This window comes from Artemia franciscana, chromosome 11, assembly GCF_032884065.1.
Source record: "Artemia franciscana chromosome 11, ASM3288406v1, whole genome shotgun sequence".
Taxonomy (NCBI): Eukaryota; Metazoa; Arthropoda; class Branchiopoda; order Anostraca; family Artemiidae; genus Artemia; species Artemia franciscana.
In genome coordinates this window covers 39,038,371-39,173,976 of record NC_088873.1, presented here as the reverse complement: position 1 = coordinate 39,173,976, position 135,606 = coordinate 39,038,371, and the positions used below count along the sequence as shown (strand labels likewise).

The window sequence follows — 135,606 nt, the reverse complement described above, 5'->3', positions numbered from 1 at the left end:
TCAAAAGAGACGCCGATACTTCAGTAATCCTTGAAGTAAACCTTGAACCACTTTCCCAATCACATAATCAGACACGTCATCAACCCCTTATGTCTCAAAAGGTATCCGCAAGAAATGCAATGATTAAAATCATAAATCAGGGGACCTAGTTCTCCAATTTATTTAATTGCTGGTTCGTTTATTTGAGTGAATGAATTTTTGTTTTCTTTCTCAGCTGTTCGTTAGTATCCGCCGATGGCAGTTAATACTTGTTTGAATTTTGTGCAAATTGCGGATATTGGCGAATAACTCACTCCATTATTGTTAGGTATTTGATTTTATTTCTTACACTTTTTGGTCTTTTGTTGAATTTTATTTATCTGAAATTTTTTGGCGGTTTTTTCATTGGTTTTTAATTGGTTTTGCTATACTTCCCGCGTTTTTTTTTTCTTGATATTTTGATCGGGCTGAAGAAGAAAGGCGGTTGTTCCCTCGAAATATTCGATTTTTATGTTTTCTTCAGCATTTTCGTTTAGCTTTTAAAACCCTTAATTTTAGTCGTTTTCTCTCTTTATGGTAAATAGTTGAATCTCGAATCCCAAGGTTGTAACACATTTCGCATAGGTGATTAGCTGGAAGTGTTAGCTTTATTCAATTTTAATTGTTGGTTGCCATCAAAATGGGGACTGCATTTCGGACAATGGTACAGTTTGTGACGATAAAGACTCCGAAGTGGGCCCTAAGTTAAATATGAAGCGCTAGTAAATTAAAGTGGTCCAATATAGTAAAAGTGTTAGGGGTACAGTTTCAGTTGATAGTCGAAGCTATAGTACTGAGGAGTGCCCCTTTCTATTCCCCCTTTTCCTATTCCTCTTTTCTAAACCCTTTTCCTAATCCTCCTCTTTGCCTTGTTATATCAGCTTGACTATATTGAGCGGCTTATTGTCCGAATAGGGACTATGCAATCTGGTAGAGATCCCAACCATTATGGAGCCTCGAGGTTCTTAGTGAATTCTTTATTTCGTGTGTGTCGAGGGAATTCATGTCGAGAGCCTTCTTCAGTTTTGTCTCTCCTCATAGTTTTGATAATGAAGGATATATTACCAACGGTACATATATCCCTCTTAAAGAGGGGTGTATTTTGAAATGTTGTTTTTAAATGGTTAAAGAAAATAGTAGACTGGTGAGATAAAATAGTTATTTTTTTAGACCTCACTTTTTTAGTAATTAATACAGAGAAAATGTAAAAACAGAAAATAGCTTGTAACGATGCTGAATGAATTCCTTAAAAACAAATCTGGACATTTTGGCAATACCCTCAAAACCCCATTTTGATGGCAATCATCAATTAAAATTGAATAAAGCTAACACTTCCAGCAAATTTTATTCTATAGACTGGGTATGAACTCAAAAAGAGCTCTGGATTTTGATCTGTTTCGTTATGCATATGATTTGTAACCCTGTTTTCCTTGCTGACTTCATTCTACCATGAGTTATGATAATTCTTCCTAAGAACTGTTTCCTGTGCTGGAAGAATGCCTAGGAGAATTTCGGATGTTGAGTGATTAGTCAGGAGTTGTCTTTTCTGATTGACTTGAGGTTGGTGGGGCCAATTGGGGATAGGGAGAAAGGAAAACTTTAAAACATTCTGATTTATGCCTAGATTTGAAAAAAATACCTTATGTGGTATTTTCATTAGAAAACAATGCCCCTCCCCCTAGATTTTGATAAATAACCGTTTTGTTTATCCATTATAAAAGAAAAAACCCTTAGCCCCCATAGATTTTCTGGAATTAGCACCCCTGCTTGGGCTTGGAAATCTTGTTTCTATACTGAGTGCAGGTGTCGCATTCCCTCTCCTCTAGATTTCTAATCTCCCCCTAAATTCTTAGTAAATTTATGCCACCGTGGGCTGGTGTAGCAACAAGAAAAATAAAATAAATGGACTGTTCTTATTATCAATTCTCATTTTTGTATGTCTATTTAAAAATGGAAAAAGTCTTTGCCCTCCTATATTTTTGGGAATTGGCGCACCTGCTTAGGGTCAAGAAATCTTCCTTCCGTGTAGTCCCTGTGTTCTTAGCTATACTCGTCAGCCTCGAAACAACAGTATATTTACGGCAGCAAATTACTTAAGTTTTCCTAATATAGTATTCTACAAGCCTTTTTCAGTGACATCTTTCAATTAAATCTATTCCTTGCAAACTGGAAAATCATTTGGATAAATGAAGATTTCAACTTGGCACTTTAATTAGCTTTCATTAACGTAGAAATTGTGCTCTTTACTTTTGAGAGACTTAAGATAGTGGTAGCACCGATTTTGTGTGTGGTGATTTATGCTCGTTTTGCGTTTGACATCTAGTTTAAACTATTTTGCACTTACTCTTTTTTTTCATAAGAACATTTCCCTATAATATATTTATGGCATTCTAAGTTTTTATTTGCTAATTAACCCATTTTTAAAAAAAATTGATTTATTTTTGTCAAGAGATTTCAACATAAAATTGGTAGCCAAGAATTCCTGTTCGGGGAGATCGGGATAAGCCCAAGTAGTTAGGCTTAAAGATTATTATTTTTGAAGCACTAGAAAGCTCTCTTGCTTGTATTTCCCTCACAATTTGTCGATTTACCGTAGAGTTGATGTGTGTACACCTATATATGATGTATGGTATTTCACTGCACTAACAAATTTCCCATTTAAAATCTATGTTCTAATCATTAAATGATTGCTACATTTGATTAAATGTTTAGTTATGTAATTTCCGTCTGTGATGTCGTTTACATCTTCTTATTTTGCCCTTGCATGGATCTGGAAGATAAAAAAAGATAATAAAGAACGTAAATTATTAAATTAAGTAAGCATGTCACTAGTAACAAAAGCATGTCACTAGACTAAAATATCAAACAAATACAACGTAGAGACAATAGGGAAAATTTCAAGACAGTGGAATATATTGTTAATATATGCTATTACACTCTTGTTTAAGTCTGTTGTTGTCTAGCTTATTTTTGTCAGTGTTGCCACGCTGAACTGTCGAAATATATAGATAAAAATAATCAGTTAAATTTGACAACGCTTTTTATCAAAATTGAAACCTAAACATACTTCAAAATTCAAATCAAACCTAAATATAATATTATAAAAATTCAAACCTTAGCAGTCTGTTGGTTCCCATAGACAACTACACCCTTTTTATTTATTTTATTCAGTTTATTTTTGTAGATTTTTCCCCCACATTTTTTTCTAAATTTCCGCTTTTCGATTAAAGATTGGATTGACAATTGTTCCTAGTTAATTAAGAAATACTGAATAATACGTAATAAGAAATACCTAGTTAGATAAGTTTCCACTTAATCAGCTCAAGCAATCAGAATTCATTTTTACTTTGCTTGGTGCTTTAAATACTAGCTTTGGCAGAAGGGTGAAAACACGGTATTCCAGACACATGGTCTAAATTCTAAAAGGCATAATTATGGACATGTGAATAAGTCATTGGAAAGGTAACAATCCAAATTGTTTGGCTGTGAACTTCATTTTTAAAATAACAGAAGAAAAAGTGCGGTAAATGAGCTTTTTATATAACAAAAGAAAAATTATCGTGACTTATCCTCACGAACCGGTCCGGCAATATGAGAAATATCTCTTATGATTACTTTTGGAAAAAATCCAAAATCAGTGCCGTCATTTGAAAGGCTTAACTGTTGTTCTTGCAACAATCGCCATCTAATGAAACAAACTTTTGACTACTCATCTCAAGCTACCCGTTTTTAATGCGAGGGTAAGTCACGTTTGAGCACATAATGTTTTCACCCACAACACAAATGAAAGCAGAATCGAGTCCCAACCTGCCCGGCTCTGACGCATCCCTCCACGGTCTAGAATGTTTAACGAGACTCAGTAAGATCAGCTTTTTCCGTGTGAGAGGTTGATTACCATAGGGTGAAAAAACGTGACTTGCACTCGAAGTTTCGAGTCCCTTCATGTGTATCATGCCTATTGCCAGCACTATGAGCTCAGGAAAGTAAAAGAAACTCTAAGAGGGGCCGACATTGTCTTACATTCCGACTTTGCTGAGAACTATGCAATCAAGCAAAAAAATGAAATCATGATTCCTCACTGGGTTAGTACCTATGTTTCAATCTTCACATATATTATCTACTACAGTAGTCTGATTGGAAGTCTTGCCCATTTGAGCTATGCAGTCCTAAGTGACGACCTAACCCATGACAAGAATGCTGTTGCAGATTGTACCAAGATTTGTGTCGACCATTTTCGTGCACATCATTCCCAACCTAGCATTATACATGACTGGAGTGATGGTGCTGCCAGTTAGTATAAGAATCGCTACACGATTGGTGCTCTTGTTTATCACACATCAGATTATGGGTGTCCTGGAACTAGGTCGTTTTCAGGAACAGCTCATGGCAAAGATCCTATGGATGATATTGGAGCCGAAGTAAAGCGAAAGATCTGGCTGAAGAATTTGCGAGGCCAAGTTATTGTTAACACTGCTGAACAGTTATATAAAGCCCTGAAAATAGAAGAGACTTCTCTTATGTTCCTTCACCTCACCAGTTCATGACTTGAAGGTGTCCATTCATCTCTTGAATCCTCACACTGGTCTGCCATGAGGAAGCAGCCAATTTTCAAAACGGACGAGATTCATTTTGCCACTGCACGCAGTGAGAAGACACTCCGCATGAAATTTAATTCCGTCTTCTCATCCATTTCATCAGATGGGCACTTCTATACAGTTTATGATCCTGAACCATCGGAGACTGCAGTTGAAGGTCCAAGCGAACCCGAAATCGCGAACGCCAATGAAGAGAAGGATGGCAGTGAAACTCGCCTCAAAGCACCAACTGGTGGATTTCAGCACAAGCATTTAATGGTGGGTATGTTCATCACTTTTGCTTATGAGATGAAAGGGAAAAGAGGAAGTATGTGTGAAAAAGTGTATGGTGGAATGATTGATACACTTTGTCCACATTCTGTAAAAGTGATCTTCCTCAGAAAGGCTGGTGCTTCTCTGTGCTGTTTCAAGTTTCATGCCGATGACTGTGATGAAACTGAACTTTCTAGAGTGGCACAGATTCTGCCCAGTCCTGTTATTGATGGCAAGTCTTTCAGTCACAGGTTTCCATGTCAAATCACGAATGATGCTTGGAAGAAAGTAATGAGTACTCCTTTAGTTTTGTCCCTATTTTTTATAATCGAGGTTAACAAAATAAACCAAACATTTAAATGTTTTTCACAGCGTCCAAAACGCGAGTGTAAGTCACGGTGCCAATTTCACCAAACCCAGAATAAAGTTTTCTCTGTAAATGATACAAAGATGAATTTTGTGTCCGAGACATCTGTAATGAATACTGGTTGGTATAAGCGTTTTTTGGTAAAAATGGATCGCCAACAAGAAGAGGAATTGAAAATAATGTAATGAAAATAAATCCTTCTGCTGTGGTTAAGTCACGTTTTTCTAACAAACTTTTAGAACAATCCAACTGAGCTTGGAGATGTATTGATATAACGAATGAAAGCTAATTTTTTCTCAATTTATTGATGTATGCACAGTCACTGGATGTTCTTTGGTTACTTCGAAAATCAGAGAAAAGGGTTGTGAAACGAGCGTAAGCCACAAAACCAACACCGTGTTTTAAATAAAAAAGGACGCAAAAGGATGAGGGGATTAGAGACAGAGCACGTTCAATGACAAAAGGCACCTAAGGTTCAACTAGTCAAAATTATTTGTCAACTAGAAAAAAAATAGAATCATGGCTATAGTCACCACCTGTCAAAATGTGTAGCAGGCCTAAGCTGTTTAGTCTTAAAAAAAAGGAGCAAATCAAATTTCTCTTTTGCTTGTTAACCGTTAATTGACCCCTTTTTTAAGAGTTGATAATTTTTTTTTAGATATATCTTCTTTTTGTATATATTACTCTGATGGTTCCATTGCAACTGAACCACCGTGTAGCTGAACCTCAAGCAACTGAGCCACCGTGCAACTAAACCACCATGCAACTGAACTGTCGTGCAGCTGAACCACCAAGCAACTGAACCACCGTGGAACTGACACCCCGTGCAACTGAACCCTCATCCAACTGAACCCCGTTTAACTGAGCCCTCGTGCAACTCAACTCCCGTACCCCTCAATCCCATTTAACTAAACCCGCGTGTAACTGAACCACCGTGCAACTCAACCCTCGTATAACTGAACTCTCGTGCAACTCAAACACCGTACTTGCATTAAGTGAAACACAAGTTAGAATCTTTACATGTTCAACCTTGTTGGAACTGTTTGCTTTTAAAGTTGAATAAAAGATCTAAAGCCTAACTGGCCAGCCATGACAAAAATCACAAAGAAATGAATACAAAGACGACAAACGGGTCTCTGGCTAGGCCAGTGAATAAAAACGAAGAGAGAAAAAAAATAATCGTTTTTAGAGGAGAATTTTATGAACAGGTCTTCGTTTTAGCAATGGGCTCCTTCAAGTCCAATCGTGGCTAATTTATGTTTGGATTCTAAAGAAATATCCACTATTCAGTGTTTTCGTCTGTCTCATTGCTTCGTTTTTATGGCACTTGGTATTAACCAAGCGACATATAGCAATCGCAAATTCTGTCGGTCTGGCTGTCTGTCACTCTGTCTGTCCCGGTTTTGCTACTTTAGGCACTTCCAGGTAAGCTAGGACGATGAAATTTGGCAGGCGTATCAGGGACCGGACCAGATAAAATTAGAAATAGTCGTTTCCGCGATTTGAAAATCTGAGGGGAGTGGGGGTCGGTTAATTCGGAAAAATAGAAAAAATGAAGTTTTTTTTAACTTACGAACGGGTGATGGGATCTTAATGAAATTTTATGTTTGGAAGAATATCGTGTCTCAAAGCTTTTATTTTAAATTTATTTTATTTTAAATAATTTATTTTATTTTTATTTTATTTAAATTATTTTAATTTATTTTAAATATTTAAAATTTTAATAGTTGGGGGGGGGGACCTAAAATCTTGAAAAACGCTTAGAATGGAGGGATAGGGATGAAACGTGGTGGGAAAAATAAGTAGAAGTCATAGATACGTGATTGACATAACCGGAACGGATTTGCTCTGTCCGGGGGAGCTGGGGGGGGGGGGGGGTTGATTCAGAAAATTAGAAAAAATGAGGTATTTTTAACTTACGAAGGAGTGATCGGATTTAATGAAATTTTAAGTTTGGAAGAATATGGTGTCTAAGAGCACTTATTTTAAATCCTGACTGGATCCGGTGACATTGGGGGGAATTGAGGGGGGAACCTAAAATCTTGTAAAACGCTTAGAGTTGAGGAATTGGGATAAAACTTGGTGGGAAAAATAAACAGAAGTCCTAGATACGTGATTGACACAACCGGAGCGGATCCGCTCTCTTTGAAAGAGTTGGGGGGGGGGGTAATTCTGAAAAATTAGAAAAAAATGAGGTATTTTTACTTACGAAGGAGTGATCAGATCTTAATGAAATTTGATTTTTGTTCGGATATTGTGTATCAGAGCTCTTCTTTGAAATTCCAACCAGATCCGGTGACATTGGGGGGAGTTGGGGGGACCTAAAATCTTGTAAAACGCTTAAAGTGGAGGGATCGGGATGAAATTCGGTGGTAAAAATAATCATAAGTCCTAGATACGTGATTGAAATAACTGGAACGGATCCACTCTCTTTGGGGGAGTTAGGAAGGGAGGGTTAATTTTGAAAAAAATGAGGTATTTTTAACTTACGAAGGAGTGATCGGATCTTAATGAAATTTGATATTTAGAAGGATATTGTGTCTCAGAGCTCTTATTTGAAATCCCGACTGGATCTGGTGAAGGGGAAGTTGGGGGCCGGAACCTAAAATCTTGGAAAACGCTTAGAATGGAGGGATCGGGATGAAACTTGGTGGGAAAAATAAGCACAAGTCCTAGATACGGAATTGACATAACCGGAACGGATCTTCACTCTTTTGGGGTTTGGGGGGGATGTTAATTCTAAAAAATTAGAAAAAATGAGGTATTTTTGACTTACGAAAGAGTGGTTGTTTCTTAATGAAATTTCATATTTAGAAGGACCTCGAAACTCAGATCTCTCATTTTAAATCCCGACCGGATCTAGTGTCATCAGGGGGGGGGGAATCTTGGAAAACCCTTAGAGTGGAGAGATCGGGATGAAACTTGATGGGAAGAATAAGCACAAGTTCTAGATACGAGATTGACACAATTGGTACGGATTCGTTCTCTTTGAGGAAGATGGGGGCTGTTAATTTGGAAAAATCAGAAAAATTGAGGTATTTTTAACTTAAGAACGGGTGACCGGATCTTAATAAAACTTGATATTTAGAAGGAACTCATGTCTCAGAGCTCTTATTTCAGATCCCGATCAAAACTTTTAACATTGGGGGGAGTTGGAGGGGGAAACCAGAAATCTTGGAAAACGCTTATAAATGTCGTAGATACGTGATTGACGTAACCGGACTGGATCCGCTCTCTTTCGTGGAGTTAGGTGGTGGGGTTCAGTGCTTTGGCGACTCTGGTGCTTCTGGACGTACTAGACGATGAAAATTGGTAGGCGTGTCAGGGAGCTGCACAGTTTGACTTGATAAAGTCGTTTTCCCCGATTCGACCATCTGGGGGGCTGAAGGGGGAGGAGAAATAAGAAAAAATGAGGCATTCTTTACCTACGAGTGGGTGATCGGATCTTAATGATTTTTGATATTTAGAAGGACTTCGTGACTCAGAGCGCTTATTTTAAATCCCGACCGGCATTAAGCCTCTGATTTTCCTTTTAAAGCAATCTGTTGATTCTTAGAATTTTGCTAGAGCTCATACCATATGAGTTCTTGGCTCTTGGCTCTTTCGACCTCGTCACACAAGTGCCTTATGAGCTATTAGCTCTTGTTTAAATAGGAATGGGAAAGCTGATTCTATTGTGCTTGTGCGATCTAATGGAAGAATGGAAGCATTTAGTCATCTTCTATTTGATTGCCCTGTTTATTATAGAGCACGTGTAGTAATTGAGATCGAATTAAGTGAATACGAAATAAGTGTGCCGTTTCCTTTATTGCTGATAATTAGAAATAATAGAGTTCGGACTATTGTAAACAGATTTTTATCCCGCACGAAGAGACTTGACTTTTAGTTAGTGTTTATGTTTTGTTTTGGATAGTGTGTATTCTTTTTTTTCTTTTTTTGTAGTGTGTACGTGTTTTTTTCTCTAAAATACTTGTTTTTTGTTTAATTACGAAATAAAGTATCTATCTATATGTATCTTTTATTGAGCACCGGAATTCAATAGATAATGCACTAAAATTTACAAGTTCAAGTTCTATTTATTTTCATAAAATAACAATAACAAAACAATATCCCAAAGGGCTCAATGGACCGTTATTTGGGAAACGGCATACAATAAATAAAGAATGATAAAACTTGTCATGAACATACTAACCAACATCTAAATATAAATCTATAAGGAAAAGAAATCAACTCACCAGCAGTCCCCACGAAACAATGACCCTCACATCGCCCGAAAATAAAATACAAATTAAAATTCTCTGCGTCATCGAGGATGCTGCACCAACAAAACAACAACCCAAAAAAAATAAATAAAAATAAATCGTAAGAAACATTTAATAAGAAACCTTTAATAAGAAACTTTTCATCTGTCTCTTAAAGGAGCCAAAACCTCCACAAAATTTTAATTCAGCTTTATCAGAACATATGTTTTTTAATCCGAACCATTTTTTGAATTTCGAGGAGGCAACAGCCATTTCCAATGATAAAGGTTTCACTCAAGGGGCTCTTGAAGCATTAAAAAAACACACATTTTTGCAGGCTTATCAATTAATTGAGATACTGGTAATATAAATATTAATTCTATTTATGATTAAATAAAAAAACAAGGTTTTTTAACTGAAAAAAAGGAGCGACATTAAGACTTAAAAACAACCGAAATTATCTACTTTTTAAAACAATAAAAAACTTTAGCGTAAAGAGCGAGGCGTTGAAGAGGGACGTCCCCTTTCATTCACGGAATGATTTCAGCTCGTTTGAAGTTTTAATATCGCTCTTTACTAACAGTTAAAAAAAACTTGTTTTTTTTATTTAATTTCTGAACGTTTTTGAATTAATGCATGTTTTAATTACTGATAGACTTACTTGTTGGATGTGCAAAGAGGAGATAACTTTTTGACAGGCTTGCCAACTGATGGGGGAATGTCATTCGTTTGTTGATTTTTAAAATCGAAAAATTATTGCACCTCTCCTACATTTTCGTGAATTTGTATCTTTTCTTGCTGATTCAGAGTGAAAACAGATGTCAAGTACAAACTTAGCAATGAATTCACAATCTGCTACCTGGCATTGTTAACAGAAAGTCTGTGTCCTCCTCATTATTGATAAAGTTATGATAAAGTGAATGGCAGAATTTCTCCTAACTATGTTTGAGTTTGAGGTCCTTATCAAAATATCTAAAGGTGTGAATATCTAAAGCTGTGTCTCCCCAAAAATTGTATCAATCCTTGTCATTGTATCAAGGCTAAAATTTATGATAAGGATATAGTAATTTCAATGTTTAGAAGACTAACTATGTTAATTAGACTAAGTTGCTTTGGCTAAGAATAAATCAGGATGAAAATTGATGTTAGGTAATTTATTCCACAATCATGCACAAACAGCAGCTGCCCAAATGTCCCAGACCCTTGGTATAATTAAGTAGCAGATTAACATAATCAATCCCAGACCCTCTGCAGCTCGTAGCAGTTCACCCAAAGTTATGGCCAAGCTCTACAAAGGTCTTTTACGATTACTGCTAAAGTTTGGGATGGTTGTTGCCATATAATTGAGCAAGTGGGATCAGCAAAAAAAGGGTTTGTCAAAATATAGGCAACCAAGTTTTTGATGGGTGCAAGAGTCTCGACTAACCAGCTCGATTGAATATGCTAAAACTCCCAATACTCATGTACAGACGCCGTAGGGGTGGTTTCATAATGACATATTAACTTTTGAAAACCAACTGTCAAAACCCTTTCAACTCGACGGATCCTTCAGGACAAGTAGACATAGTAAGAAGTTATCCCAAAAGAGAGCATGAGTCCGCAAATAATACTCCTTCATTAGAATGGTTGTCCATTGGAACAGTCTTCATGAGACAGCTGTCACCCCAACCACTGTTGGTGCATTTACGATTGCCATCGACAAGGGTGGGTCCGCCAAACCATGGTCCGCCTGGACTATTACTTATTTTGCTGGACAATGTGATTTAAGGTAGATTTAAAGTAATTCAAGGTAATAAAAATATCGTTCAGGTGATAGCTTTACTTACCAGGGTAGTATTGTTAGTAAAGATGTGCAATAAAATGTGAAAAAAGGCATTGTCAGTGTGCAGGATGTGTTTTCTCAGTTAAAAAAAGTTTGAAAAAGTAGAAAGATACGTCTGGAAATTAAGATAAAAAAAGTTCGAAACAACTTTAATGACAGTGTTCAAGTATTGGTGTGAAGTTCGGGTGCTTAGGAAAGCTGAGGAAAGTATGGTAAATACTTTCTAGGGACATTCTCTAAGAATAACTTTACATGTTCCTTTGACTAATCCTATATTAAACAATAAGCTGTACGGAAAATGTGGTTCAATCCTACTTTCCGAGGCTATACTGAAAGAAAGATTAAGATGGCTTGGCCAAGTTTATGATAAAAGATTATAGATTTAAAAAAAGTTGTGTTTTTCGACTATCTATCTCATTAGAAAGGGATTTCAAGAAACCAGAACTTCATGACAGGAAGTAAAGAGTAGTACTAGTGACTTAGTTTCGTCAAAATCGTAGGGAAGGGGGGGGGGTAAACTTGGAGCCAATTTTTTCAAATCAAGTGAAAATTACTGTGAAACTGAAAAATGAGTCATATAATACCATAAAGATAAATTTATACTAAAGAAAACTGACCCATTTCTTTGGTTGCTTGAATTATGGAGACTTATATTAGTTTTGACAAGATTTTTAAAGGAACTAAATTTTAGCTGGGTTGGGGGGGAGACTAACTAAGTACTATTGAGCAAATTGGGGTGGAAAAGGAGTGTTTGCAGCCGTCTTCGCCTCAGGTGGATTGATGCTGCGAAGAGTTCTTAGTAGTAGTTGCAATGCTAAGATTTCCTTATTCCCAGTTTACACTCATATAACTATCACCTATCTGATTTTCTGTTTTGTTATGTTGTTTTTTTCATTGAGCTATTGTGCTAAATAACAAAATTAAAACTGAATTCCTATGGACATCATTCAACAGGTCACATTAACAAAGGTGTAATGAATTTAGTGGAGGTTTGGCAAAATTAGCCATAATTGAGACAAAAGCAAATAGTTTAGTACTTCCAGCTCAAGGATAACCTGACACTATTTTATGTATTATTATTGCATTTAACAAGGATAAATATTACCAAGTCTAATTTTGTCATTTTCTCACGATCGCCGGATTTTTGCGCCGCGGATGAAGGAACTAAACACTTCTAATAGAGTTATAAAACGGACTGTTTCTTTTAAATACCTCGGAATTGTAATTGATGAAACTTTAACTTTTTAGCACCATGTAAGTTTAACTAGTAAAATTCTGGCAAGAAATCTAGGTATAATGAAAAGACTCAAACATTTTTTCCTAACTCTGTCCTCCGCCATCTTTATTTTTCTCTTATACACCCGTATATACTTTATTGTTCAAGTATTTGGCTCTCCACTTTTCCATCTATCCTTAAACCAATGAGAGCTCTGAGAGTTAGGCTTTTAGCAATGATTCCTCCTCGTCAATCTGTTCGGGAATTTTATCGAACTTTGAAAATATTGCCAGCGAGTCTCTGTGAATTTTATGTATTGTGGGTTATTTTTGGATTGCTGCAGGGTATTAAACCACGCTGTTTTAGTGATTTGTTATGCGTTAGGTCTTTTGTTCATTCACACGATACAAAAGGTAGTGTTGATTTAGGTGTACCTAGAGGCATTTCTTCCCGTTCATGTTTTTCTGTTTTATATAGAAGTACATGGAAATGGAATAGTTTGACGAGTAATATAAGGAGTATTTTAGACCCTGTTATATTTCGAAAAAGTATTAAGGAACTGCTATTTGTAGATAATGATTTTTGATTGATTCGTTTTTTTTTTTTTGTGGGGGTTTTGATGATACTTAGTTCCCAGAGGAAAAGTAAAATAATTATTTTTTTCATATTTATAGTTGAGTGTGGTGGTATTAGTGGTGTTGGTGGCCTAGTATTCTTTTATTTTATGTATTTTGTTTTCTCTTTCTCCCCCTCGGACAAGCTTTGCTTTTGAAGGGAGGTAGTAACCATTTTTGTTTATTATCTGTTTAATGAATAAATCCTTCCCTCTTTCTTAAATACCAAATGAAAATCATATCTTAGATTAAGATTAAATAAAAAAAAACAACAAGTTTTTTGAAATGAAAGTAAGGAGCGACAATAAAACTTAAAACGAACAGAAATTACTCCGTATATGAAAAGGGCTTTCCTCCTCGACACCCCGCTCTTTACGCTAAAGTTTTTTATTGTTTTAAAAAGTAGAGTTGCGAGAAAGAATCAAACTTTAGAGTATGTAATATTGTCAGTGCTAAAATATGCCACCAGGCATGTGCACTAGTTTGTCACATCTATTTATGTAATTGTTGCAACTAAAAAATTATCTATCTATTTATTTTTCTATCAAACTATTTGAATATTTTTTTTTCTTTTAGTTGAATAAGTTCATGAAGGATGCATCAAGTCAATTGGGACTCTAAGAACACAGCTTTCAAGCACTCTTTTTTCCACTGCTAAAAATACGATGTTACTAAGTGTCATTTTCTCGTATCTTGAATAAAACCAAAAGTAATCGGTTCCATCATTTTTAAATACTTTTTTTTTTACCAAGTTTTTCTATAGGGTAAATAGTTGAAGAATAATTTCTTGAACCACATTGGCCTGCCATAACGTAAAGAAAGGAAAGATCAAAAATGAGGTTTTTAAAGCTCAAACGAAAATACTGAAGAAAACACAGAAAGTTCATATTTCGAGGGAACAACCGCCTCTCTTCTTATTTCGGTTTTCTCAAAAGAGACGCCGATACTTCAGTAATCCTTGAAGTAAACCTTGAACCACTTTCCCAATCACATAATCAGACACGTCATCAACCCCTTATGTCTCAAAAGGTATCCGCAAGAAATGCAATGATTAAAATCATAAATCAGGGGACCTAGTTCTCCAATTTATTTAATTGCTGGTTCGTTTATTTGAGTGAATGAATTTTTGTTTTCTTTCTCAGCTGTTCGTTAGTATCCGCCGATGGCAGTTAATACTTGTTTGAATTTTGTGCAAATTGCGGATATTGGCGAATAACTCACTCCATTATTGTTAGGTATTTGATTTTATTTCTTACACTTTTTGGTCTTTTGTTGAATTTTATTTATCTGAAATTTTTTGGCGGTTTTTTCATTGGTTTTTAATTGGTTTTGCTATACTTCCCGCGTTTTTTTTTTCTTGATATTTTGATCGGGCTGAAGAAGAAAGGCGGTTGTTCCCTCGAAATATTCGATTTTTATGTTTTCTTCAGCATTTTCGTTTAGCTTTTAAAACCCTTAATTTTAGTCGTTTTCTCTCTTTATGGTAAATAGTTGAATCTCGAATCCCAAGGTTGTAACACATTTCGCATAGGTGATTAGCTGGAAGTGTTAGCTTTATTCAATTTTAATTGTTGGTTGCCATCAAAATGGGGACTGCATTTCGGACAATGGTACAGTTTGTGACGATAAAGACTCCGAAGTGGGCCCTAAGTTAAATATGAAGCGCTAGTAAATTAAAGTGGTCCAATATAGTAAAAGTGTTAGGGGTACAGTTTCAGTTGATAGTCGAAGCTATAGTACTGAGGAGTGCCCCTTTCTATTCCCCCTTTTCCTATTCCTCTTTTCTAAACCCTTTTCCTAATCCTCCTCTTTGCCTTGTTATTTCAGCTTGACTATATTGAGCGGCTTATTGTCCGAATAGGGACTATGCAATCTGGTAGAGATCCCAACCCATTATGGAGCCTCGAGGTTCTTAGTGAATTCTTTATTTCGTGTGTGTCGAGGGAATTCATGTCGAGAGCCTTCTTCAGTTTTGTCTCTCCTCATAGTTTTGATAATGAAGGATATATTACCAACGGTACATATATCCCTCTTAAAGAGGGGTGTATTTTGAAATGTTGTTTTTAAATGGTTAAAGAAAATAGTAGACTGGTGAGATAAAATAGTTATTTTTTTAGACCTCACTTTTTTAGTAATTAATACAGAGAAAATGTAAAAACAGAAAATAGCTTGTAACGATACTGAATGAATTCCTTAAAAACAAATCTGGACATTTTGGCAATACCCTCAAAACCCCATTTTGATGGCAATCATCAATTAAAATTGAATAAAGCTAACACTTCCAGCAAATTTTATTCTATAGACTGGGTATGAACTTAAAAAGAGCTCCGGATTTTGATTTGTTTCGTTATGCATAGGGTTTGTAATCCTGTTTTCCTTGCTGACTTCATTCTACCATGAGTTATGATAATTCTTTCTAAGAACTGTTTCCTGTGCTGGAAGAATGCCTAGGAGAATTTCGGATGTTGAGTGATTAGTCAGGAGTTGTCTTTTCTGATTGACTTGAGGTTGGTGGGGTCAATTGGGGGAAGAGAGAAAGGAAAACTTTAAAACATTCTGATTTATGCCTAGATTTGAAAAAAATACCTTATGTGGTATTTTCATTAGAAAACAATGCCCCTCCCCCTAGATTTTGATAAATAACCGTTTTGTTTATCCATTATAAAAGAAAAAACCCTTAGCCCCCATAGATTTTCTGGAATTAGCACCCCTGCTTGGGCTTGGAAATCTTGTTTCTATACTGAGTGCAGGTGTCGCATTCCTTCTCCTCTAGATTTCTAATCTCCCCCTAAATTCTTAGTAAATTTATGCCACCGTGGGCTGGTGTAGCAACAAGAAAAATAAAATAAATGGGCTGTTCTTATTATCAATTCTCATTTTTGTATGTCTATTTAAAAATGGAAAAAGTCTTTGCCCTCCTATATTTTTGGGAATTGGCGCACCTGCTTAGGGTCAAGAAATCTTCCTTCAGTGTAGTCCCTGTGTTCTTAGCTATACTCGTCAGCCTCGAAACAACAGTATATTTACGGCAGCAAATTACTTAAGTTTTCCTAATATAGTATTCTACAAGCCTTTTACAGTGACATCTTTCGATTAAATCTATTCCTTGCAAACTGGAAAATCATTTGGATAAATGAAGATTTCAACTTGGCACTTTAATTAGCTTTCATTAACGTAGAAATGGTGCTCTTTACTTTTGAGAGACTTAAGGGAGTGGTAGCACCGATTTTGTGTGTGGTGATTTATGCTCGTTTTGCGTTTGACATCTAGTTTAAACTATTTTGCACTTACTCTTTATTTTTCATAAGAACATTTCCCTATAATATATTTATGGTATTCTAAGTTTTTATTTGCTAATTACCCCATTTTTAAAAGAAATTGATTTATTTTTGTCAAGAGATTTCAACATAAAATTGGTAGCCAAGAATTCCTGTTCGAGGAGACCGGGATAAGCCCAAGTAGTTAGGCTTAAGGATTATTATTTTTGAAGCGCTAGAAAGCTCTCTTGTATTTCCCTCACAATTTGTCGATTTACCGTAGAGTTGATGTGTGTACACCTATATATGATGTATGGTATTTCACTGCACTAACAAATTTCCCATTTAAAATCTATGTTCTAATCATTAAATGATTGCTACATTTGATTAAATGTTTAGTTATGTAATTTCCGTCTGCGAGGTCGTTTACATCTTCTTGTTTTCCCCTTGCATGGATCTGGAAGAAAAAGAAAGATGACAAAGAACAGAAAATTATTAAATTTAATAAGCATGTTACTAAGGACAAAAACATGTCACCAGACTAAAATATATTGTTATTATATGCTATTATACTCTTGCTTAAGTCTGTTGTTGTTTAGCTTATTTTAGTCAGTGTTGTCACGTTGAACTGTCAAAATGTAGGGATAAAAATAATCATTTAAATTTGACAACGCTTTTTTATCAAAATTCAAACCTAAACTTACTTCAAAATTAAAATCAAACCTAAATATAATATTATAAAAATTCAAACCTTAACAGTCTGCTGGTTCCCACAGACAACTACACCCTATAGTTTATTTATTATTTTCAGTTTATTTTTGTATATTTTTCCCCCACGTTTTTTTCTAAATTTTCCCTTTTCGATTAAAGATTGGATTGACAATTTTTCCTAGTTAAAAATTCAAATCTTAACAGTCTGCTGGTTCCCACAGACAACTATACCCTTTAGTTTATTTATTTTTTTCGGTTTATTTTTATATATTTTTCCCCCACGTTTTTTTCTAAATTTCCCCTTTTCGATTAAAGATTGGATTGACAATTTTTCCTAGTTAATTAAGAAATACTGAATAATACTTAATAAGAAATACCTAGTTAGGTAAGTTTTCACTTGACCAGCTCAAGCAATCAGAATTCATTTTTTACTTTGCTTGGCTCTTTAAATAGTATGTTTGACAGAAATAAAAAAATAAAAAGGACGAGGGATTAGAAACAGAGCACGTTCAATGACAAAATGCACCTAAGATTTAACTAGTCAAAATTGTTTTTCAACTAGAAAAAATAGAATAAGGGCTATAGTCACCAATGTGTCAAAATGTGTAGTAGGCCTAAGCTGTTTAGTCTTTAAAAAGGAGCAAAAATCAAATGTCTCTTTTGATTGCTAATCGCTAATTGACCCTTTTTTTAAGAGTTGATAAATATTTTTTAGATATATCTTCTTTTTGTATATATTACTCTGCAACTGAACCAACTGTTCCATTGCAACTGAACCACCGTGTAAGTGAACTCCCGTGTAACTTAACCCTCGTCTAACTGAACCCTATTTAACTGAGCCCTCGTGCAACTCAACCCCCGTGCCACTCAACCCTATTTAACTAAACCACCGTGCAACTGAACCCTCGTATAACTGAACTCTCGTGCAGATCAAACACCGTACTTACATTAAGTAAAACACAACTTAGAATCTTCAAGCTTGTTGGAACTGTTTGCTTTTTAAAGTCGAATAAAAGATCTAAAGCCTAACTGGCAAGCCATGAAAAAAATCACAAAGAAATGAATATAAAGACGACAAACGGGTCTCTGACTAGGCCAGTGAATGAAAACGAAGAAAAACAAAAAAAAACAAATATTTTTTAGAGGAGAATTTTATGAACAGGTCTTCGGTTTAGCAAATAGGCTCCTTCAAGTCCAATCCTGGCTAATTTATTTTTGGATTCTACAGAAATGTCCGCTATTCATTGTTTTCGTCTGTCTCCTTGTTTCTGGGATAGGTTTATAGACGATGTTTTATGTTTTTGGGAACATGGATTGTATTCCTTAAATTTGTTTCTTGATCATTTAAACAGGTTTGACAAAAATATAAAATTTACGCAAGAGCTGGAAAAACAAGAAAGGGTACCCTTTTTAGATATTTTATTAATAAAAAGCGATAATGGTTTACTTTTTCAATTTATAGAAATCCAACTCATAATGAAAGGTATTTAAAATTTTGTTCGTCTCACCCAATTTCAGTAAAAAAAAAGGGAACAGTCATATCATTGGTTGATAGAGTTTTTTAAAATTTGTCCGTCGGAATGTATAAATAGCGAACTATTGTATTTGAGGGATATCTTATTTTGCAACGGGTATCCTGTAAAACTTGTAAGTGAAATAATAAAGAAAAGGCAGATTAAGCATGAAAAAGGTAATTAAAACAAAGGTGCTCATCTTTTGGACTCTATAATTTCCACTAGATACATTTCATTACCTTACATACCAACTCTTAGGGAGAACATTAAACAGGCTTTATTGAAACATAATGTATCAACTTGTTTTAATCAATCAGACCATTGAGTAACTTTCTAAATTCTGGAAAATATACAACACGTATCAGTTTGGCAAGTGGAGTGTAAAGTATTCCTTGCTCTTGCGGAAAATTTTACGTCGGTCGAACTCACGAGCAATTTATGGAACGTTTTATTGAGCACGATTGCTTCATTTTTTAAATAGGATTGGGAAAGCTGACTCTCCAATGTGCTTGTGCGGTCTAATGGAAGAATGGAAGCATTTAGTCATCTTCTATTTGATTGCCCAGTTTATTGTAGAACATGTATAGTCATGGATATCGAATTAAGTGAATACGAAATAAGTGTGCCGTTTCCTTTATCGCTAATAATTAGAAATAATAGAGTTCGGACTATTGTAAACAGATTTTTATCCCGCACAAAGAGACTTGACTTTTAGTTAGTGTTTATGTTTTATTTTCGATAGTGTATTGATAGTGTATTGTATTCGATAGTGTATTGATATTGTATTGTATTGTATTGATAGTGTATTGTATTATTGATAGTGTATTGTATTCTTTTTCTCTTTTTTTGCAGTGTGTACGGGTTTTTTTTTTTTGTTTTTTTTTTTGCTGTGAAATGCCTGATTTTGGTTTGATCACGAAATAAAGTATCTATCTATATCTATCTTTAATTGAGCAACTGAATTCAATAGATAATGCTCTAAAACAGAATATTTTACTTCAGCTTTATCAGAACATATGTTTTTTAATCCGGACGATTTTTTTCAGTTCGAGAAGGAAACATCCATTTCCAATGATGAAGGTTTCACTCAATGGGCTCTAGAAGCATTGAAAAAACAAAAAAAAGCACATTTTTGTAGGCTTATCAATTAATTTAGATACTGGTAATATAAATATTGATTCAATTTATAATTAAATAAAAAAAAACGTTTCTTAACTTCAAGTAAGGAGCGACATTAAAACTTTAAAAGAACAGAAATTATCTACTTTTTAAAACAATAAAAAATGTTAGCGTAAAGAGCGAGGCATTGAGGAGGGAGAATCCCTTTCTGTTCGTTGTAAGTTTAAATGTCGCTCTTTACTTGCAGTTAAAAAGTCTTGTTTTTTGTTTAATTCCTGAACGTTTTTGAATTAATGCATGTTTTGGTTTTGGCTTACCGCACATGAATAATTAAAGCGAAATTTTGTATATTAATTTTTTTTGGCAAGATGGCTTTCTCATAGTTTTGATCGGACAATTTTGATAAAAAAAAGGTGTGGGGGGGCCTAGTTGCCTTCCATTTTCGATTACTTAGAAAGGCAACTAGAACTTTTCATTTTTTACGAACGTTTTTATTAGTGATAAATATACGTAACTTACGAATTCACTTATGTAACGAGATTCTATATTTGTACATTTTTATTACGTATATGAGGGGGTCCGACCCCTCGTCGATACTTCACTCTATCAAACAGTTTGTGGTAACGAACTGTAGTAAGGAGCGACCTGGCTCAATAGTAAACGAAACTTTCATCAAATTTAGTCTTTTTCATTAAAAGTTACGAGCCTGAGAAAATTTGCCTTATTTTAGAAAATAGGGGAAAACACCGCCTAAAAGTCATAGAATCTTAACGAAAATCGCACCATCGCGTTCGGCGTATCAGAGAACCCTATAGCAAAATTTTAAAGCTCTTATCTACAAAAATGTCGAATTTCGTATTTTTTACCAGAAGACAAATCACGGGTGCGTGTTTATTTGTTTTTTTTTTTTCCCAGGGGTCATCGTATCGACCAAGTGGTCCTAGAATGTCGCAAGAAGGCTCATTCTAACGGAAATGAAAAGTTCTAGTGCCCTTTTTCAGTGACCAAAAAAATTGGAGGGCACCTAGGCCCCCTCCCACGCTCATTTTTCTCCAAAGTCAACGGATCAAAATTTTGAGATAGCCATTTTGTTCCGCATAGTCAAAAACCTTAACAACTATGTCTTTGGGAATGACGTACTCCCCCACAGTACCTGGGGGAGGGGCTGCAAGTTACAAACTTCGACCAGTGTTTACATATAATAATGGTTATTGGGAAGTGTACAGACGGTTTCAGGGGATTTTTTTTGGTTTTGGGGGTGAGGTTGAGGGGAGGGGGATATGTGGGAGGATCTGTCCTTGGAGAAATATGTCATGGGGGAACAGAAATTCAATGAAAAGGGCGCAGGATTTTCTAAAATTACTATAAAAAAAAAACAATGAAAAAATAAACATGGAAAAGTTTTTTCAGTTGAAAGTAAGGAGTAGCATAGAAACTTAAAACGAACAGAGATTATTACGCATATGACGGGTTCTAAAAATACTTTATTATAAAGGGCGAGGTATTTAGGAGGAGATAAATACCTCGCTCTTTATGCTATAGTATTTTTAGTAATTTCAACTATTTATTCTACGGCCTTTCTGATTCAGGGGTCATTCTTAAAGAATTGGGACAAAACTTACGATTTAGTGTAAAGAGCGAGGTATTAACGAGGGTACAAATCCCCTCATATACATAATAAAAATTTAAGAATTTAAAAGTTTGTTACGTAAGTTAATTCTTAAGTTACGTATATTTTCTACTAATAAAAAAATTCGTTAAAAATTAAAATTTATAATTGCCTTTTTATGTAACCGAAAAATTGCATGGCAACTAGGCCTCCTTCCCCATCCCTTATTTCTCAAAATCGTCTGATCAAAACTAAGAGAAAGCCATTTAGCCAAAAAAGGAATTAATATGCAAATTTCATTTTAATATTTTATGTGTGGAGAGCCAAAATCAAACATGCATTAATTCAAAAACGTTCAGAAATTACATTAAAAAAAATAGTTTTTTTAACTGAAAGTAAGGAGCGACATTAAAACTTAAAACGAACAGAAATTACTCCGTATATGAAATGGGTTGTCCCCTCCGCAATCCCTCGCTCTTTACGCTAAAGTTTGACTCTTTGCCACAATTTTGCTTTTTAAAACAATTACAAGCTTTAGCATAATTAGCGAGGGATTGCGGAGGGGACAACCCATTTCATATACGGAGTAATTTCTGTTCGTTTTAAGTTTTAATGTCGCTCCTTACTTTCAGTTAAAAAAAACTAGTTTTTTTTATGTAATACACTAAAGCTTGAATTTTGTCCCAATTCTATAATAATGACCCCTGAATCACGAACGCCGTTGAATAAAAGGTTGAAATTATTAAAAATACTTTAGCGTAGAAAGTGAGGTATTGCGGAAGAGATGGAGAAGCAAGGTATTGAGGAGGAGACAAATCCCCTTATATACGTACTATTTTCTGTTTATTTTAAGTTTTAATGCTGCTCCTTACTTCCAGTTTAAAAAACCTTTTTTAAATTTATTTTCTCATCGTTTTGTTTTTGAATATGCTAGAAATTCCTGCACCCCCTTCAAAGAAATTCTCTTCCCTTATGATAAATTCCTCCATGGAAAGATCCTCCCACATAACCCTCTCCCCACAACCCACCCCCACCCTAGTTACTATGTTTTACGACTATGCTGAACAAAATGGCTATCTCAAAATTTTGGTCCGGTGACTTTGGGAAAAACATAAGCGTGGGACTAGGTGCCTTCCAATTTTTTTGATCACTTAACAAAGGCACTAAAACTTTTAATTTTCGTTAGAATGAGCCCTCTCACGACATTCTAGGACCACTGGGTCGATACAATCACCCCTGAAAAAAAAAATAAACACGCTTCCGTGATCTGTCTTCCTTCAAAAATACAAATTTCCACGTTTTTTAGATGGGAGCTTGAAACTTCAACAGTGGGGTTCTCTGATACGCAGAAGCTGATGGCGTAATTTTCGTTAAGATTCTATGACTTTTAGGGGTGTTTCCCCCTATTTTCTAAAATAAGGCAAATTTTCTCAGGCTCGTAACTTTGTATGGGTAAGACTAAACTTGATGAAACTTATATATTTAAAAATGCGATTCTTTTGATGTAACCATTGGCATCAAAATTCCGTCTTTTAGAGTTTCGTTTACTACTGAGGCTGGTCGCTACTTACGGTTCGTTACCATGAACTGTTTGATATTATTTTAAAAAATTAATCCATATTCAAAAATAAAGTATTTTGAAATGCCCCAGGGGTTAGTTTAAGTAACAAACCTAAGCGAAGAGCAGCATCAAAAGCTCATCATAAGATTATGTCGCAATAATATTCCTATTTCATTTGTTATTTTTAAAATTTTAATCCAGTTACTTTTATGGTTTGACGAAGATAGCTATAAATTGTAAATATCAAGTAACCATATCTCATATATTTTAGTTAGTCTGTTTTAGTTTTATTTATGTTTTTTTACGCTTAAGACGCCTTATTAGATAAGGGCGAAATATTCGTTTGATTTCTGATGTTTTCTTCGTTTTCATTTGCTGGCCGGAGACCCGTTTGTCATCTTTATAATCATTTCTTTGTTTTCTTTTTAAATTCACGATATAAATGACTGTCAAGATGATTAATAAGAAAAAACACTGTTTTTTGTCACAAAAAAAAAGAAAATCAGACTTCACAAACTCTTAAAGTCAGATTTATTTCTCCTTTTTTATGTCTCTTAATAGGGTTTCCCTTCGTCCTGTCACTGTCTACGGGTCTAGTTGTTTACCCCCGCTCCCTCTCCCAAGGAAATCCCTCCACTGGAAAAAAAACCTCGCAGAAAATATGTTTTCCAAATTGGAATATTTTATTTGGGTTCTGTTATTTTTTAGTTTAGCTGAGAAGTGCTGAGGAATGTAAGTTTTGCCCATCCCTCCGTGCAAAAATTTTCTTCGCATGGAAAATCCTCCAGAAACTCTCCAGCCCCCCTTTCGGAAAAATCCCACGTGAAAAATGTCCGTATTATCCCCAATAACAAACACTATCTGCAAGCAATGGGGTTGTCTGATTGTTTTGCTGCAAGGGAGAGATGGAGATACCTCAAAGGGTGCATTTTAATGCCTAAACAAGTCAACTCTCATTAAGCCTTCGGATAAGTATAGAATTAGCTCTAGGGGAGAGATGGGAGGAGGGTGGAGGTAGAAATTAGTTTTAATTCTCAGGCAGTTCTAGTCTTTTTTTAGAAGTCAAAAGTGATTGGATACCAACCAACCGCAAGGGCTATTTTTTGGAGAGATATTTTTCAGGAGGAATCCAATGATCCTCCTTTGATTGGATCCAAAAATGAATCCAATCAAATATTTATTTTTTTAAATAGTCTAAAGGTTAGCAAAGGCTGTAAATTAAGCTAGTTACTCAATGTTAACAAATACGGTTTTTGTGGAAAAGATTTTTGTATGAACTTGGGAAGGGGGTGCTCATTCGATTGGAAATCAAAAGTTCCAATGAACTTTTTAAGAATTAAAAGTGATCGAAGGGCTTCCATCCCACTCCTTTTTCATTTTATTTAAAACAGATGAGAGGTTAAATAACTATGCCTACAGGGTTCACAACTCCTAGCCCCTGGTGCAAGGGCTGTAAGCTATGCAATTTGTCTATTTTTATCATACAATGTGTTTTTTTATCAAGAAAAGAGGACATGTATGGTCCTATAAATAAAAAAAAGCATGGCATGTCATGTCAAGAAGAATGCCAAACACAATCAAACGACATTTTTCCCTTTATTGGTTGTGAAAAGGAAATACCAGTAATATTTACAATGGCCGATGGTATCAGCCATCACATCGTTCGGAAAACGTGTAGGAGCGTCTTCAACTAAATCAAGAGATACTTTGTGCATCCAGCTTTACAAAACGACGTATCTGCAATGTTTCAAAAATAAATGAGGGTATAAACGAGATTGTATGAAGTTTAAACTTTCTGGGCATGTTGAAAGAATGTTGAAAAAAAGGCTGGAGTGCAACCAGTCCTCCTCCCATATCTTTTTAAGCTGCAATCTCCTCAAAGACGTCTGAACAAAATTTGTTATCTATATTGACAAAGAATGAAAAATTTTAAATACACATGTTTATTACTTAACGTCAAGAAAGGTCTGATTCATCTGAAAAAAAAGGAAGTAAAATCAGCTTTAATGGTTTGTCACATCAGATCTTTTTTTTTGCAAAAATAAAACAAAGCCTTTTTATCAATGATCGTGACAAGCGTTTGTAACATGACTTTAAGAAACAAACAATTCCAACAAGGTTGAACATGTAAAAATTCCAACTGGTGTTTTACTCAATTATATTGCCTCATATTATTAGAAAACTGAAAAACTGATTTTCAGTGGTTCAGTTACTTGAGGGTTCAGTTGCAAGGTGGTTCAATTACACGGTGGCTCAGTTCCACGATAGTTCAGTTGCAAGGTGATTCAGTTACACGGGGGTTGAGTTGCACGGGGGTTTAGTTGCACGAGTGTTCAGTTGCACAAGGGTTTGGTTATACAGGGGTTCAGCTACACGGTGGCTCAGCTACACGATGGTTCAGTTACACGTACACCTACTCTGATATATATTGCATGAATATCGCTGTTTTTAAGAGGTATATCTATTTAGTACTTGATAATGTGATTAGGTTTTACTTACTGTTTTCCTGTTCTTCCAAGTTTCTTCCTGGTCTGTACCTGCTCCTGTAGTTGTTGCAGTAGCTGTGATGGCTCAATTACTAGACTTCCAGATGTTACGTTTAGCATCAGTTCCGTTTCCTCATTATAATGATTTACTTCTGCATTTTTTAATGCTATTGTTTTTCCAGTTAAATCTTCATATTCTTCAGCCATTCCCAACCACTTCCAAATTTTTACTTCTATATTTTGATTAGAATCATCTTGCACATCTAGTATCAAGTACTTCACCTTGTACATCTGATCAAGTACTTCACCTTGTACATCAACAAAGTCACCTTTTTGGCCTGAACATAGGATGTCTTCGATTCTCACAAAGTTGAATTCAAACTTGGGTATCTGGAGTATTTCTTCTTTTTCTTTTATAGTAGTATTATCATTTGCCACTAGTTCTTTTTCAACTAAGCCTTTCCAAAAAAAATTGCCAAAGTGGTCATAAAATCTATGAAGATCTCTCCTCATAATGTCTGGACAGCAAACCTCATATATTCGACCTAATTGCAAAGACAGGGTATCTCCTTCTATAAGCTTTGTAACGTACTCATTCCATAAGTTCATAATGATTACACCAGTGTCGTCTTCTAGTGCTATTCTTACCCATTTTCCAAAATCTGGGGCAGGTCCCATTATTGGAGACAATTGTACAAGGCGTCCAATAACCCTAAATTGTCCAAAGTTTTTGTTTTCTTTAAGTTGTGTAATTGAATATTTAACAACCAACTCATTTTCACATGAAGTGGCCATCGTTTAATTGTAATGTTGCTTTTTATCAATTCAGGTTTTCTGTACGGCCCTTTTTAGGCTATATATGCCTGTAGTTTAATCCAATTTTGATGCAACTACAAGAACTGAGTTTATTTCTTTCTTTTTGACAATGCTGTTCATTCATCCGGCACAACTAAAAATAGAGATGATAAAATGGATGTTTAGGCAGCGTTGGAAGGCACTATGATTTAAGTGAAATGAAGCCTCATACGTAAGAAGAGGGCCTATGAGTTTACTTCTCTCCAAATAAAAATAATAATAAGAATGGATTCTTGTTATGCTTTATTATTTATTATCCGTTTTTAAGCGGAAAGTTCATCCCCCGAAGCTTCCCTCTCAATGGAAAATTATCTCAGTAGAAAGTCTGAACCCCCTCCAGCGGCTAGGGATGCTAAGTTGAAACTTTAAATGTATGGTCAGAGCTATGTTAAAAAAAGAATGAAGGGTAGCAGCCCCTCCCTTCTCTTGTCCTCTTAAATTCCCGTCTTAACACTGATATAGATATTAAAAACCATTTTATTTAAAATAGGCTCAAAGTCTAAAAGCTGAACCTCTTGGAATGCCGTGCCGCTGCACCCCCAGAGCAAGGAGTGTAAGTTATACAGTTTGTCCCTTTTTTTACATGCAGGATTTATCATTAGAAAAAGAGGCAATGTTTGATCCTCGATGGGTTCAAAAACACTAAGGGTACTAATGCAAAATTTCGAGAAATGTTGACGGGTATGTTGAGCTCAATCAAAAGGAACTATATGTATTCAAGTTATCAAAAAGGCCTATATGGAATGTCTTAGGAACAAGTGAGGATATTAACTTGAAACTCTCAGAGCTACCGCTGCTACTGCTTTTATTGCGGCTGCAAATAAAGCAGGTAGTTACTGCAACCTTAACTTCTTGCGATTGCAATCACATCTATTGGTGACTACTTCCAGAGAATGTTGAGGGGGATGTTGATCTATGAAACTTTAATGTTGTAAAAAAAAAACATCACTTTAATGTTTTGATAATTTGATGTTGAATAAAAATTGACGTTTAAAAGTGGGGAATATTGCAACTTGAAATTTTGCCAATAAAAAACGAGCAGAAAGTTATTGAAAAAGCTTTTTAAAAAGATTTTTTTCAAAGAAAATTAAAGAGCCATGTTAAACTTAAGACCAGAAGAAATAAAGTCTTATAACAATTCAAATACAAAATTACCAGAAATTACTATTAAAGAATAAATAAAACTCAAAACGAACAGAAATTAGCCAAACTTTTGCTTGTATGGATTTTTGTTCGTTTTAAGTTTAATTTGAACATTCAATTTAAGTTTTACCCTTTTAAAGGTTTATTTATTCATTTATATTAATACCTGTTTTATGTTTGTTTGCTATGATCATCTATTTAATTTCTATGCGTTTTGGGTTTTATTTTTTTTAATAGTTATTTCTAGTCATTTTGAGTTAGAATTATTATAGGAACTCCGCTGGTCTTAAGTTTAATTTGGCTCTTTACTTTTTTTAAAACTTCTTTTTCGGAATCTTTCTCTGTTAATTAGCATAAAACGCTAAATCATTTTGATGTATATATATTTATTCGATTTTCAGAGTTTCGGTTACTATTGGGCCAAGTTACTCTTTACTTACAGTTCGTTACCGCGGACTGTTTGAAAAACCAATCGGGAGCATGTTTTTTATTCAATTCTTGCTTTTTTGGTAGCTAGGCTGAAAGATCTTTTTAATACAAGTTTACTGGTATTAACTTTTGGTTTCACAATGTAATATTTTTAATTAAATTTGTGTGCAATGCATCGAGTGAGTATTCTCCCCAATCCGTTCAAAGAAGTACTGGTGCTTAACTTCAGAACAATTTCTATTGCCTCTTGAACAACTTGTTTAATTCCCAAATCATTACTTATGAGGTTGTGCTTGGCTAGGATTTTCGAAAATATGGCAACTTAGCCGAATTAAAATAATCAGAAAAACTGTTAGAATTTAAAGCATTTTTTATATTATCCTTATGTTGTAGCAGGCGTTTTTCCAAATTTTGGTGAGTTCTACCAACATAATAACTGCAGTAGTCACATTATATTTATAACTCCCCTCTTTAACAAGTAAAAGGGGCTTGTCTTTACAAGAGTAAAGGAAATTTATGACTTTAAATTATTTTTAAAACTACATACATATTATATTGTGTGCAAATTTTGAAACTTTTGTAAGTAAAGAAGGTAGATTATATTCAAAGGTTTATTAGAAGTTTCACAAGAAAATATGCATTTGATCTTAAGAGAATGTCTTTTGTCCTATGGGTGTTTGTATTGATAATGAGCGAAATGGGATACCTCTAATAAAACTTAATCCGCTTTTGACATAAGACACCGGGCAAATGTTTGGGATATAATCCATGCAAGAAGTCACAACAACTCTTTGAACTAGTGGAGGTGAATAGATTTAAAAGGAACGTGTTTGCTGTTATGTGTCGGCTTCCTGTAAATTATAAAATCTAGTTTATCACTACCACCAGGAATAAACAGATCTGAAGACACTATTTTACTTGCATATCCAGTTTCTAGAGTAAACCGTAAATTCTATCAAACGTAATAAGGTGATTTTAACACGTACTAGCCTCTAAGTCCATTTTCCCCATAGTTTCAAGTGACACCACATAGATAGCTTATATGGATAGTACATGCATGATTTAATACACAATATAATGGAATTATGAGCCAATCAAAATGAACCAACTCCCAAAAGGTATGCAAGTTAGCAGCACAAAGGGTAAATATAGCAATAAGGAATTAGTCAAATTTTTAATCAATTCAGGTAACATGAATGAATAACACTTATTCTGCTAGTCTTGACTGAAACTATGCGAGGTCAGCCAGCTTTGGCTCTTTCAAAATTTATTTTATGATTTAGTTTTGAAATTTATTCCATTGATTCCATTTTTTGGGTAGGTTTGTTTTCGTTTATTTGTTTTACGCTGTATTTTGCTGATGACGGCTGTTGCATATACGGTCAAAATATAGGCTTAGATTGTATTCACTGTGCTATTAACTGTTTTGACATATTTACTCATTATATTCTCTTATTTTGCCTGATGTAAAGGAAGTTTGCTCTTCGTCAGTATTTACGTTATCTTATGGGGAGCATTTGACCCAAGGGTATATTTTATTAATTTAGCGAAAAAGCATGCTAAAATTATTAGGTAAAAAATGTTTATGGAATGTTGCAGAAGGATCAAAATCATACCTAAATTCTTGCGGCCCCATTTGTCGTCTTGAACACCTTGCAATTTACAATAAATTTTTCGCTCATGGTATATTTTGCCCAAAGTTCTATGGATTTCAAAAATTAAGCGAACAAGGAATCCCATTAAGACCTATAATAGCTTGTACAAAATCACCTACTTTTAATATTTACTCACTTACTTAACTCCCATCCGGGAGGGGTGGCCGATTCGGGACTTCTCTTCTAACAGCACCATAACAATATTTTCGGTATGCCTCCCTGTTTGTTGCAGTCCTCTGCAAAACTGGGGTGGGGTAGACAGAAAATTTTTCGCACCAGCGCCTGGGAGGTCTTCCCCTTGGGCGAGAGGCATTTATTCTTCCTTCAAAGGCTATTTTGCGCAGTTAGGCTGGTGACATACGCCGAACGTGTCTTAACCATCGAAGCTGTTGGACTTTGATGGTCTGAATGATGGTTTGAGGGTAATTCAAGGAGAGTATTAGCAGTTCGTTTGATACTATATCAAGGCAAGTGATGCCACTAAGCTTTTGGAGCAATTTCGATGAAAATGCCGCCTGTCGGTGCTTGTCGTCGGCTTTTGGAGTCTATGTCTCTGCTCCATACGATGCAACTGAGATCACTAAGGCACGGAAGAGTCGTATCTTCAGTTTTAAGGGTATGTATTTATTTTTCCAAATAGAGTAAAGTGACTTGAAGCATGTGGAGGCAAGGGCCAGGTGTCGTTTGATGTCTTTTGAGGAGTTGTCTGTGGATTTTAGTGGGATTCCTAGGTAAGTAAATTGGTCGACCCATTCGATTTCTTCGCCTCGAATAGTGACCAGTCTCTGAATGCTATGATACTCTCATCACTTAGTCTAGCTGGCTTTTATCTTCATTCAAAAGGAACGAACCTCCTCTATTTTTCCATTCAGACGACTAATGTCATCAGCATATATAAGTAGATCAAAAATGTATCCTCCCAAGACCATTCCTTTGTATTTGGGGACAAGTGCCAGCACACATTTAGGAATAGACAGGAATTATCGAACACCTTAAGAGGTAGAAAACTCCTCAGTAATCCTTCACTGGTCTGCACCATGCATCTCCTCCTCTCGTGCAAACTCCTTATGATATCGATAATGTCTAAGAGAATTCCGTAATGAGCAAAGATATGCCAGAGACCATCTTGCCAGATTAGGTCAAAGGCTTGCTTAAAGTCGATGAACAGATGGTATAGTTCTTTACCAAATTCCAAATATCGTTCCATGGTTTGTTTGATGAGAAATATTTGATCTATAGTGGATCAATTCTGACGGAACCCAGATTCATACGCGGGTATCACATGTTTTGTCATGTTTCTTATGCAGTCTAGGAGTGTTTCCTGAGGATTTTAGCGGGCTAACAAGTAATATAGGTCTGAAGTTGTCGCAGTTGCTTTTGGATCCTTTCTTGTGCAAGGGGACTATGACGGATGTTGACCAGAACTTAGGGTAGTATTTTGTTTCACATACAGCTGTTGCTATTCGATGGCACAGATCGATGCTGACGTCCGGTTCTACTCTGAGAAATTCTACTTGTATACCATCTATCCCGGGTACTTTAATGGATTTGAGGGATTTCATAGCGATTTCCACCTCTGACCTTAAGGGTGGTTCCTCATTTCTTTGTGCTGGAAAGTTCTGAAAGACTTCAGGATCTGAATTTACTGTGAGATATAACTTTTCCTGGAATTTCTTTTTCCAACGATCTCAGATTCCAGGGAGAGAAATAATTTTGTGTCTGTTTTTATCCAACAGATCCAGGCACTTCGTATCTTTTTGATTTGCTACTCTTTAGCTCGTTTGAACTTAGGGTGTGGGTTACCTTTTCCGAAGTCGTCTCCGCACTACTGACACTTTTTGGTTATCATGTCTTTAATTACCCGGCGAGTTTCTTCTCGATTTGACGTTTGAGTTGCTTGAATCTATGCTTGTTATCTGGATCTTGTTTGTTTCTGACAGTTCGTTTCTTGTTGCTCATGTCAGCGATTTACTGGGTAATCTATGGCTTGTCTCTGCAAGATTTACGGCTGAGAACAAGCTTGACTGTCTCACATATAGCCCTCTACTTTGCAGCACAAGCTGATCAATGTTGGCTGGGCTAAATAGGTCAGCTGTTTCTTGCATGATCTTCAATGGTCTTTCGTTTAGCTGCTCTCTATACTCTTGTTTCATCTTCTGGTCTTTCAGGGCTTCCATAGGGAATCTTGGGACTTTTTGCTTCGATTTGACAACTGCCTTTATACTTAAACGAATATATGACATAAGGAGGCTCTGATCACTGTCAAAATCTGCACCAAAGAGAGTCACTGTATCTGTGAACGCAGATTTCCACCAGTTAGATACCAGTAAGTAATCAATCATGCTGGAAGTCCTTCCATAAAGGGATAAAAAACAATTGACTTTCCTCTTTCGCCGGTGTTTGAACATTGTGTTTGTCACAAAGAGGTTTTTGTCTCGGCAAAAATCAATGAGTTGCGTTTCTCGGCTGTTGATCTGTCCGATTCCAAGCTTGCCCAGGATATCTTTGTATCCGCTTTTGTCATTTCCCAAGATGGTATTGAAGTCTCCAACGACTACAATGAAGTCTTTCTTTGGAATGGTGTCAACAAGCCTCTGAAGCTGAGAGTAAAAATCCTTAGACTCCTTATCCGAACTTAAAAAAAAAATTAGAAGCGTATACCTGCACTAGAGAGAGGTTGCTGAACTTGCTTTGGAGTCGGATTATCATCAATCTTTCTAAGACAGACATCACTCGCTCTACAGATTTTCTTGCAGTTTTAATCAGCAAAAAACTGACTCCTTCCCTGTGCATTCAATCTTGCCTGCCAGAGGGTAGGGGGGTTGTGTCTCCTCTCTGTTCGTCACTGTTACCTGGAACATACCTCTCTGAGAGAACAATGATATCCCACTTTTATCGGTTTGTTTCGCGTAGGAGCATACCTTTCCTGGTTGTGCAAGTGTTCGAAGTTTTAATGTTCCGATTCTAGTTGTAAGTCTAGTACACAAAACTTTCTAAGACAGACATCACTCGCTCTACAGATTTTCTTGCAGTTTTAATCAGCAAAAAACTGACTCCTTCCCTGTGCATTCAATCTTGCCTGCCAGAGGGTAGGGGATTGTGTCTCCTCTCTGTTCGTCACTGTTACCTGGTACATACGTCTCTGAGAGAACAATGATTTCCCACTTTTATCGATTTGCTTCGCGTAGGAGCATAGTAGCATACCTTTCCTGGTTGTGCAAGTGTCCGAAGTTTTAATGTTCCGATTCTAGTTGTAAGTCTAGTACACAAAACTGGTCTATCGTCCGAGACGGACTGGTCAAATGCTGTCTAGATGGGTTTCCGACCCTGTTAGCTGTCAATACGTCGGTTTCCCCGAGTTGTTCATTCGCAACCTCGGACTGGTAGCCCTAGTTCGTGGTCTCATGAAATGCCTAATTATAATTTTTAAAAGAGGAAAATTTTCTTGGCTTACCTTCAAGGCAACGGTAAGCCAATCTTCTTTGCTTGTAGCAGGGACCGTTGACACCGTCGTTTGTGTTTTCCGCCTTTCGCAGTTGTCCTTCTGAAGAGGATTCTTCCATGATGGTATCCTGCAGTACTATGCAATTTAACCCATTGCTGGGGGAAGATTTGCAGCTGACAGGACGTGTCCACAGCTGGTGGGTCCAATTTAACCTACATCAGAGGGGCCTTCTTCCTCCACCTTTATTTATAGCCTCTGTGTGAGGGTGACCCGGTTTCGGTTTATGGACCCCCAGGGGCTAGTTCTCCCTTGGTTCGTGCCTCTTATCAATGGAGGTACCCTATATGTATGTAGGGCGTTCTCCTTTCCGCCACCTGGGGACGCGCTGAGTGAACGGGGGGATGCCCCTAATTCTAACATTGGAAAATGGTTATACACTGTATTTAAGCCTCTGCTTCACTCCGAAAAATCCTTATGCAAAAAATTTAGTCGATTTCGTAAAAATAAATAAAGGACTTCAATATTTCAGAAAAATTCCATACAATGCAGCTTCAACATAATTTCTATTGAAGCATTTATCACAACACAAACTTAAAAACAACTATTCTCTAATCGAAGAATCAGCAATACGGTTATATATTTACATTATAATGAATTTGGTTAAACTATGTAAAAAATTTCTATGAGATCTCAGTTTCGACATTCTTATCGCTAACATATAAAGGGTCTTCCTATGGGAGCCTCTGTGTCAGACATACTTGCACATTTTTACGTTGAACCTCTTGGAAATCGGGCGCTTAATACGTATATTCTCACGCATTTGTTTTGGAGACGCTACACAAACAATGTCACATACTAACAGCTCAATGCAGCAGCAAGCCACCTGAGGTCAACACAGCTGCGCCAGTGAATTGGTAAACTCTGATGGTAGTAAGTAGCAGATGTCAAAATCATTGCAGAGTCACCGGGAACTCGAGTTTCAAAATAAATAGGTGGTTGTTCAGATATCAGCAAGACCAACAAGTCAGTATCATTTCCAGTCAAGCAGGTCTCCCTTTTCTCGGCTGAAGCAAGTGCTGTTTTTACTATCAAAACATCAGAGGCATAATCTTTCAGTTCTAGTGTTATTTTCCGTCTCACCGGATTGAAATCAAAGGGGAAACGACATTTCAATCCAGAAAACACTGCAGAAATAAAGATTTCCCCCTCTTTTCCCTGAAAAAAGGGATGTTTTTTCACAGATAATTTTGAGCGATTTTGTATATATTATTAAGCATTTTTTTCTGAGCATTTTGTCGTTCATTTTTGTGCGAATACTGCACAAAATAATTTCTGATTTCCTATCACCCTCTGACGTTGTTAGGGTGGAAACGCCCATCAAATATTGCACAAGTAAAGATTCTTATTTTTTATTATAAGATTCATCATCAGCAAAACATGTTCCAGCCATCCCATCTTTTCTCTCTTTGTAGCCCTAAAAAGTGAAATCGAACAACACTTTTCGCACAGCTTACTCTTTGGGATAAGTTTAGTCAGTTGGGTACCCGAAACAATCTGTAGGTAATTTCTCCGGGAAACATTTAACAAATCGTGGTAGATTTACTTGGTAAAGATTTACATTTGCCCAGGTTTGATTTGCATAGTAGTAATAGTAGTATTAGTAGCAGTAATAGCTGTAACAGGGTCGTAATAGTATGCACATAGCGTCTTTTGATTAGTCCAGCATCCCCTCAATATACCCTAAAAATTTCAACTTAATAGCATAAGCCATTTCTGGTATATTTTTCATGTGCTCTCTGGACAACCTGCATACACATATTGTGATTTGATTTTTTTTTTTTTCAGCGTATAATGCGCAAAAAGATCTCGAAAAACATAGTTTGTTTTAAATGAAAAATATCATATCTTCCTTTGAGCCAATCTTTTTTTACTCATGAGAAGGTCAATAGAACCTTCCACTTTGAATCAAATGAGGCCTCTCCTTTATTTTTACAGCCAACCCTTCTATACGAAGTAGTAAAATAAAATGAAAAAGAAAACGCATAGGGGCCATATTCTTTACTAAGTAAACTAGGACTTAATGGACTACTAGTCCAGTAAAACTACGATAAAAAAGGCCAAATTTCACCATTTGAGCGACAGAAATGTTTTTGGCCTCAAGAAGATCAGAAAAATTTGCTTAATAGCATATTCAAAATCACCAGTGCGGAAATACCCCTCATCATGGAAAAGAGAGGAATGAAGGGAGGGGTCGGATTTAAATTTTTAGTATATTTTCTTGATTGAAAGGTTGTTTACTATTAACTCAAGTCTGGGGAGACTGAGACTGACATCGGTATTGCCAAATTCTATTATTTAGTGCCCCATTTTCTCAATAAGCGAGGTCAGGGGGGAATTATAAACATGAATTTTAATTAGTCCAGTGTTTGCTGGACGGAACTATCGTTTTCTATTAAATCTAGTCTGAGGAGACCAAATGTGACATCATAATTGAAAAATTCCATCTTTTAATACCTCATTTCCACCCAAGGTGAGGCCAGAAGGGGTTAAACTACCATTTGGGATATTATAATAAAATAATATGTAATTTAAAAAGAATATATACGAAAGGTCGTTTTCGATTGATTTAGGTCTGACAAGATCGAAAAAGACATCAGAATTGAAAAATTCCATCACTTAGCACCCCATCTCCTCCCTAAGCAAGGGCAAAGGGGGGAATAAAAAATAAGAATCTTAACTTGGCAATATTTGATGGGCGTTTCCACCCTAACAACGTCAGAGGGTGATAGGAAATCAGAAATTATTTTGTGCAGTATTCGCACAAAAATGAACGACAAAATGCTCAGAAAAAAATGCTTAATAATATATACAGAATCGCTCAAAAAAAATCTGTGAAAAAACATCCCTTTTTTCAGGGAAAAGAGGGGGAAATCTTTATTTCTGCAGTGTTTTCTGGATTGAAATGTCGTTTCCCCTTTGATTTCAATTCGGTGAGACGGAAAATAACACTAGAAGTGAAAGATTATGCCTCTGATGTTTTGATAGTAAAAACAGCACTTTCTTCAGCCGAGAAGAGGGAGACCTGCTTGACTGGAAATGATAGTGACTTGTTGGTCTTGCTGATATCTGAACAACCACCTCTTTATTTTGAAACTCGAGTTCCCGGTGACTCTGCAATGATTTTGACATCTGCTACTTACTACCATCAGAGTTTACCAACTCACTGTTTTTCATCCACGCCTTTTTAGGATGTCACAGTAATTTGCGATTGAACGGTTTTCGCAAAACTTCAACACTGAACGTCACAGCCGATGCCAAGTTTTTTGAACCCAGTCAGATGTCTTACTGCTCTTCAGCAAACAAGGAAGAGCTGATCGCGGCAGGCAACAAGGATCTTCTACCCTTATATGGAGTCAGATCCGACGAATCCTTACCTGAATTTCAACACAATCTATTCACCTCAAAAGTAGCCAGTGCTGCTAGTTTTGTCCACCCTGAATACTTATCACCCACACCTGCTTTGACAAAGTACCATTGCTTGTTGTCTCGTTTTCCAATAATGACATGGTTGCGCTAAGAGACAGCTCTAGTGCCTGAAGACTGGGACTGGAAACTTTCGTCAAAAGGTTATATATCCATCATTACTGATATACAACCTGCTCCTGAAAGCCTTCTTAAACTGATTTACAGCAGCTGATACTTTTGATGCATTTGCAAAACGGGTGATCTTTTCTGCACTATTCCTTGTAGCCAGTGCCATAAAACAAGCTGCCTCGCCATTTCTTTGGATCACTATGATTTCGGTAGCCAATGTGATTAGGCCAAATTTTGCGTTTTATTAGAAAGATTTTTAATCAAAACGAGGTTGCGATTCTCCCGGAGTCATAGTAATTTAAAACGAAGCTATGATCGAATGTTCCTGTTTGCTCTTTTATGCTTTAGTTTTTACTTTTCATGCTTTTTTTACAATAATAACTGGATTCGTCAAATCCGAGAACGAAGTTAAAAATCAAAATCTTCTGATGTTCTCCCCTCCCCCCGTGAAAAATGGTGGGGGTGACAATAAGAGTGGGAGAGTCAAGACAGACCGAAGAAAATCTAATATTCAGATTTGCAATCTTTAGACCTAAAAAAAGAAAGTTCCAAAAACAAAGTTCCTCCTTTTGAAGTCAGTTTGATACTAATAGGAGGGCTTAATGTTATTCCATATTTGAGTTCGCGGGCGCGAAATTGTAATGAAGCACCTTTAAAACCAAAAGTAGGCCAATAACAAAAAAGCCCCTCTCTGACCTCGCTTATGGTAAAAATGGGGTACTAAATGATGTGAGTTTTCACTTCCGATGCTATTTATGATTTCCCCAGACTTGAATTAAGAGAAAAAACCTTTCAATCCATCAAATACTGCACAACTTAAGATTCTCATTTTCCATGGTACTTTTACCATCTCACATCGCCTTGGTTGGAAATGGGGTACTAAGCGATGTTTTTTTTTCAATTCTGATAATATGTTTTGTCTCCCAAGTCTTGAATAAATAGGAAACGACCTTTCAATCCACCAAATACTGCACAAATTATGATCCTAATTTTTCATCCCTCTTTGACCTCGCTTAGGGCAGAAATGGAGTATTAAGTGATAAAAATATTACAGACGAACGTTTGTAGAGCAAAGCGAAGGAAATAAGGAATAAATAAACTTTTATCATATTTTGCAAAACAATTTTATAAACAAAGAATTATTTATGATAACGCTTTATCTAGAAAACAAATGCAAACATAATAGCGACATGCATTATTGCTTGCTGTTTGACGTATTAATAAATAAATGATAAAAGAACTAATCACTGAAGATTAGTATGCCAAAAAAAGATATGACATAGTAGGGAAACCATTCAAATAAACACATGAGATAGAGGGAGATAAAATAACTCAATTTCACTAAGTCACAGAATGGCACTTTCAGTAGCCAATGGCACGAATTTCTCAATTTTGCCTGTGTTTTTGAAAAGAAACGTTTGCTCTTTACTAGGTTGCTGAAATGGCTCAGAGGGGTAGAATTAAAAAGTGGAACTGAAAACCTTTGGTTATTAGTTTTCGAACATGCAGATTAATATGGTACCCTTTTCGTACCATAATCTGGGAAGAAGAATTCCTGTTAGTATACCCAACATACCCAATAACATACCCAATGTCTGGGTATAATAACATACATAATAATTAATAACATACCCAAAATCTGGGAAGAAGAATTCCCAGATTTTCTACTCCAGACAGTGGTGCAGCTTTATGGGTAGCTTCAGAGTTACAAAACAGGTAGGTTTTGTGTGACCAAAAAAAAATATAAGTTCGTAACTGAAAAGTAAATTTTTGTATTTTAAAAAAGTTAAAAAAGTTTGAATACAAAATTGATGCTAGTTTCCGACGAACCCCCTTAGCTAGTTTCCACCACTGGTTTTTAGATTTGATTGACTAAGGCATTATAGTTTTGAAGTTATGTTAGTCTAAACAACGCGTGGTCACTTGGGGCAAGTTGATACGCCAGGTTAGAAGCAGATTGATACAATGCATCAACGGGCAGCAGTATGATTTTTGGTGATTCTGTATTTTCAATTTCTGATTAAACAGAGGAAGTTTGCACACTATCTGTTGCCTCACATTTTGTCATTCAAAGAATCATGCCAAGTGATTTTTTTTACTTTGAAATATTTACTTCGAAGTGATGATCTAATATTCAATTAAATTGTGATTTAACTATCCTGGATTTACATAGCAAATATATTATTTAAGGTAAAGTTTTGTATAGGTTTTGCCTGTAGCCATAAGAGACTACAAAAGTGAGGAAAGAGGAAGGAACGTTCGTACGTTCACACCTAATAATTCTTCTAAAATGGTAGCATAATCACTTCTCCAGATGTAGACTCGTTAAAAAATTTATCTGGTGAGGTAGGGAAGTTGAACCATAGTGAATGTTTTTATTTTATAGTAAAGTGCATTTTCTGGACTATAATACCTCAATTTCAAGAAGAGGCTGAATTTTCCCCTGTTTGTTTATTTTTTCTAAATTTTCCCCTATTCTTCCTGTATGCTTAGTTACTGGGTTAGGAATATAAATAAACGCTAGATTGACTATGGTAAGTCAAAAGGCGTTATGTTCCACCGCATAAATTTAGCGGGGGGGGGGAAGAAAAACAGATTTTAGGTTTTCTGACTGTCTGTCTGAAGAGCCAACTGGGAAGTTGCATGGCCTGGGGATTACGTATTTGGAACACGATTATAAACAATTAATGGCTTCAGCAACCAGTGCAAACGTTGAAAAGGAAGACGAATAGGGGCAAAACACCGAAACAGTCATTTGGAAAAGCATATAAAGCTGTTTAAGCAAAAACAATGACATTAAGGGAGGCAGCTACAATTTACGAAATTGACAAAATGATATTGCTTCATTCATTAAAAAAAAAGAAGAAGATAAATTAGGTGCAAGGAACTCACAATAGGTTGTGCTACGCAAAGGCAAATATTTTGTAATAAACAGGACGAGCAGCTTAGACAGTACGGCATATACTTATAGAAGATACATTATTGGCTTACTCCTCATAAAATTTAAAGTGCAACCCGTTGAGCTAGGTATGGCTAACAGCTCAAAAGTATCAGTCCTCAAAACCTGGATCAACCGCAAATAAGCCGCACGAGAATGGTTCAGATCATTCACGAAGAAACACTAATGTCTATTCATTAGGGAAACTGAGGCAACTAGCCTCAGAGGTGCGGAGAAGTTCAAGAAGTCAAATTTTGAAATGTTTTTTGACAACTTAAAATACGTTGCCAATCAACACAATTTTAAGGACAATGGCATTAAGAATATTGATGAGGCAGGTATTGAAACTGTCCATTGACCAAGCATAACGGTAACCAGGAAAGGCACGCTTAGGTTGAAAGACAACAATAATCTGAAGATGCTTTCATCACTAGAACAATCATCAATGCAAGATACACATAGCTCTGTTCCTTGTCTAACAACTTCAAACCCGGCCCTCAAGCTGACCTCATCAGAAGCTGAAACTATAACACGAATCGCGAGTACAGTAGACATTTGCCCATTTCATAAATTTGGCGAAAGAAAACCGAATAAGGAAGTCAAAATTGGTTAGGATTGGATTCAGTGTATTGTATGTAAGAGACGGAAACACTATATATATATATATATATATATATATATATATATATATATATATATATATATATATATATATATATATATATATATATATATATATATATATATATATATATATATATATATATATATATGTGTGTGTGTGTGTGTGTGTGTGTGTGTGTGTGTGTGTGTGTGTGTGTGAGTGTGTTTGTGTGTATGTGCTCTTAATTTGTCAAACACTTTCGATTCTGTTGTGCATTCTCAAGCTTTTCTTTCTCGGGCTTCAGATGATATCAATGTATCTGTTACTTACCTTCTACAACATTGGTATGGAAATTCTTTCCTGTCTTATAAATAGTGACGGTCTTCATTTAAAGTCTAATCCGCGTAATACAATGCTGTTTTTAACCTGTGTGTGTAGGCTATAGTGTATTAAATAGCCTTGCAACTATCATGCTTTTTAGGGAACTCTTATGTCTCATACCTATTTTACGCGGATGGTACCTCTTTTTAGTACAACACGGAGGGGCTCCTAGGTTGTTAATTTTTTCGCCAATTTTCTTTCTGCTATTGGACCTTGTCTAAATATTGATAAAAGTAATTTAAGGTATTTTCCAGATTGTCACTTGTCTGTCAAATTTTTGTATACCTTTATTGAATCTACCAGATAGATAGAATTACGAATGAATTAAAGTCGTTTTGTTCGCGTACAGCTCCCTACGCTAAATTTCAACTCTAGAATGGGTATTCAAAAATCATTGCTATCATGAGTGAAAATAATCATACAGCGCTAGTAAAACCGTACTTAGTTCATTGCAACCTCTCCGTGTTGTTTCTATTTGGATTATTTTAAATTTTTCTCAAAAAAGACATCAAAGCTCTTCTTTTAGCTTATTTTCAGTATTTGAGATTTCTAATTTATTTGCTATCATGGCATAAGAATAGAAAATTATGGAGAATCTTGATGGTCCATATATAGTAGCAAAACTGGCCCTGTTACCTAAAATGTTGTTTGAGTCAGCAAAAGCTTCATTTTCTTTATTGTGTTGTGGCTTGTTTTTCATCTAGCTGATTATTTGCTTTCATTTCGGTGCTTTTGATAGAATTTTGGCCCTATTTTGATAGAAATTTTTATTTTAGGCCATAAATGGGAGAAATATTTATTTTGTTGAAGTGCAATTTCTTTTCCTACTTAGAAGGGCATTATGACTTCCAATTTATATTTAAATATGTTTTTCTAGTATTCTATAACAATTGGTTCGATGCAATTTCCCCTGAAAAAAAAAATTATGCATGGGGATTGAAATCTATACAGTAGATTTATCTGATATTCTGAATTTGATTGCTTAATTTTCATCTGGATTTTAACTCTTTTCCCCTCTTTCTAAAATTCGGCAAATTTTTTTCAGGCGCGTAACTTTATACCTAAAGTGTTTGATATATGTAGAATCATCATAAAAAGATAATTTCCTGATGTATATATTTTAATCAATAATAACTTTTAGAGTTTCGGTTACTGTTACCCCGAGCCAATCCCTACTTGTAGCTTGTCGACAGAAAATATTTGATACTTGAAGAATAGTTTTACATTCTCATTAATTTTAGAATCTCTTTAAGTCCTTCAAAATTCTGGAGTAAGATCAACATTTCTTACCTTTTAGAGCTATGCATTGAACTTGACAATTTCTTGAGTGATACTAGAGCTCAGCGACGGAAAGGGGACAATAATATACTTTTTTCACATTTTGTACAAAATTCTGATAAGCAAAGGATTGTTTACAATAATCTTTTATCTGTAAAAAAGGCAAACATTATAAGCGATGGGTTTTCCAAATTCTGATATCATGCTCAGTCTCCCGACTAAAATTTCTATTTTAGTCGGGGGTAATGTCTATATTAGTCGGGGGTAATGTCTATATTAGTCAGGGTCTATATTAGCCTAATATTCATATTAGGGGAATGTCTATATTAGTCGGGGTAAGTTTATATTAGTCGAGGGTAATGTCTATATTAGTTGGGGATAATGTCTATATTAGTCGGGGGATAAGGTTTCTATTAGTCGAGGGTAATGTCTATATATGTCTGGGGTAATGTCTATTTTAGTCGGGGGTAATGTCTGCATCAGTCAGGGGTAATGTCTATATTAGTCGGTGGTACTGTCTATTTTAGTCGGAGGTACTGTGTGTATTAGTCGGGGGTAATGTCTATATTAGTTGGAGGAAATGTTTATATTACTCGGGGGGAATGTCTATATTAGTCGGGGGTAATGTCTATATTAGTCATCAATTAAGGTTACTGTTACTGCAGCAATTAAGATTCTGATAAGCAAATAATTATTTACAAAGCCTTTTATATGTAAAAAACACAGAGATTATAAGCGATGGGATTTCTCAATTCTGATATCATGCTCTGTCTCCCCAGACTTGAATTAATAGAAAACGACCTTTCAATCCACCAAATACTGCACCAATACAGATTCTGATAATCAAAGAATTATTTACGATAACCTTTTATCAGAAAAAGGGCAAACATTATAAACCATGGGTTTTTCCAATTCTGATATCATGCTCAGTCTCGCCGGACTTGAATTAATAGGAAACGACCTTTCAATCCACCAAATACTGCACCAATAAAGATTCTGATAAGCAAAGAATTATTTACGATAACCTTTTATCAGAAAAAGAGCAAACATTATAAACCATGGGTTTTTCCAATTCTGATATCATGCTCTGTCTCCCCAGACTCGAATTAATAGGAAACGACGATTAAATCCACAAAATACTGCACCAATACAGATTCTGATAAGCAAAGAATTATTTACGATAACCTTTTATCAGAAAAAGGGTAAAAATTATAAACCATGGGTTTTTCCAATTCTGATATCATTCTCTGTCTCGCCGGACTTGAATTAATAGAAAACGACCTTTCAATCCACCAAATACTGCACCAATACCGATTCTGATAAGCAAAGAATTATTTACGATAAACTTTTATCAGAAAAAGGGCAAACATTATAAACCATGGGTTTTTCCAATTCTGATATCATGCTCAGTCTCACCGGACTTGAATTAATAGGAAACGACCTTTCAATCCACCAAATACTGCACCAATACAGATTCTGATAAACAAAGAATTATTTACGATAACCTTTTATCAGAAAAAGGGCAAACATTATAAGCCATGGGTTTTGCCAATTCTGATATCATGCTCTGTCTCACCGGACTTGAATTAATAGAAAACGACCATTCAATCCACCAAATACTGCACCAATAGAGATTCTGCTAAGCAAAGAATTATTTGCGATAACCTTTTATCAGAAAAAGGGCAAACATTATAAACCATGGGTTTTTCCAATTCTGATATCATGCTCAGTCTCACCGGACTTGAATTAATAGGAAACGACCTTTCAATCCACCAAGTACTGCACCAATACAGATTCTGATAAGCAAAGAATTATTTACGATAACCTTTTATCAGAAAAAGGGCAAACATTATAAACCATGGGTTTTTCCAATTCTGATATCATGCTCAGTCTCACCGGACTTGAATTAATAGGAAACGACCTTTCAATCCACCAAGTACTGCACCAATACAGATTCTGATAAACAAAGAATTATTTACGATAACCTTTTATCAGAAAAAGGGCAAACATTATAAACCATGGGTTTTTCCAATTCTGATATCATGCTCTGTCTCGCCGGACTTGAATTAATAGAAAACGACCTTTCAATCCACCAAATACTGCACCAATAAAGATTCTGCTAAGCAAAGAATTATTTACGATAACCTTTTATCAGAAAAAGAGCAAACATTATAAACCATGGGTTTTTCCAATTCTGATATCATGCTCAGTCTCACCGGACTTGAATTAATAGGAAACGACCTTTCAATCCACCAAATACTGCACCAATACAGATTCTGATAAACAAAGAATTATTTACGATAAACTTTTATCAGAAAAAGGGCAAAGATTATAAACCATGGGTTTTTCCAATTCTGATATCATGCTCAGTCTCACCGGACTTGAATTAATAGGAAACGACCTTTCAATCCACCAAATACTGCACCAATACAGATTCTGATAAACAAAGAATTATTTACGATAACCTTTTATCAGAAAAAGGGCAAACATTATAAGCCATGGGTTTTGCCAATTCTGATATCATGCTCAGTCTCACCGGACTTGAATTAATAGGAAACGACCTTTCAATCCACCAAATACTGCACCAATACAGATTCTGATAAACAAAGAATTATTTACGATAACCTTTTATCAGAAAAAGGGCAAACATTATAAGCCATGGGTTTTGCCAATTCTGATATCATGCTCTGTCTCGCCGGACTTGAATTAATAGAAAACAACCTTTCAATCCACCAAGTACTGCACCAATACAGATTCTGATAAGCAAAGAATTATTTACGATAACCTTTTATCAGAAAAAGTGCAAACATTATAAGCCATGGGTTTTTCCAATTCTGATATCATGCTCAGTCTCCCCAGACTCGGATTAATAGGAAACGACCATTCAATCCACCAAATACTGCACCATTTAAGATTCTGATAAACAAAGAATTATTTACGATAACCTTTTATCAGAAAAAGTGCAAACATTATAAACCATGGGTTTTTCCAATTCTGATATCATGCTCTGTCTCGCCGGACTTGAATTAATAGAAAACGACCATTCAATCCACCAAATACTGCACCATTTAAGATTCTGATAAACAAAGAATTATTTACGATAACCTTTTATCAGAAAAAGGGCAAACATTATAAACCATGGGTTTTTCCAATTCTGATATCATGCTCTGTCTCCCCAGACTCGAATTAATAGGAAACGACCATTCAATCCACCAAATACTGCACCATTTAAGATTCTAATAAACAAAGAATTATTTACAATAACCTTTTATCAGAAAAAGGGCAAACATTATAAACCATTTATCAGAAAAAGGGCAAACATTATAAACCATGGGTTTTCCCAATTCTGATATCATGCTCAGTCTCGCCGGACTTGAATTAATAGAAAACGACCTTTCAATCCACCAAATACTGCACCAATAAAGATTCTGCTAAGCAAAGAATTATTTGCGATAACCTTTTATCAGAAAAAGGGCAAACATTATAAACCATGGGTTTTTCCAATTCTGATATCATGCTCAGTCTCGCCGGACTTGAATTAATAGAAAACGACCTTTCAATCCACCAAATACTGCACCAATAAAGATTCTGCTAAGCAAAGAATTATTTGCGATAACCTTTTATCAGAAAAAGGGCAAACATTATAAACCATGGGTTTTTCCAATTCTGATATCATGCTCTGTCTCCCCAGACTCGAATTAATAGGAAACGACCATTCAATCCACCAAATACTGCACCATTTAAGATTCTGATAAACAAAGAATTATTTACGATAACCTTTTATCAGAAAAAGAGCAAACATTATAAACCATGGGTTTTTCCAATTCTGATATCATGCTCAGTCTCGCCGGACTTGAATTAATAGGAAACGACCTTTCAATCCACCAAATACTGCACCAATAAAGATTCTGCTAAGCAAAGAATTATTTACGATAACCTTTTATAAGAAAAAAGGGCAAACATTATAAGCCATGGGTTTTTCCAATTCTGATATCATGCTCAGTCTCCCCAGACTCGGATTAATAGGAAACGACCATTCAATCCACCAAATACTGCACCATTTAAGATTCTGATAAACAAAGAATTATTTACGATAACCTTTTATCAGAAAAAGTGCAAACATTATAAGCCATGGGTTTTTCCAATTCTGATATCATGCTCAGTCTCCCCAGACTCGGATTAATAGGAAACGACCATTCAATCCACCAAATACTGCACCATTTAAGATTCTGATAAACAAAGAATTATTTACGATAACCTTTTATCAGAAAAAGTGCAAACATTATAAATCATGGGTTTTTCCAATTCTGATATCATGCTCTGTCTCGCCGGACTTGAATTAATAGAAAACGACCATTCAATCCACCAAATACTGCACCATTTAAGATTCTGATAAACAAAGAATTATTTACGATAACCTTTTATCAGAAAAAGGGCAAACATTATAAGCCATGGGTTTTTCCAATTCTGATATCATGCTCAGTCTCGCCGGACTTGAATTAATAGAAAACGACCTTTCAATCCACCAAGTACTGCACCAATACAGATTCTGATAAGCAAAGAATTATTTACGATAACCTTTTATCAGAAAAAGGGCAAACATTATAAACCATGGGTTTTTCCAATTCTGATATCATGCTCAGTCTCCCCAGACTCGAATTAATAGGGAACGACCATTCAATCCACCAAATACTGCACCAATACAGATTCTGATAAACAAAGAATTATTTACGATAACCTTTTATAAGAAAAAAGGGCAAACATTATAAGCCATGGGTTTTTCCAATTCTGATATCATGCTCAGTCTCGCCGGACTTGAATTAATAGAAAACGACCTTTCAATCCACCAAATACTGCACCAATACAGATTCTGATAAACAAAGAATTATTTACGATAACCTTTTATCAGAAAAAGGGCAAACATTATAAGCCATGGGTTTTTCCAATTCTGATATCATGCTCAGTCTCGCCGGACTTGAATTAATAGAAAACAACCTTTCAATCCACCAAGTACTGCACCAATACAGATTCTGATAAGCAAAGAATTATTTACGATAACCTTTTATCAGAAAAAGGGCAAACATTATAAATCATGGGTTTTTCCAATTCTGATATCATGCTCTGTCTCCCCAGACTCGAATTAATAGGAAACGACCATTCAATCCACCGAATACTGCACCATTTAAGATTCTGATAAACAAAGAATTATTTACGATAACCTTTTATCAGAAAAAGGGCAAACATTATAAACCACGGGTTTTTCCAATTCTGATATCATGCTCTGTCTCCCCAGACTCGAATTAATAGGAAACGACCATTCAATCCACCAAATACTGCACCATTTAAGATTCTGATAAACAAAGAATTATTTACGATAACCATTTATCAGAAAAAGGGCAAACATTATAAACCATGGGTTTTCCCAATTCTGATATCATGCTCAGTCTCGCCGGACTTGAATTAATAGAAAACGACCTTTCAATCCACCAAATACTGCACCAATAAAGATTCTGCTAAGCAAAGAATTATTTGCGATAACCTTTTATCAGAAAAAGGGCAAACATTATAAACCATGGGTTTTTCCAATTCTGATATCTTGCTCTGTCTCCCCAGACTCGAATTAATAGGAAACGACCATTCAATCCACCAAATACTGCACCATTTAAGATTCTGATAAACAAAGAATTATTTACGATAACCTTTTATCAGAAAAAGAGCAAACATTATAAACCATGGGTTTTTCCAATTCTGATATCATGCTCAGTCTCGCCGGACTTGAATTAATAGAAAACGACCTTTCAATCCACCAAATACTGCACCATTTAAGATTCTGATAAACAAAGAATTATTTACGATAACCTTTTATAAGAAAAAAGGGCAAACATTATAAACCATGGGTTTTTCCAATTCTGATATCATGCTCTGTCTCCCCAGACTCGAATTAATAGGAAACGACCATTCAATCCACCAAATACTGCACCATTTAAGATTCTGATAAACAAAGAATTATTTACGACAACCTTTTATAAGAAAAAAGGGCAAATATTATAAGCCATGGGTTTTTCCAATTCTGATATCATGCTCAGTCTCGCCGGACTTGAATTAATAGAAAACGACCTTTCAATCCACCAAATACTGCACCAATAAAGATTCTGCTAAGCAAAGAATTATTTGCGATAACCTTTTATCAGAAAAAGGGCAAACATTATAAACCATGGGTTTTTCCAATTCTGATATCATGCTCAGTCTCGCCGGACTTGAATTAATAGAAAACGACCTTTCAATCCACAAAGTACTGCACCAATACAGATTCTGATAAGCAAAGAATTATTTACGATAACCTTTTATCAGAAAAAGGGCAAACATTATAAACCATGGGTTTTTCCAATTCTGATATCATGGTCTGTCTCCCCAGACTCGAATTAATAGGAAACGACCATTCAATCTACCAAATACTGCACCATTTAAGATTCTGATAAACAAAGAATTATTTACGATAACCTTTTATCAGAAAAACGGCAAACATTATAAACCATGGGTTTTTCCAATTCTGATATCATGCTCTGTCTCCCCAGACTCGAATTAATAGGAAACGACCTTTCAATCCACCAAATACTGCACCAATAAAGATTCTGATAAGCAAAGAATTATTTACGATAACCTTTTATCAGAAAAAGGGCAAATATTATAAACCATGGGTTTTTCCAATTCTGATATCATGCTCTGTCTCCCCAGACTCAAATTAATAGGAAACGACCATTCAATCCACCAAATACTGCACCATTTAAGATTCTGATAAACAAAGAATTATTTACGATAACATTTTATCAGAAAAAGGGCAAACATTATAAACCATGGGTTTTTCCAATTCTGATATCATGCTCTGTCTCCCCAGACTCGAATTAATAGGAAACGACCATTCAATCCACCAAATACTGCACCATTTAAGATTCTGATAAGCAAAGAATTATTTACGATAACCTTTTATAAGAAAAAAGGGCAAACATTATAAGCCATGGCTTTTCCCAATTCTGATATCATGCTCAGTCTCGCCGGAATTGAATTAATAGGAAACGACCTTTCAATCCACCAAGTACTGCACCAATACAGATTCTGATAAGCAAAGAATTATTTACGATAACCTTTTATCAGAAAAAGGGCAAACATTATAAACCATGGGTTTTTCCAATTCTGATATCATGCTCAGTCTCGCCGGACTTGAATTAATAGGAAACGACCATTCAATCCACCAAATACTGCACCATTTAAGATTCTGATAAACAAAGAATTATTTACGATAACCTTTTATCAGAAAAAGGGCAAACATTATAAACCATGGGTTTTTCCAATTCTGATATCATGCTCTGTCTCCCCAGACTCGAATTAATAGGAAACGACCATTCAATCCACCAAATACTGCACCATTTAAGATTCTGATAAACAAAGAATTATTTACGATAACCTTTTATAAGAAAAAAGGGCAAACATTATAAGCCATGGGTTTTCCCAATTCTGATATCATGCTCAGTCTCGCCGGACTTGAATAAATAGGAAACGACCTTTCAATCCACCAAGTACTGCACCAATACAGAATCTGATAAGCAAAGAATTATTTACGATAACCTTTTATCAGAAATAAGGGCAAACATTATAAGCCATGGGTTTTTCCAATTCTGATATCATGCTCAGTCTCGCCGGAATTGAATTAATAGGAAACGACCTTTCAATCCACCAAATACTGCACCAATAGAGATTCTGCTAAGCAAAGAATTATTTGCGATAACCTTTTATCAGAAAAAGGGCAAACATTATAAACCACGGGTTTTTCCAATTCTGATATCATGCTCTGTCTCCCCAGACTCGAATTAATAGGAAACGACCTTTCAGTCCACCAAATACTGCACCAATAAAGATTCTGCTAAGCAAAGAATTATTTGCGATAACCTTTTATCAGAAAAAGGGCAAACATTATAAACCATGGGTTTTTCCAATTCTGATATCATGCTCAGTCTCGCCGGACTTGAATTAATAGAAAACGACCTTTCAATCCACCAAGTACTGCACCAATACAGATTCTGATAAGCAAAGAATTATTTACGATAACCTTTTATCAGAAAAAGGGCAAACATTATAAACCATGGGTTTTTCCAATTCTGATATCATGGTCTGTCTCCCCAGACTCGAATTAATAGGAAACGACCATTCAATCTACCAAATACTGCACCATTTAAGATTCTGATAAACAAAGAATTATTTACGATAACCTTTTATCAGAAAAAGGGCAAACATTATAAACCATGGGTTTTTCCAATTCTGATATCATGCTCTGTCTCCCCAGACTCGAATTAATAGGAAACGACCTTTCAATCCACCAAATACTGCACCAATAAAGATTCTGATAAGCAAAGAATTATTTACGATAACCTTTTATCAGAAAAAGGGCAAATATTATAAACCATGGGTTTTTCCAATTCTGATATCATGCTCTGTCTCCCCAGACTCGAATTAATAGGAAACGACCATTCAATCCACCAAATACTGCACCATTTAAGATTCTGATAAACAAAGAATTATTTACGATAACATTTTATCAGAAAAAGGGCAAACATTATAAACCATGGGTTTTTCCAATTCTGATATCATGCTCTGTCTCCCCAGACTCGAATTAATAGGAAACGACCATTCAATCCACCAAATACTGCACCATTTAAGATTCTGATAAACAAAGAATTATTTACGATAACCTTTTATAAGAAAAAAGGGCAAACATTATAAGCCATGGGTTTTCCCAATTCTGATATCATGCTCAGTCTCGCCGGACTTGAATAAATAGGAAACGACCTTTCAATCCACCAAGTACTGCACCAATACAGAATCTGATAAGCAAAGAATTATTTACGATAACCTTTTATCAGAAATAAGGGCAAACATTATAAGCCATGGGTTTTTCCAATTATGATATCATGCTCTGTCTCCCCAGACTCGAATTAATAGGAAACGACCATTCAATCCACCAAATACTGCACCATTTAAGATTCTGATAAACAAAGAATTATTTACGATAACCTTTTATAAGAAAAAAGGGCAAACATTATAAGCCATGGGTTTTTCCAATTCTGATATCATGCTCAGTCTCCCCAGACTCGAATTAATAGGGAACGACCTTTCAATCCACCAAGTACTGCACCAATACAGATTCTGATAAGCAAAGAATTATTTACGATAACCCTTTATCAGAAAAAAGGGCAAACATTATATACCATGGTTTTTTCCAATTCTGATGTCATGCTCAGTCTCGCCGGACTTGAATTAATAGGAAACGACCTTTCAATCCACCAAATACTGCACCAATTAAGATTCTGATAAGTAAAGAATTATTTACAATAACCTTTTTATCTGTAAAAAATGCATTTTTTAGATTTCGTAAAAATCCAATTCTGATATCATGCTCAGTCTCCCCAGACTTGAATTAATAGGAAACGACCTTTCAATTCGCCAAATACTGCACCAATTATTTACGATATTTACTGCACCAGAATTATTTACGATAACCTTTTACTGCACATAAAATTTTTTTACTGCACCAGAATTATCTACGATAACCTTTTATCTGGAAAAAGGTAAACATTACAAGCCATGGGTTTTTCCGATTCTGATATCATGCTCTGTCTCCCCAGACTTGAATTAATAGGAAACGACCTTTCAATCCACCAAATACTGCACTAATTAAAATTCTGATAAACAAAGAATTATTTACGATAACCTTTTATCAGAAAAAAGGGCAAACATTATAAGCCATGGGTTTTTCCGACTCTGATATTATGCTCTGTCTCCCCAGACTCGAATTAATAGGAAACGACCATTCAATCCACCAAATACTGCACCATTTAAGATTCTTATAAACAAAGAATTATTTACGATAACCTTTTATCAGAAAAAAGGAATAAATTATAAGCCATGGGTTTTTCTGATTCTGATATCATGCTCTGTCTCCCCAGACTCGAATTAATGGGAAACGATAATTCAATCCACCAAATACTGCACCAGTTAAGATTCTGATAAACAAAGAATTATTTACGATAACCTTTTATCTGAAAGAAGATAAACATTATAACCATGGGTTTTTCCGATTCTGATATCATGCTCAGTTACCCTAGACTTGAATTAATAGGAAACGACCTTTCAATCCAACAAATATTGCACCAATTAAGATTCTGATAAACAGAGAATTATTTGCGATAACCTTTTATCTGAAAAAATGTAAACATTATAAGCCATATTCCATTGAATATGGAATATAGCAATTGGAAATGAATAATATTCTATTTCCATTGAAAATGGAATATTAAGTGATGAAATATTCTAGACGAACGTTTGTAGAGCAAAGCGACAGAAATCGGGCATTAATAAACTTTTGATATACTCCGTGAAAAATTTTGATAAACAAAGAATTATTTACGATAACCATTTATCTGGAAAAAAGGCAATCATTATAAAACAACTTATCACTGAAGATTAGAATACGAAAAAAAAGATATGAAATAGAAGAGAAACTATGCAAATAAAAATTTAATTTTTACTAATTCACTGAAGGCCACAGAAAACAACTTTAAGTTAGTTAGCTAGTTACAATCGCTTATCAATAATATATTATCTACCTATCAACCAATGTGCCCTACGTTATTTATAAAGTATATCTGTTATCATCGATATTTTGTAACACTATTTGCTGCCTTTTTACAAGAAATCTAGTTTATTTACCAGTACTAAAAATTAGAATTGAAGTCCTAAGGTTTATTACTGTTTGAAAAATCTTAAAACTTCCACTTTAGACTTCAAATTCTCATACTTTTTCTGAGGAATACAAGTATTTGTTAAGGCATGACTTAATCTCTTGTTTAAAGCAAATACACACTGAAATATTTTACCATAATAACGGGGAAGTATCAATGTCCATAATGTCTCTAAGGGTTTCTAACGGTGAGAAAGTTACTAATTAGTTTATTTTTTAAAAGTCTTCATAAATCTTGGCGGTTTAGCCTGTTCTCTCTTTTTTTTAATCTGATAGTATAGCTCAATTTTATACTTCTTCGCCGTGTCATCGACATATTTCGTTTAATTTTTGATTAAAAAAAAAAGAAATTGAATTATGTTGGAAATACATGACATTATATACTAGAGTTTATTGGTGCCACTCCTTTAGCAGAGAGAACCATAAAAAGGGTGTCATTACAATATACATGGTCGAAAACTCTAAGCCTGGGGTTCTCAATCCCTCTTCTTAGTTATCTATTTGACGAAAAAGCTTGAATAATATAAGTTTATTTCCTTCGCGTGCAGAGATTGGCTATAGTTTCTGGCTACATAAATGATCCTCCATCTTCCACTTATTTGTTGTTTTTTTTTTTGTATTGCAGGAGTGAGCCACTGATGTAATTTTCAATACATTCTAAAGCATTTTTATTCTTAATATTGAAAAATTTAATTATTTTCCCTCTCTCCCTCCTTAGTGTATATCTTAGAGCCCCATTGGTTGCATCAGACCTGGGATATCCCTGAGACGTAGCGGCCACGCCTCCGTTTTTCTTTATTTCGACACTTTTTTCGCCAAAAGGTTCCATAAATATGCTGTTTTTTTCTATATCAAAGTTGCAGCAACAGCTGCTACCTATAAAAAAGTGTACAACAGCCCACACTGACTAAGCGTTAAAAATTTATTTTGAAAAAAAAACCCTGCGAAGTTGAAAAAATTATCATTCGTAGCTCATTCAGAAATGGTAAGTATTATTTCGATTAACCTTTATAGTAAAAGTTTATTCCGAAAAATGAACCAAAAAAACCTGGAAAATGGTGTCAGGCAGAAATAAAATGTGCACCATCGGAACCATTATGATTAAAAGCCCCTTTCGAGAAAATTACACCACCCACCTTGAACAAAAAGGAAGTCACTCATTTGCCTGGGAAGTAGTGATGTTGCCTTTCTCCATCTGCTTTTTCTTCTTTTTATTTTCTTCGCCGCAATTTGGGTACTCAAACATAATAGAGCGTTATATAAGAGGTAGAGAGTGACCATGGTCATCATAATCCATGGCCAATGACCAAAGTGGGGGGTTTAACCCCCACTTGTGTACTCCCCGTCCCACCCACCCATTAATAAGCACAAATCGTCTCTTGACCAACTTGTTAGTTTGTGTTTTTTTTGGATTTGTTGCTTTTGGACTTTTTTTTGGACTTGTTGCCTTTGGACTTATTGCTAGGGTACCAATATAATCTCGATGGTCGAGCAACCTTAGCTGAAGGTTTAGAAGTCCCCCTCCTAGCTCCCTTGGCAAAAACTAAACATGTTTACACAAAAAACTATAATAAAAGCAATTCTTATAACTTCGGTTTTGGAATAAGGACTGTTATCTATGAATTATCTTAGCTGCAAAAGTTAATTACTGAAACACTTTTACAGAATTTGAAAAAGGAAGTTGGAAAATCGATGTTTCTTTTTCCTCAGTACTAGCACACTACCAAAACATCGTCAAAATCAGTTCTAATTTGAAAGTAAATGCTTACAAGTATACATTACATGTAACACAAGAATATAGACACAAATTTGTCCAACAAACGCCATCGTAATACATGGCAAACTGTATAATATATACATGAAATAGATTCGTCCCAAAACCGCCATCATAAGGTATTATATGGCGCTACATCGATTTTCACGTCATTTCATATGTGTATAGGTTGGAAACATAAACAGTGCAACATCAAAATCTGCATGGCTAAAAACCCTTAGCTATTAGGCAGTCAATAGTGCTGCCTAAATAAAGAGCGATCTGGGCACAATGTATTATTCTTTTTTTTTTGTTTCTTCAGATCAGGTCACTTCGTATAGAAAAGTTGTCGTAGAAACTTCGAAAGGGAATCATTCGTTTTGAAATTAAAAGGGCTAGTGTCCTTTTTATTAGTCGAAAGTGATTGGAGGGCAACGAGCCCCCCTCCCACATCCATCATTTCCCCAACAAATCTAATAAAAATTTTGAGATAGCCATTTTATACAACGTATTTGAATGATCCTGAAAATATGTATTTGAGGGTGACAACCCCCCTCCCAAAGCCCTCAGGGCAAGGATTGTACGTTATGACCTGAGGGCGACTAAGGTTTTTGTATAGAAGGGGGAGGGGTATAAGCTTCGGAGGAGGTTCACTGGATTAGTAATCAGAATTTGATTTTTTTAAGAGTCAAAATGATCGGAGGGTAGCAACCTCCCCTCCCCAAGTCGCATTTTCCAAAAATGCATCTGATACAAGTTTTGAAACAGCCATTTGTTCAAAAACATTTCAAAGATCACGTGCCTTTGGGATTGAAACAACCATCCAGGGTTTTGGGCCAAAAGTTGTTAGTTGTTAGGGACATATAAAGTTTTTATGGAAGGAGAGGCCGTGTGAACTTTAGAGGAGGCTCATTTGATTTGAAATGTATAGTTCTAGTTCCATTTTAAGAGTAAAAAATTATGGAAGGCGACTGCCCCCCTCCCTTCCTGACATCTTCTTTTCCCCAAACGCATCCGATCGAAATCGTGAGATAGCCAATTTTTCTCACGATAATCCAAAGAGCATATAACAATGTCTTCAAGGTGGACAAAACCCTCTGAAACTTCAGATTGGATGGGGCTTATTTGATTAGAAATCGGAAGTTCTAGTGCCCTTTTTATGAGTCAAAAGGGAATAAAGGGCAACCATTCCCCCAGCCTATCATTTCCCAAAACACATCCGATCAAAATATTAAGTGATGTATTTTGTTCAGCATCGTTGAAACAACCAGTAATTATGTCTTTGGGGATGTCATCCTCCCCGCAGTCCTCAGGGCAATTCGTTCATTGTTTACACATAGTATATGTTATTGAGGAAGGTATGTATTTTGAACTTTACTTTCCAAAAAAGGGCGTTCCGATTAGCTTTTCAGAAAATTTTTAATTGAATCAAAACATGTTGTGTTTATGGATTGTCAAAAGGGCATAACTCAGGAATAACTGAGTATATTAATTTGGAACTTTCAGCAAACGATAAGGGATGTGATCAAAAAGGCAATATTTGTATGTTACCACTGCTACTGCAATTACCACCACCACTACAACTATCAAAATACTCCATTTATAATATTGAGGGGAAATTTGGACTAAATCGAAAGACGCTGTGTGCATGTACATTATCAAAAGAGCACATGTCAAGAACTGACTTGAGTATTAAGTTGGAACTTTCGGAGAATGCTTAAAGAGGAATATCATTGGACCAAAAGGCAAGATATGCTCGCTACTACTAATACTACTATCACTGCTTGGAGGGCAAGCAGCCCTTCTCCCAAGACCATTCATTATCCAAACACATCTAGTCAAAATCTTGAGACAGCCATTCTGTTGAGCATAGTAGAACGATCCAGCAACTATGTCTCTAGGGATATTGGGTATGTCAATCCTCCGCAATTATGCAATTGACCCAGTATGTTGAAAACTAAATGTTTCTTTAAAACTAAATCAAAAGGCACTGGGTGCATGGTTTCCAATAGGACACCTCAGCAATAGCTCTAGAAGAATTAAGGGTATTAAGTTGAACTTGTGGGGCTACTACTATTACTACTTCAGCTCTTGTAACTTAAATAAATCAAAAGAGTGTGTGTGTGTGTGTGTGTGTATCCAGGTTGTCAAAGAGCATAGAAAAAATGGGTTTGGAATAGTATAAAGTTTTATTCTTTAGGTCAGCTTGAGGAGATATAGAACCAAATTAAACAATACTGTTTGTGTCAGGATTAAAAATTGTTGAAAAAGTTTCTTCAACATCCAAATAGCAAGCCAAACTACATATTCTTATAGAAGAAAACTGAAAATATAAAAAAAAATCCGTGAAATAGACTATGTCAGTAAAAAGCAAATAGAAATTAACTTAAAAAACTTTTCACAAAACAAGTTGTTCAAAGAAAATAAAGAGCTCTATTAAGCCGAATAAAAGCTAATCTTCCAAGCGTAAAAATACCAGTAATCGCCATAAAGAATAAATGAAACTCAAAACGAACATAATTTACAATAAATAATCGAGTCAAATTCAAAACGAGCAAAAATTAATATGAGTCCGGCTGACAACCCCAATGCCTTCTCAAGATCGCTACATAATTTGCACTTTACAAAAAAAGAAAACAATTGAGTGTGGATTGTCATTTTAATCCACATACACTGAAATTTATCCCTTAAAGTTTTAGTATCATTTTATTTATTACAGTAAAAATGTGAAAACATTTAAACTGTATATTGTTTTCAGGAAAGTGCAAACTATGTTTTGGTCTTGAGAAGGCATGGGGGTTGTCAGCCCTACACATGTTAATTTTCGCTCGTTTTGAATTTGACTCAGTATTTCACTGTAATTTCTGTAATAAATAATTGATTTTTTAACTTTTATAACCTTTTTAACTTTAAACTTCCATTTTGAAAAATTTTGTCTCACGACTGTAGAGAAATTTCTACAGTAAGATCCTACCTCAACCCTTAGACAAAGCCGGATCGGATGCTGCTGCTTCTGAGAACATATAAACAAGAGGAAACATAAGCGACATTAGATTTTTCATGGTTAGCACCCGTGTAGCATCGGTATTAGCAGCCTGGAGAACAGGAAAAGAAACAAGACAAACTGAGCGTCTAGGGGATAAGGCAGAATGCAATATATTGAAGAGAAACAAAAGCAAAGGAAAATATTGCTATGGCTGTAATAATGTAAAAGGTGAAGATAACGTTGGTTTGAGAATGGAAATAAAAACAAAGAATGGATTTATAAAGATAGTCAAGGTAAAATACGTTTTATTTAAACGATGTCATAATGTGATGGCATTTGATTGGAAAATTTAGTTCTTCACATTGATATTCCAGTTCCATAGTTTTATCTATTTTTTCTCAAAGGAAAATTATGTGATCGGCATGAATGCAGACTCGCAGCAAGAATAAATATAGTCACATCCTTTTCCCCCATATGTTTATTGAAACTGGTTTGATTTTTATTGTCTGTAGTACTGAGAAGCTCATTAAGGAGAAAATCAGATGCTAGTTTTTAAAAATTTTGCTTATATGTTCAAAAGAGGAGATAATCAAATAGTTGAACGACCAAAACTAAAATAACTTCTTGCTTGTTTATTTTCCTTGGTTGGCATTTCTATTGATTTCACGATTCTTAAATTTCACTTCGTAACTTGCACGTGCGCGCGAAAATAATCGAATAAATTGTTCAAGGGGAAAGTTCTCGCAACCAAAATCCCAATTCAGGTCTTTGCACTCAAGCCAAATTCGATGGATTAGTCTCGGTTCCCAACAGGAATTTCTGTAATGTTTGAAGAAAAAGGGAAAATCCCCTCCCTCTGGCTCGAAACAAACCCCGGACAAAAAAAATTGATTGGCAACTGACAATAAACTTGGTAACTAGAATGATTACATAATCTTAATTATACAACCTAACACAAATTCTGAAATATTGCGAGTTTTATACCAAACTTGCACGTAACCTGGAACTGGAGAGATAATGAAAAGAATCATGAGTTTAACTCAATGAGTCATAAAAAAATGCTTCCTGGTGAGAAGTTTAACGTAATTTGCAAGCTCTTGGCAGAATATTAACAACAATAATAACAACAAGCATCACTTTATATTCTGTTTATATACAAATACAATTCTTTTCATGTCCTTTAATTTTCTGAAACTCACTAAGAATTTCAAGACAAACTCTAATCCCTCTCCTACTATTTATAAAATTCCGGCCATTTCCCTGTTGCAGTGTTGATTAGAAGTTAGCTAATACTCTTAATATATTTGTCTGGTATACCATACAGGTATAAGACCTTCCCTAAGCTCTTCTATCTACAGAATTGAACGCTTGCTCATAATATATCAAACTGAGGAGCAAACGTGTTTATTGACTCAGACACTCCTCAGTAATTGACCTAAAGGAGGCCCTAGAAGGTCAATCATTTTGATCAAGTTTCCGTCAATAGACTGACGTGTGCTTTACTTAATCTTCATTCGACCCTTCAATCAACCCTTCAATCTAAAATAAAAATTTTGCATTTGCTAAAATTCAATCCAAACCCGCCTTTTAGAAATCCTGGATAGGCCACTCAGTTAAGTCATACCTGTGAGATGGGACATTAGCAAACCACTTCGCTGGCTTCTCCCCATTCCTTTCTGCTTTCACAAAATGAATAATAAACTCGCACCATTATTCAGTGACTGAGATATATACACTGGGTCGTTGATGGGAGGCCCTTTTATATGCACCGAGATTGTAGTAGACAAATATTTTTGGTGATAAATATACTGGTTAAATTTCTCTACAATGAAGGCCGACAATTTTTTTTCTTTTGGAAGTTGCTTACGATAGGATCCACAGTGCCATCTTTGTTGAAATTTGATGGTTATGAACAACATGCCCCGGAAAGTTCCTCGGTCTTTTTAAGAACTTTAAATCTAAGATACATGGTTTTGCCGTTACACCGACGATTTGATGTTAAAATTATTTTTCGAAATCACTCTTATTTCTATAGAATATCTTTCGGAATATAAAAAACAGTAAGAGCCATTTTTAACATAAAATATAAAAAAACTGACCAAATCAATTTGACTTCTAATAAAAAAAAAAGCGAACATCTATTTGAATTGCTTGATGGTCTTAAGACTATAATTATAATTGTGGTCGGAAAGAAAATAAATGAGACCTTCTTTACTTTTTTGAAAAATTCAAATCATCCTATAAAATCATATACAAGATTAACAGTAAAAAAGACTGTTACACATTAAGCAAGTTCACTCCGTCTTTGTGTCAATTTGGTGATGTTTGATGAGCTCACCCAAATACACAGTAATAGTCTTGATCTTCTTGCCAAGCCAATTTTGCTCAATCTCGATACGGTTTCCAGGGCTAGCCAGCTGAATAACCTGACAAAGAGAAAAAAGAAAATTAAAAGAGAAAAAGAAAAGACTTGAAAAAGAGAAACTTAAAGTACAAAGGAGATTGAAAAGGAAAAATAATTTCTAGAATTAAGTAGAATAAATAACTTTAAAAATTTGTCGATGATCAGTCCTTCTTGCTCATATTTCTCGTGAATAAATCCCAAGCAATACCCCAGTTCCAAGGTGAATTGAAAGACGGTTTCACTGATCAGTGCAGGAATGATGAACTTCAAATTAATGTCAATAAATCAGAAGTGGTGCATTTTAATCTGCTTAAAAGGGACGTAGTTTGTCCTGAACCCTGGTTCCCTACCAATTCAACTGCAATTATTCTTAGTGTGACTTTCAGTACTGACTGTTCTTTCAGCTGCCATGTTTCTAACCTTGTGAAAAGGGGCAACTATACCGCAAGTATCGAACTGTTTAAAGAAATGACAGGTAAATTAAGTGTTCCTGCCTAACAGTAGCCAAAATAAAAATTTCACAAGAACGGACAGAAGGTAGATAATAAAAATGTAAAGAACAAATTTTGGCAAAAATAACAGTTTTGAAAAAACTGCCAAACAAGTTTTTTTTTTTTTTTTTTTTTTTTTTTTTTTTTTTTTTTTTTTTTTTTTTTTTTTTTTTTTTTTTTTTTTTTTTTTTTAGTGTTTGTGCTGTTGCATTGGTGATTTCTCTTTTCATGATATTGATGTCTCAAATAACACCTCTCTTTTACGCGTCACAATCTCATATATGCACTCATTATCAGCCTCTTTGGAAAAAATACCTAATATCTAAAAGATTCAGGCTGTCTCTATACCTCTACAAAGAGAGAATAGGAGAAAGACCTTCCTCCTAGACATCATTCCAGGGCAGGGACTGCATATACAATCATGCTCAACAATGTCTGCTATCGTAAGGGTTATATTGAGAATCCTCTCAACAAGCCTGAATGAGTTGGTCTAATAAAATTTGATTAAAATCACATGAATGCATGAAAATCTAAGAAACCTTCTAGAAAAATCTTTTCTTTCTCTTTTAAAGGCTTAACACTGTGAATCAATGGCTACAGTGTTGCATTAGACAACCTGCTTTGTTGTCTTGGTGATATGAAGTTGAATTATCCTGTTGGAAGCTAATAACATGTGTTTTTCTTTATTTTTATTTACTTTTGTATTTCGTTTGTGCCTCCCTTTTTTTCTTCAGGTAAAAAGTGTATTTTCAAAATATTGAAAGATTCTGAAAATAAACATTGTTGTTTGTAGATTCCATGTCTAATCTTCTTGTTGTTTGTAGTTCCATTTCTAAGGTAACAGGAATAGCGTAAACAGATAAATAAGACACAAACAAACAAGGTATACAGTAGTAAGTATATTATCAATATTCACGGAAATAATTTCAGAGAGACTGTCCTCTATATACAGCAGCTTTATCGACAGTCTTCTACGAGTCTGGTCTATTTGTATGTCTTTGAAATTTTATCCATACCCCAAGATCTTGTTATAATCTCTACCAGATATCCAACTCAAGATGACTGTTGTGACCAGGTTGAAACGTTCTAAAGGTAGTAAGCTGATGCCAATGTTGAGTGTGGTTGAGGGGTTCTGTACAGTCTTCCTGAGTCCGCCTCAAATGAAACCTCTGAAGTAGGGTTCTCTGAGATGCTGAATCTGACGGTGTGATTTTCATTGAGAAATTCAGGACTTTTTTCAAAAATCAGGTAAATTTTCTAACGTAATAAAAAAAAGTGTAATAAGATAAATAAGACACAAATAAACAAAATTTTATACTTTAAAAACAACACCCTAAAGAACAGATGAACACATCTTCTCTTTTGTCAGTTGATGTCATTTTAGCACATTTTATTGAATTATCGTTTTTCTCTACGAGCTCCCTAGTAGTAAACGATTGATCTACCAAGCAAGACAGCCCCCTAATAATGTAACGCATATTATAAGAAAAATAAATTTTAACACTTTATTTAAATATTCAATCTTTATTAATTTAAAACACCATTAATTAACCAATTTTATAAAAAATTATATAATTAGTTTATTTTAATTTATTAATCGATTTATTTTAATTAATTATGATATTTATTTTCTTTATTTATCTAAATAAACAAAAATACCATATTTAATAATAAAATAATAACCGTATAATAATAAGAAGGATGTTGAGGCACATGGTCCCTTGGCAAGCAGTTAAAAACAGGACCCAGCTAAGACCTTTCACATTTAGTGTTAAAGAGCAACAAAATGAAATGATTCCAGAATTTTTTTCTATGGAAAACTACACAGCCATCTTAAAATAGTCTCTCATTTCGATTTTCGAAAAAAAATCGCTAGTTAGTCAATTATTGGGTGCTTTTCCTAGTCTAATGTTCCACATTCTACAGTTTGCTTGCGCATTTAATTTATAACGCCTGTTTTAACCGTGATCAAAAGTACAATGGGTCGGCTCTGAGGAGCAGGCCACTCAGTTAGGTACCCCACGCCCCTTTTAGGTATTTGTTAAATATACATATGAGTTTTTTATACCTGTATACACGTACTTGGAGGCTTCGCCTATAGTGAACTTTGAAGCAATATTTTGTCCTGGGTTCTATTTTCTGCTTGGTTACAGCAACCTTAACCACTCCTTTGATAGGGGTGGTGTCTCTCTTCGACAGGGCACCAAGAGGAGCCCCTTGACCACAGAGGACCCCCTTGAGGCCACAACCTCAATCTAAAGCGACACGTCAAAGATCGTGCCACAGTATAATGCTAGGTTCCAACTGGAGTAAAATTTTGATTCGAAAGCTGGATCCAACATCGCTCGACCAAACAAGTGTCTTCATGAGGGTGAATATCTCTTTTGCTTCTATTTTGGGCCAAATTTAAAATTTTCGTTTCTATGGATGTGAGCTTTGTGTTTACAATGAACACAAGTGTCCTACTTATATAGTGACAATAATGTTCTCTAGATGTTTTCACAGATAAGTATTCAGGCAGTCATTTTCTTTATTTTATGAGAAGATTCATTATTCAAATTTCACTTGAAATCATATATAATAATCAGACATGACTGTCTTTCCATGGCAAAATTTACAATCTCCTATCCGAACTTAGCTCAAATCGTACTCATAATGCTTTCTTATTCGACTTACGACCATAGTTGCTGACATTTGATTCGCTAGCCGGTGGCTTGGAAGAAAGCGAGTAAATCTTGCTTTTCACTAATGTAATTCAATACCGTAAAAAAAAACAAAAAACAGTGACACCAGAAAAAAAACTTCTGTAAAAAGCTAGTTTTAACTAGAGTTGGAACCGGACTTCCAGAGATTCATAGCTTTTTTTATTGTTTTTATTCTGACTGCTACTCCATCAGTAGGGGTATGAATTCTCAAGTCTCTGGAAGAGTGTATTTGTAGCTCTTCAATTCGTACGCACCAAACTTAAATTTTTGTGATCCGAAAATAATTACACTGTTTTTTTATAGCTTAATACCTAAATTAGTGTTTTGTTACTATCAAGTAAAAAAAAAAAATTCATTTTTACAGCAACCATTTAACAAAACCAAATATTGAATAGGAGTAGGGAAGTTTATTGAAATTTTCAACAAAACTGACTTAAGTCCAGTTATGCTCCCGAGCCAGCACGTAGAAATAAATTTACTTGGAAGTGGAATAACGAAATTTGAGGGAGCATAATTTAAAAAAAATGAGCCTCCAAAATAGACCGATCAAACAGAAAACATGAGACGTTATAGGGAAGTAGTACATATCTCAAGGTTTGAGGGGGGCAACAGCTTAAAGTCACCTCCCATTAGATACGCACCTAATCCGAATCCAGCTCTATAGCTTCCATAGCCTTCATCCCTAAAGCAAAAAGAAAAATCATTTCTGACTTTATGCCGTAGTGACGACATTGCTTGCTGGTAAACATTTCACTTACCTGTTTAATATCAGAATTTCTCGGTAAATACACTGCAATGTTTTCCGTAATCTTCCTTGAATGTTCCACGGCTGAAAATACATCAACAGGCATTTTCCTGATATCAAATAGCTTATTTTTCAAATATGCAGGCCCACCCCAAGGAGGGCTGAGGAAGACAGCATCAGCTTGTAAACTACTAGAAAGCTTGAAAAAATCACCAGTAATAAACTCAATTCTATCCTCGACTCCATAGACTGCTGCATTTTTTCGTGCCATTTCGATCTTCACAGGATCTATATCGATAGCTATCACTGAAAAAAGAGAAATGAGTGTATCGTTCCCAAAGTACTGCTATTTATACAACTTTGAAATAAAATTTTGCAGGCTGAACAATGGTCTGCACAGCGCAGGTACCGATCTCACGATTTACCACCTTTGACCAGGAGTGCAATGCATTGTTAGGAGCAAATCATCAGATACTTGCTGTATTTTTCACCCATATTTCTCTAGGTACCCGTTTTGAGCTAGGTCGACTTTAGCTGAGCTTACACAGCCATACCGCCGACCCTCGTTCCAAACCAAATAGCCAGCAACACCAGAACTCAGACCCCTTTCCTCACAGACAAAGGATTTCAAATTTAGCGCACAAACCACTCGGCTGGGACAACTCAGGGGAATTAGGTATATTTATACAGTCCACCTTTAAACCTTACAATGGTGATTCAGGTCTTTTTCCCATGGGATTTTCAAATCTTCATTACCTTGACCAGTTCATATCTTGAAAACAGGTGATTTTGGGTGGTAATTTCTTCTTTTCTTCTTTTGCAGCAATTTAACCATGGTTCACACAGTTGCAGATTTTGCGCAAAACAGATTGTTTTTGCCAATATCTTATCTGGAATGTATTTGTTATGATAGATCTCTAGCTATCGGGGAGAACAAAGAATAATTCTTATAGTATTTGTATAATTATTAATACACAGAAATGAGGTCCCTTCTATCCTCAAATAGGTAACGACTTTGAAAAATTCTCTTAAAACCTTAATTTTGTAAATATGTTTTACGTATGAATGGGCGTCAAAGGGTGGTCGTGTCGAACCTATGGTCCTACAGGAGCGGGAGAGGATACATTCATGACATCATGCAAAATTCCCATTAAAAATAGATTTTCATTAATCAGGATAACTTAGGAGAATATATATAATGAAAAAAGAAATCAACAGCACAAAAATAAAGACAGATGGAGAAAAGGAAAACTGTTTTCCTACATTATTAATTAATATAGATCAGTACTTGACTGAGGCCTCAACCCTACTCATCCATACAACTACATATGTCAAGCAGCATAGCCATGCACAATCAACCATAAAGAATAATCTATGGGCAGGCAGTGGTGTCGTAAGTAAGTATAAGTCCTCATTTACCAAACATTAAAAACAGTAAAAAAAAAGACAAATAATTCAGAGGTAAAAACCCAACACAAGGGCTCATCAGGAGAATAAACACTTGCCTATAGGGTTTCGGCACTTTAAATATATACATACATATATATATATATATATATATATATATATATATATATATATATATATATATATATATATATATATATATATATATATATATATATATATATAATAAACCGGTGCTATATATATATATACATGCCGGGCCCCGGCACTCGGCACCCAGTAGGCTACTATATATGGATTCTCATTGTCGCTTGTCTCCTAACCGCAAACAATTTGAGACAATTTGCTTTCTTTTCATTTTGTGGCCTTTTCAAAGATATTTGATTATTAAAGCAAGTCCGATTTCTAACAACGATATCTACTAAGCTTTAAACTTTTGGCCTTTTTTGATTTGTTGTAATCCCTAGATAAAATATATACAAAAATTTTTCAACTATCAGTTTTTGGCTCTTCACGCAAGTTAATGTCTTTTCATACTGTCTCTTTTCAAAGATATTTAATTATTAAAGCACGTCCATTTTATAACAACGAACATAAATGCAAATATTTTTGCAATTACCAGTTTTTTTCTCTTTACGCAATTTAATGTCTTTTCATAATGATGTCTGGTCGAAGATTGAAGATCTGATCGAAGATGTTGTAAAGCCTTGTCAAAATATTGAATCATCATTTGTAATAATTGCGAATTTTGTTTTTTGACCTAAATACTGACATCATGTAACTGGTTGCGTTCAAACCTGTAAGCTTAATCACTTAACGAATGGATTTTACCTAACAAAAGAGTAATATATATACATATATATATATATATATATATATATATATATATATATATATATATATATATATATATATATATATATATATATATATATATATACATATATACATATATATATATATATATATATATATATATATATATATATATATATATATATATATATATATATATATATATATATATATATATATATATATATATATATATATATATATATATATATATATATATATATATATATATATGCAGCCTAAACCACGCGGCTATTTTACTATTTTAAGGTTCCCTCAAATATTCCGGCCTTATCAGAAAAAAAGGAAAAAAGAAGAAGATAAGAAAAAAAAAAGCTCAACAAAACGCTCTGATCTTTTCTCGTCTTCATTTTCTAACCTCTTTCACAAGTCCTTGCCAGTTGAATTGCATTTCCACCGGCACCACAAAATGCGTCAATAACCAAGTCACACCGACACCGTTCAGCAATATGTTCTGCTATGACTTCAAAAGTTGTTGAGTACCATGCTTCTGAAAAAGAAAAATAAAAGAAAAATAAAAAAGAAAAAGAAAAATACGATGAAAAACAACACTAAAATTATATTCTGATTGACTGAATAGTTCCCGTGCCAAATCGACTTCGCCTGTAAATAAAAAATTGAAGCGAGACCGTATCCAGGATTTTTGTTCGGAGGGGGGGGGGGGGGGTGCAAAAAATTAAATACCATATTGAAAAATTAAAATATCATTAGATATAAAAATCTTTCCTATTTTACGTCTATTCATACCTGAAATTCGTTTTCTTCTTTCGGTTATTTCAATGCTTTCAGGGCAGTACCACATTTTGATCAGTGTTGCCAATTGAGCCAATAAAAATAAATAGGCAAAAATAGCTTGGAAATAAGGGCCGAAATATTCATTCTAATTTGTTTCCTACTGTCTTGAGAAATTCCCTATTGTTCTTCTTGTTTTTGGTGTTTGATAATACTAACAATCTATTGATTCCTAAAGAAAAATTCACCTTCAAAGGAAAGTTACACCTCCTCCTCCTTCAGCTGCTTGGCATAATATGTTTTCACCTTATTTCGATGATTTCTATCCACGATTATCTTTTTTAATATTCTGAGCCTGCTACTACCAAAAACTAAATAACTGTATATGGAGGCTTGTTTAATTAAAAATTTAATCCCTAGTATTTCCCAATTTTACTGATATATACGTAGGGTTATGTAGTTCCCATTTAACCAATGCAAAGGATAAAATTTAATTTTTAGAGTGATTGGTACTTTAAAAGACATGTCTTAGATATTCTTTAATTTTTAGAGTGATTGGTACTTTAAAAGACATGTCTTAGATATTCTGGGTAACAGATATACGGAAATTTGAACAAGAAATATACGCATTTATACGCTTTCAGTTACTTTTTATTCTTTTGGAAATTCTAATTCAAGATTCTGCTCTAATCATAAGAGTGGAAAATATTTTTTTTAAAAACTAAAGCTTATCTCACTTAGTAAGGACGGTTCTTATTCCAAATTTAGTTTAACGTTACAAATTCCATCGCCTATCACACAAAGACCTTTATGAAAAAACACCTGTGCGTTTTCAGTTTCTTAGGAAACTGGAAAATAAAAGCGCACAAATGTCAACATAGAAGAAAAATTTCCACTACTGCTCTATCATAACATTCATTGTATTTGGTCGCCTGTCAGTCACTTTTCCTTAGGCAGTCTTCACTATCGAAAATTTCCCCTTTATTCTTTATTGAATTGGTACCGAATGTCCAACTAGTTGGACATCAAGAAAAAGGAAGGAAACAAGTTTTGAGAAAAAATGAGTCAGGGACATAATTAAAATTCATCCAGCCTGGCGGGGAAATTTAGGCATTCAGACTTTCCCCAAACTTTTAGACTATCCTAAGGTTAAGTTGGGATAGGCACAAATCTTAGCATGTCCACCAGCAGTCTGTGACTTTTCGTAAAGCTACAATTGACTTATAGAATGGGAAGAAAAAAGAAACACAAAAATTGGACATTATGCGGAAAAAGACTTAGATGTTGCACAGTTAATAGATCGTAGCGTCACCAAATTTGAATGCCAAAAAGCTTTTAAAAAGGCAAGCATAACTTCGAAATGTTAAATGGCACGCAATAAGTTTCTGTTGAGACAAAAGAAAGATATGAAAGCATGAACGTCCCTACAGGCACATTCCCATAGGTGCTTGGCAAGGCGGTTGAAGGCAATCAATGTTTGTTTCACTTTCACACAAAAACTAATTGGTCAAAGGGTGTGTTTATAATTTAGCGATATTTTACGCTGAGGTTCCCATTGGACAAGACGCTGGTACAACCATGATTATTGCGATTCCCATTGGAATATGTAAAACCATAATTTCAGACATTCCAGTGGGAATCAAAAGAAACATAATTGCGGCAGTATTTTTTCCGATATAGTATTCTCGGCGTAAAACATCACACAACTACCAGCCCGCCTTTTGACCGATTATCTTATCTTTTTTCAAAGATATTTTCTTAGATATTTTGTCTAAGATATTTTTTTATGCCTAGAACATTGTCAGGAGTCCATTTTCGTCTTAATTTTGATATTGCAGAGGAAAAATACAGTACTTGCTGCTTCAAGTGTCTGGCACCTGATTTACCTTCTTTTTAATTGGTCATAATTATGCCCACTACTGCAGCCACTGCAGTAAGTTATTCAAGAACCTACTTCTGATAATAAAACTCCCTGCTGTATGAAGAAGTAGCACTTCCTAAAATGAGGACCCAGCTTATGAAATCAGGGCAACTGAGACTGGGTAGTCCCTTTTGTAATAAGGACAGTATAAATAAGACCTTTGTCGTTTCTTTACAAAGGCTTAAATTATACGGTTCTTACTTGCACTGAAATTTATTAACCTTTGTCTTACCGGAACCTTACCTCTGTCTAACACAATTCCTTCGTCAAACTTTGCGAAAATTCTATACCTCTGCTGCCAATATTTCAAACATTCAGGCTCAGCTTTCATCCACTCTGGCATCCCTTCGTCGAGGAGTTCCTCTTCTTCAACAAAGAGAATGGAAGAATCACCTTTCATGGCCTCTAATTCTGCTTCCACTGATTCAAGATCTTCCTTATTGATAACTAAGTTACTCTGGCTCATAAGATCAATCTCTTGAGCGTTGTTGATCCATTCTGTTTCTTCAATTGAAGATAAAAATTGTTTTGCCTGGAAATTTACAATTAAAATTAACATATTACTTAAGTAAATAATGACGAAGACCACACTGCCTTTCCATAATACAACAACAAAAGAGAGAATAATGAGGACTTTTTTTCCCAAGACAGTGAACCAACAAAACCTATTTGAATATTTCGGCCCTATATCTAAGGGCTGTCTTCAGCAAAGAAAAAATAAAAAACAATAAAACACTTACAATAAAAGTTCTCAGTTAAAAATCCATTTTTTATTTTAAAATAGCCTTGGCATCATTACTTCTTAACGAAAAGTTCAGCCAAGACTGTCTGATAAAAGCTAACATTTTACAAGATAAAAAGGTTCATTCATTTCACTAACTGTATGTATTAAAAATTGGATTGATTTCTTATTGCGATATTTGCCTTCTCTGCAGCTAATCTGATAGTTCTTTTGATATTGGGCTTGTTTTTGTTAATTCCTATTTTTGTTTTATTTTGAATTAGATTATTTTCTATAATTAATTTTGTGTACATAGGGTTGAGTGTGTATTCACCCAAGTCTCTATTTAGGGATTTATTATTATTTAAGTTTCGTTTTATTTCGATTGCCTCACGGACAGTTTGTTTGATTCCTAGGTCATTGCTAATTAGAATTGTTTCGTCAAATAGAACATAATGGTTTGGATTTTCAAAAATATGACTACTTAAAGCTGAATCGAAAGATATAGAATTATTTTTAGATTTTAACGCTTTTTCAATACTTTCTTTGTGTTGCTGTAATCTTGTTCCTAAATTTTGGTGGGTTCGACCAATGTAATAATTTCCACAACTACATGGTATTTGATACACCCCTCGTAGACGAGTAATTGGGGTTTTATCCTTACCAGAATTGACAAGATTCATTATACTTAAATTGCTTGTGAATACAACACGTAAATTGTTTTTTAAACAAACTTTTTTCATTTTTGAAGTAATTTTCGGAATATAAGGCAGGTAAATCGTGCTTGTGGGTTTATTAGAATCATTTACTGGTGTGGGATTTAAGGCTTTAGAGGAATGCATCTTTAATCTTTGAGCAATAACAGTATTTATGAGAGAAATTGGGTACCCGTTGCCAAAAAGTATGTCTGTAATAAAATTTAATTCTTTTTTAACATACGGCTCTGAACAGATATTAAGTACTCTATCCACAAGAGATATTACCACACCTCTTTTAACCTGTGGAGGATGGTTAGATTTGAAGTGAAGGTATCTATTATTATGCGTAGGTTTTCTGTAAACCGTAAAATCAAGTTTATTCACACTGCGTATTATCAATACATCTAAAAAAGGTATTTTTCCATCTCTTTCGGTCTCTAGGGTGAATTGCAGGTTTCTATCGTAAGTATTTAAATGTTCTAGAAAACCTTTAAGTTCACTTTCGCCATAATTCCAAACTGAAATTATGTCGTCCATGAAACGTCCCCAAAACACATGATTAAGAAAATACGAATCTAGGGCCCAATTTTCAAGATTTTCGACGAAAATATTTGCGAGTAGGCCTGATAGAGGTGCTCCCATAGGAAGGCCCCTTACCTGGTTGTAATATGAATCTCGAAACTGGAAGTGCATGGAATATTTGTTACATAATTTAACCAAATGCATGAGAACATCAATGTCTAGACCTATTGCTGACTCTTCGATTAGATGGTAATTGTTTTCCAGTTTATTTTGTAATAATTGTTCAGATTTTGAAACATCAATACTAGTATACATAGAAACTATGTCAAAGCTGCTTAATATGGAATTTTCAGAAATGTCTATTTGTTTCAATTTTTCTACAAGATCAACTGAATTTTTTATATAAGATTTTTGGGAGTGAAGCAATGGTTTAAATGCAGTGCATAACCATTTTCCAATGTTTGAGGCAGGTGATTTTGTGCTAGCTACAATGGGTCTTAGAGGAATGCCTTGTTTGTGCAATTTTGGTAATCCATAAAACTTTGAGCAAAAAACACCACGAGGGAGGAATTTATTATACAACTGTGGAGTGATTCTGTCATTTTCTTTCAAAGTTTTTAATTCTTTTATTACTTTTTGAGCAAATTGATCAGTCTGGTCATGGGTTGATTTAACATAAGTGGTTGTATCATTTAAATGTGACTGAATTTTACCATCATAATCAGTCTTATTCATAATTACTATGGAGTTGCTTTTATCGGCTTTAGTGATTATTATTGAGGAATCTTTACGGAGTTTATTCAAAACTTTTGTGTCATATGATTTTTCCATTGCATTATTGGGAGAATTAGGAAGTTTTAATGAGGTGTTGTAAAGAGTGTTAATTAAACAAGATCTAACTGTATCCGGGTTTGAAACAAGAGCACTACATTTGTGGAGAGAGGATTCTAAAGATGCTATCAAGTCTGCAACTGGAACTTGTTTCGGTAAAAACGAAAATTTTGGCCCTTGTTCTAGGACTTTTTCTTCAACATAGCTAAGCTTTTTAGATGAAATATTTACAATCGCAGGTCCAGGACTTATCTTAGGATTGTAAACTGGGTTGACCACTTGAGACTCATATTTCAACCTTGTAAACTTATTAGTGAGTCTCTCTTGTGACACACGGAAATAATGGTGGAATGAATTCCTTTCCATCCTAAGAATTTGCAAAAAATCATCAGTGGACAAGCTCTGTGATAGAAAATTTTCGAGTGATTTTCGTTCTGAGGAAATTCTATGTCTTCTGTGTTTTTTGTCCTTAATAATATGATTCAACGTTTTTAGCTGTAGTTTATGTGTGAACTGTGACTCTCGTAAAGTATTTAAGTGAAATTTATGCCTTAAGGATTTAGGAATAATTTTATTCCTTCTGCAGGATTCCAGAAACGTTTGTTGATTAATAATGTTCGCGTGTTTTTTCCCTAAACTAATAAAATGAAAAATATCTTTGGTCAAATGCTCCCCATAAGCGTGACGTAAATAATGACGAAGACCAAAGGCTATTTTAAAATAAAAAATGGATTTTTAACTGAGAACTTTTATTGTAAGTGTTTTATTGTTTTTTATTTTTTCTTTGCTGAAGACGGCCCTTAGATATAGGGCCGAAATATTCAAATAGGTTTTGTTGGTTCACTGTCTTGGGAAAAAAAGTCCTCATTATTCTCTCTTTTGTTGTTGTATTATGGAAAGGCAGTGTGGTCTTCGTCATTATTTACGTCACGCTTATGGGGAGCATGCTGAATGTAAATGAGCCTGAATGTAAATAATGACGAAGACCAAAGGCTATTTTAAAATAAAAAATGGATTTTTAACTGAGAACTTTTATTGTAAGTGTTTTATTGTTTTTTATTTTTTCTTTGCTGAAGACGGCCCTTAGATATAGGGCCGAAATATTCAAATAGGTTTTGTTGGTTCACTGTCTTGGGAAAAAAAGTCCTCATTATTCTCTCTTTTGTTGTTGTATTATGGAAAGGCAGTGTGGTCTTCGTCATTATTTACGTCACGCTTATGGGGAGCATTTGACCAAAGATATTTTTCATTTTATTAGTTTAGGGAAAAAACACGCGAACATTATTAATCAACAAACGTTTCTGGAATCCTGCAGAAGGAATAAAATTATTCCTAAATCCTTAAGGCATAAATTTCACTTAAATACTTTACGAGAGTCACAGTTCACACATAAACTACAGCTAAAAACGTTGAGTCATATTATTAAGGACAAAAAACACAGAAGACATAGAATTTCCTCAGAACGAAAATCACTCGAAAATTTTCTATCACAGAGCTTGTCCACTGATGATTTTTTGCAAATTCTTAGGATGGAAAGGAATTCATTCCACCATTATTTCCGTGTGTCACAAGAGAGACTCACTAATAAGTTTACAAGGTTGAAATATGAGTCTCAAGTGGTCAACCCAGTTTACAATCCTAAGATAAGTCCTGGACCTGCGATTGTAAATATTTCATCTAAAAAGCTTAGCTATGTTGAAGAAAAAGTCCTAGAACAAGGGCCAAAATTTTCGTTTTTACCGAAACAAATTCCAGTTGCAGACTTGATAGCATCTTTAGAATCCTCTCTCCACAAATGTAGTGCTCTTGTTTCAAACCCGGATACAGTTAGATCTTGTTTAATTAACACTCTTTACAACACCTCATTAAAACTTCCTAATTCTCCCAATAATGCAATGGAAAAATCATATGACACAAAAGTTTTGAATAAACTCCGTAAAGATTCCTCAATAATAATCACTAAAGCCGATAAAAGCAACTCCATAGTAATTATGAATAAGACTGATTATGATGGTAAAATTCAGTCACATTTAAATGATACAACCACTTATGTTAAATCAACCCATGACCAGACTGATCAATTTGCTCAAAAAGTAATAAAAGAATTAAAAACTTTGAAAGAAAATGGCAGAATCACTCCACAGTTGTATAATAAATTCCTCCCTCGTGGTGTTTTTTGCTCAAAGTTTTATGGATTACCAAAATTGCACAAACAAGGCATTCCTCTAAGACCCATTGTAGCTAGCACAAAATCACCTGCCTCAAACATTGGAAAATGGTTATGCACTGCATTTAAACCATTGCTTCACTCCCAAAAATCTTATATAAAAAATTCAGTTGATCTTGTAGAAAAATTGAAACAAATAGACATTTCTGAAAATTCCATATTAAGCAGCTTTGACATAGTTTCTATGTATACTAGTATTGATGTTTCAAAATCTGAACAATTATTACAAAATAAACTGGAAAACAATTACCATCTAATCGAAGAGTCAGCAATAGGTCTAGACATTGATGTTCTCATGCATTTGGTTAAATTATGTAACAAATATTCCATGCACTTCCAGTTTCGAGATTCATATTACAACCAGGTAAGGGGCCTTCCTATGGGAGCACCTCTATCAGGCCTACTCGCAAATATTTTCGTCGAAAATCTTGAAAATTGGGCCCTAGATTCGTATTTTCTTAATCATGTGTTTTGGGGACGTTTCATGGACGACATAATTTCAGTTTGGAATTATGGCGAAAGTGAACTTAAAGGTTTTCTAGAACATTTAAATACTTACGATAGAAACCTGCAATTCACCCTAGAGACCGAAAGAGATGGAAAAATACCTTTTTTAGATGTATTGATAATACGCAGTGTGAATAAACTTGATTTTACGGTTTACAGAAAACCTACGCATAATAATAGATACCTTCACTTCAAATCTAACCATCCTCCACAGGTTAAAAGAGGTGTGGTAATATCTCTTGTGGATAGAGTACTTAATATCTGTTCAGAGCCGTATGTTAAAAAAGAATTAAATTTTATTACAGACATACTTTTTGGCAACGGGTACCCAATTTCTCTCATAAATACTGTTATTGCTCAAAGATTAAAGATGCATTCCTCTAAAGCCTTAAATCCCACACCAGTAAATGATTCTAATAAACCCACAAGCACGATTTACCTGCCTTATATTCCGAAAATTACTTCAAAAATGAAAAAAGTTTGTTTAAAAAACAATTTACGTGTTGTATTCACAAGCAATTTAAGTATAATGAATCTTGTCAATTCTGGTAAGGATAAAACCCCAATTACTCGTCTACGAGGGGTGTATCAAATACCATGTAGTTGTGGAAATTATTACATTGGTCGAACCCACCAAAATTTAGGAACAAGATTACAGCAACACAAAGAAAGTATTGAAAAAGCGTTAAAATCTAAAAATAATTCTATATCTTTCGATTCAGCTTTAAGTAGTCATATTTTTGAAAATCCAAACCATTATGTTCTATTTGACGAAACAATTCTAATTAGCAATGACCTAGGAATCAAACAAACTGTCCGTGAGGCAATCGAAATAAAACGAAACTTAAATAATAATAAATCCCTAAATAGAGACTTGGGTGAATACACACTCAACCCTATGTACACAAAATTAATTATAGAAAATAATCTAATTCAAAATAAAACAAAAATAGGAATTAACAAAAACAAGCCCAATATCAAAAGAACTATCAGATTAGCTGCAGAGAAGGCAAATATCGCAATAAGAAATCAATCCAATTTTTAATACATACAGTTAGTGAAATGAATGAACCTTTTTATCTTGTAAAATGTTAGCTTTTATCAGACAGTCTTGGCTGAACTTTTCGTTAAGAAGTAATGATGCCAAGGCTATTTTAAAATAAAAAATGGATTTTTAACTGAGAACTTTTATTGTAAGTGTTTTATTGTTTTTTATTTTTTCTTTGCTGAAGACGGCCCTTAGATATAGGGCCGAAATATTCAAATAGGTTTTGTTGGTTCACTGTCTTGGGAAAAAAAGTCCTCATTATTCTCTCTTTTGTTGTTATATTACTTGAGATCTAAAATAAAGGAAACAAGATTGTGGGAGGGATAGGGAAATAAATAACAGAAATAATTCTTCCTATAAATGTCATGAAGAAACTTTCTAGTCACCTTTGTTAAAATTTTGACCCTATACAACTTCAAAAGCAAGATTTTCCATAGCTTATATCACGAACATTAGTTTAAACCATTAAACAGATGACAAGGCAGCTTTTTACTTATAAATTCTATTTCATTCCTGTGTACACTGAAGATTCAAATAGCCTTCAGATTCAGAAGATTCAGAATCAAAAAGCCTTTCTGTCAGAGATTCAAACAAAGCTGGAAGACCAAGAAATTCAGAAATAGTGGAATGACCTTAGCCAGTCGGAAAGCTTAAGTTCTTACTATAAGGTGAAAGAAAATTATGGTGAAGAGTTATATTTTAAATTAGGGATTCCAAAAGAATCCCTGAGGTCTTGGATGCAGGTGCGAGCAAACTGTCTCCCTCTTCACAGTATTTGGAAAAATAGGTGTCACCCGGAAATGCGGTATACTTGTCCAATTTGCGGTGATCTTGATGGGCTAGGCCATTTTCTTTTCAGGTGTCAGGGGCTAAATGAGCTAAGAGGGAGCTTTCTTGGGATGGATGGTCGTGAGCCCCTTCTTGGAACTTTGAAGTCGACCTCGAAAATAAATATAGTAGCAGTGGCAAATTTTGTCCGGAAGGGTCTTGTTATTCGAAATTCGATTGTTACATAATTTAGTTTGTTTGTTGTTATGTATGCATGTATACGGCCTGAAAAATGGCTTTAAATACAGTCATTCATTCATTCACTCAATACTCTTGAAGGGAAAAAAAAATAATGACAAATACAATAATCTGTTTCATACCTAAACACATGAGTAAGAAGGAGGTGGGTAAGACGAGAGGGACCAACTTCTTGCATGGGGGGTATACTAACATACAGCAGTACCCAGCCAGGAAGTTTCCAAATAGCTGTCCTTGGAAACTTCAAAGAATATATAAGAATGAAAACTAACATGACTGAAAAAATTCCATTTACACAACTGATACTTAAAAAAGAAAAACAGGATCATATTCTGGAATATGGTGGGCAGCAGTTAAAAACTAATAAACTTATTCAAATAAACTGAGTGCCTTACATGAAAAAGTAGAGGAAATGTAGGGGGAAAACCTCCACTTACGGAATTGTCAATCCTACCCTGTGGCTGTTGATCATTTTTTTTTCATGCATGGCTTAATTAAAAAAAAACAAAAAAAAACTGCCAAACAATATACTTTCAACAACCGAAAATAGTAGGAGCATAATTGAGAAAAAAATAAGATCGTAGGGTATGCTTAAGCACTCGACTTCCCCTCCCACAACAACACAGGAACAAGATTATTGAACAAAACAAAAAAATAATGTGGATTAACATTTTAATATACACATTCTGATGTTTATTCCTTAAAGGATTACAAATTTAGATTTATAAAAAATAGAAAAATAAGAACTATTTTTTTTTCAGTAAAGTATAAATTATATTCTAGTCATCAGAAGGCATGGCGGGCGTCAGCCCTGCCTGTCTTAGTCTCTGCTTGTTTTGAGTTTCACATGGTTATCTATTGTAGTTTCTCTTCATTTTGGGGTTCGTAGTAGTCGTAGTAGTTGCAGTGGCCGTCACCGCTCAAAATTTCCCTGTGAAATTCCCTCAGATTATTTTGTTCACATTCAAAATTGAGCTGCCAAAGAGAAAGTAAGACAAATAACAAGAACTCCGTAAATAGATTACGGAGAATTTCACCAAGACTTCCTCCTCGTGGAAGATTATACCCGTGGAGCACCCCCCCCCCCAAAAAAAAAAAATTATTATATTTTCCAATAATGAATAATATGCACAAACAATGAACACATTTCATAAGATACAGCTCTTTTCCCAGGGCTTTCGAGGGTCATGTCATTTCCAGGGGTATATTTATTAGGTCTTTCAACTTTGTTGAGCAGTGACAGTCTCAAAATTTTTATTGGAAGTTATTGGGAAAAATGGGGCGTGGGAAAGGGAACTAGTTGCCCTCCGATTTTTCGGTCACTTAAAACAGGCACTAGAACTTTTCATTTCGGTTCGACCGAGTTTAGGAATAGATTCGACCTATTCCGGTCTTCAACGACCATTAGATCAATAAAATCATCCCTGAAAAAAAGACACAATACACACGCAGTCATGACCTTTCTTCTGGCAAAAACCACAAAATCACACATTTTTGCAGATAAGAACTTGAAACCTCTAAGGGTTCTCTGATATGCTGAATCTTGGGGGTGTTTCTTCCCTTTTTAGAAAATCAGGCAACTATTTTCAGGCTCGTACCTTTTGATGGGTAGCGTTAAACGTAATGAATTTTGTATATCTGGGATAATAATTCATGTAGTAATTTTCCATGAAAATTCCTTTTTTTACGGTTTCGGTTACTATTGGGTCGAGGCACCCCTTGCTTTCAGTTCGTTACTACGAACTAGTTCATGTAGTTAACACACAATTTGTTTGCAACTCCAGTCGATTAAATTAATTCACTTGAAGCTTCATGAGTTTATAGGCAGTAATGTACAGTTATACAACAACTATTAGGGAGACAGGCCAATTCATCATTCCTGCGGGTAGGAGGAAGACCTGAGCTTCAAAAATAAGCTTCAGCTTGAGCTTAGGTCCGAATTTTCTAACTTTCATATTGAGGTCTTTCTGATAAGTATAGAGAAGGAGGGGTAAGACTTTAATTTTTGGCCAGACTTTGAACTAAGATTCAACAATCTCCATTTAGACTAGGCCAGTCCAAAAGATACTAAGCTACAAGACATAGATTTTGCAGTAGTAGAAGCAAGTTGAACAGCTTGGGGCTTGTTAACTGACAAACGATAAAAACCGTAAGGAAGAAAGAAACGAGAATAATTTGTGACAAATTCAGGCTTGTTTGCTAAGTGCTTGCATTAAGAACTTAGAAAAACCTTCCAAGACATGGCAGAAGCGACAGGGGGTCATGAACTTCATTTTACAAGTTGGCCAAGTTCATGAACAATAAATAGAGCGCATAAAGCCATTTGGAAAATGTTCTAGGAAACTTGAAACTCAAATCATATGAATGACAGACTTACTTACTGAAAAGAATGTGCATACCTCCTGTAAGATAGTAGAGGAAACTTTCGGTTAGTTTTGTAATACACGTCACAATAAAATAATAGTAACACGTCATAATAATAAAACGTCATAACAGGAATGCCACCATTCCTCTGCATACAGGTAATTTATAAGTCATCCAGACTAATAATAAAGGTCTAGGCCCTACTCTAAGAAAGATCCCCAGACCACAATCATCCCCTTCCCCGAACAAGTCAGACCTCTGAGCACCTATTACATGAACAAAAGACTGGATATTCCTAAGAATTTATGTCCATACCATAAATTAGCCGTGAAGGTTTTTGGTTAGTTTCGTTATATACGTCACATGCAACAATTCCTGTGCATATAGGAAATTTCTAAGTCATCCAAATTAATAATAAGGGTCCAGCCCCTACTCTAAGAAAGATCTCCAGGCCGCAATCATCCCCTTCCCTGAACAAGTGAGACCTCTGAGCACCTACGATATGAATGATAGACTGGATATTCCTAAGAATTTATGTCCATACCATAAACTAGCCATGAAGTTTTTTGGTTAGTTTTGTTATATACGTAAAATACAGCGATTCTTGTGCATGTGTGGAATTTGTAATTTTTACCAACAAATAATACGGATTAATATTTTTAGAATCGGTTTCAAGTTTTTAATAACCATCAAACTGATATTTAAATCAAGAATCTGATATTTTTTTTTCACAATTTTATTTATTCGCTCGATGAAAACTGATATTTTTAAAACAAATGTATGCATAAAAAAAGATATAAGATAAGTTAAATAAATTGTATTTTGAAGACAGTACGGCCTGGTAGGCTACGCTAAAAACACACGGTATAAACGTACATCAGGGATATCTACTCTTACCAATTCCTATCACAATGAGAACACTTATATGAAACACTACATTTACTTAATAAACTAGGATTTTCTTATAATAAACACAATTCCAGAAAACTCACTATTCTACATATAAAATGTATTGGCGAATATTTAAGATATCTAGAAGTATAAACTCGGTTTCTCCGAATAAAAAAAGCTATATGGCTTCCCCATATAAAAAAAATTGGCCTTATATATAAATTTAATTACAAGTGTTTTTTGTTTTGGGCGATATTTCTTATAAATTAATAGAAATGTCTTGCAGACATTACGAACTTTAAAACACTTTAAGTCACATCGAGATAGAACTAATCAAACTTAACCCCAACTCCCCCTCCTCCCTCAAAAAAGGAGAGAAACGGTGTACTAACCTTGGCCAAGATGCCATCAGCACTATCTCCTATTTTTTCAATTTTTGGCTTCTTCTTCTTCCTCCTTGATTGCTTATTTCTACTGAAAGATAGATGCCTTTTTGTTGGTATTTCCTCAGGTGGACTGCAGGAAAACCCTTCATTTTCCAAAAATTCTATAACCGATTCAGTGTCACTAATTTCCCCATTTTCTTTGTCAATTTCTTTACAACTATCTTTACAAAACTCTCCTGCAATACTTTGTTCACTTTGGCAAGCTTCATGTAAATATTCTCCATTGTCTTTAAAAGCTTCTTCATACTCAGTAGTTTCTTCATGGTTGTGTCCTTTGCCATTTCTCTCATAGTTTGAGCTATCTACAGTCTCTTCCGAATTTCTAGCATTCCTAGTTCTAGTTTCTTTTTCTGTTTCTAGCTTTTCAATTCCTCTACTTTCGTCAATTCTAGTTTCATCCTCTCCTTCTTTGCTGTCAGTTTCAATATTTGTAATAACTTCACGTGTCTCTCCACCTTCCTTTTCTCTAATTCCAGCCTGATGCGTACTAAATTTGAAAAAGAAAGAGTCAATCAATCAATCAATTTACTCAATCAATAGATTAACAACAAAAACACTTCAGCATAGTCGCCCCCGTAAGGCTTTATGGCGGGAAAAATGCAAGGATTCCCGGCATTAAGAGACTCAAAACAAGAAAAGAAGAAGAAAATAAAAAAAAAATATATCAACCTAAAAAAAATAGACAAACCAAAAACCACAAACTGGGCATAGGACTACTACATGAATTAAAGTTATTTCAAATTTCTTATTTGAATCCAAGCCACTAGAGATGTCGCACAGAACAAATGTAGTTAAAAATTCTTACCGCACAAAACACAGTGACAACGTGACTATTGCTGTTTATTAATTAAAAAGAACTTTTTCCACAAATAAGTTTTTCAAAGAAAAGTAAAGAACTCCATTAAACCAAAAATGAGCAAAAAAAAATCAAATAATCTACCGTAATAATAAGCGTAAAACTGCCTTTTGCTACTATGCCTGACAAAATTAGTTACGCAAATATCACTAATTTAAGAATATGGCCGCTGGATTGCCAAATATGATATCCCAGAGGTTTCAATGAACGTTTCTCTTGAGCAAAGGGTGTGTGCTTTCAGTGAAAAATTGGACTCCAAGTACCTCGAGATATTTCCAACAATGGTATTTCCAGATGTTTCCGAGATATTTCCAACCTTATATGCTGCCAAGGCACAATTTACAACCTTTGTCCAGAGGGCTTTGGAGGGTTGTCACCCTCAAAGACAGAATTCCCAGACCTTTCAACTACGCTCAAGAAAATAGCTATCTCAAAATTTTGATCAGAAGTGTTTGGGGAGATGATAGGCATGGGAGGGGGGGTAGTTGCCCTCCAATCACTTTCGACTATGAAAAGGGGCACTAGCCCTTCCAATTTCCAGTCGAATGAGCCATTCTCGAAATTCCTACGACAATTACTTCGATACGAAAGCCGTGGTCTAAACAAAAAACGATAACAAAATATTGTGCCAACATTGCTCTTTACTTACGCAGCGCTATTGCGCTGCCTATGGCTATGGCTGGATTACACTTATTATATTATAGTAAGATCATATATTATACATGTATACTATAATATGTAATTATATCATATATTGTAGAGTATCATGTGTGCGGCTTTATAATTACATATTATGTTTATACATTATATTTACATATTGCAAAACTGTAGCTTTACATTTCTCTTCGTCTTCTTTTCTCTAATTTCAAAATGACACACTCTAAATTGAAAAATATAACTATTTAAAACTAGAGGCTTCACATATTAGGAAGAGAAAGGACAGTAGACTCCCAGAGCCTTTCTATCGCTCAGCAAAAAATAAACGACAACCTAATCATTTTATTTTATAAATTTTTACTGGCCTGTTTTGAATTTCAGAAAACTAAATCAATAAAAAAGATGAAAATTTGAATTGAAATTAGCCTCAATCTCGACCTTAGTCCTCGACGTCAATCTCTTTTAAAGACATAGGATCATTTGGGGGATTATCATCATCTATTCTTTGTATAATTATGATAGGTCTTATCTTGTTTTACTCACTGGATAGTAACTCCATAAAATGCAGAATGAAATTCTGCATTCTTCTATGAATCTTCAATAGTTCGCAACAGTTTTCACATGGAGCTTTAGTGGATCAGTGCAGCCCCTCATAAATTCTTGCGTATGTTCTTCAGGAGGAAAAAAACAGCTAAGGCCTCGGTTCAGAGTGGGAGTACCTGTGGCTGCAGGTACTTATACTCTGCTTGGTAATACAGCAGCCGGGCTCTAATTTCCGCGTTGCATGGTTGAACAACGGGCTTGTTACCTGTCCTTGTAACCAAAAAAAGCAACAGAAGCAGGTTCGTATCCAGTATTTTTTGTGGGGGGGAGGGGGGTACAAAAGCGTTTTTAGAAGGGTTACAAAACTTTAAAATACTCATTAAAACTTTTTTATATTCATTTTTGTTACGCTTTTTTACGAGTATGGCAAATGTTTTGGGGGTGAATCAAATGGTCGAAACAAAAATGTTTGGGGGAAGTCCGGTACATTTTGAGCTTTAGTGGATCAGTGCTGCCCCTCATAAATTCTTGCGTATGCTCTTCTTAATTGATGACTTTAGACTTTAACACAAATTCGAATAAATTATCATTGGTCCTAAATTCATTTTAAAATTCTTTTAAATTCAACACTTCAGGCTTTAGCAAAATTTTAAATATAGGTTAGATGTTAATCATTTTTCTTTTTTAGTTATGCAAATTTGCTACGGAAGTTTACATGACTTGCCAGTCAGTAAAACCTTACAAACCTGTAATACTACTACTCCGAATAACAATAAATTACGTTAAAAGAAAACGGAGTTAGATTTTTCAGGAGTAGAACGCACATGATTGGCTAATTCGGCCAATACACCAACATTTATAAGTTAGCTAAAAAGAGACACTATATTAAGCGTATTAAGACACGATTTTTTGGTGTTTGCCAATGACACTTCTCTAAGTACATTTTTGATGTATATAGCGTTGTTTTTTAGTAAAATTTACCCCCTCTCCCCCCCAAAAAAAAAAAATTAAACCCGTTTGCTGTGTACGATGTTATAAGACTTTGATTTTTATATTTCCTTCCAAATATACCCTTCGACCAGGAAGTTATACCTTATTTTTACTTCTTCTGCACTCTACCATCGATCAAGCAACTGTCTACCCTAAATCTCTTCCTAACATCTATCATATTCATGCTCCATTTTCATTTTTCGAATAACGTAAGTAACACTCCAGGGGAAAAATCAGTCCAGTCCGACCTCAAAAACCAGGGACATGCGGTTAGATATAGATCTTTTTTATAAGAAAAAAATGTAGGGGAGATTCAGGCTATTTTGGACTAAAATCTATGGTAGTGCCCCGTTTGACAGCGTTACCACGTACAGCGTTAGGATCTATATTGGGCCAGTTTAAACTTTACACTATCCTCTTAATTGCTATGGCACGATGTAGCCAGCGTTCTTCAAAAGAGTACAAAAGGGAGGTGTAAATAGTTCCCATATTGTCACATAGCTTGTAAATAATCTCTAATAAACTGTTTTTTACGTAGTTTATAGCTTTTGTTACTTTTGTAAAAACGTCTTTAAGTTCTTCTTCAGTGGATCCGTCTTTAAGTGGATCTTACTGGATGTGGCTTGGCCACGAATGACTTGAAAAAATATCCAGTTATACTATTCTCTTCTTCAGCATATAAATAACATCCAATTAAATATGCGGATTTAACAAAATCAGTTCCTTCTTCTACACGTAATGTAAAAGATCAAGAAAGGGTAAGATATTTTTACGACTGCGTTGTTTTAATATTATTTGATTTTTTGTCCATCCTGGCAAATGTTCGTGCCTCCCCTTAGACTAGTCCATACCTCCCTAGAGAGGCGCGCCTACCAGTTTGGAAAACGCTGCGCTAAGGCAAAATTTGGCCTGAACGAAATGACAAATTTGAAAATATTTTGTGTCAACGTGATCCAAGACTCAATAATGCACACAAACTAATCTTGAACTCATCAGAATGCCTGGATTTAGGTTAATCAGTGGCGTTGAGGAATGTGCAGTATTGACTAGAGTAGTTGGAGATCTTGATCTTTGTGACATCCTTGGGACGTTTCCTTTCTTTCTTTTGATGCTCTTCTCTTTAAATCTCCACTCGAATTCTACTGTTTAAGGCTTTTTTTAGTCAGAACTCGTTTCCTCGCCCTTGATTGATTTCTCTGTCCTGGAATTCGTCCACCCCTTCATCGGTTTCAACTGGGCCAACATGTGGGGAGGTCAACAAATAATACTTATTTCCTTTAGAATTTAGTCACTCGAATGTCCAGTCTAAAATTGAGTTTAGCTGACCTTATTATCCACAGAAAAACAATCAAAAGTAAACAATTCAATATGGAATTAGGCGTCAGATATAGAAATAAAACACGGTATAAACCTCCAGTATTGTATTCGTCCACTTGTTCCCCCCCCCTCTCTCTCCCTCCCTTTTTTATATGTCCCTTGAAAACTTCTTTTTTAATGTACATATTATCTAAATCTTTTTAGTTTTACTTATTTTTATCTTTTTAAGTTGCACTGACATTTTTTAATTTTATTACTGTACTAACAAAGTGACATTTCATTTTGATATTGTTGTTTTGGCATTGTTTGCCAGTATTTTAATTTTCTTGTATTTCTTTTACAATTTTTTGGTTTGTATTGATTTTTATGACTCTTAAATTCGAATTCGGTCCTTTGGGGTTTGTGATAGAAATTTTCGAAATTAATATCTTTTTTATTTTATTCTCTTATATCTTTTCGTTTGCATTTGATTGGAGATTTTTAGGCCTTTGTTTCTTGAATGGTGACTGCTCGTTGGGTTGTGTTGGGGAGGGAATAGTTCATGAGTCAGTGTATTAGTTAAAAATTTTCGATCTAGGATAATACAAAAACTTTCTGCACCAACAATCGTATCTTTTCCATATTTACAGGTGGTAGTTTGTTCACAGCATTAAAATATCCCAACCAACCTCATTCTGACTAAGTGTTAAATCATCAGACAGTTCAGAATTAACACAAGATGGCGTTAATTTTGTTGTATGGAATTATAAAACAGTAAGCCAGTAATGGATTTTCTGTAACATGCTACAGAACTGAGACAAGGAGAAAAAATACCAAGGAATTTAATTTTTTTTTCTAAACTGCAACACAGGGTAGAACTACCATACTACATCAGAAAAAGAGATGGTAGACGTCAAAGCTCGCCGCATTTTCTAGATTTTGAACGATCTTACCCTTGGAGTAATTGTGCTGCCGCCATGCACACTTATACCAAAACAAAACATAAGGGTAAAAAAAAAGATAATACAAAAGTTCCATGTTGGAGGAGGGGAGACATTACCCAGCCTACATGAAGGGCGAACTTGGTCTTGGCCAAAACCTTTCTTGGTCAAAATTTCCTTTTGTTTCCTCCATCCAGCCTACATGAAGGGCGAACTTGGTCTTGGCCAAAACTTTACTTGGTCAAAATTTCCTTTTGTTTCCTCCATCCAGTCTACATGAAGGGCGAACTTGATCTTGGCCAAAACCTTTCTTGGTCAAAATTTCCTTTTTGTTTTTGCTTTTGTTTTACTTTTCTTTTTTGTTTTTGCTTGAGCCAGCATATTTGGTAATACATAGTTGCATACATGCCTTAGGGTGGTGGAGTCAGATGGATAACAATAAAATAAAAGGACAATCTTTCGAGGTAATTTTTTTTCTAGTTTTAATGGAGAAAAATGTTCAGATTAAAAAAATATATTTGTGCAAAGAAGTGCGCAGTGACAATCAAAAGGACAAAGAGCATCAATCCCCCCCCCCTCCAACAAAATTAGTGATTATCAAAATCTTCATAAGGATCAGTTATATGTGTGCCACTTTGTGTTTAAAGGTAGCTGGGATTCTTACCTTGTTTTCAAATAAAGCCCATCCACATTTTCACTTATATGATTGAAAGATTCAGAATCTATATCACCCTCCTCCAAAGTAGTAGACTGACTAGGACTTGTCCATATTCTTTCTTCTTGGCAACGTTTAAATATGTTTCCAATGGCAAGGCTTGTTCTGGAAAATCATCATTTGCAATCACGAAATACACTATGAACATAACCGTATAAAAAAAATATAGAAAGTTAAAAGAAATATAGTCAGACATAAATATAAACTGATGGGAAGGAAGAACTAACATCCAACTAAGGATATTCTTAGGTCCAGAGCCAAATCAACCTCTATGAAAACTAAGACAACAAAGAATAAATTCTGATAATTGGGACATACACTATATTAAGCAGTCAGATTTTAACAAAAATTTGATGTAAATTGAGCAATGATCTCCAAAGTGTGGTTTGGACGTTTGGATGCGACCTGATTTCTTTTGGCGGAGTGGTCTCCAAATTTTGTTGTAGAAGCATCAACCGGAAATGGTGGTTCATAGAAAAATACACGTGTTGCATTTTGTCCAAAACAGAATTATGCAAGGATTTCCAATCTGTACAAATGGAGGCAAAAAGTAGCCATATTGATATACCACCACCCCTTGATTTTCCTCCCACTCCCAACTTTTTACCAGAAAAGTAGCAAGGTTTCTTCTGGTTTGAACCTGAATCACCCAAGGCTATTCAACCTGAAATATTGGCAAACATTATTGGGACAGATGACTTTCGAACACCTCCTTTTTCAACCCACCCCAAACCCCACTCTTAGCAGAAAGATGGACATTTTGCACCTTGTTTAAATTGCAATCTGAAAAAAGTGCTTTTTAGTATTTTCGAAATGCTTAACCTCTACCATAATTATATGACCCTTGGTATTCAACAAGGAAGTACATTGTCACCAGATCTCTATAATAGTGGTATCAAATATTACAGGAGAATTTTGCGATGAGACACACATTTAGATGTATGGACTGGACCCTTTTTAGTTTAATTATAGTGAATATATTTTGAACTTTTGCTGAACATTTTCATGAACTGAAAACATTTGATTGTGCTTAATTGCACTTAATATATCTTAGAGTGAGATTCTTATTTTTGGCCAGTCTCAACCTACAATAAGAATGCAACTACTAAGTAAACTTTATCCCCATCTCAAGATAGACTAGCATCTTGGCCTTTCAACTGGCACTAGTGCCAAATTGAGACACTCCCTCCTGCTTGCACAACTTGGTGAAAAATAGCAAAAAGCTTCGGAAATTATTACTTGTTCCAAAGTATAATACACTGGTGTATACTAGCCAGAGTCAACAATTCATTGGCACTTTGGCATCTTCTTGACAAAAATAGCATGTAGCCTACATATTTCAGATAGAAAAAATCTCTATTGGGAATCTCACTATGGCCAAAAAACAGGCAGCATGTTGCGACATATGATCTGGTCTTTTCTATTTGATGATTAGTCTCAACAAGAGCTAAGAGCTCATAAGGCACTTGTGACGAGGCAAGAAGAGCTAAGAGCCATGAGATCATATGGTATGAGCTCTAGCAAAATTCTATGAATCAATAGATTGATTTAAAAGGAAAATAAGAGGCTTAATGCCGGTCAGGATTTAAAATAAGAGCTCTGAGTCACGATGTCCTTCTAAATATCAAAATTTATTAAGATCCGATCACCCACTCGTATGTTATAAATACCTAATTTTTCCTCTCCCTTTAGCCCCCCAGATGGTCGAATCTGTGAAAACGACTTAATCAAGTCAATTTGTGCATCTCCCTTACACGCCTACCAATTTTCATCGTCCTAGCACGTCCAAAAGCACCAAACTCGCCAAATCACTGAACCCCTCCCCCTAAATCCCCCAAAGAGAGCGAATCCAGTACGGTTCCGTCAATGACGTATCAAGGACATTTGCTTATTCTATCCACCAAGCTTCATCTCGATTCCTCCACTCCAAGTGTTTTCCAAGATTTCCCCCTCCAACTCCCCCCAATGTCAAAAGATCTGGTTGTGATTTGAAATAAGAGCTATGAGACATGGATTCCTTCTAAATATCAAATTTCGTTAAAATCCGATCACCTCTTCGTAAAATAAAAATACCCCAATTTTCACGTTTTCCGGGAATTCCGGTTTCCCCCTCCAACTCCCCCCAATGTCACAGGATCTGGTGCGAATTTAAAATTAGAGCTTTAAAGCGCAAGACCCTTCTAAATATCAAATTTCATTAAGATCTGGTCACCCTTTCGTAAGTTACAAATACCTTATTTTTCCAAATTACCCCCCCAACTCCACCAAAGAGAGCAGATCCGGTCCTATTATGTCAGTCACGTGTCTTAGACAAGTCTTTATTCTTCCCATCCAGTTTCATCCTGATCTCACCGCTTTAAGTATTTTCTAAGATTTCCGGTTCCCCTCAACTGCCCCCCCCCCAATTGCGCTGGATCCGGTTGAGATTTAAAATAAGAGATCTGAGTCACGAGGTCCTTCTAAATATGAAGTTTCATGAAGATCCGATCACTCCTTCGTAAGTTAAAAATTCGTCATATTTTCTAATTTTTCAGAATTAACTCCCCCCCCCCCCCAATAGAGCGGATCCGTTCCAATTATGTAAATCACGTATCCAAGACTTCTGCTTATTTTCCCCACCAAGTTTCATCCCGATCCCTCCAATCTAAGCGTTTTCCATGATTTTAGGTTCCCCCACCCCAAACTCCCCCCAATGCCACCAGATCCGGTCGGGATTTAAAATAAGAGCTCTGAGACACGTTATCCCTCTAAATATCAAATTTCATTGAGATCCGATCACCCGTTCGTAAGTTAAAAATACCTCATTTTTTCTAATTTTTCAGAATTAGCCCCCCCCCCCCAACTACCCCAAAGAGAGCGGATCCGTTCCGGTTATGTCAATAATGTATCTAGGACTTGTGCTTATTTTTCCCACCAAGTTTCATCCCGATCCCTCCACTCTAAGTGTTTTCCAAGTTTTAGGTTTCCCCCTCCCAACTCACCCCCCAATGTCACCAGATCTGTCCGGGATTTAAAATAAGAGCTCTGAGACACGATATCCTTCTAAATATTAAATTTCATTGAGATCCGATCACCTGTTCGTAAGTTAAAAATACCTCATTTTTCTAATTTTTCAGAATTGACAGGCCCCCCACTCCCCCCCCCCCCAGATTGTCAAATCAGGAAAACGACTATTTCTAATTTAATCTGGTCCGGTCCCTGATACGCCTGCCAAATTTCATCGTCCTAGCTTACCTGGAAGTGCCTAAAGTAGCAAAACCAGGACCGACATACCAACAGAATTTGCAATTGCTATATGTCACTTGGTTAATACCAAGTGCCATAAAAAAGAATATTCAGAAGAAAAGAAATTACAGAGTAAATTGTCCCCTGCTCCAAAATGAATATGAAGAAAAACTCTCATAATTGAAAAAGTTAGGGAATACATATTCTCTTTTTGATGGTTCTGCTGTTATTTAAAATATGATCTTGTTTGAATATTTTGTCTTAATGTCTGTAAAAGAAATGATTCAAGGCAGAAGGAACTTCAAGGAAGTATTTGTGAGAGGGGGTTAAGCCTATGGATATTTTTTCAGGTGAAGAAAACTATTGCTGTACTTATACTGAATATTACGAAACAATTATTTTTTAATGTTTTTTTGACCTTACAGAAGGGCATCTATTCCCTTATACTTTCAGGCACACTTAAAATCATTTCAGGTTTTGTCACAATAACTTACTGTATTCTACATCTCAATGTTTGGCAAACCAAAAAAAAAAATAACATCAATTTAGCTTTTGGGCCAAATTTTTCCTTTATAGGCAGTATAATTTAAAAGTGACCACAATCACTGATATAATATCATAAAGTCAAAGCAGCAAAAAACGCAAACTCACATTCAAACTATAAACATTTTCAAATGACAAATATAAAATAAAATTTAAACACAATCTTAAATTAGCAAAAAAACTCAAACATGTTCAAAAATATCTTAAACTATTTATGTCCTTCTATTATATTGATACCCAAATTTCTTCAGCAGGGCTTTAAGGAGTCAAGTGCTTTCACTTCCTCAATTTTTATCTTTTTTAGTTGAAATCAACAGGGAACATTAGTGAATGACAAAAAAAAATAACTCACCTAGGCTTCTTTTTTTTCGTAAATCTTTTTCGTTTCATCTCACTTGGCTCTTTTGTGTCAAAAGTATCAGAAAAACTTTCTTTTACGTCCTTTGTACTCACTAGCGTTTCTCCTATACAGCCAACTGTAAGCTCATTATTTGCTTCAACATCTACCTCTTCAATAAACGCGTTTTCCACAATTTCACCTCCGCTAGGAATCTTCTCTGGTTTGTCTGATTCTTTTTTCGATTCAAGTTCAGCAGTCACCAAACTGAGACACTCATCCTTGATCTGTAAGTTATCAATTAAATTAACTACTTGATAATCTACAGAATCTGCAATAGGCAAATCTTCACTGGTTTCGAGTGTTTTATCTGAAGAAACCTTACAGTTGTCATAATTAATGCTTAAACTTGTCTCACCATCAATATTAGATATCTGTCCACTATAAAATAGATCACAATACTTATAGTATATTTCATTACAATGTGTCTCCCAGAGAGATTCCCAATCAGCTGATCTGTTTTCAATAGCAGGTACTGTGTCTAAAGTACATGAGATATCCTGACTTGATGTGTTATCACTAATAACATAATCTTTATATAGAGAAGTCCAAGAATCCAAGATTAGCTTTTCACCATTTATATTCCAAAATTCCAGCCAGGAACTTCCAAGGTCAATAGTTTCCTGAAGCTCTATATTTTCTTCAGAGTAATCAGTAATTTTTGGCTTTTTTGGGGGGGATTTGCTCCTGAAAAAAAAACAACCTGAAAATGTCAAAGTACACACTTGCACACAGGGGAACGTTCAACTTTCCTCTCAGTTTGACAAGAAGAAAGCCAGAAATAAAAAGAATTAAAAGTCAGTGGGATTACAAAAGTTAGAAATATCAGACAAAACCAAGAGTAAAACTATAACAAATGCTAATAAATCAGTGAAAAGTATAAATAAAACGGATTAATGTAATTTGTCACCAACTGCTAAAATGTGGGAAAAATAGAGTTTGGTACCTCACAGGTGGCACTTTATTTTTTCAATCCTGTTTAGCAATGAATTAAGGGTCTGCTAAGGATTCAACCCAAATGGTCCAACCTATCTGCACCTTTGTCACAAGATGTAATTCCTAAAGTAATTCTTTACTGGCATGAAACAAAGGACTTCAAAAAGGCTCTAGATAAGATTGGACCATAATTTGGATAATAATAATAAAAAAAAAAACAAGAACAAAGGGAGTGTGCATTCCCTTGGTACCTCTGCCTTTGATAATAGTTTTTATGAGTTTCATATTTTTTGTTTGGGAATGGGATATGACATTCCAAAATAAGTTACTATTAGACCAAGGTTTGAGGTTCATTTTTCCTGCATCTACAGCATTGTAGATGTAGGATTAACAATTCTACAAAGTAATAACTAATAATTATGCAGAGAGCTCCATTAGCTGCCACCATCCAAACTTCCAGAAGTTCTTGGAAATCCGTAAAGCCATATATGACTACATGAGTACTGTTTTCACTCACTTAGCCTTCTGGACTCTTACTGAAATTATAGGACTTTCCACATAAACAGAATTGTACTCACACTTGCCCGTAATAAAACTTAATTTAACATTCTACTACGCTGGATTGACCAAGAGTAATACCAGTTGATGTTTGTTTGAATTAACACCAAACTAACTACTGAGTAATTACAATGCAGAGTTTTAGTATATACGTTACTTCTACTGTGTTATGATGAGACAATGATTGAATTGTTGGACAATTTCATGGATGACGATTATGATTGTGAGAACTATAGAAGGCAATATCGCGCTCATTCAGGCAGGGCCAGGACCTTCAAGAAAGGCCCGAACTCTAGAGTTTTCAGAAATGGGATCGCAAATAGCTGGTGTGGAGTATTTAGCATACGCTGCCCTTGATTTTTATGATTTTGTTGTAAATTTCAGTAGCCAGTTGCAACAGCTGGTAGATAATTTGAAAATGGAGAAAATTAGTAAGTTTGTCTAGAAAAGGCAGTCAATAACCGTGATTTGAATATTATGAATATTGTAGCTTCAGACCATAAGATTAAATTTGAGAAAACACCATTGAAAGCTTTGAAAACAAAGAACAAAAGTTTCACTTTTCAAAAGTTTTATTATTCGTATCTTGTTGATCTTGATGATCAAATGTGGCATTGCTTGAAGTAGATTGTTGCTAGGTTTACACATGTATGGCAAATTGGTTGTCAGGATTCCAAAGTGCTCTTACAAAACTCATGAAACCCATTTTCTCCAACTCTGACGAAAAGGGTATTTGTCTGTTGTTACCATAGATATTTTAGCTTTTTTGGCAAGGTTATTTTTAGAATGTGAAAATAACAATCACGAAACAGTGAAATTACTGTCTGAATTGAGGTTTGTGATTCAGTCGGAAAAGTCGGTTCTTATTTCAAGGCAACAAACAGAATTTCTGGGTTTTCTGCTAGATTCACAAAGTATAGATTTTCCTATAGAAAGAATTCAAAAAGTTTGGGATGTGGTTTCAAAAATTCTTAGTCAAGTATCAACTACGATTCAAGAATTGGCCAAAACTCTAGGCATTCTTGTTTCAGCCTTCCCAGCAGTGGATAGTGATCAAAGAACAAATCATGGCTCTCAGAGCCCTGAGTTTCAAACTTGTGTCTAATATGGCTCTCGGAGCCCAAAAATTAGTTCTAGAAATCCAAGATCTAGCTCTCAGAGCCCACAAATAGGTTCTAAAACCACCAGAACTGGCTCTGTGTGCCCCATAAGAAATTCATGACCAAAGAAATGATAGAAAGCAGAAGACCTGTAAAAGAAGCATAAAGGCAAATGATTGAAAGACGTCAAATAACGCTCTATTTAAAAAGGTTTCAGAAGAACGTTTTGGTACCAAGGAAGGTCCCATGATCCATAAAAACTTGTCAAAGTTACAAACAGAGCTTACTCTGAGCCTCTGGAAATAGGGAAGCAGAAGGATTTATTTGAGTGCCACCCTAGGCCTGCAAATACTGACAAAAAGTTGTCCCCAAGGTGTGCAGTAAAATTTGGCCTTTCCTCTCATCACAGGCTAAACAGAGGGATGCTAAGGGATTATGAATGCAGTGGACTATTGTTCATTCAACCTTTTATGTTTTAGAGGCAGCAAATATATAATATCAAAGGAAAGGTTTAAATCCTAACAGATACAGTTCATATGCTTGGTCTCATCGATTATGATCTCAGTCTAGAAAAGACGTCTTGCGATGATATTGAAGTGAGTCCAGATCCCATGGTAGCATCAGCTTTATGTGCTCCTGAAGTCAAAGTGATGGAGTACGTTTTTGGCAAGGATGTTGCCAAAACAATATCCAAAGCCAAATCCATTGTGGATTTGGAAAAATCATTTGGAAGACCAAAAACATGCAAGGTAGGGGGCCTACTGTCATCGCCCCTGGCAGAACAAGGTCCCCATCCAAAATATTGCAGCAATTAGGGCCTTTATTTTACCGAAAAGTGGAGGCATTGACTGCTCAAGCACAAAAACATGTGCAGGACAATTTTGTGGCAAAGCTAAGACTAACATCCAATGTAGGTTCAGAACTACAATGGTAGTTGGATATTGCCAATAATTCTCTAAAGCAATATAGCCTAGATCACTTAACAAATATTTGTGCAGTGATAAATCAAAACTAGGCTGGGTATTGTGGATGAAGATTCCATGAAAACGGCCACAGGTAAATAATCCTCAGAGGAAAAGGGATTTGACATCAATGTTTCAGGAACAAAAGCTGTTTATCTGGGATTAAAAAGCTTTGCTTGGGATAGCAAAGGCATGCATTCGTGCTGTGTTCAGACAACACAGCCACAATAGCTTACATAAACAAAAAGAGATGACCAAAATCTGAGTTTTGTAATTATTTTGCAAATAAGGTCTGGCAGTTAGTTTTGCAGGACAAAGGGTGAATTCTGCACAATATATGCCTTGAGTGCCTAATATTACAGATGAAGCATCACGAAAATTTGATAATGAAAAAGAATGGAAATTCTGGAATATTTAAAAATTTTGAACTCTTTGGTATCTCAGTCAATACACATTGGTTTCATTGCAACAAGTTGACATTTTTAGATGAAACCGTTTGTTTCTTGGAAACTACATTCAGAATGATTTTTGAAGATGCAATTACAACAAGTTGGAAGCCTCATTTCTTCCATGCATTACCCCCTCTAGTTTGCTTCTGAAGGCCTTCAGAAGGTAGAAACAGATCAGGCAACAGGTACCTTGATCTTTCAAAACTGGACCACATAAATTTGATATTCCCTCCTACAAAGCCTTTTAGTAGAAAGTCTCATACTTCTACCAGATGATATTTTTATTGTGTCTCTTCAACAGAAAAAGACCTTGCACCTTCCATAGTTCAAGATGTTATGCCTAGTGGCTTGTGTTGTGTCCAGCAAGGTGTTTACCACCAAGGACATTCTTGTTCCATAGTTCATATTATCATGGATGGATGGCAGGATTCGACTAAGCACCAGTAAATGGTTTACATTAGAAAAGGATTGGCTTTTCTGAAAGAAACGAGATCCAGCCCTTGAAGGCAACTCTACTGAAGACCTTGACCCTTCTTGCAGAGCTTTTTCACTCAGGCGTTGGATATAGTGCTATCAATAAACTGCAAGCAGTGCTTCATCTGCAATTTTACCAAGCCTTCAGTTAGGCAGTAATCCGATAACAAGAATTTTTTGAGAAGAGTCCTTAGTTGAAGGCCTAGTCTTCCAAGGCTTTCTAGAATTTGGGATGTAAAACGCATATTGGCGTTTTTTTTAGATTACCAGCTTCATATACAGAAAATCTTCAACCAAAGGCACTTGCACAAAAATTAGCAGTTTTATTGGTTTTATCAGCTTGTGAAAGAGTTCAGATTTAGGCCAGTTTGTCACTTAGTAATATGACACATAGCAAAGATGGTTGGTAGAAAAGATTGGTTTTCAAACCAATGTGTTGTTAAAAACCATGAGACCATGCAATAACAAATCAGTGGTTAAATTTCGGTCTTCCCTGTGTCTGGTGATGCATCTAGATACCTATATTAGAACGACATAATATCAAAATAGAGATGACGAATTTTTCTTACATTATGTATGCCTCATATTGCTGCATCCAAGTCATCTATTTCCAGGTGGATCTAAGAAGTGTTATTTCTTGCAGTAATAGATCTCAGTGTTTATGGTGCTCATAGCACCAGGTCTGCCTCAATGTGTCATCTTAAAGCTAGACGAGTGGATGTGGATCAAACCATAAGATATGTAGGCTGGACAAATGCCAAGATACTTGCAAGGTTGTATGACAAACCAACAGAAAGTGGATGACAATTATCTGTCTTTGGAATGTATTCATTGTGTTGTATTGAACTACCTTACTATTGATGAATTTTCATACAATAGCCTCTTTTTACAAATAGGGCTATTATTGATTATTAATGCTGGTTTAGCTGATGTTGAGCTTTAAAATTTCAGTTTAAATTGAAAGCATAGCTAAGGCTTTGAGGTAGAATTGATAAATTAAATAAAAACTTACCAAGTTTTAAGTTTGGTTGTAATTCTACTCCAAAGAAGGAGCAGCAGTATAGCTGAGGGTTCAACTGCCCTCCCAATTTCCCTTCCTGTTGAACTCAGTGCTTCACCATGAACTTAACCACCACACACTACAAGGACTTTGAAATACTGGTATTATTCTTGGTCAATCCATGTGATTGGGGACGCCTATCTCAGTTGAACTCTAAGCTATGCTGGTGCTCCCTCTTTGGAGTAGAATTGCAACCAAACTTCAAACTTGGTAAGTTTTCATTTAATTTATCAAATTTATGTTATATATCACACACATGAAAAAACCTCAACTTTTTCTAAGCTTGATAGCCTATAGTAAAGAACAAACTGAAGAGAATCAGGCAGCAGATTCCATCAAATACAACATCATACCCAACATAACATGATTTTGTACATGAAGATGCAGTTTCTCAAAAAAAATGGATTTTGTTTAAATATTATTCTTAACTAATTACAAAAAGCATTAGATATAGAAATTACCTTTCAAATGAGCCACTAAAAAGCTCTCTGCAATGTTTTAGCACCTGCTAGCAGTGGAGAAAGAAAAAATGTTAAAAAAGAGGACACATCACTACTACCCATGCAAAAAAAAATTATTTTCCTTGTTGTTCAAGCAACAATTTAAATTTCCTGTATAGGATTTTCAATCATGGAGATTCCAACAGTGTACTTGCTGCAGCCCCTTCCCCACCATAAAAGCTGAAAGGGTAATCATTAAAGGCCTAATTGGTTGCCTATATTTGTTATTTTAACCATGTAATCAAAACTTCTGAAGTTAGTTTACAATTATTTTAAATAAAAATTCAAATTAAATGATCAAAGTGGTGCAAAAAGGTAAAAACTCTGTACTTGAGCCCTAAAATAAACCTTGGCTATTCCCAACAATACTTTGGAGAAAAACTGTTGTACTACAATGGAAAAATAACCAAAGTGCTGTCCTGCACTTTGGTCATAACTATCTTAGCAGCAAACAGAATTTTAAGAAAATGTTGAACACATTTCTTTTACCTAGTAAATTTCACCAAACAGGACTAAAATTCTATCAGCACGTCTCTCTGAATTGCAAGTTTAAACTGACATTTAATTTGTTTTTCTATCTACCATTCATTGAGCTCTATGAATTCAGTTCAGAGAGCTGAAAATTTAAAAAAGTGTATGGACAATCTTTTTTTTACTATCAACCAGCTAGTCAGTAGTGGTTTTAGGCCTCATAATCTGGGGAGGGGGTAAGGTTACCATGGGATGTGGGTTCCAATTTTCTTACGCGATTTTACAAATCTAGGTTTGATATGTTGTATTGAAATACAGTTTTGTTGTTATTGATCAACATAAAATAGTAGCATAAAAGTTACTTTTCTGTATGAGTGTTTTTGTGATAAAAAAAATAATAATAATAATTATGAAAGTTGGCTTTCATAAGAACACTTGTATGATCAATCATATTGTTATGATTTACTAATTAGTCAAGATTTGCAAAGTTATTACCATAGCCCAGATTTACAACTGTAGGCTTCTGTGTCTAATAGAGATACAAATTCTAGGATTTTGTCAGGATTCTTTATGAGCTTTTCACTTCCTTATCTGTCAATTGACGAAATCAAAAGATGTTTTAAGCATTGTTTAGAGATTGTGGATCTCAGGTAATTTTTTACTCTCTTCATAATAGCAAAGCTTCTTTCAGCCATAGCGCTGGTTACACAGAGAGTGAGCAGAATTTGTACAATCTTTGAAAGATTAGAATACAATAGTCTTTGTTCAGGCAAAGTGAAATAGAAACAAAGAATTGTTTTGGTCTATAAGTATGTTGTAGTGATCTGCTAAACTGCTTATTTCAAAAAGTTTAATATTTTTCAGAAGAAAATTTGCAGTTAGCTCAGAAGGCTCATCAAATCTTACACATAGTTCAAACACTTTTGCTTTGTTTGTATTTCAGATGCAAATAGACATCTGTCCCTTTGTACTAACATTGCTGGCTTTGTTAACAATTAAAGCAAAAACCCAATTATTGATCTCATCAACACTCTTTTCCTAAACTATTCCTAGAAGTGTGAAAAACCTCATTTCAAGAATCTTTAAACATATAAGTATGGTAAGTCATTTTTGGAATACAATCAAAAACAAATTTAATATCACTAGAAACACCTTTCAGTAACTCAAAAAGTTCTATTAAATTTCATTTATTTTTGCTTCCAACTTTATCATTTGTGGTTTCTCTATGCCCTTACAAACTGATTTCCTGATGTGCAAAAAAGTGCTACTCTACTGAGAATGCTTACTGTTTTTGTCAGTATTTTCAGCAGCTTGTTAGCCTAACTTGGCTGCATCTGTTCCTTGAGCTTGTGATGATAAATGATGACTATACATTGTAATTCAATCCTTATGAGCCTCAGACAGTTTGTGTTTTTGCATTTTTTTTTTTTTTTTTACTGACGTTTTTCCAATGCCATAGCCTGTTTTGATAAATGTGTCTTTGCTGTTTCCAAATGGACTAAAAAAAAAATAACTGTATGGAAAGCAAAACCTTTAATCATGTTCTTTGGAGTATTCAATCCAATTAAATTTGTGGTACTAAACTGCAGTAAATCATCTAGGACAATTGCCCATTAATCTCTTTTTAAAGACAACATAAAAAGGCTGTGTATGCCCATTAGATATGCAACAATCTTCTAAAAAACAAATTCTATTCTTTTGTCTTGCCACTGTGTTCTTTTTTTTTAATGATGTGCTGGTTGTCTGAGCAAACTAACAAAGAGGTCGGAAAGGAAACTAATCTCCGTCAATTTTTTTTTCAATAGTCTGTGGTACCGAAATGTAAGTAAGGAGCATAGTAAGGAATTAACTCTAACAGAAAAATGGAAGTTGATGACAATATACATATCAGAAGAATTGTATTTTATGATGATTTCAAGTATTTGTATGTAAAATTCCTTAGCATTAACAGTGCTAATTGCAAATTATGAGCCTGACAACATTTCCATGATTTATAAAAAAGGGGTAAAACACCCCCAAAAAGAAGGTGTCAAACCTGTTGATAATTAAACTATTGATAGATTTAAAACAGGCATTGGCCTAACAGGTTCACATGAACATAAACAAGCCCCATTATTTTAAGAAGAGATTGTAAAGTCAACTTCAAAATGATCACTATCCAGTTGTCTTGCTTTTAGTGGGAGATTGTCTGAACTACTGATGTTGCTGGTTCATTTGTTCTAATTAAAAAATAACATTTGAAGTTGCTTAAACATCTCTGATATAATCTAAAACTTGAATATGCTGTAGATACTTCAAACAACAGTCACTGATAGACAACACATTTTCTCATCATATTTATGAAAGATCACTAAATGAAATTGTATGGTTAGCCTGAAATATCATATTCACAACTTAAATGACAACTGAAAAGTATAACATTATAACTGCAGGCAAAAGATGGAACAGACAGATGCTGGAAGCATAGCCAATAAATAACAACAAAATACCTCATGACTCAAAAATCACAAGATTAGTGTTCGGAATTTCCTATGCTTTGTACAGAAATGACATTTTGATGACATGAAAAAAAAATTCAAAATTAAGACAATTCTTTTATCAATTGAGCACCTTAATATTAGCCAAAAGATGCTGGGTAATATTTATATTAACAGACTATTCAATCTGTTAGTACAAATAACAGACTGAATAGTCTTGTTCATTTCTGATGCCGATGAATGTTAAATTTGGATTCAGGATGTAATTCTGACTATAGAGATAAGATTGAACTTTGCCCTCCCCCCTCTCCTAACATACAAATATATACCCTGAATTGATATATATGGGGATGAGGGTAAAGTTCATTTATGATACAAATGCACATTAAGTTTGGATCCAGGATGTGATTCTGACTAAAAAGATAAGTTTGTTTTTTAGCTACCAGAATAGCCTACTTTGTGGCAAATTATAGCTTGGTTACTGTGGGCTCTCTTGGAAAAGGGTTAGGTTATGAAAATGAAACTTTCAGGGATTGATCTACATATTAAAGTATGCCTCAGGAAGGTGTTTTGAAGTACCAACTTCTACTCCTGTCCTCTCTATATAATGTAGATTATTTTACATGACCAATAATATAAAAAAAAAGTTATCATCATTAAGGATTGATAGGGAGATAAAAATCAGATCTCCAAATAAAATCACTATTATATTTCAAAAGAACTTAAAAAAGGCATCAATTTGTATGTTAACCTATTTCATAGCTCAGTAATGGGAATATTTCCATACCTATATATCTCCAAATGAAGTCAAGCAGATCAAGTAGAAATCAAGTAGCAGACCTCTCTTAAGTGGACATATTTCCAAAACAGAGAGTAGACCTACTTATTAACCTAGGTACATGAACTATCCCCTTTGCCAGAGAACCTAAAGATATAAAATAAATTTTACCTTATGGGTAAAATTTATATTGTACTTAAAGCCCAATGAATTGCTGACTAGTTGGCTCATTCATTCCCTAGGCTACCTAACAATTTGATGCCTAGGCTACAACTTTAACAGGTAAAATTCTAGTTAATTGACTTCTTGCTATCTCAGAAAGGGTTTAGATTAGGAAAATGAAACTTTCAGGGATGAATCTACAGACTAAGGTATGTCCTGAGAAGTTATTTTGAAGCAACTAACTCTACTCCTTCTCTCTCTAGAGGGCCCTAACCTTTGATGACCTTTAAAATATGTATTTTATGAAAGTGAAACCTTTCAAGATAGATCTTCTGCTTAATTGAAGTACAAAAAAATTGTTTTCAGCTTCATAACTTTGCTCAATTCCATTTTATAAGGTTTTAAGGATATGCAAATACATTTCCTAAATTTTGAAAAAAAAACATTGATATGGCTCAAAATTCTACTCAAATAACAGGAATTGCATTTTCAGAACCAAAGGCAGAGAAAAAGCAACTATTAGCAGAAAATTAAGGTAGCATTTGTAGCATTTGACTATTTATAGTTTATTATAAACCCAAGCACCTAGAACAAATACAAAATATAAGCACAAGCAAGCAATGTTATAAATATAAGCACAAGCAAGCAATGTATAAGCACAAGCAATATAAGCATAAACAAGCGGGTTAGTCCATAATGCTGCATCTCCCTTCTTTTCATGAAAGGTGGTCTGCCTACAAATCCGGCCTTTTAGGTGGCCTAACCACTCTGCCGCTGCGGGTGTGCAGCATCACCTTTGATGTAGTGGTAGGGGATTTAGTCCCTGTGGCTGGGCAGTCGGGAGCGGCATTTTCAGGCGTAGGAACGATGGTTGGTGCGACAAGGGGTGGGTCAGAAGGTTCATCTTCTTCTCTTGGTAACGGAACATTTCTTGGCGAGGTTTTGATGTCTGTGCGGATTGGCTGGGGTGATTCGGTTAAGATGGGATGGGATATATCATTGCTTTTGTCCTGTGTGGTGGGCTGGATTCTGACCTCTTCCTTGGCTACGGGAAAGGAATGGCGGGAGATATGGACTCTATTTCGTTGCAGCCTGGAACCGTCTTCTGTCTCCACTACATATGATCTGGGGTTCTCATGGCATGATATGATTTTCGCTTTGGTCCAGGGGCCGTTTGTTTTCTTCTGGATAAAAACTTGGTCTTCCAGTTGAGGTTCACGTAGCGGTTTCGCAGTCTTATCGTGATAGCGTTTCTGTCTTTCCTGTTCCTTCGATCTGTGTTGTAGGAAGGTCTGAAGGGGGGTGACTCTTGGTTTTAGCTGGTTGTATGTTGATGGTAGGACTGACCGTAGCTGGCGGCTCATGAGGAGTTGAGCAGGTGAGGCATGGCCGTCAACTGGGTTGTTTCTATATTCTAGAAGTGCAATATGTGGGTCGTTTCCACTTTCTTTCGCTTTGGTTAGTATCCGTTTGCAGGTTTGTACTGATTTCTCCACCAGACCGTTTGATCTCGGATGGATGGGCTGGAGGTTTTCAGACTAATTCCCCACTCTTGCGCAAAATCTCAGAACTCTTGTGAGAAAAGTTGTGAGCCGTTGTCTGAAGTTATCAGCTGAGGGATTCTGAAACGTGCGAAGTTGGCTTTCAGTTTGTCGATGATTGCGGTTGATGTCTGACTTGACAATTTGTCTATTTCAAAGTATCTGCTATAATAGTCGGCAGTGATGAGATAGCAGGTCTTGTTCCAATCGAAAAGGTCAATGCCAATGTGTTGCCATGGGAGTGAGGGCGGCTGGTTGCTAATCAACGGTTCCTTTTGATTATTTGCTGCAAATTTAGCACATGTTTCACATTTTTGGACGAAGGACTCAATGTCAGCGTTCATCCCTGGCCAGTACACAATCATCCGGACGCGCTGTTTGGTTTTGTCGATCCCAAGGTGTGCTGAGTGTAGCTGATGAATTATGTTGGTTCTGAGAGGATGGGGTAGGATGATTTGTTGACCTTTCAAAACTAACCCATTGTGGATTGCTAGTTCGTCTTTGATATTCCAGAATCGAACGGCATCTGTTTGGCACGACTGGCGTGTACCGGGCCATCCTTTGAGTATGAGTTCTTTGACTGCCTTGAGTTGAGTGTCTTTTTCTGTCTTGCGGCGTATTTCGTCTAGTTTGGAGTTGCTCACTGGCAAGGATTTCATCACTGTATGCACATAAACTTCAATGTCATTCTGCATTTTGGTATCAACGTCTGGCAGGTGTAGTCGAGAGAGTGCATCTGGGACTGGGATATCTGACCCCGGGCTATAGTGTACTTCGATGTTTTATGGCTGGATCTGAATCATCATTTGCTGTAGTCGTGCTGGTGCCATATGGAGTGGTCTTGATAAGATGGTCTCTAATGGGCGATGATCTGTTGTCACGATGGTTTTTCTTCCATAGATGTAGTGATGGAAGTGTTTGCACCCAAACACGATCGCATACAGTTCCTTCTCTAGTTGAGAATAGTTCTGTTCAGTCGTGCTAAGGGCCCTAGATGCAAATCCTACGATCTTCCCATTTGAGGAGAGCTCAGCTCCAAGTCCATGCTTTGAAGCGTCAACCTTGAGTTCGACTACTTTGCATTTATGGTCAAAGAAAGCTAGATTTTCTGAAATGCAGCTCTTGATCTCTTTCATACTTGCTTCGTGATCGGTTTCCCATCTGAAATCGGTGGCTTTAGTAAGATCTCTCAGTGGCTTATTTTTCGAGGATAGGTTGGGTATGTATTTTGATAGGAAGTTGAGCATTCCTAATAGTGTCTGTAGCTCTTCTTTAGACTGTGGGCTTGGCATGTCTTGTATAGCCCTAATCTTTTCTGGGTCTGGTTTTATCCCGTCTCTGCTAATGATATGTCCAAAGTACTTGACTTTGTCTTTGGAAAATTTGCATTTTTCACTGTTGAAGCGGATTCTTTTTTTTTCTGGCTCTTCTAAGAACGGCGGATAGTCTCTGGTCGTGCTCCTCGCGGTTCTTTCCATATACCAGAATATCATCTACAAGTATTCTGATACCTTCCAATCCTTCAAACGCCTCTTCCATTTTCTTTGGAACTCGTCTTGTGCAGACACTAGGCCAAAGGGGTATCTCTTCCATCTGTATTGGCTGTAGATAGTGCTGAAGGTTGTATAGTAGGAGGATCGCGTGGAAAGTGGGAGTATCCAGTAGCCTGAGCGGGCATCAAGCCTGCTGAATACTGCTGCTCCATCCAGTTCAGCAACAGCATCCTCAAAAGATGGGACCGGATAGTAGGGGCGTTTTATCACCTTGTTCAGGTCAACAGGATCGATGCATAGTCTCACACCACCATCTTTTTTCTCCACCATGACCATGGCATTAACCCAGTCTGTTGGCTCACTGACCTTTTGATGATATCGAGACTTTCTAGGCGCTCCAACTCGGTCTTGAGCTTCTGCTAGCGGTATTTTCCTAGCTGGATGTACTGTGGGTGTTGCATTGTCTTTTAAGTATATTTCACACTCTGTTTCGAGTTTGCCTATACCCTTGAAAACATCACTATATTTGCTGACTGGTGATTTTTCAATGTTCAGAACAAGCTTGATCAGGTTCATGTCTTTGCTTGCTTTAAACCCAATTATAGGTGTGGTGTTTGACTCAACCACATAAAAGGTGAGTTGCTGTGTAGGCCCATTTTTGTAGTGACAAGGAATATTGCAGACTCCTACATAGGGTATTGTCGATCCACAGTAGCTGGTGAGGCGTTGCGTGGCTTTCAGCAGCTTTGGCTTTGGCGACAGCTTGTCCAGGTACTGTGAAGGCAGGATGTTGACCTGAGCACCCGTATTGATCTTGAAATCAATGTGGATCTGCCCACAAACAGAAATCTCAGCAAAGATTTCATCCTTGCTGGAGTCCTTGTTGATGGCATACAGGAACACCTCTGTTTCTTCCTGGTTGTACAGGTCACTGGTGAATGCTGGAGTGTTTGTGGCCTCATTTCCAATGATATTCACCGCCTTACTTTTGCAGACTTTTGCAAAATGGTTTTGTTTTTTACACTTGGCACATGTTTTCCCTTTTGCAGGACACACATGCTGGGGTGAGTAATTTCCGCCACAAAAGTAGCACTCTGTCTTTTTAAGTGAGAAGCTGGAGCAACTCTTTGCAACAGCATCCACTTCTTGTTTTATTTCCTTTTGTTCGAATGTCTTTAGTTGTGCTTGGGTTGACTTGTGAGCTCGACATATTGTGACAGCTTGGGCCAGAGTAAGGCTGTCACCGATGGCTAATAGTTTTTCATGTAGTTTAGGATTTCTGACTCCACTAACTATTTTGTCTCTTACCATCTCACTTTCACTTAAGTATCCGCATGGTTTAACTAGAATCTTGAGCTCTGTTATGTATTTGTCAGTACTTTCTGTGTTGTTCTGGTCTCTTTTCTGAAAAACATAGTGGGAGAACACTTGATTCTTTTTGGGAGCAGCATAGTCTCTAAACTTCTTGAAGTAGATCTCAATTTTGTCCTTCTCTTCATCCGCAAGCTCAAAAGTGCTGAAGATTTCTCTGCCTTGTGCACCAACCCAGATTAAGAGGTAGGCACATGCTACTTTCTCAGACTTGTCAGCAAGGGGGCCTTGGCACATAAGCTTTGCGTGGTTTTTGAATGCAGTCCATTCTGAGTTGAGGTTGTCTGCATTCCAGTTTATTGACAGGTAGGTGATCTCCATGACGTCTGACACCATGTAGCATTTGACTATTTATAGTTTATTATAAACCCAAGCACCTAGAACAAATACAAAATATAAGCACAAGCAAGCAATGTTATAAATATAAGCACAAGCAAGCAATGTATAAGCACAAGCAATATAAGCATAAACAAGCGGGTTAGTCCATAATGCTGCAGATCCAGGATGTGATTCTGACTAAAAAGATAAGTTTGTTTTTTAGCTACCAGAATAGCCTACAATGTGGCAAATTATAGCTTGGTTACTGTTGGCTCTCTTGGAAAAGGGTTAGGTTATGAAAATGAAACTTTCAGGGATTGATCTACATATTAAAGTATGCCTCAGGAAGGTGTTTTGAAGTACCAACTTCTACTCCTGTCCTCTCTATATAATGTAGATTATTTTACATGACCAATAATATAAAAAAAAAAGTTATCATCATTAAGGATTGATAGGGAGATAAAAATCAGATCTCCAAATAAAATCACTATTATATTTCAAAAGAACTTAAAAAAGGCATCAATTTATATGTTAACCTATTTCATAGCTCAGTAATGGGAATATTTCCATATCTATATATCTCCAAATGAAGTCAAGTAGATCAAGTAGAAATCAAGTAGCAGACCTCTCTTAAGTGGACATATTTCCAAAACAGAGAGTAGACCTACTTATTAACCTAGGTACATGAACTATCCCCTTTGCCAGAGAACCTAAAGATATAAATTAAATTTTACCTTATGGGTAAAATTTATATTGTACTTAAATCCCAATGGATTGCTGACTAGTTGGCTCATTCATTCCCTAGGCTACCTAACAATTTGATGCCTAGGCTACAACTTTAACAGGTAAAATTCTAGTTAATTGACTTCTTGCTATCTCAGAAAGGGTTTAGATTAGGAAAATGAAACTTTCAGGGATGAATCTACAGACTAAGGTATGTCCTGGGAAGTTATTTTGAAGCAACTAACTCTACTCCTTCTCTCTCTAGAGGGCCCTAACCTTTGATGACCTTTAAAATATGTATTTTATGAAAGTGAAACCTTTCAAGATAGATCTTCTGCTTAATTGAAGTACAACAAAATTGTTTTCAGCTTCATAACTTTGCTCAATTCCATTTTATAAGGTTTTAAGGATATGCAAATACATTTCCTAAATTTTGAAAAAAAAACATTGATATGGCTCAAAATTCTACTCAAATAACAGGAATTGCATTTTCAGAACCAAAGGCAGAGAAAAAGCAACTACTAGCAGAAAATTAAGGTAAAATGTTCTTTTGTCAAAATTTCAATAAGTATAGACCTGTCATGTAGACAAATTTCAGGGCCCTCTAGAGGGAGAAGGAGTGGGAGTGGGTACTTTAAAATACCTTCCCAGGACATGCTTTAGCCTGTAGACCCATCCCTGAAAGTTTCATTTTCCTAACCTAAACTCTTTCCAAGGCAGCAAGAAGTCAATTAACTAGAATTTTACCCTTTAACGCAAACTTAAAGCTATAAATAGTGCCTAAATACAAAGAAAAATTTCGGTCCTACAGTACTACCTCAAGAAACAGCGAGTTAATAAAGCAGTTACAGAGAATTCTTCAGTCGAAAAAACCACATTGCCTATTCTTTGAAACTTCATCGGATCCACGCTTTTGCTAATAAAAAGGCAGCGCCTTTAACTCGCCATCTATTGTTTTTTCTATGTTTGAACCAAGGACAAAATGTTTGCAATACAGACGTCTAACTGAATGAATATTATTGCTCCAATGAATTTGGTGCTTGTGCTCGTCGATCAACAGTTTCCCAGGCTTCTACAATGCATGAACGTCATCATACGTAGCTTAACGACACCCAAGTACCTGACCCTTTTTAACATAATAAGATAGAGCAGTAAGACCTCCGTATTATATTAAATAAAAAAAACAACAAGTTTGTTTTAACTGAAAGTAAGGAGCGATATTAATACTTAAAAAGAACAGAAATTAGTCTGTATATGAAAGGGGCGGATGCCTCCTCAACGCCCCACTCTTTAACCTAAAGTTTTTTATTGTTTTAAAAAGTAGAGTTGAGAGAAACAGTACAACTTTAGCGTATTGAGTGGGGCGTTGAGGAGGGAACAGCCCCTTTCATATACGGACTAATTTCTGTTCGTTTTAAGTTTTAATATCGCTTCTTACTTTCAGCTAAAAAAATATTGTATTTTGTATTTAATTTCTAAACGTTTTTGAATTAATGCATGTTTTGATTTTGGCTTTCCGCACATGAATAATTAAAACGATAATTTGCATGTTAGCTTATTTTTATGGCCAAATGGCTTTCTCATAGTTTTGATCGGAAGACTTTTAGAAAAAAGGAGCAAGGGAGTATACCTAGTTACCCTCCAATTTTTTTGGTTATTTAAAAAGGAAACTGCAACTTTTAATTTTTTACGAACGTTTTTATTAGTAAAAATATGCGTAACTTACTAATTAACTTTTGTAACGAACTTCTATATTCGTATGTTTTTATTACGTATATGAGGGGTTCGCCCCCTCGTCAATACCTCGCTCTTTACACTAAAGCTTAAATCTTGTCCCCAATTCCTTAACAATGACCCCTGAATCACAATGGCCGTAGAATAAATAGTTGAAATGAATAAAATGACTTTAGCGTAAAGAACGAGGTATTAGGAGGAGGTGAACCCCTCATATATTGTAATAATTTCTGTTCGTTTTAATTTTTAATTCTGCTCTTTACTTTCAGTTGAAAAAACTTTTTCATATTTATTTTATCATTGTTCTGTAAAAAAAAAATGCTGAAAAATCCTGCAACCCCTTCATGAAACTTTTCTTTCCCCATAAAAAATTTCTCCATGGAAAATTCCCCCCGTATAAACCCTTCCCCAACCAAAAACATCCCCCTGAAAGCGTCTGCACACTTCCCAATAACCACTACTATGTGTAAACACTGGTCAAAGTTTGTAATTTGTAGCCCCTGCCACGGGGACTGTGGGGGAGTAAGTCGTCCCCAAAGAAATAGCTATTCTTAGAAGAGAAGTTTCTGATAGAAACCTATTTCTAATATAACCTATTTAATAGAAGTTTTTCGACTATTCTGAATAAAATAGCTATCTCAGAATTTTGATCCGGTGACTTTGAGAAAAAAAATGAGCGTTGGAGGGGGAAATGGTGTCCTCCAATATTTTTTGGTCACTTAAAAAGGGCAATAGAACTTTTAATTTCCGTTCGAATTAGCCCTCACGCGACATTCTAGGACAACTGGGTCGATACGATAACCCCTGGGAAAAAAAAAAACTAAAAATAAACAAACAAATAAATAAGCACGCATCCGTGATTTGTCTTCTGGCAAAAAATACAAAATTCCACATTTTTGTAGATAGGAGCTTTAAACTTCTATTGTAGGGTTCTCTGATACGCTGAATCGGATGGTGTGATTTCCTTTAAGATTCTATGACTTTCAAGGGGTGTTTCCTCCTATTTTCTAAAATAAGGCAAATTTTCTCAGGCTCGTAACTTTTGATGGGTAATTTTAAACTTAATGAAACTGATATGCTTAAAATTAGCATTAAAATGCGACTCTTTTGATGTAACTATTGTTATAAGATTCTGTTTTTTAGAGTTTCGGTTACTATTGGGCCGGGTCGCTCCTTACCGCAGTTTGTTACCACGAACTGTAGTTGGTTTCTGTGTTTGATAATTTCATATGTGGAATTGATATAGCGTATTTTTAACCAGTTGACGAGATAGATCTGTTTGAATCATTTGCCATTTCCTTACCACTACTAGTGGTTGTAACTTTTTGATCGGTCAAAAGTACAGTTCTTAAGCATTGCTATCCAAATTATTTTATTTCTGTAGGGTACAAAGCAAGATCTCACTTATTTTTGTGGCTGACTAACACTGTTAATTTTATGTAATCTAATTAAATCAATCTTCATTCGAACAAAGATTAATATCAATGAATAAATCAAACCTAAAACAAACAAAAATTAAAGTGAATAGTCATATCAGACATATGGTTAAAAAATGCTGCTATAGATGAATGAAGATGTCTAAAATGAATATAAATTAAACGAATTATAAGCTCAAACTTTTTTTTAAGTAGGAATTACGACATATCGGGGTAGAAAAAATGATGTACAGATCAATATTGACGTCTCACTTATAAGAACACATTTGTTAATGATATTCACAAAATTCTACTTCATTTTATTTTGGATCGGTTTTAAACTTGGATTAACCTGGATCAATATGTAGGCCTAAGTCTTGGCGACTGAAGATGTAGCCGAGGAGCTTGAGGCATAGTCTGAGGGTGGAAGATGGATCTTCTGACTGGCTACAACAGTCACGTTAAGCATAGATCCAACCCAACTAACATTGTTTCCAAGCTTCTTTTTAGAACAGCTTATTAGTAGGAGGTCATCGGTGTATGCTGAATATGACACCTCCAGAAAACCAAAAAGTAAACGGACACATGGTTACTAATCATACTTGAAATACAAGCATTTAAAACATTTGGAAAAGTAACACCCCCTTGCCTAACCCCACAAATATTTGGACTATTTGAAAAAAAAATATATATCTTATTTCAATCTCACACATGAATTAGAATACTAAAAACGTAGCTGAGCTTCAATCGATGAAGATACAAAGTAATCAGAAATGTAAAGAACAAAAAGAATAGAATACTAAAAATATAACATCAAGAATAAAAAACATAAAAAAAGAATTAAAAAAGCCCAAGGTTGTACAACACTATCAAAAGGTTCAGATGCGTCTAAAGCACAGATATATAATGATTGACCTCTTTTTTGTGCATCCTTTAAGAAAGGAAGCAAGCGCCTAATGTGCATGTTGACATGAAATCCCTTTTCTGAACCAGAAGTGTTAAGACTTATGGAGCCAATAAATATTGATATAAGGAGGAAGAACATAATCAAAAGTTTGCTAATGTTGAAAACAATTATCTAACTGCATAGTAACAATCTATTAAGTGAATATGGTAGAAATTATATTTATTTACATCCTTTTCCTCTCTTCACAATTGACGTAATTGTTCCATATGGGAAACTATCATGCACTTAAGAAGAAGAAAAACATATTTGAAAATGTAGTTGCAAATGGTTTACTAAATCCCAACAATTTTTATACAAATAAAAAAAAACTTGCACCATCAGTTCTAATAGTTTGAGACTTCAGCTGCTTGATCGAACCATTGGTTGTATCAGATGACGCTGGATTTAAATCGAGCGTGACAGTATAAGCCAGAAGACTGAAACCCAATGCAAAGATACAGACATTTAAATTCTAAACTTGTGTGCATCGGAGATTAAGGATGCTAGGTTTAATCCTTGCCCTTATCGATTAACAAGTAAATCTGTTTTTCAAGGACTACAGCAGAACTGAAATAGCCTAGTACTGCTACTATAGACCTGGATATAAAAAGGGACAACCGACCACCACCATGACTGTTGCTTATAAATACAGCCCCGATAGATTTGTTTATTACATGCTCAGACATTTCGCAAAAAGGAAACTGGTGCCGCACAACTCTTGTATAAGTTTTTTATACAATTTCTCAGCAATTTAGAATTTTTTGGCATTTTTGTCTAAAAAATCAACCAACAAATCAGATTCAATCAAATCAGGTTCAATCAACCAACAAATCAACAAATCAATCAGACAAATCAGATCGTCTCCTGACACAATTTGGTTTTCCATCATACGATGTGTGCACGCAGCAGCCGCGTCATCCTGTTTGGCAATTATTTAGTAAAGTGTTCATGCAGCAATCAGTCAGCTATAGACAGAGAATCCAATTGTTTTTACAAAAAAACATATATTAAACAAATAATATGCATTATATTTTAAGGTCAAGTAACATGATAATGCTGCAATTTTAGTAATAACGATATAAATTCTGTTAGGTTTAGATTTTTGCATAGATTAGATGTCATGAAATTAGGAGTAAAATTATTCTTTAGGATATAATGTAATTTAACATCATGCTTATGAAACTTTTTATTTGCTTTAATTTTTTAAGAACAAATTCCTCTTGACATTACTATGCTAATGAATCTAAATGATGAAAATAACGGCAATCGTCTGAAGGTAAACAAATGAAATTTAAGCGTTGCTTCCCCATCACTATCTCGGTAAACCCAATTAAAGGCTGTTCAGACAAATTAGCAACGCTAATCTAGTTACTCTGCTTTTTACTAGTTTGCTAGTTTACTTTGCCTAGTGACGTTATTCTAGTTACTCTGCTTTTTACTAGTTTACTGTGTCTTCTGCTAGATTACTCTGTCTAGCAACGTTAATCTAGTTACCCTGTTTTTATTTTGTTCTTACTAAGTTTTTATTGTAGGAATTAGGTACATGACTATCGATAACATTTCAGTTTTATACTCCAAAATTTTCATAAGTTATTTTAAAAAGTGATCTCACTAGCTGATAAGCAACGCAAGTAAAAAAAACAATAATCGAAAAACATTTCCTAAACTGAGTCGATGCTTGAACATAGTGGACGCTACAAAACTGGAAGAATTTAATATCAACTAGATTAAAGTAAGTAGAAGTATGCTAAATGAGGTTAAATAAGTAGGTTAAAGTAAGTTAAAGCAAGTCAAGTAAGTTAACTAGATTAGACAGTAAGATAAATTTAAGTCAGGTGAAGATTATAGAGAAAAATTTTATTGTATAGACAGGTTAGAAGATATTACCTATAAAATAGTTATTTTTATTTTACTGTAAGGAATGAAAATGTACCGATCGTTTATTCAAAACATGAATATTAATTTATTATACGTATTTCTAATAAAGAACCTTAGGAATAGGGGAATGAAAGAATCTAATTGTTTGCTCCGCCTCAACATTTTTTTTAAGCATATTTATTTTTCAAGCTGTAAGAGGTCATTTCACCACTAGAAACATAGTTAGCGAGCCTTTTAACTACGTTGGACAAAATTGCTATCTCAAAATTGACAATGAATACACTTAAGGAAAAAGGAACAGGGGGAGGGGGGGTATTTGCCCTTTGATCACTTTAGACTCTTAAAAAAGGAACCTGAACTTTCAATCTCCATTCAAATAAGCTCCAAGACGGGAGGGGGGGTATTAAACCCTGGAGGGCATAGCTATTTTGCTTTTGGACTATTTTGAACAAAATAACTATCTTAAAATTTTGATCGAATCCAATTGAGGGAAAAGGGTGTAAGGTGGAGGGGGTTTGGTTGCCCTCGACCACTTTCGACTCTTAAAAGGGAACTAGAACTTTCAATTTCCAGTCAAATGAGCCTCCTCCAAAGTTTTGCACGACTATCTCTTCCATAAGAACCCTATATGCTCCAGGGCATAACAACTCACAATCGTTACCCCCGGTAACGATTGAGGTATGGGAGGCGGATTTTTTCCCTCCGGCAACTTTTGACTCTTAAAAAGTGAATCAGAACTTTAGATTTCCAATGAAATGAGCCTCCTCCAAAATCTGTACGTAACTTACATAACTTGCAACCCTTGATCCAGTTTCTGGTGGCTGTGTCAATCCCAAAGGCATTTTTAATATGATTTTTGGACTATTTTGAACAAGACGAATATCTCAAATTTCGATTAGATGTATTGGAGGAAATGAGGCCTTGGGGGGAGGGGGGGGGTAGTTAAGCCCCGATCGCTTTTGACTCTTACAAGGAGAACTTGAACTTTTAATTTCCAATGAAATGAGCTTCCTCCAAAATTTATATGGTCATCACTTCCATAGCAACCTTATATGCCCTCGGGGAAAAAACTTACAACTCTTGCCTCGGGCTTCTGGGAATTGTTTCAACCCTAGATTATATGTTATATGATCTTTGGACCATTCTGAAAAAATAGCGTTTACAAAATTTTGATCGGAGGCATTTGATGAAAAGGTAGTGTGGTTGTGGAAATACTTGCCGGTTGCCCGATGGTACTTTTTAACTCTTGAAAGGGGAAGTAAAATTTCAATTTTCAACCAAATGATCCTCCTCCAAAGTTTATACACTCACCTCTTCCACAAAAACCTGATATGAAACCGGAGGGTAATTTAAAACCCTTGATCCCGTTCTCTGGCGGACTGTGTCAACTCCCAAGGTTTTGTTATATGATACTTGGACTTACAGCCCTTGCTCCCTGGCTGTAGGGGGTTTTGTCAACCCTAGAGGCATCGTTATATTATTTTTGAACTACTTTGAACACAATGACTATCTCAGAATTTTGATTGGATGTATTTGGAGAAAAGAGGGCGTGGAGAAGGGGTTAGTTGCCGGCCGATAAGTTCTGACTGTTAAAAATGAAACTAGGACTTTCAGTTCCCAATTAAATTAACCTTTTTCAGTGTTTATACGAACATCTTTTTCATAAGAATCTAATATGCAACAGGGCCAGAACTTAAAATCCTCTCTCTGGGCTCCGAAGGATTGTGTCAATCCCGAAGGCATTTTTTAATGATCTTAGGATTATTTTAAACAAAATTGCTATCCTAAACTTCTAATTGGATTTATTTGGGGAAAAGAGGGCGTGGTAAAGGGGGCTAGTTGCCCTCAAAACACTTTGTACTCTTAAAATGGGAAATAAAACTTTCACTTTCCAATCGAATGATTATCCTCAGAAGTTTATGCAACCACCCATTCCATAAAACCTTATATACCTCCGGAGCATAACTAACAACAATTGCCCCGGGCTCTAGGGGGTTATATCGACCCTGGAATTTTGTTATCTGTTCTTTTGACTATTTTGAACAAAATGGCTACGTCAAATTTTTATCGGATGCATTTGGGGAAAAGCAGGTGGGGGAGGTAGATACCCTTCGATCTTTTTGACACTTAAAAAAGCACTAGAACTTCCAATTTTCAATCGGATGAGCTCCCTCCGAAGCATATACGACCAAACCTCCCATATGAAGTACCTGAGGGAAAAAAAATAAGGATTAAACATTGTAGCGTTTTGGCCTTTACTATAGGCAACAATATAGCGCTGTCTCTGATATGAATTGGCAAGAAGTGTATGCATCATGAAATAGGTCAAAATCTAAGCTATGAGTTAGTTTATTTATGGTAAAATGATCCAACACGTCACACTAATGGTTGGTAACTTACCTAAATGAACATTTTTGGAAAGATCAATTCTCCTATTTTGTTGTTTTTATTCCTTCTAAATATATCATAGGCGTCGCAATAGCGCTGTCTAAGTAAAGAATGATGTTGGCAATATGTATTTATTTATTTATTTTTGGTTTTTTTAGGATTGGGGCACTTCGTTGTCACAGAAACTTTGAAAAGGCTTATTCAAGTAAAAAATTTACGAGGGATAGTGCCCTTTTTAATAGTCGAAAGTGACTGGAGGGCATATTACCCCCTCCCACGTCCATCCTTTCCCCAAACACATTCAATCTACATTTTAAGATAGCCATTTTGTTCAACGTAGTTTAAAAGTCTGAAAATTATATCTTTGAGGATGAAAGCCCTTCCTTCCCCACAACCCTGAGGGCAAGGGCTGTAAGTTATGCCCTGGGGGTTTATAATGTTTTTATAAAAAAGGATGAACGTATAAACTTCGGAAGGGGCTTATTTGATTGTTAATCGAAAGTTCTAATGCCCATTTTAAGATTCAAAGTGATTGGAGGCAGGTAACCCCCCACACCTCGCATTTTCCCAAAATGTATCTGATAGAAATTTTGAGATAGCCGATTATTCAATATAGTCTGAATGTCATACAACAAGACTTTTGGGGTTAAAACAAACCCCTAGATCCTGAGGAGTAAGGATTTTAAAGCCCCAGGGCATTTAAGATTCTTATGGAAGGGATGGTTGTGTAAACATTAGAGGAGGCTCATTTGGTTGAAAATTGGAATTTCTAGTTCCCTTTTAATATTCAAAGTGACGGAGGGCAACTATGTCCCCCTCGACTAACCCTCTTTTCATAAAAAAAAATCTGATTGAAATTTTGATTTTGTTCTAAATAGTCCAAAGAACATATAGCAATGCTTCTAGAGTTGAGAAAGTCCCCCCCAGTGCCCTGTGGATAGGGCTGTAGGTTATGCCGTGTGGGAAAATAAGATTTTGTGGAATGGGTGGTCGTTTAAACTTAGATGTGACTCATTGGATTTGAAATTGGAATTTATAGTGCTCTTTTTCAGAGTCAAAAGGGATTTGCGAGCACCCAGCCCCCCCCCCCCAACGCCCATCATTTCCCCAGAGACATCCAATTAAATTTGGAGATATCAATTCAATTTTGTTCATCGTAGTTGAAGGGTCTGGAAATTATGATTTTGAGGATGACACCACCACCCCCAGAGCTCTCAGGGTAAGGGTGGTAAGTTATTTCCTGGGGGTATACAAATTTTTTATAGAAAGATGGTCGTATATATTTTTGAGGGGACTCATTGGATTAGCAATCAAAAATTCTAGTGCCTTTTTTGAGAGGAAAAGTAATCAGAAGGTGGCTACCCCCTCTCACACGTCGTTTTTCTCGAAATGCATCCATTAGAAATTTTGAGACAGTCATTTTGTCAAAAGATCATATAATAAGGCTTATGGGGTTTATACAAACTACTAGAGCCTGGGAGCAAGGGTTGTAAGCTATGCCCAGGTGCCTTTAAGCTTTTCTTTGAAGGGATGGTTATTCAACTTTAAAAGAGGCTCATTTTGTTGAAAATTGGAAGCTCTAGTTCCCTTTTAAGAGTTAAAAGTGATGAAAGGTAGCTAGCCACCCCACAATATCCTCTCTTTTCATCAAACATATCTAATTGAAATTGTGAGACAGCAATTTTGTTTGATATCAGAAGTTATAGGGCCCTTTTTAAAAGTCTAAAGGAATTTGAGATTAAATAGAATCCCACACCCCACCCATTGTATTCCTGAATATCTTAAATCAAAATTTAGAGACAGCAACTTTGTTTAGCATAGTTGAAGGGTTTGGAAACTGTGTTTGTGAGGAAGACAACCCCCCAAGGCTATCAGGCCAATGATTGTAAGTTATGCCCTGGGATTATATAAAGTTCATATAGAAAGGGTGGTCATATTTGTTTTGGAAGTGACCAGTTAAACTGGTAATCAGAAGGTGAAGTGCCATTTTTAGAGTTAAAGTGATCAAAGCGCAGCTACCCCCCCCCCCACACACACACACAGACATGTCGTGTTTTCCCGAGATTCATCTAATTGAAATTTTTGGGACGTCACTTTTATTAAAAATAGTCCAAAGATCATGTATCAAGGCTTTTGAGGGATATAGAAACCACGAGGGATATACACAGGTAAGGTGCAGCAGCACATCCTTGTCGTATTTTATTACTGATGGGGAAGTAAGAAGAAAGCTTCCTGTAAACCAGGACGGCACTTTCTGTGCTGCTACAAAGTTCTTTACAGAGGCTGGCTATCTTTGTAGGTAGGGCAGTAGCTTCATGGATTAGCCAAAGGAATGGTCTATCTATAGTATCAAAGGCGAAAGGGAAGTCGATGAAAGATATATACGCTTATTTTTTGTATTCCAGTGTCTTCTCAATGATCTTTCTGATTCTATGTATCTGCTCAGTCGTCGATCTTCCTGGCACGAATATGGCTTGTTGAGGGTGGTGCAAAACAAGTAATAATTTTGTTCCACGTTTCAGCAGCAGCATCGCAAACAGTTTTCTAGGAACAGACAGTAGGGTGACTCCAAGGTAGTTGCTGCAGTCGGTCTTGCTGTCCTTGCGCTTGAACACTGGTACAAGGATTCTTTTATTTCAATCTGACGGTATTGCTTGAGTGTGCCTGATGATGTTGAATATAAACTGTAGCCAAAATACCATCTTAGGACCCCCAGTTTTAAGTAGCTCTGATTTGATGCCACAAGTGCCAGATGCTTTATTGTTTTGAGTTCCTTTAAGGTGGATTTAATCTTCTCCGGTGAAACTTCAGCGTCGGTGGGGACAGGGATAACCTCTGCAGTGGCATTGACGAGCCCTGAGTCAATGCCATCTGAAGGGATTTTAGCAACTTATCGAAACGTTTCACCCATAGACCTAGCCATTTTGAATGATCGTATTTTTTTTTCTCCGTTCGCTGCTTAACATTAACCTTAACATATGTATTCGTTCTGGATTTCATTTATTATTTAACAGTAGTTTCCGGTCGTTTTGAGTTTGAATTATTATAGGTTCTATTTCTGCTGATCTTAAGGTTAATAAGTTTGTCTTTGAAAAACTTCTTTTTCTAAGAAAATTTCAATTCATTTCTGTTTGTTTCAACCCAAATGAGGCCCAATCACAAGCCTGGGACAGCACTATCGAAAGAAGACTGACGGTGCTGTCAACTAGTTTCCTTTAATAGTTTCCTTGTCAACTAGATCCTGATGAGCAAGAGCGTTAAGTCAGCTAAGTTGAAATTCTGTTTTATGTTTGCTTGATATTATTGCTTAATTATTTTCTGTTGGTTTTCGGTTTATTCATTCTTTATTAGAAATTTATGGTCGTTTTGATTTTGAATTATCATAGATTCTTATATCTGCTGATCTTAAGTTTAAAATGACCTTTACTTTTCTTTGCACAACTTCTTTTTTGGAAAGATTTTTTTAATCAATGTATTGAAATATTAGCTTAATCTTTTTGCCCTGAGAATATGAGAGACAGGTAAATTGGTCCATGTTGGATTAAAATGAACAAGTAAATAAGATAAGTAAGTGATAACAACTGAAAGCAAGAAGCAATATTAAAACTTAAAACAAACATAATTTTTTCCATATATGAGGATTCCTTAACCCCTGGCTCTTTACACTAAAGTTTTTTAGTACTTAAAAAAAAACTTCTTATTCAAATTAAACGGCTCTTATGATTCGGAGTCAGGGACGGATAGTCGAGCTTTAGTGTAAAGAGCCAAGTATTGAGGAGGGGGCAACCCACTTCACACATGAAATAATTTCAATTGTTCCACAAAAATTCCCCAGTGAAGAATTTCTCTCACGTATAATTCCCCATGGGGAGTTTCTTCAAATAGAAAATTTACCCCACCCCCCACGGACTGATCCTCTAGACAATTTCAACACCGCTGGAAATTTCAACCAGAGCATTTCCACACGTAAGATTGTGTCGGCAAAAAGAAAATAAGACCAATAAAAAGAATTTCGCATAGTAATGCAAGCAAATTCACCCAGTGTAAAACTTCTCTTGGAACGTTCACCCCTGGAAGATTCTCTTCTCACGGAAAATTCTCCCCGTGGCAGAAAATATCCCTTCTGAAAAATGTCTGTAGGCTTCCCAACAACAAGAACAATACGTAAACAGTAGGAAAATATTATAAATTACAGCCCTTTCCCTAGGAGCTGTGGGAGGTCATGTTATCCTCAAAGGCAGAGTTATTGGAGTTTGCAACTATACTGAACAAAATAAAATCTCAAAATTATGATCACCCAAATCAGGAGAAAATATGAGTGTGAAGGGGGTAGGCATCCTCCAATCTTTATGGTCACTTAAATACGGCACCGCAACCTTCAATTTCGGTTAGAATGAGCTTTATCCCGACATTATATGACTATTGACTCGACACGATCACTCCTGGAGAAAAAAACAAAAACAAACAAGAACAACAAAAAATAAGCACGCATCCGTGACCTTCCTTCTGGCGAAAAAAAATACAAAATTCGACATATTTCAGATGGGAGCTTGAAACCACCTCAATAGAGTTCTCGGATACGCTAAATTTGATGATGCAACTTACATGACATTTGTGGGATATTTACCCCATTTTTTGAAAATCAGGCAAATTTTCTCAGGCTCGTAGGTTTTGATGGAGTCAGTATCAACAAAGCAAATTCTTTGGATGTAGTTATTTATGTCAAAAATCTGTTTTTTAGAATTTCCGTTACTATTTAACCGAGTCTCTCCTACAGCTCGTTACCCCAAACTATTTGATTCCAAATAGTGAGTGATTTTTGATGTCACTCTAAATTTGCATGCAAGTGTACAGTAAACAAAAGATTTCTTCTGGTATATATTTTCAACGAAATCTTGCTTGAACATCTTTCCTAAGTAAATATTGTAACGCTGAGTAAAATTGTTGATTGACCAAAGTTCAAAAGTCGAAATTACCACACCCCAAGTTTCTCTTCTTGTGTTGAAATTTACCATCAAAAATATGTAGTTCATACACAATTAAATGTTCCAGCGAGTCATTTCAAATGACTCATATATCTGTCAAAAATGTATCTGGTCAAAAAATTGCTAAATATCTCTTTAGCTGTTGGCAAAATTTCGAAATTACTAGAGTGCTAGATTTGCGTAAAACTATGTTTAAATTTGCTTCTTCATTTTTCAGACAATGGCCCCATTTTTCAATACGGACATACATCAATATTATGTTGATGGTTTCCCGTGTTCGATAGATGATATGCAACAAGGATGTCTCCCCACTGTGGTAGATGATTTGAATGAGCCTATCCACAGTAAGGGTCTAAGGGAGGATACTACCAGAAATATAGTAAATGATTCAGTTCAAGGACAATTGCCAAGCCCGGCTGTCGTCAACGGCAAAGTTGAGCGAGCAGTTTCTGGTGTTCAGACTCAAGAAAAAGAGCTGAATCGTATTCCAGTTATTCAACCCGAAATGAAAGATAGAATGCCTGGACCGTTTGTAAATTTGAAAATGTTCAATGAAAAAATAAAACCAGCTAATGTTAACATGCAGGTTCAAAGTAACGACATGATAAACATTCCTTTCAGTATGGTTAAAGCGGATTTGAATTACACTACTCAAAGTCATTTGAGAAATTTAGATATCGATTTTTACAATGATGAGCAGCAGATTCTCTGGAATAATGAAATAAGTATTCCAGTGAATATGATATCACTTGACACAACAGACACGATGTCTAGCCAGCTTTTGAATATGGATGTTACAAATGGCAAGGAAGAATCAGTTTTGGCCAACCTACAAAAAGATGACTCGGATAATATTATTATTCCGGTTATTATGAATGATCCATTTGATATTCTTCGTCATAGAAAAGAGTTAAAAAAGCAGCAAAACAGAGAAGCTGCAAAGCGATTTAGGAAGAAGTCAATTGAATTAAGTAAGAATATGAAAAATGAAATTACACGACTGCAAAAAGAAGTGGAAAGACTAACAAAAGAAAACGAAATTGTCAAGGAGATTCAAAAAGAGGTTCAAAATAAGGCTGAAAGTATCAAGAAACTTGAAACGGAGAATAAGATATTACATAAGCAGAATGTATCGCTTAAAGCTTTACTTATGGCACCATATTCTGGCTAAAATTCTAATATTATATCTGGGTTATTACCATTCAAAATGCTATAGCTGGATGTTAAATGCCACACCTACTAAACTTTCTTGTAAAAAGGGTTACATGGTGGCGAATTTATTCTTTAGATTCACACTGTGGCGAAGCAATTTATAGACGATTTCTCATCCAGTAATTCTAGTACAAACTGACATACAAAAAAATGGCGAATGTCTTCAGCTTCAAATATACTAAGAAGAATGAACATCACCGCAATCGTGAAACTCTGCAATATTGTAAATTATAGATGTAGATGTGCCCTATTTCTGAATTTTTCGCATTAATGGAGAAGTAGCATGATAAATATGAAATAACACAGATTTTGTATAGGTTTAATCATAGGATCCAATTCTTAAAGTCTATTTGGTGAAGGTTAAGAAACTATGAAAAATATAATGGTTCGGTTATTTGTGACCAGCTTAACATATAGTGTGAAAAGACAGGCAGACAAGACTAAAATGTTATATTAGCACATAGATCCTGTACATATTATGAGTGGCAGATCCAGAATTATCATAAATAAGGACTTTGGCTGAAAAGAAATATTAGCAAACAGTATGTCCGATTCGACTTGAATGCACAGGGAAAGTTGGTGTTAAATCCAACACCCAAAAAGGAAAATGGTGACATGTATTTTGTTGTTATGTTATCCGATGTAGAACCGTATGTATTTTAGAATCCCAGAGTTTCAAAGTTTCATCATCCCAAGAGGTGAAATCCACGCACGTGTTCAGTCACTAATGAATATTATTTTTATCTATAACTAAGGGCAGTTCCCCAAATCCGTCTCTTGATTCTGGCACATATTTATATCCGTCTCAAGGAGGCTCTGGAAGGTCAATCATTTAAATCAAAACCTTCCATTAATCGATTGATTCAAGCATGATTGACTGTCTAGTAACCTGTTTGATGCTTTAGTCAAGCGTTCACGGTGTCTTATATAAATTTTGAATGACTCAATCATTTTGACCAAAAGCAGTCTGTTAAGTTAGCTTTGGTCAAGATTGAAGGGTTGATTGAAGGTTGATCAAAATGATTGACCGTGTAAGGCCTCCTTTAGATAATAAGGTGGTACATTATTGTTCGTAGCGTTAGGTAGCAAGAGCATAATACGAATTTAGGAAATGTAGTGGACTTGAGAGTAAAAACAAAGAGAAAAAGATAACTCTCAATTTTCAATCGAATTAGTCCCCTTCCAAGCTCCTTTGAACCTCATTTCCATATGCAATGGGAGAAAAAAGGAAGGTAGCTGAAAAGAGCTGCCCACGACCTCAACAGGGAAACCCATTCAGTTGAGCAGACATTAGAGAAAGATGAATAGAATTCTTTGTAAAAATACATCCCAAGGCGTTTTAGTCATTTTGTTAGATACCTAGTGGCTCTCTGAGAAGATCTTTGATGTTATATATTCATTGATTATTTCATTCTTGTTAAATTCATAGTAGTTGTTTGTGTAAAACCATACTGAAGAAAAAAAAGAGTTTCGTTGACATCCTATGCTTCTTTGGACTCTTTTGACCTTGGCTTGTTAGTAGGATTGCCTATGAGCAAAATATGTACATACGTACATACAATCAATAAAATTATCACGCTACATTAGGAAAAATATATTCCTTGTTCATATTAAATAAAAAAAATAATTTTTTTAGCTGAAAGTAAGGAGCGACATTAAAACTTAAAACGAACAGAAATTACTCCGTATATGAAATGGGTTGTCCCCTCCGCAATCCCTTGCTCTTTACGTTAAAGTTTTTAATTGTTTTAAAAAGTAGAATTGTGGCAAAGAGTCAAACTTTAGCGCAAAGAGCGAGGGATTGCGGAGGGGACAACCCATTTTATATACGGAGTAATTTCTGTTCGTTTTAAGTTTTAATGTCGCTCCTTACTTTGAGCTAAAAAATTAGTTTTTTTTTATTTAATTTCTGAACGTTTCTGAATTAATGCATGTTTGGTTTTGGCTCTCCCCACATAGATTATTAAAATGAAATTTGTAAATTAATTCTTTTTTTTGGCTAAATGGCTTTCTCTTAGTTTTGATCAGACGATTTTAAGAAATAAGGGGTAGAGAAGGAGGCCTAGTTGCCCTCCCATTTTTCGGTTACTTAAAAAGGCAACTAGAACTTTTAATTTTTAACGAACATTTTTATTAGTAAAAAATATACATTTACATAACTTAAGAATTAACTTACGTAACAAACTTTCATAATCTTAAATTTTTATTATGTATACGAGGGGGTTTGTACCCTCGTTAATACCTCGCTCTTTACACTAAATCGTAAGTTTTGTCCCAATTCTTTAAGAATGACCCCTGAATCAGAAAGGCCGTAGAAGATGAAATTACTAAAAATACTTTAGCATAAAGAGCGAGGTATATATCTCCTCCTAAATACCTCACTCTTTATGCTAAAGTATTTTTAGAACCCCTCATATGCGTAATAATCTCTGTTCGTTTCAAGTTTAAATGCTACTACTTCCTTTCATTTGAAAAATATTTTCATGTTTATTTTTCATTGTTTTCTTATAGTAATGCTAGAAAATCCTGCGCCCTTTTCATTGAATTTTTCTTCTCCCATGACAGATTACTCCAAGGAAAGATCCTTCAACATAGCCCCCTCCCTTCAGCCTCACCCCCAAACAAAATAAAATCCCCCTGAAAACGTCTGTACACTTCCCAATAACCATTACTATATGTAAACATTGGTCAAAGTTTGTAACTTGCAGCCCCTCCCCCAGAGATTGTGGAGGAGTAAGTCATCCCCAAAGACATTGTTATTATGGTTTTCGACTATGTTGAACAAAATTGCTATCTCAAAATTTTGATCCGTTGACTTTGGGAAAAAATGAGCGTGGGAGGGGATCTAGATGCCCTCCAATGTTTTTGGTCACTTAAAAAGGGCACTAGAACTTTTCATTTCCGTTAGAATGAGCCCTCTTGCAACATTCTAGGACCACTTGGTTGATACGATGACCCCTGGGAAGAAAAACAAAACAAAAAAATAAAAATAAAAATAAACACGCACCCGTGATTTGTCTTCTGGCAAAAAATACAAAATTCCGCATTTTTATAGATAGGAGCTTGAAACTTCTACAGTAGGGTTCTCTGATACGCTGAATCTGATGGTGTCATTTTCGTTAAGATTCTGTGAATTTTAGGGGGCATTCCCCCCTATTTTCTAATTTTTCTATTTCCTCTGTTCGTTTCAAGTTTAAATACTACTACTTCCTTTCATTTGAAAAATATTTTCATGTTTATTTTTCATGGTTTTCTTATAGTAATGCTAGAAAATCCTGCGCCCTTTTCATTGAATTTTTCTTCCCCCATGACAGATTACTGCAAAGAAAGATCCTCCAACATAGCCCCTTCCCCTCAGCCTCACCCCCAAACAAAATAAAATCCCCCTGAAAACGTCTGTACACTTCCCAATAACCATTACTATATGTAAACACTGGTCAAAGTTTGTAACTTGCAGCCCCTCCCCCAGAGATTGTGGGGGAGTAAGTCATCCCCAAAGACATTGTTATTATGGTTTTCGACTATGTTGAACAAAATGGCTATCTCAAAATTTTGATCCGTTGACTTTGGGAAAAAATGAGCGTCGGAGGGGGCCTAGATGCCCTCCAATGTTTTTGGTCACTTAAAAAGGGCACTAGAACTTTTCATTTCCGTTAGAATGAGCCCTCTTGCAACATTCTAGGACCACTTGGTTGATACGATGACCCCTGGGAAGAAAAAAAAACAAAAAAAAAAAAACAAATAAACACGCACCCGTGATTTGTCTTCTGGCAAAAAATACAAAATTCCGCATTTTTGTAGATATGAGCTTGAAACTTCTACAGTAGGGTTCTCTGATACGCTGAATCTGATGGTGTCATTTTCGTTAAGACTCTGTGAATTTTAGGGGGCATTCCCCCCTATTTTCTAATTTTTCTATTTCCTCTGTTCGTTTCAAGTTTAAATGCTACTACTTCCTTTCATTTGAAAAATGTTTTCATGTTTATTTTTCATTGTTTTCTTATAGTAATGCTAGAAAATCCTGCGCCCTTTTCATTGAATTTTTCTTCCCCCGTGACAGATTACTCCAAGGAAAGATCCTCCAACATAGCCCCCTCCCCTCAGCCTCACCCCCAAACAAAATAAAATCCCCCTGAAAACGTCTGTACACTTCCCAATAACCATTACTATATGTAAACTCTGGTCAAAGTTTGTAACTTGCAGCCCCTCCCCCAGAGTTTGTGGGGGAGTAAGTCATCCCCAAAGACATAGTTATTGTGGTTTTCGACTATGTTGAACAAAATGGCTATCTCAAAATTTTGATCCGTTGACTTTGGGAAAAAAAATGAGCGTGGGAGGGGGCCTAGATGCCCTCCAATGTTTTTGGTCACTTAAAAAGGGCACTAGAACTTTTCATTATCGTTAGAATGAGCCCTCTTGCGACATTCTAGGACCACTTGGTTGATACGATGACCCCTGGGAAGAAAAAAAAAAAAACAAACAAAAAAAACAAATAAACACGCACCCGTGATTTGTCTTCTGGCAAAAAATACAAAATTCCGCATTTTTGTAGATAGGATCTTGAAACTTCTACAGTAGGGTTCTCTGATACGCTGAATCTGATGGTGTCATTTTTGTTAAGATTCTACGACTTTCAGGGGGTGTTTCCCCCTATTTTCTTAAATAAGGCGAATTTTCTCAGGCTCGAAACTTTTGATGAGTAAGACTAAACTTGATGAAACTTATATATTTAAAATCAGCATTAAAATGCGATTCTTTTGATGTAGCTATTGATATCAAAATTCAATTTTTTAGACTTTTGGTTACTATTGAGCCGGGTCACTCCTTACTACAGTTCGTTACCACGAACTGTTTGAAAATTGCTATCACAGTAAAAATAAAGTGGATAAAGGGGAGAAATATAATAAAGGCCATAATATGGCCTTATATGCTATAAAAATAAGTGAAAGCACTCAAAAGTAGCCAATTCCAGTAATTATCGTCGAAACACTGTGTTTATATCATTGAATTATCTATTACGGCTCGTTAAAAGAAACATGATTAATATGGAAAGAAATAAGGTTATGGTTTTGTTTGAAGCATAGGATAGAGCTGTGAAGGGATAGAGAGTGCTAATAGACAACCATTTTGGCGATAATGAAATTATAGGAAATAACTTGCTTGAAAAAGGTACGAATACATCTGTTAAAAGGGTTGGTGCTCTTGTGCATCTTCTCACTCTTTTACTTTAATGTACATCAGCCATTTTCTAGCTCTTTGGGCTTCAGCAGATTTTACAAACAAGCGTTCGGATACTGCCCTCTTCTCTAACTGTAAAAGTCTAAAGCCTACTACGTCATTGGTGCTTTACTGAAAACCAATTATATAAGCTGCCCAGTAAGATTGGTTGTAATCTTCTGTTCGTCATACATTTTACTCATGGATTCCAAGGGGATTGAAGAATGTTGGAACTATGAGAGGCTTATTAAAGCCGAGGCAAAATAGTTAATTCCAATGCTTATCAGAAGAGGCTTTAGCTTTGAACCAGCTTCAGATGTCAGACGACTGCTGGATGACCTATTACTGCAGAATAGCCATGCCTTGAGTGAGGTACTGCCGATAAGATGAGTGCTCCACCTATGGTTTCAAATAATGTTTCCTGTCCATTTCCTTGGAATCTTCAACTCGAACATGGAGTTTCAATGTTGTACTATTAGGCCCTATAGACTAGTTGGTAGTTGATTCATTAGGAAAGAGGGAGACGCAGTCGTAGAAAGTCTAATAAGTGAAACTTACTCGCTTTCTTTTGATAATTTCTGTAACTAATTCAAATCGATCATAGCAGCATTAAGCAGCCTATGGTCAACACATCTCCGCGTCATTTTTCTTGATCTTAGTCTATTGAAAGCTTCAATCTTCAAACCATGCCATGAATCCCACTTTCCTTTAAGTCCTTCTTTGTAACCCCTTCCTATTCCATTCTCTGGAAACCTGCTTTAGTTTGGTCCGATATGGATGTCCAGAAAGCACAATGTCTTTCGATCTGTCATCCTTTATCCGTAAAACCTGTCCAGACCATGTCAATATTTCTTTTCATTATAGCACTAGAAAATAGTATTAAGAAACCACTTTCGTAGAGCGTATTATCTAACATACGGCCAGTCAAACAAGTACCTAAAGTTAGTTTTAAACCATCCTTTGGAAAATATTTGACAAATTTTTCTCTGTCTTTCGCAGTATCCACGTTTTAAGACCATATTCAACTGCTGCAACTTCAAATTTTCTAATCTTAATTTGCAGGCCTATTTTCCTATTCTTCCAATCTTTTTTCAACTATAAAATAACCATATGGGCTCTGTGACTGTGGAAATACGAAAGGGGCTAAGTGACATTTTCCAAGGTGTTCAGGAGAAGCAAATCTTGAAAAATGTGCCTTCATATCTCTCTCCAGCTCCAATCATGCTTTTCTGGTCATATCATAATAGACCTTAGGTGAAAATTTTTGTGGCTGTGGATAAGTCGTGCACTTACGTCTTTCTGGTCTGCAAAATTTGTCAAAGTTTGGTCTTTACGCGTTTTGAGTGGACCATAAGATTGACAATATTTAAAGAACGAAATTGGATACTTGCATTCCAAACGAATCGATTGGGCATGCCTCATTTTAGTACAATCGATTTATATCTCATTTTTTTTTTACTTATATGTCACTTAATGCCTTTCGTGTTTCCAAAGCCACTTGGTTATTCTACCTTTTTAATTCTCAGTGCATCAATCATCTTTATTAGCAATACTACCCAGGTAAGTGAAGTTTTTCTTTACATCAATCTTGTTGTTACATAGCAAAAATTTCGTTCATTCTTAGTCCAATGACTTAATCTTCCTAAAAAGAAAGTAAAAGCTTCTGAAGCTTTAATTCGGTTTAAAACTTTCCCATCTTTTGAAAATTATCACTTCAGTAATACGAATCTCGACTCTAGGTGCTTCAGTCTCAATCTTGATATAGTTTTATGAGTCCACCCATAACGATAATATTATCAATAAAATTGCTCCATGAACATTGTCTAAGCCTCACCTTTAAGTTGCGCTTTTTTACTTCTGTCTTAGAATTTTCCAGCCCCTTTCATTCTTTTAGGAACTTTTTTCGCAAGTGTCTCATCCCGAACAATTACCTAATCAACACTAGATTTTGATATCTCCAGCCACAGGCAATTAGGTCAAGACCCTAAAGATGTCTTTTTTGGGATTGTTTTCCAGCATTAATGGTCTTAAGATAGAAAATAATGTTGAATTTAAGTCAAAAACGTACAATCGCCTCACATGATAATGCAAATTCCTTAGTCTCACTTAAAGCTATGTTTTTTTTAATTGTATCAATAATGTCTAACTGCTTTACTGAACGATATACCCGCGTCTTGTAAAATTAAGGAGCCAATTTTTACCCAACAGTAAGGAATAAAACTTTGCAGAGATAAGGCATTAAGAAGCGTTTTTCTTGTCATTTGCAAACAACGGCAACTGTTTTGCCACAGACAATTACGAAATAGACTTTTTTTCATTTTAGACAAGTCAATTTGTTTCATCAAAAATGTAAGAAATCGGTTGGCCTTTTATACAAAGCCCTGCATGTTTATTCTTTTTTATTATCAAATAAGGGCAATAATTATCTACATGAAGGTTCAAGGTTTTAATTTAAACTTCTGTACAGCATACACAATATAAAAGGGTCAAGCCGAAGACAAAAGGTCGATTGACAAAAATCCAGTATAATAATATAACATACCTATTTGACAAAAAAGTAAATTACATAAAATAAATATTAATAATTCCATGGAAATTCAACATGGAAATTCTGTGTTTTTCCTTAATTACTACTTTTTAAAGAATTTTTTAATATTTTAATTGTAAACGACGTAGTCAAGGCATAACCAAAGCTTAGATAGTGCTAATTTTATGACATATGGTCTATACACTTAAACTGAGTATTTGGTAATATTGTTGAATTTGTATGAAATAGCGTTTAACCACCTCTAAAAGAAATATTGCACAGTAAGAGGTGAAACTGCTAATACTACAACAAGGCAAGGGAGCTGGGCTGAGTGGTAGTATTCTTAGATCTAGATTTTTTCTGAAGGTAAAATGCTGGACTCTGTAAGGAATTCTGTAAATTTGCTATGCTTGTTTTTGTTTACCCTGTTTCAACAGTAACCTGACTACTATGCTTAGCTGAATGACAGCATTTAAAACAGTAGGGCTTACAGAAAGTATAGTGTAGCGCTATAATGAGAGAAAGATTAAGATGGCTAGGGTACGTTCTACGAAAGAGAGATGACATATTGCCGAAGATTGTCCTTTTTGGCCAACCGTTTAGGGCTAAACAAAAAGTATCTCGTCCACGGTTGGGGTGGAAGAACGCCTTAAAGAAATATTTAAGGGGAATGGAAACTTCCTGGAAAGATTAAAGAGATTGAAAAAATGGATTTCTAACAACATTTTTGGGATTCAAACAGGTCCAAAATATCCATTTTTTTGTTGAAACTGGGATTTGTGTTTGAATGTGTGGGAAATGGGTACTTCTTGGAAGGTTGTAATGAGGGAGGCTTTAAATAGATTAGGACGGAGGAGGAGTGTGTATAGCTGTTTTGGCCTTATGTGGCTTGGTGCTGTGGTGAGTTATTAGTAATAGAAGCTGTCTGCAAATTTGATTTCGAAGAAGACTTATTGCTTAGGGTTCAATGCGTTCGACACATAAGTCGTATGCGTTCTGGAGACTTACTTTCCTGTTTTGTATTGACAGTTTACAGATTGAAAACAGAAACTTGGCAGAAACGGTACTCTGACAGATTGGCAGATTTTCCATATAACAGAAGCGCGTTGAAACTTGAAAAGTTTCGTTTTTACTTCTGTTTAAAAATTTCGACAACTGCTATTGAAAATTTAAATCGTCTTAACGAGGATTTATAAGAAAATGGAAACCAAGTACAATTTTGCCATAGATAGAGGGGGAACTTTCACTGATATTTACGTGAGGTGCCCTACTGGAAGAGAAAGAAGTATAAAGCTACTATCAGTTGACCCTGAAAATTACAGTGATGCTCCCACAGAAGGTATTAGAAGAATTTTGGAAGAGGCAAGTCTCTTAAGAATCTTTTTCCTCCCTGCTACCTTGAACAGTAGTTGATGGTAATGTTCCAGATGAAGAACTTTTCACAATCTTAAAAAATAGTTGAACTAATCAAATAAAACTTCCAGCAATGAATATAGCAGACAAAAATATACTCCACGAAAATATTATCAAGCTACTAAGTCAACCCTTTCCAGATTTCTAAGGCTTAGAAATTTGTTTGTTTCATCACAAGTTGTCTAAACTGGAAACTATGCTGTGAAGCAGTTTCCAGTTTGGAGCACTTAGAAATGCTAATTTTAGAAGCACATCCATTTTTTAGCTTTCTAAAATCTCCCTTCAACAAACCAAAATGCATAAAGTGGGCAGAGTTTTGAAACTGAGGGAAATGTTGGGCTTGTAGAGTATGAACAAAATTATAGGCTATTCTAATTACTATTTCCAGTCATCACTGGTCATTTCTGTATAGTAGTAAGTTAAAAGATAATCAAAAAAACTTATGCATTCATTAATGCTAATTATCCAGTTTGGTAAATGCTTAGTTTAGAGCACTTATAAATTATAATAATAGAAGTGCTTCCATTTCTAGTCAACCCTGCTTCTCCATGGTGCAAACTAAAAATGCATAAAGTGGGCTTGCAGTAAAATTCTAGTTTAGCAACTTCTTGCTATCTTGAAAATGGGTTAGGTTAGGAAAATGAAACTTTTGGGGATGGGTCTACAGGCTAAAGTATATCCTGGGAAGGTATTTTAAAGTATCCACCTCCACTCCTTCTCCCTCTAGAGGGCCCTGAAATTTGCCTACATGACAGGCCTATGCCTATTAAAATTTTGACAAAACAACATTTTACCTTAATTTTCAGTTACCAGCTGCTTTCTCTCTGCCTTTAGTTCTGAAAATGCTATTCCTGTTATTTGAGTAGAATTCTGAGCCATATCAATGTTCTTTTTTTCAAAATTTAGGAAATGTATTTGCATATCTTTAAAACCTTATAAATTGGGATTGAGCAAAGTTTTGAAGCTGAAAATAATATTGTTGCACTTCAGTCAAGCAGATGATCTATTTTGCAAGGTTTCACTTTTATAACACACATATTTTTAAAGGTCAGGAGCAAACTGTATTAGTCCATGAGCCCTGTAGGTGGTAGGGCAAGGTCTGTATTCTACATTTATTTAAAAAAAAAACCTTGTTTGAGTTTTTTTTTGTTTTATCACTCTGTTGAATAAATATAGAATACAGACCTTTCTCTGCTGCCTGCAGGGCTCATGGACTAATATGCTTTGTTCTATAGATAATGTTACCTTTAAGCAAGCCCACTACACATTTTTAGTCTTGTCACAGGGGGATTTTAGAAAGCTAAAAAATGGATGTTTTTCTCTAATAAGGATAAAGAAACAACATACAATCATCAGAATCTTGCTATATGCAGTAATACATGCTTTAGACAGCTTGTGATGAAACTAAACTTTTACCTCTACTTTCACTTTCAAGTTTAAACTATCCAGTGAACTGGTGAATCAGAGCAATTAGTTAAATATTGATTTGAAGAAACACCTTCTGATGGAATGGAGATTATAGAGGTTTTCAGTTCAAGATTCAATTTGTTTGAAAAGATGTTTTGGCTATTGGAAGGACTTGGTGAAACAAATTTGGTTGAATACTTAGGCAACATTACCTATAGAGCAAAGCAAATTAGTCCATGAGCCCTGCAGGGAGGTCTGTATTCTATATTTATCGAATAATTATTTGGCCTGAAGGCTGAAAGAGTAAACAAAAAGTAGATCATAAACATCAAATAACAAGTCAACCATTCAGAACACAGACCTTGCCCTGCAGCCTGCAGGGCTCATGGACTAATTTGCTTTGCCTTATAGGTACTGTTACATGTAAGCAAAATCAGACATTTGTTTTCTTCAAACAACTGGCTAGTTTAAACTCAAAAGTGAAAGTAGATATTAGCATTAATGCATGCATGAGTGTTTTAATTCTCTTTCAGCTTACTACTATAAAGAAATTACCAGTGATGACTGGAATTAGTATTTAAAATATAATTTCATTCATATTGTACAACCCCCACTTTTCCCTCTGCTTCAAAACCCTGCCCACTTTACACATTTTTAGTTTGCCCTATGGGGGAGAAGGGTCAACCAGAAATGGATATGCTTCCGGAATTAGCATTTCTAAGTGCTCTAAACTGGAAACTATGCTGCTTCACAGCATAGTTTCCAGTTTAGACAGCATGAAACTAAACAAATACCAATTTATGTGCTTGAAAAGTCTATACCTATTTAGATTTTGAAAAAAAACACAATGTTATATACTTAATTTTCAGTTTTCAGTCTCTTTTTCTCTGGTTTTAGTTTTGAAAATGGAATTCCTGTTATTTAAGCATGATTTTAAGCAATATTAATGCTTAATTTAAATTAAATGCTTAAATTTAAATGAGGCAAATTTAGTACTTTAGGCCTTATTCTATGCCCTTTCCAAGTATAAAAATGGCTTCACTTACCAATCCAACTTGAAGATTTTTGCTGGATTCAAAAGTGTCACCTAATTTCTATCTCCAAGCCTGTTCAACTGCATTGTTAGAGGTATTTTTTGCTTTTCTATTTAATTTATTCATTTCTTTTCACTTTCACAGGTTTCTATAATTAGAGTAATGTGCTATTTAATTTGTTTTTGATAAAACTCTAGTTTCCTTAGGATACAAACCTTGATATGGGTTCAAATTCTGTTGTTACAAGAATTGCATTTTCAGAAACTATAGCCAATAATTGAATTCAAGTTCTATGTCTTTTGTCAAAATTCAGATATATGCAAAACTGTCATGAACGTAATTGTCTAAACCCTACAAATAAGAAAAGGCTTGGTATAATTGCTTGGCAATGCCTCCCCAGGTTATATTTTAGCCCTGGATTCATTCCTGAAAGTTTGATTGACCTAACTTAAGTAACTTTCAAGATTGCAGGAAGCCCCTGAACTAAAATTCTAGCTTGTTATTCATTGTTTTCCTACAAAGAAAGCAATCTGTTATCCTTTGCTCACATTCATTGTTTGCTCATTTTTTTATTTGCAAAGTTCCTGCAAACTCCTGCTGCTCAGACAACGTGCCAGTAATTTTTTGCAGGTGATTTTTGCTTGTAATTTTTTGCTTACATCTTCTGTTTCCTTGCAATGATCTGATCAGTTGCAAAGTTACAGTGAAGTTTGAAGTTAAAAAATCCACTCTCTTCATGATAATAGGGATTACATATATATATATATATATATATATATATATATATATATATATATATATATATATATATATATATATATATATATATATATATATATATATATATATATATGTGTGTGTGTGTGTGTGTGATATTAAAACATTTTTTAGTTGCTAAGTTTGTCTGACTAGATTGTAAACAGTTGATGCCTGTTGAAACTAGGACCCTGAAGTAATTGATTTGTGTTCATTAGGTATTTTTTTAACCATTTGTCTTAACCCATTTCCAGTGCAAACATAAGGATTATGGTGGCTTGCAAGGGTCCATTAAAGGACTTTAAAACGGATTTTTAATTTAAATGATTATTATATACAGAAAAAGCATAAAAAAATTCATAAGGTCAGTCCATATGAAATTAACATACTAAATCTATTTTACAAGCTTTTGTTTTCAGGACATTATGAGATTTTGTACACTTATTCCAGGGTTTAAAATTGTTTTATTTACAAAGCTGATTTATCTCTTATTTAACTTCCGAATGATAAAATAAGGTTTAAAAAGAATGTTGATTTCAGTGAACATGACTTTTCTTTAACATGAGTATCTCAGCCCCTAATTAAGATTAAATAAAAAAATCAATTTTTTTTTAACAGAAAGTAAGGAGCAACATTGAAACTTAAAACGAACAGAAATTACTTCGTATATGAAAGGGGCTGCTTCCTCATCAACGCCCCACTCTTTACACTAAAGTTTAACTCTTTCTCTTAACTTTACTTCTTAAAATAGTAAAAACTTTAGCATAAAGAATAGGGCGTTGATGAGGAAGCAGCCTCTTTCATATACAAAGTAATTTCTGTTCGTTTTAAGTTTTAATGTTGCTTCTTACTTTCCATTAAAAAAAAACTTGTTTTTTTTTTTTAATTTCTGAACGTTTTTGAATCAATGCATGTTTTGATTTTGGCTCTCCAATGATGAATAATTAAGACGAAATTTGCATCTTTATTTTTTGGCTAAATAGCTTTTTCATAGTTTTGATCAAAAGATTTTGAGAAAAAAAGGAGTGGGGGAGGAGGCATAGTTGCCCTCCAATTTTTGGTCACTTAAAAAGGCAACTAGAACTTTTAATTTTTTACAAATGTTTTTATTAGTAAAAGATGTACACAACTTACAAATTAGCTTACATAACGAATTTCTGCATTCTCATGTTTTTATTACATATATGAAGGGGTCCCTCCTCGTCAGTACCTTGCTCTTTACACTAAAGCTTAAATTTTGTCCCAATTTCTTAAGAATAACCCCAAATCACAAAAGCTGTAGAATAAATAGTTGAAATTACTAAAAATGCTTTAGCGTAAAGAGTAAGGTATTAGGAGAAGGTGAGCCCATCATATGCGTAATAATTTCTATTCATTCTGAGTTTTAATGCTGCTCCTTACTTTCAGTTGAAAAAACGTTTTCATATTTATTTTTTCATTGTTTTTTTAAATAATGCTAGAAAATCCTTTGCTCACTTCGTGGAAATTTTCTTCCCCCATGACAAATTCCTCCAAGGAAAGTTCCCCCAACATATCCCCCTCTTCTCACTCCCTCCCTCTAACCGAAACATTCCCCTGAAAACGTATGTACACTTCCAAATAACCATTACTATATGTAAGCACTGGTCAAAGTTTGTAACTTGTAGCCCCTCCCATGGGGACTGTGGGGGAGTAAGTTGTCCCCAAAGACTTAGTTATGAGGTTTTTCGACTATGCCGAACAAAATGGCTATCTCAGAATTTTGATCCAGTAGCTTTGGGAAAATAATTAGCCTGGGAGGGGGCCTAGTTGGCCTTAAATTTTTTTTGCCACTTATAGAACTTTCCATTTCCGTTAGAATGAGCCCTCTCGCAAGATTCTAGGACCACTGGATCGGTACAATCATCCTGGAAAAAAACAAACAAACAAATAAACATGCATATTTGATCTGCCCTCTGGCAAAAAATACAAAATTCCTCATTTTTCTAGATAGGAGCTTGAAACTTCTACATTAGGGTTCTCTGATATGCTAAATCTGATGGTGTAATTTTCGTTAAGATTCTATGACTTTTAGAGGTTGTTTCCCCCTATTTTCTAAAATAAGGCAAATTTTCACAGGCTCGTAACTTTTGATGTGTAAGACTAAACTAGGTGAAACTTATATATTTAAAATCAGCATTAAAATGCAATTCTTCTGATGTAGCTATTGACATGAAAAATCCATTTTTTTAGTTTTGGATACTATTGAGCCAGGTCGCTTCTTACTACATTTTGTTACCACGATTTGTTTGATAGAAACATAGTTTTGTTTTCAAATTATAGCTTTCTAAGTAAGTTTCAATAGAATACACAACGTAAGTGTTTTTGTAAATAGTACTTTGTGTACTATTGTACACTATGTACACTATATGTACACTAATTGTACACTATGTAATGCCAGTTTAGCTTCTTCAATTTGGAATCACTGGATTATGTAATGAGAAACAGTTAAAAGAAATAATCTCAGTGAAACACATGGTGTATCAGCTACTTCATTTATAGGCTTGTATGTAGTTGTATGTAGTATGTAGTATGTATGTAGTATGTATGTATATGTACTTGTATGTAGTATGTAGAAACAGTTAAAAGAAATAATCTCAGTGAAACACATGGTGTATCAGCTACTTCATTTATAGGCTACTACTACTAATGTAGTAAGAAGCGAGCCAGGTCGCTTCTTACTACATTTTGTTACCACGATTTGTTTGATAGAAACATAGTTTTGTTTTCAAATTATAGCTTTCTAAGTAAGTTTCAATAGAATACACAACGTAAGTGTTTTTGTAAATAGTACTTTGTGGCAAAAAAAAATGTAAAAACAAATTCTAGAAAGGTTACTGTGGAATACTCACCTTGCTATGCTTGCATTAGTGTCTTATTTATAGTGCATTAACATGCACTATAGTGCATTCCATTATTTTGCATGCATGGAATAGATTTAAGCAGCATACGAAATGAACGCTCAGTGGCCCCCTTAGTGGTAAAGCAGAAATTGAAATGCTCATACTTGCTCATATGAGTTGGCAAAAAAGGCAGGGATATATTCAACACCTTCACTATTGCTGACCTAGAACAGAATGTATCTGCATACCTGGCAAAATTTGACACTTATGTGGAGCCCCATTTTTGCCAGGTACAAATTTCGCAAAAAAACAGGATACTGTAGAGACAGTTGAACAATATGTAACAAGTCTCAAGACCTTAGCAAAAGACTGCTCATTTGGGAATTCAGAAGATGCAATGATCAGGGACAGGCTAGTTTTTGGTATAAGAAATAACAGAATCAGAGAAAAGTTGTTTACACAGGGATCTACACTTACTCTCACTACTGCCATTAACACAA

General features: G+C 35.3%; 3 protein-coding genes across 4 annotated transcripts; 1 reads left to right on the top strand and 2 right to left on the bottom strand.

Moving 5' to 3' along the window:
• Nucleotides 1-2,435: 2,435 nt before the first annotated feature.
• On the bottom strand, nt 2,436-41,842 carry LOC136033203 (uncharacterized). 2 transcript variants are annotated; one of them, XM_065713914.1, is made up of 3 exons: nt 41,717-41,842; nt 25,396-26,331; nt 2,436-2,788 (listed from the first exon to the last, which is right to left on the bottom strand). In XM_065713914.1, the coding sequence occupies exons 2-3, from the start codon at nt 26,175-26,177 to the stop codon at nt 2,758-2,760; spliced, it is 813 nt and encodes a 270-aa protein (XP_065569986.1). In that variant the 5' UTR covers nt 26,178-26,331; nt 41,717-41,842; the 3' UTR covers nt 2,436-2,757. The 2 variants fall into 2 exon arrangements, with proteins under 2 accessions (XP_065569986.1, XP_065569985.1); XM_065713913.1 differs by lacking the exon at nt 2,436-2,788 and adding an exon at nt 9,289-16,839.
• Nucleotides 41,843-59,431: 17,589 nt separating this feature from the next.
• LOC136033199 (trimethylguanosine synthase-like) lies at nt 59,432-106,246 on the bottom strand. Its single transcript, XM_065713908.1, has 8 exons — nt 106,151-106,246; nt 89,916-90,647; nt 85,745-85,900; nt 79,744-80,284; nt 68,760-69,048; nt 66,222-66,353; nt 63,594-63,886; nt 59,432-59,661 (listed from the first exon to the last, which is right to left on the bottom strand). The coding sequence occupies exons 1-8, from the start codon at nt 106,231-106,233 to the stop codon at nt 59,530-59,532; spliced, it is 2,358 nt and encodes a 785-aa protein (XP_065569980.1). The 5' UTR covers nt 106,234-106,246; the 3' UTR covers nt 59,432-59,529.
• A 4,817-nt stretch (nt 106,247-111,063) lies between these two features.
• On the top strand, nt 111,064-121,499 carry LOC136033200 (uncharacterized). The gene is made up of 2 exons (XM_065713910.1): nt 111,064-111,160; nt 118,897-121,499. Exon 2 carries the CDS (start codon nt 118,900-118,902, stop codon nt 119,848-119,850), a length of 951 nt encoding a protein of 316 aa, XP_065569982.1. The 5' UTR covers nt 111,064-111,160; nt 118,897-118,899; the 3' UTR covers nt 119,851-121,499.
• The last annotated feature ends 14,107 nt before the right edge of the window (nt 121,500-135,606 follow it).

What these genes read in the sequence shown, in the direction of transcription:
- LOC136033203 (XM_065713914.1), bottom strand. Translation starts at nt 26,177, where the DNA reads ATGGCCACTTCATGTGAAAATGAGTTGGTTGTTAAATATTCAATTACA. An exon ending in CTTGGAAGAACAGGAAAACA is followed by an intron (nt 2,789 to 25,395) that starts GTAAGTAAAACC and finishes TTTATCTTCCAG; the next exon opens with ATCCATGCAAGGGCAAAATA.
- LOC136033199 (XM_065713908.1), bottom strand. Translation starts at nt 106,233, where the DNA reads ATGAAGTTTCAAAGAATAGGCAATGTGGTTTTTTCGACTGAAGAATTC. An exon ending in GGGCTTTATTTGAAAACAAG is followed by an intron (nt 80,285 to 85,744) that starts GTAAGAATCCCA and finishes TTTCAAATTTAG; the next exon opens with TACGCATCAGGCTGGAATTA. An exon ending in GAAATTCTGATATTAAACAG is followed by an intron (nt 59,662 to 63,593) that starts GTAAGTGAAATG and finishes TCTCTTTGTCAG; the next exon opens with GTTATTCAGCTGGCTAGCCC.
- LOC136033200 (XM_065713910.1), top strand. Translation starts at nt 118,900, where the DNA reads ATGGCCCCATTTTTCAATACGGACATACATCAATATTATGTTGATGGT.